We start from the raw sequence: 110787 nt of genomic DNA, 5'->3' as shown, positions 1-110787 counted from the left end.
TCTCCTGTTCTGAAATCCACACCCTCCCACTAACTTCCATCCTCCCGAAAAATGTGACGCAAGCAACAACAAACGCTGGGTTCTTCAGTGCTTCAGCCAGTACTCATGAAAATGGATGTGAAGGTGCATGGCAACAACACCACCATTGTTGACACTTGTCTGTCAGGAGTGGGAGGGATCGTGCCAGTTGGAGAACAGGTTGCTGTGCCACACAGACTAAGAGCTGTGTGATGATGTCATCATGGTGGGACGGAACAGAGAAGGGAAACACGGTGTCCATGGCAACCAGTGATGTCACTGTTGCCCACGCTCTCTTCCCTCACGCCATCAAGAAATCAAGCACGCACCACCGGGAAGATCCCACAGAATGAACTCTACTTCCGATCAGCTGTGGGGGGGTTGGGAGGTTAGGGTCATGTTGGCAAGAGATAGTGGGTGTTTTTGTTTTATCGGAAACACAGCGAGGATTCTCTGGAAGCCCCCGGGGGTTTAACCTGTGCCAGCGAACGAGGAGCATAGAAACACACCTCACAGCTCCTTGCAGGCACGTTGTTAACACATTCCGTTAACACACACACACACACACACATATATACCAATCAATAATGACCAGAAGGCAGACAGGGATCAACAACATGGATGACAGCCATGTCAATACTATCGGACAATTTGTGTTTGGTTGACAATGCAACCAACTATCAACATTTGAAAGGAGATGTGTATACTGCTTGGGTAGTTCTGTCTGAGCCACTGGCTTTTGTATTTTTTTACACCCTTTTCCTCCCCAATTTCATGATATCCAATTGCGATCCAATTACGATCTTGTCTCATCACTGCAACTCCCCAACGGGCTCGGGAGAGGTCGAAAACATGTCCTCCGAAACATGACCCGCCAAACCACGTTCTTAACACCCGCCCACTTAATCCGGAATCCAGCTGCACCAGTGTGACGGAGGAAACACCATTCAACTGACGACCTAAGTCAGCCTGCAGCGTCGTCACTCTGGAGGCCCTGAGCCACTTGCTTCATCCCATTACTTAACTTTTATTTTTGGTTGAGTTGGAGAAGTGAATCCTGAATCTTGCAATCACACAAAATAAACCGCTCTAGGGATGCTTAAGAATGTTAATCTTCACCATGTACTTCTACCAAGCCAGCTGAGGAGGATGGCTTCCTTCCAAAGGAGATTTTACTTCCCACTAGTCACAGACATCAATTCAACGTCAATTCCACGTTGGTTTAATATAATTTTATTGAAATGACGTGGAAACAAATTTAAATAAACCAGTGTTCCCAGTGGTACTTTACGTCTGGGTTGTTGTTCTAAGCATGTAACAAATGCATTTGCAAACAGTGCTATAGAGACGGGTGGGGTGTTACCAACAAAACCGATGTGTGCACTATTACGAGGCCAAAAAAGACAGGGTTGGCTTACAATCTAAGGATTATTAACATTTCGTCTGAAAATGTACATTTGCCCAATAAGCACTTGCTGTCTCTCAAATACACTCAGCAAAAAAGAAACGTCCCTTTTTCAGGACCCTGTCTTTCAAAGATAATTAGTAAAAATCCAAATAACTTCACAGATCTCATTTGTAAAGGGTTTAAACACTGTTTCCCATAATTGTTCAATGAACCATTGACAATTAATGAACATACACTAACTGCTTACAGACGGTAGGCAATTCATGTCACAGTTATGAACACTTAGGACACTAAAGAGGCTTTTCTACAGACTCTGAAAAACACCAAAAGAAAGATGCCCAGGGTCCCTGCTCATCTGCGTGAACGTGCCTTAGGCATGCTGCAAGGAGACATGAGGACTGCAGATGTGGCCAGGGCAATAAATTGCAATGTCCATACTGTGAGACGCCTAAGACAGCGCTACAGGGAGACAGGATAGACAGCTGATCATCCTTGCAGTGGCAGACCACGTGTAACAACACCTGTACAGGATCGGTACATCTGAACATCACACCTACGGGACACGTACAGGATGGTAACAACAACTGCCCGAGTAACACCAGAACACACAATCCCTCCATCAGTGCTCAGACTGTCCGCAATAGGCTGAGAGAGAGTGGACTGAGGGCTTGTAGGCCAGTTGTAAGGTAGGTCCTCACCAGACATCACCGGCAACAACGTCACCTATGGGCACAAACCCACCTTCACCGGACCAGACAGGACTGGCAAAAAGTGCTCTTCACTGATGAGTCACGGTTTTGTCTCACCAGGGGTGAAGGTCGGATTCGCGGTTATTATCGAAGGAATGAATGTTACACCGAGGCCTGTACTCTGGAACGGGATCGATTTGGAGGTGGAGGGTCCTTGGTCTGGGGCGGTGTGTCACAGCATCATCGGACTGAGCTTGTTGTCATTGCAGGCAATCTCAACGCTGTGCGTTACAGGGAAGACATCCTCCTCCCTCATGTGGTACCCTTCCTGTAGGCTCATCCTGATATGACCCTCCAGCATGACAATGCCACCAGCCATGCTGCTCGTTCTGTGCGTGATTTCCTGCAAGACAGGAATGTCAGTGTTCTGCCATGGCCAGCGAAGAGCCCGGATCTCAATCCCATTGAGCACATCTGGGACCTGCTGGATCGGAGGGTGAGGGCTAGGGCAATTCTCCCCAGAAATGTCCAGGAACTTGCAGGTGCCTTGGTGGAAGAGTAAGACCTGGCAAATCTGGTGCAGTCCATGAGGAGGAGATGCACTGCAGTACTTAATGCAGCTGGTGGCCACACCAGATACTGACTGTTACTTTTGACTTTGACCCCCCCCCCTTTGTTCAGGAACACATTATTCCATTTCTGTTAGTTACATGTCTGTGGAACTTGTTCAGTTTATGTCTCAGTTGTTGAATCTTGTTGTGTTCATACAAATATTGACACATGTTAAGTTTGCTGAAAATAAACGCCGTTGACAGTGAGAGGATGTTTATTTGTTTGCTGAGTTTACATAGCCATATTAGCAGAGACGTGGCAACAGTCAAAACACTTCAAAACAAGAGAAGGTATCAAGAACGAGATTAAACTAGCTGAAATGAGCCATCTACCCTACAGTCTTTTACCTCTGAGCTGTGCATGCAGTATTGTTGTGACGTCGTCAACCCGTCTGTCTATATTAATAGAGAATAAAGATTGATTGATATAGACAGAGCTTTTTGGTAACGTGTGTCCTTAAACCTATATCAATTAGTAGCCCTTTCATACCTAAAATATTTTACCAATCCTGCTTTTTTACACCATCTTTTTGGTAAATCTAGAAGAGGTGGGGGATAAAAAAAACAATGGAAAATAGAAGCCATGATTCCTTTATTTTCACAGAACCTGTAACCAAAATACAGGAATCGGGTCTGTGTGAATGGTCCTCTGCTTTTTTGCAGGCAAATCCATTAACACTTCCATTGTTTAACACCTTCCTAAATTGAAATGCACCCCCCCCCCCCCCCCCAACCCCAACACCTACCCCTCCTAATTTGCCAGTTATCCACTGACATGTATAAAAGCAGTATACCTGCACGAAAGTGGTAAACAAGGGGCTGTTTGAAAAGGGGTCATAAAAACTGAAATGGAATGAAAACAGGATGCTAGCTGACTAAGCCTATTTACAGTGCAAGAGGAAGGTACACAGGCGCTCACACACATTCACATGCACACACACAGTGTGGAATAAACGGATCACTCCAACACTCACTGTCGGTGTGCCTGAGGGCCATCTGTGTCTTTCTCCAGACACGTGCACAGATTGTAGTACCCCTCCAAATCAGATTGGTCTATAGAGACCCTGCCTTTCTGTGTGCAATGTATTATTTTCTCTCTTCAGCTGCTCCCCCACCTCTCTCCCTTTCTCTGCTTCTCTCTCTCTCCCTCTCTCTCCCTCTCTCTCTCTCTCTCCCTCTCTCTCTCTCTCTCTCTCTCCCTCTCTCTCTCTCTCTCTCTCTCTCTCTCTCTCTCTCTCTCGCTGTCTCTCTCAAACATAAACAGCCACACTGGAGCACTCCTAAGGTGAGTGGACGGTGGGGTATGAAATTATTAGGTTCTTAACGGTCTGTTGACGCACAAAGAAGATTAACTACTTGTGTCATTGTGTCCTTGTTGCCTTGTACTCTGTGTCTTACTGTGTGTGTGTGTGTGTGTGTACACTGCTTCCATCCCTCTCCTCACCCCACCCTGGGCTTGAACCACTCACCCTCGAAGCATTGTTGCCTATCACTCCACAAAAGTCGCAGCCCTTGCGGAGGGAAACGACTACTTTAAGGTCTCAGAGCGAGTGTCATCACCGGTTCAAATGCTACTAGCGCACACTGCTAACTAGCTAGCCATTTCACACCAGTTACACGTGTGTGAGAGAACGGTCCATTGACAGTGAGTGAGAGTGTGCATGTGAGCATTTGAACGTGTCTGTTACTATTAGTATTTTATTTGACTTCCTCCTGTTAGGTACCTCCCTGATCAAACGCATCTTATCTCCAGACCCATGGTTTTTACAGGACTTGAACTCTCACCTTTAGGGATTGGCTCCTTGAAAAGGCTTTGTTGGGTGAGTGTCTGACTCCTGAGATGCAATCAGGAAACCTCAATGACTCTGTCTATTGAGCTGCCTGATCTACATCTGGGTTGACCCTTGACCTCTGACCTACACGGGCACTTCGCTACATGTAGCCTGAGTCACCTAGCGGACATTGTTTGATACTGACTCTATTGATTGGCTGAGGGCAGATGACAGGACTGAAATGTCAGATTATATCATAATTATCATAAATGTCAGGAAAAATGCTAAAGCAGTCCTGTGTCGGAGGATGGTCTCGTGGTAGTGCTGCCATTTACTGTACAAATAAATAAGTAAACAAGGATCCATTGGATTGTCGTTCATATAGGCTAATTTCATTTCTCAGTGATAAAATAGTACTTTGCCATCAGCGTGTAGTTTACCTCTCTATACGTAACCTCAGCCTTTCTGTCAAGCTCACTTTCTTCGAGACAAATAGACATGTGCGTGAGTCATTTTTTGTTAAGCATAGCTGAATGTGTAAAACCCATAATTGTAAGTAAGTGGTTTTAGGTAACAAGTCTTCTGAGTCATCTGGTAGGATTGGCCTTCAAGTTTGCTGATCTCACTTTCTTTGTTGAAGGAGGGCACTCTTAACCCAACCCCCAGACTGCATCTTGGCATCCATCATGTCAAGATAACGACTGTCAAAATGTCCTTTTGTACATGCGTTCTTTTACGTTGGAAATCCAAACTGTTGAGGGTTAGAACGTCCATTTCAGCAGTAAGGTGCCTTGTTATCAGTGTTCCCTGGCTGAGATATTAGAAAGCTCCTCTATTTGGTAGACAATGACTCAGCCCAATAGCTACCCTCCCATGGGGAGTGGTGGACCCCTAGCAGAGTCCACTAATCATTAAGCTCCATATTCAATTGACTGGAATGTGCTCGGTACCACTCGCACCCTGCCAAGAGCTCCATCCACGACCCAGCGAGAAACAAACAAATGTAGCTGCTGTTTGTTGATGTTAGCTGGACGGACATGCAGGCCCAAAAACAGACACTCTGTAGACAGCTCTCTGCTAGACACGTCCGCATGTTTACTACCATACTCCGTTAGGTATGAACATTCAGTGCACGGTACTCACGTGAATGCAGAGATGTACTGTAAGTACGAAACCTATTAAAGTCTTATTTCAGCTTATTTGGGAAGTACTACTGCTGGGTACAGATATATTTTTTACAACCCCCACCTTAGAGAAGACGAGAGGGATCGCAGGATCTTTTGTACTTCTACCTATACCACACACACACACACACACACACACACACACACACACACACACACACACACACACACACACACACACACACACACACACACACACACACACACACACACACACACACACACACACACACACACACACACACACACACACACACACACACACACACACACACACACACACACACACACACACACACACACACACACACACACACACACACACACACACACACACACACACACACCTCATTGACAGTGTCTTACACACACACCAATACTACTGTGTCTGGGGAGAGGGGACCGGATGAGTGTGACCCTGCTCGGAATGAAGAGTTGAACGACATGTGACGCTTTCTCCACCCTCCAGACATGGCATGCTACGACAAGACTGCAGAGGCCACCGCTACTCCATCGGAACCCCCACGATACGAATGTTGCGTAAAAGAGAAAGGTGTTACCTAGACAGTTGCACAACTATGGACTCTAGCGTGTATGTGGTGTGAGTGTGCCGGGCCTGTCCTTGTGTTTTGTCGTGTGTTGCTTTTATCCTGCTACCCCCTTTGTCAATACTGAGAAAAGCTATTGGATAACAGTGGAGACTGACTGTCTGACATCTGCCTGTGTTTGGTATTGAGATTGAAAAGAACCTTGTGGTGTTTATCAAATCCCATTTTACTTGTCACATGCTTTGTAAACAGGTGTAGACTAACAGTGAATCTTACAGGCCCTTACCAACAATGCAAAGACATTGTTGGAGATGTTGCATCGGTACCACTTGCTGTGTGGTAGCAGAGAGAACAGTCTATGTCTTGGGTGGCTGGAGTCTGACAACTTCCACTGACACTATCTGGTATATACATACGCATTACCCTCTGTAGCGCTTTGGTACCAGGCGGTGATGCAGCCGGTCACGATGCTCTCAATGGTGCAGCTGTAGAACTTCTTAAGGATCTGAGGGGCCCTTGACAAATCTTTTCAGCCTCCTGAGGGGAAAGACGCATTGTCGTGTCTTCTTCCCGACTGTGTCGGTGTGTGTGGGCCATGTTAATTCCTTAGTGGTGTGGACACTGAGAAATGGGACGCTCTCGACCCGCTCCACTACAGCCCCGTCGATGTGGATGAGGGCGTGGCCGGCCCTCCGTTTCCTGTCGTCCACAATCAGCTCCCTTGCCTTGCTGATGCTGAGGGAGAGGTCGTTGTCCTGGCACCACACAGCCAGGTTACTGATCTCCCTATAGGCTGTGTCATGGTCGTTGGTGACCAGGCCTACCACCGTTGTGTCGTCAGCAAACGTAATGATGGTGTTTATATGTAGGAGGGGAGAACAACAAATCCTTTGATCCCTCTACATTTAAACCATTCACAGCAAAACATAGCTACACCCACCATAGAGACATTTCCCATACTGAAATGTCACATTGACACTTTGAACCTTAACACACACACAGGACAGAGTAAATTTGGTTGAGAGCATTTACAGAGAAAGGTCCAAGTCATCTACCAGGATGAACATCCCACTGCTGACTTGCCTCTGAAGCTAAACAGGTTTGGTCCCTGGATGGGAGACCAGATACTGCTGGAAGTGGTGCTGGAGGGCCAGTTGTCGGCACTGTTTCCTCTGTTCTAAAAAAAAAAAAAAGAATATCCCAATGCTCCAGGGCAGTGATTGGGTAGGGTGCCATCTTTCGGATGGGATGTTGAGCGGGTGTCCGGACTCTTTGTAGTCACTAAAAATGCACGACTCTCTCTTTAGTGGTCCAAAACAAATCATCATGCTGGGAGGATAGATTACTGTTATGTGTTATGGAGAAACTTAAGTCTGTCACACACTACATTATCTTAATACATCTCCCCGTTTTAAAACAACCCTTTTGGATATGAGAGGAACACCTGGGAGCTTGCGTGTTGTGAAAGGTTCAAGATGAACTGCCTCGTAATATGGATGATGATGCAACCATAGGGTTCCAAAAATGTACTACAGTATGTTTTTGGCTCAAGGTTAACACAAATTCCACCAGTTGTTTACATTATTTAAGTGCATACGATTTATTGTTACGTTTTATTAATATTGAGGTCCAGTTAAACGAGGGATAACCTACATTACACATTACACATTACACACAACTTCCTGTTGTGCAATACTGAGTGACACAATTCTCATCACTCCTTTTCCTTATAAAGCAGGTATAGCAGACTACGTGCTTCAGCGGTTCTGTTCAGTTAAAACTTTTCTCCCCTGGCTTGGCTAGTATGAGCTAAAAACATCCATTGTTTTGACCTGACAATTAATGACAAACTCCAGCCTGCATCTGTCCTGGTTGAACTCTGAAGTCACTGCATATTGGCTCCAGGCCACAGAAAGCCAGCGGTGAAAAGAATCTATCCTCATAAGTAGACCAACTTCACAATCAACTTGAACCTTGCTCCAAATCACCCCCCTGGACAGCAGCAGGGGACAAACAAGGAGCTGATTGGCTAATGATTAACCAGAGTGACCTCTTGGCAGCGACTCTCTAAGTGAGAGAAGGACTTGTAGAAAAACAATTTGGTCGAAACCACGCCACGCCGTTTGCAAATAAACAGCCCTTAGGTCAGCTTGCTCCTCTGACTGTCCCCTATTCCTGGCATTCCAGGGGGCACTTCGGCCCCTCCGGTCCTGCATTCCACACATAGCAGGTTTCTCATGCCACACAGGGCGCAGGAGGGGAACACAGAGCCCTCCTCTCACTCCTGGCGCACCTGGGCTGCCAAAGGGTGAGCGGCTCAATCCACGCGGATCGCTAGCGTTGCTTCACGCACCTGTGCCTCAGATCAGCTGATCGTTACGCTGGCAGCTAAATTAAAATCACGTGCCGAGATGTCCGACACTCTGCCATTTCTAATAAGAGGGGCATCTGACCTTTTGACCTTGACCGAGGTTTATCTTCTGCGGCCAGAATATCTTTCCACAGGTGAGGGCCATCACCCACATCAACACTACAGTGGGACTCCGAGGCACATGCAGGGAGACGTAGAGGCGCAGCCCTCCTGGCCGTTAGCTGGAGCGAGACAACAGAACATATGCTGGAGGAGACGGCAACACCACACACAGCGCATCCACGCACATACATACAGTATGTACTCAAGACACACTGTGAACAAACATACATACGTATCAAAAGTTCTAAAATTCCACGGCCAAACACAACCACATAGGCAGACCAAAATACAATCAAAAGGTTCTTTATTATAAATTCATCTTTTACAACGATGACATTACAGAGTATCACTATTAGAAATGTATAAAAAGGCTAACTACAGTTGAAGTGGGAAGTTTACATACACTTAGGTTGGAGTCTTTAAAACACATTTTTCAACCACTCCACACATTTCTTGTTAACAAACTATAGTTTTGGCAAGTCAGTTAGGACATCTACTTTGTGTATGACACAAGTACTTTTACCAACAATTGTTTACAGACAGATTATTTCACTTATAATTCACTGTATCACAATTCCAGTTGGTCAGAAATGTACATACACTAAGTTGACTGTGCCTTTAAACAGCTTGGAGAATTCCTGAAAATGATGTCATGGCTTTAGAAGCTTCTGATAGAGATGAACGTATTTTGGTGCGAAAAGTGCAAATCAATCCCAGAACAGCAGACAAAGGACATTGTGAAGATGCTGGAGGAAACAGGTACAAAAGTATCTATATCCACAGTAAAATGAGTCCAATGTCAACATAACCTGAAAGGCCGCTCAGCAATGAAGAAGCCACTGATCCAAAACCGCCATAAAAAAACTGCACATGGGGACAAAGATCATACTTTTTGGAGAAATGTCCTCTGGTCTGATGAAACAAAAATAAAACTGTTTGGTCATAATGACCATCATTATGTTTGGAGGAAAATGGGGGGCTTGCAAGCCGAAGAACACCATCCCAACCATGAAGCATGGGGGTGGCAGCATCGTGTTGTGGGGGGGCTTTTCTGCAGGAGGGACTGGTGCACTTCACAAAATAGATGCCATCATGAGATAGGAAAATTATGTGGATATATTGAAGCAACATCTCAAGACATCAGTCAGGAAGTTAAAGCTTGGTCGCAAATGGCTCTTCCAAACGGACAATGACCCCAAGCATTCTTCCAAAGTTGTGGCAAAAAGGCTTAAGGACAACAAAGTCAAGGTATTGGAGTTGCCATCACAAAGCCCTGACACTCGATGTGTGGGCAGAACTGAAAAAGCATGTGCGAGCAAGGAGGCCTACAAACCTGACTCCGTTACACCAGCTCTGTCAGGAGGAATGGGCCAAAATTCACCCAACTTATTGTGGGAAGCTTGTGGACGGCTACCCAAAACGTTTGACCCAAGTTAAACAATTTAAAGGCAATGCTACCAAATAGTAATTGAGTGTATGTAAACTTCTGACCTATTGGGAATGTGATGAAAGAAATAAAAGCTGAAATAAATCCTTCTCTCTATTATTATTATGACATTTCACAAAGTGGAAAGAAAAGTTAAAACACAAAGTTAAAACAAAGTGGTGATCCTAACTGACCTAAGACATGGAATTGTTACTAGGATTAAATGTCAGGAATTGTGAACAACTGAGTTTAAATGTACTTGTCTAAGGTGTATGTAAACTTCCAACTGTATGAGCACCGGGGCAAACTAACAGAGCAGTTCATTCACTCGCAGAGTGGTGGCCAATGTTCGTTCCTTCGATTCTTTCCGAGCAGGGTTGGTTCGGCTCTAAGAATCTAATCAAATCAAATCCAATTTGACTCTGTTTGGTCGCCCCAGCATTCCATAGTTTCAGCTGAATAAACCAACACTTTTAGACAAAGCAATGATTGTCTAAACTCCCTCTTCAGCTGAAACTATGGAACGCTGGAGCGACCAAACAGAGTTTTAGGGCTCTTGCAAGCTCTTTAAAAAGGATGTAAATGAACTTGGCACATGGGGAAGGACCACCTTGCCCAAAGTGACTGGCCAATAGCAGAACACCTTACAGGGTGTTATTGGACAGGGGAAAGTTACCAGTCCCCCTGTCACGATATACACACGTTGATTTACACATGCACACACATTAATACATAAAATAAGTCCATGATCCAAAGAAAGTAAAGTAGGAGGCAGAAACCTGGAACACATGGTTCTCATTAGATTGACCACTTTAATACACCCGGTCTATATTTCTTTGCATAAGAAAAACAGTATAGACCAGCATAAATTCTGGTCCATGCTGGTCGGATACTGGTCAAGTTGGTCTGACCAGAACGGTCTAGCTAGTCAAGCTGGTCTGACCAGCATGGTCTACCTGGTTAGGCTGGCTGACTAGCTGGTCAAGCTGGTGATGCTGGTGACCAACTAATGCTGGAATGCTGGTGATGCTGGTGACCAACTAATGCTGGAATGCTGGTGATGTTGGTGACCAACTATTGCTGGAATGCTGGTGATGCTAGTATGCTGGTGATGCTGATATGCTGGTGATCAGCTTATGCTGTTATGTTGGTGATGCTGGTGACCAAGCTGGCCCATGTTGGTCTTCATATCATATGTATCATATTTCACAGCGTGCTCTATTGCAGTTAGATTTTTAGAATTGTTTGTTTCAATATGTTTTTGTTTGTTGTGTTCTTGCACATCTACATGTACATTGATTGATTAATTAATGTTATTCTACACAAAGATAAATAACATACAGTTTTCTAAACCAATTCAATCTTAGTTATTTTATTGCACCCGTTACTGAAATGCTTGTTCCAGTTTAGATGATTTAGGTAGTCTAATTTATAAATTTTTCTAACCCTGACAATCATTATTTTCTTGCAATTTGTGGGTGAATAAAAGTTCAAATAGGAAGGAAACATCATAATGTGACTTAACACCGGATTTGCTTGTGACCAGCATATACCATATACCAATGTCCAAAACAAAGTGAAGGCTGGTCACCAGCAAAAACACAGCAAAGTCTGGTCACCCGTGTTCAAAACATAGCAAAGGCTGGTCACCCGTGTTCAAAACATAGCAAAGGCTGGTCACCCGTGTTCAAAACCCAGCAAAGGCTGGTCACCAGCAAAAAAACACAGCAAAGGCTGGTCACCAGCAAACACACAGCGGAGGCTGGTCACCAGTGTTCAAAACACACCGAATGCACCAGCCAAAACACAGCAAGGGCTGGTCAACAGCAAAACCAGAACTCGTCACCAGCATATGCTGGTTTATGCAGTTTTTTTTCAGCAGGGTTGCCAGAGTTTTGACAAGAAGACATGACAATGAAATGTGTCCACCCCCAGTCAGAAACATACACTACATGAACAAAGAGGACACCTGCTCGTCAAACATCTAATTCCAAAATCATGTGCATTAATATGGAGTTGGTTCCCCCATTGCTGCTATAACAGCCTCCACTCTTCTGGGAAGGCTTTCCACTAGATGTTGGAACATTGCTGCCAGGACTTGCTTCCATTCAGCAACAAGAGCATTAGTGAGGTTGGTCACTGATGTTGGGGGTGATTAGACCTGGCTCGCAGTCGGCGTTCCAATACATCCCAAAGGTGTTCTATGGTGTTGAGGTCAGGGCTCTGCGCAGGTCAGTCAAGTTCTTCCACACCAATCCCAACAAACCATTTCTGTATGGACCTCGCTTTGTGCATGGGGGCATTGCCATGCTGAAACAGGAAAAGGCCTTCCCCAAACTGTTTCCACAAAGTTGGAAGCACAGAATCATCTAGAATGTCATTGTATGCTGTAGAATTAAGATTTCCCTTCACTGGACCTAACGGGCATATCTCGAACCAAGAAAAACAGCCCCAAACCATTATTCCTCCTCTACCAAACTTTGCAGTTGGCACTTTGCATTGGGGCAGGTAGCATTCTGACATCTGCCAAATCCAGATTTGTCTGTCTGACTGGCAGATGGTGAGGCGTGATTCACCTCTCCAGCCGATGCTTGGCATTACGCATGGTGATAATGCTTCCAGAGGCAGTTTGGAACTCGGTAGTGAGTGTTGCAACCGAGGACAGACTATTTTTACGCGTTGCGCGCTTCAGCCCTTGGTTCCGTTCTGTGAGCTTGTGTGATCTACCACTTCGCGGTTGAACCGTTGTTGCTCCTAGACATTTCCACTTCACAATAACAACACTTACAGTTGACCGTGGCAGCTGTAGCAGGGCAGAACTTTGCCGAATTGACTTGTTGGAAAGGTGGCATCCTATGACGGTGCCACTCATTACCCCGATCCACCAGCTTTAACATGGTGGCCAGGGTCATAGAGGGGGTTGACATGGTCGTTCACGTGCTACTGTAAAAATAGCCTTGTCCCGAGCTCTTGGCACTGGCAGCCAAAGAAAACTTTACAGAGACAGCCAGATGAGGGAATTCTTTGCCATGTAAAACCCTTTAAGAGGTAGGGTGATATGAAGGTGGATATGAAGGGGGATAAGAGGGGTTTCGTTAATCGTCTTATGTGGTTAAGTGGGTGTTTTGGACTTTAGGCAAACCCTAAAAGCCTGTTTTCCAAGGAGAGTAACGTGACTCTGATCTAAACATCACGCTTATAGGGCCTTCGCCACCTGAGAAAGTTTGGTACCGTTTTTTGTTCTCTTCATATCAAAAGGCAGTCACCCAGTTAACTCTACAGAGTATTATATCAAGTTGCTAGCTTCACTGTGTCAATATCCTGTCAATTCAGAGCACCACTACAGCTTCTTAGGTGTCATCATCATCTCTCTCCCAATGCTCAGAAGTTCTAGTTGACCAAAGCTTCAAACGTGGCCTTCGTTGACCCAGTAGAAAGATCAGGATAACTCCCTCTGAATCCCCTGTCTTCTCTACCGCTGTTTATGTTCCCCCTGTAGGCACTCATCTGATGCAACACGGAGATTTCCGCTGTTTGTGATGTCCATTCTGTCATTTTCATTGGGTAACCCCACTAAGCCTGAAGAGAAGAAGAGCTTAAGAGTGTGGAGGCAAGATAAGCCAGTAGGCACATGTTCTGGTTTAAGCGCGCTACTGCTTCCTGAGTTGGACTTGACTTGAAAAAATAAAGGACTTGTATGAGTAGATGTATGAAGATACATTTATTAAGAATTATTGTAGATGTCAACTTCCACCTTCCGCCTACTTATAGCAATTGGTAGGGATGGGTAGCCACAGCCAATCGCTTCAGTATTAGGCAACTCGGTTAAGTGTGGGTGAAAAGTAACCGCACTCTATATTTAGACAACTCAATTTGATTAACAACTTTGTTGCTGGAAATCTGCTAGACCAGTGGTTCCCAACTTTTTCCTTCTCTGGGGAAAATTACTACCAGATCACTGTCCAAAGCTCTAGAGAACCACCATTTGTGGAATTGCTGAATTTGATCAGTCAAATGTGTCAGTGAATGCCGTACCCAAACTGCTGCTCTAGTGTAACTAGCTGTGCATTTGGGTAGATGGAGTTTCCAGTATTGTTAGGTCGGTGGTGGGGAGATTTCTGGAGGGCACTTTGGGAGAATTAGGACCACCACCAAAAATGTGGCTGCAACCTCAATGTAGAACTATCCACAAAATCCATTTCTTCATGATCAGAAAAGGTTGGCTTCTCACCCTTCTACTCTGCATCACCACTATCTTGGTTTTTTTATTTTTTTTGACAGCCATCCTATTATTATTTTTGACAGCCATCCTATTATTTTTTTTGACAGCCATCCTATTATTTTTTTTGACAGCCATCCTATTATTTTTTTTGACAGCCATCCTATTATTTTTTTTGACAGCCATCCTATTATTTTGTTGAATGCCCTCCGGTCGCTGGAGTTCCAGTACAGTAGCTCTGCACGTCACTGTCTCAAATGTACGACACAGCCGGACGATGACCTCTAGTTTCAGAAGTGCTTGTGACCTCTATGTGGACGTTGCGCTGTGGTGGAGAACTCTGGGAACATCAAATGCTGTATGTATGTAGACCTCATCAACTCCAATGATGTCATTATCAGAATGTACAAGGCAGTAACCAAGGGCTATGAGGAGGTTGTGGGGAGCAGGACCAGCCATCACGTCATGTACACAAAGAGTGCCAGAGATCTGGACCACACCACGAGTCTCCTGCTCTTTAATTTCAAGACTTGTGATGAGGTGAATGTGTATGGATTTGGGAGGGGCATAAATGGGAACTGGCACCGCTACATTAAACACTAACCGACAAAAGGTTTGATACTGGACAAGAACACGAAGGGCCGGTTTCCCAGATACAGATGAAGCCTATTCCTGGACTAAAAAGCCAACTCAACGGAGCCTACGAGTACAATGTTATCACGAAGCTCTCTGAAAAACACAAACTACGTCCTTTAGAGGACGTTGACAATTCATCCAGGCAGTAATGTCGCTGTTAAAGAGTGAGTGGGATCATTTGGAATTAAAATGACATAGTTCCCACTTCCGGGTAAGAATAGATTACTCTGTGTCCGAGAAGTCGTCCATGGGGTTTACTTGACTTCACTGCATTACTGACCTGGAGTATGGTAACAGAGACTTTGACTTCACTGCATTACTGACCTGGAGTATGGTAACAGAGACTTTGACTTCACTGCATTACTGACCTGGAGTATGGTAACAGAGACTTTGACTTCACTGCATTACTGACCTGGAGTATGGTAACAGAGACTTTGACTTCACTGCATTACTGACCTGGAGTATGGTAACAGAGACTTTGACTTCACTGCATTACTGACCTGGAGTATGGTAACAGAGACTTTGACTTCACTGCATTACTGACCTGGAGTATGGTAACAGAGACTTTGACTTCACTGCATTACTGACCTGGAGTATGGTAACAGAGACTTTGACTTCACTGCATTACTGACCTGGAGTATGGTAACAGAGACTTTGACTTCACTGCATTACTGACCTGGAGTATGGTAACAGAGACTTTGTAACACGTTTATTCCGGACTCATGATCATGTTATTATTTCTCACAACCCCAATTTGCACTGTCTCAGTTCTATTAAGTCAGATTGACATTCGCTCGAGCTTTTGACGACCGAAAAGGGAAAAACATTTTGTCCAGAGTACCCAAGATATTTGGCACAGTAGCAGATAAAAAAAAAGAATCGAGGTCAGTGGGTCAAAATAACAACAATTAGAAAGCCCAGGAATGTCAGCTCATTTGGGCAGAGCGAGGCCTCAAGTTACTCTTGTGTCGCTCTTTTTGGAGACAGAGGGGTCATGCAATGTTTGGGAACAAGAAATGCCGCTTGATCAAATAGGTTAAAAATGCAGTGTACGTGCCCTTCAGGATCTGGTCTAGGAGTATGGGTGGTTGGTGAACTACTTAAAAGAGTTCTGTTCCAGAAGTGGCACACAGGAGCCAAGCTTAGCCGAGCCAAGTCAGCTGCACTGAGCTGACCTGGCTACGCATCCACCAGTTGCTTGGAACCATGCTTAAAAGAAACATTCAAAATAATATCATCTTCAGAGGAAGCAGTTTGGTTCCGGTCGGCGGCATGATAGTGTGAAACTGTCATCAGGCCTTGACAGGGAGCTCCATGCCTCGTGTAGGCACAACATGGCAACCCTTATCTACACATAACCATCACTCGCCCACTAACCCCCTCCATCTGCCTGGGATTGAAAGAAGACACATCATCACCCACCGCCTACTACATGACGGGACTAACGTGCTGACCACACCACTCGCATCGCGTGCGCGAGCGTTGCAAAATACATTTAAACGTACATGTTATTCAATTGTTGCACCCACACTGCTCGCGTGCGCCAACAAGTGTCTACATTGCCAAGCTCTAAAAGAGAAGTCCGTTCTATTTGTGGCGCTGAACGCAGTGCAAGTCCTGCCTCTCCCATCTCCTCATTGGTTTATAGAAGCAGATACCCACGTGCTATCTACTCATTGGTTATACCCACGTGGGTGTTTGAAAGATAAACTGAGTTGGGTCTGTCGTTGTGGTAGCTATGAAAGTTGCCAATCACCATATAAAGTCCAAAGAAGAAAACCCCAGGAAGGAGGAGAGATGACTAGAAACGATTTGGTTGACCGTTTTATGTGTGGATTAATTGGCGGAGTAGAGGACCTTGTGCATTTCAGGTAAAACAACAACTCAATGTTTGTATCCCTGGACAAATTAGCTAGCAACAGCAAGCTAGCTAAATAGGACAAATTAGCTAGCAACTGCAAGCTAGCTAGCTAAATTGCCATAAATGGTTAATGCTATTCGACCTGTCCCCCAAATTAATATAATTGGTTCAGAGTTTGTTTTGATATTTCAACCTGTGTGTCGTGATTGCGGTTGGTGTGGGGGGGGACAAAATCAATTTGCGCACGATGGCACACGAAGGCCCACGCGCACGGACGGTTTGGGTACGGTGTGAGGGTCACCCTCACAATGTACTCAAGGATTATTCTATTTAATTTCACTGTAAAATATGAAAGAGTATAGGTTGACATCACGGCCCCACTAGAGACACTTCATGTCATGACTGTACATTTTTTGGGGTTTGTTAGGCTCATCTCCAGCAGGTGTTGTTGTTATGTACAGTGTGTTGCTAATGAATGAAAAAATCCTGTTTATAGTATACAGTCTGTGGGAACCTGTGGGAAAATCCCTGGGCCAATTGATTTCACAGTAATCAAAATAGAATCTGCCCTAACTTAATTACCATGGACAAGAGTGCTTGTTCTTTGGACACTGTGTTAACTAACCTCCAGACGAGCTTCAATGTCATACAACTCTCCTTCCGTGGCCTCCAACTGCTCTTAAATGCTAGTCAAACTAAATGCGTGCTCTTCAACCGATCGCTGCCTGCACCTGCCCGCCCGTCCAGCATCACTACTCTGGACGGTTCTGACTTAGAATATGTGGACAACTACAAATACCTAGATGTCTGATTAGACTGTAAACTCTCCTTTCAGACTCACATTACGCATCTCCAATCCAAAATTAAATCTAGAATGTGCTTCTTATTTCGCAACACAGCATCCTTCACTCATGCTGCCAAACATACACCTCATAAAACTGACTATCCTGCCGATCCTTGACTTTGGCGATGTCATTTACAAAATAGCCTCCAACACTCTACTCAGCAAATTGGATGCAGTCTATCACAGTGCCATCCGTTTTGTCACTAAGGCCCCATGTGCTACCCATTACTGCGACCTGTATTCTCTCGTTGGCTGGCCCTCGCTTCATATTCGTCGCCAAACCCACTGGCTCCAGGTCATTTATAAATCTTTGCTAGGTAAAGCCCCACCTTATCTCAGCTCACTGGTCACCATAGCAGCATCCACCCGTAGCATGCGCTCCAGCAGGTATATTTCACTGGTCACCCCCGAAACTCCTCCTTTGGCCACCTTTCCTTCCAGTTCTCTGCTGCCAATGACTGGAACGAATTGCAAAAATCACTGAAGCTGGAGACTCATATCTCCCTCACTAGCTTTAAGCACCAGCTGTCAAAGCAACTCACAGACCACTGCACCTGTACATAGCTCATCTGTAAATAGCCCATCCAACTCCTCATCTCCATACTGTTGTTTATTTATTTTTGCTCCTTTGCACCCCAGTATCTCTACTTGCACATTCTTCTTCTGAACATCTATCACTCCAGTGTTTAATTGCTAAATTGTAATTATTTCGTCACTATGGCCTATGTTTTGCCTTACCTCCCTTATCTTACCTCGTTTACACACACTGTACATAGACTTTTTCTATTGTGTCATTGACTGTATGTTTGTTTATTCCATGTGTAACTCTGTGTTGTTGTTTGTGTCGCACTGCTTTGCTTAATCTTGACCAGGTCGCAGTTGTAAATGAGAACTTGTTCTCAACTAGCCTACCTGGTTAAATAAAGGTGAAATAAAAAATACAAAAATACCATGGTAATTGTCTCTGTAACACACAAATAGAGCTCAGCTGCTTGGATAACAAGCAAGAGATCTCTCCAAAATAAATGTCAATATAATCATCATGAAACCACATGTACTGTAGGCCTGAACTTAGTCAATAGGTAACCCCTGGACTTCAAGTGTTAATCTGTCATTATGATTACCGTGGCTACCTGGGATCACTAAATTCTTCCCCACACATAGCCCTAACTGGGGCAGGATTTCCACACCACTCTGAGGAGACAGCCTGATCTGGGGTACGTAGCTGCCTGATTTTGAACTCTTATTTAGAAAATAGAAAATACTCAAATGGCAGAGGATGTTTTGGCTGGCATTCAGAGTCCCCTCCGGGTCTGGCCTCTCAGATGCAGAATGCCTTCCACCTCTCCATAATTGTACATACCATCCTGATCTTGCAACTATCATGCAGTCACATTGTCAGCAGTGCTTGTTTTCTCAGATTAAATACACTCATTTTACTCTGAGGGGAATTATGGCAGTGAAAACAAGGGATGACAGTATCAATGAAAAGAAAGGGACACAAAACATCAGGGAATCCTGTGGAGCATGTATGCCAGCTTGGCTCGATTGGAAGACTGCCGCTGAGACGACTGAGGTAGTTATTAAGGCGTTCCACTCTCAGCCCTGTCCCCAGAGATCTGGTCGCTGTGGTTACAGGCTTATTGGTGACGCGAATGGTCCCAAGGGAGGACATGGTGGCTCAGCGACAGCTTGGTGACAGCTTCAGGTCAAACCTGGCCTGTCCTGAGCGTTATGTAACCCAAATGGCTCATTTGCACAAACCGTTATTTCACTCTCACTCTCAGCCAGTCATCTTCCCTGTCACTTAAAGAGGAGGTGCCAATCCGCAAAATGTGTTGCCTGGAAGGCTCCCATACAGGGCCAGGTTGAGTCAGTTGCATGTTGTAAAACGTGTCGCCATGGATACATTGTCCCTGGCCTGTAGTTTTCCTTTAACAGCTCCGCAGGTCATCTTCGGCTGTCAATCCAATGGGAGAGTGAGCATACACTGTGAGGAAGATCGATAGAGAAAGGGAAATTATAAATGCAGATGAACTGATGGAATGAAACTACCTCCACATGATGTGACATTATACTTGTAAACCTTGCTTGAAGATGGCACACACACACATACAGACACACACAATCCACACACACACACACACACACACACACACACACACACACACACACACACACACACACACACACACACACACACACACACACACACACACACACACACACACACACACACACACACACACACAGCCACGCACAATTCATACACACACACCCCTCTCTCTTTGTGTGCCACCCCCAAGCAAGTACATCGACCAGGTACAAGTAGGGGTATGGTTCGCGCAAACCCGAGTGCCGGGGACAAAAATACCCCATTCTTTCCACTGTTGATCTCTGTCGCCACAGCGATTAGATAGCGATGTTTGCCTGGGAAGATAAGAAGCAGCAGGATCCCAGCGCTGGAACACTTTCATTCAGGATTGGCGATAAGAAAGCGGGTCCCCTTGGGAGGAAGTCCAACCACAACATAATGGCGTTGAGTGTGCAGCCACCTGCAGAACAGGTGACTCACATCTGCCCAGTGAGATGGGAGTTCTAGGAAGACGTCAGTCAGACATGCAAGACCGTGGATGGTGATTTATATGGTGCACTGAGGGTTGTGCATCAACAGTACGCATCATGTTACCATCTTGCACGTCTGGGACTGCCGGTGACGTTTTGAAGATCAGATTGCCTGTGAAAGGGTTGAAATTGAAACAGTGCCTAATGAATGGTATTCGCTGTACTCACAGATCTTCCCTCTCCTGTAACGAAGATCTGCATTTATCAAATACATTTGTCCAAGGTAGTCATAATCTATAAAAAAATATATGTATATATTTTTTGACACACATTTAACTTGTTTTGTTAGGCACTAAACTACTTCCATATACTGTATATTTGCATACATTTTTTAAACTGGTACCGGGATACCTTTTTGCCGTACTACATGTACGTGGCTGTGAGAGTCATAATAGTTTGTAGCCCAAACTGCTAAGACGCTACAGACAGAAGTTGGTAAATCGGTGGTACCGACTTCAGACGTGTCCCTTGATGCTTCTGGGGGTCGTAGAGCGAATTGGAGAACACCCTGGTGTTCGTGATGGTCTCATCTTACCATAGAGGGGGTCAATAGTTTGTTGGTCAAACCGTTCGGACGCTACAGACGTTTCCGTGAGAAGACCGATTTTCGGGACGTCTCATGGTCTGACCAACACCGTGTAGAAAGGTGTAGCTCTGCCACCTTTCCCTGCAGATACGGATGACGTAGAAACAACGTTGATTCAACCAATGTGTGCCCCGTGGGAAGGCACTAACCTTGAATAGGAAGAAAGAAAGACTTCCTTTCTGAAACCTGGAAGTACTGTCACCGATCCAAAAAACGCCTTTACTTTTCCGGGTCAGTGGTATGGACAGTGCTTCTTGACTACGGTGCACAAGGTTGTGAGTTCAAGCCTCGGTCAGGTAGGATTCCCACTCTGTCCGCACACACCTAAACACAGCAACTGGACAATAATGTACTAATGTAAGAAGAAAACGAACGTCAGCTTACAGTGTACTGACCTCAAGCAGAAGAGGCACTGTACTAATTCGTCCTTTGCTAGTGCTTGGTTGTATAAAGCAGATCTTAATTACACTAACTGCTAAATAGAGGGACAGCGACGAGGGAGGTTTGAGTCTGAAGATAGGAGAAGAAGAATACTTTATTGTCCATTATGTCCTTGCAGAGAACAGAAATGTGAGATCTTGTAGCCTCTATGTAAGCGTACTAGAGCCACTGCTAAGACATCTGGTTCTTTGTGGCTCAGGATGTAACTACAAGGATGCTGGTTCAAGCCCTGCATAGCACTGCATTATGTATGGTACAGGAAAATGACTACCATGGTGCTAATTGGATCCATGGGAAACCTATTGTGGAATATAAACACAGCTTGACTTTGGGGACACTTCTAAGGAATGGAAACCATTTACATTTTTTTGGTGAACTGTCGTTGTCCTCGTGCCACATGTCTGATCGTCGCTGAGATTCAATTCATTTCAGCTAAAAGCGTCCCATTGAGAAATAAGTCAATTAGGCCCTGAAACACTTACAGCAGTGGGGAAGGGATGCTGCTTGAATGAGAGGAAAAACAAACCTGCTTATTTTGAATGAACGGAATTGAATTGAAATCCATAACAAAGACACTGGCAGGTGGCATGAGGATATGGGCTTACGCATACAGTACCAGTCAAACCTACTCATTCAAGGGTTTTTCTTTATTTGTACAGTTTTCTACATTGTAGAATACTAGTGAAGACATCAACACTATGAAAAAACACATATGGAATCATGTAGTAACCAAAAAAGTGTTAAACAAATCAAAATACATGTTATATTTTATATTCTTCAAAGTAGCCACCTTTGCCTTGATGACAGCTTTGCACACTATTGGCATTCTCTCAACCAGCTTCATGAGGTAGTCACATGGAATGCATTTCAGTTAACAGGTGTGCCTTGTTAAAAGTTAAATAGGGGAATTTCTTTCCTTCTTAATGCATTTGAGCCAAATAGTTGTGTTGTGACAAGGTAGGGTTGGTATACAGAAGATCGCCCTATTTGGTAAAAGACCAAGTCCATATTATGGCATGAATAGTTCAAATAATCAAAGAGAAATGACAGTCCATCATTACTTTAAGACATGAAGGTCAGTCAATATGGAAAATGTAAGTGCAGTCGTAAAAACCATCAAGCGCTATGATGAAACTGGCTCTCATGAGGACCGCCACAGGAAATCAAGACCTAGAGTTACCTCTGCTGCAGGGATACGTTCATTAGAGTTAACTGCACCTCAGAAATTGCAGCCCAAATAAATGCTTCACAGAGTTCAAGTAACAGACATCTCAACATCAACTGTTCAGAGACTACGTGAATCAGGCCTTAAGGGTCAAATTGCTGCAAAGAAACCAGTACTAAAGGACACCAATAATAAGAAGAGACTTGCTTGGGCCAAGAAACACGAGCAATGGGCATTAGACCGGTGGAAATCTGTCCTTTGGTCTGATGAGTACAAATTTGAGATTTTTGGTTCCAACCGCTGTGTCTTTGTGAGACGCAGAGTAGGTTTGAGTTTGAGTTTGAGTTTATTTTTTATTTTTACAGGGACAGTGCACATTAATCAACGTTTCAGTAAAAGTGCCGGTTTTAGCCAGCCGGCTAATTTTCAACCGCAGTCCCTGGGCAGGTTATTAAAAGCAATTACAATATAGACAATAGCAGCATAGAACAAGCAAGACATAGCAACATAGGACAAGCAAGACATAGCATACAGACAGAGCAACATAGGACAAGCAAGACGTAGCATACAGACAGAGCAACATAAAACAAAAAGCAGCAAGACAAAATTCATAAAAGCAACAAAGTGTTTCCACACCTCACAAGCTACAGACAACAGACAACATGGAAAGCGGCAACACACAGCTAGGGACCATGTTCACAAATCTGATTGACCTTTAGCCATGTCTTCAAGCATTTTGTGAAAGTGTGATATGTGGTGCAGTTATGTGTGTCTGATGGCAGTGTATTCCAGACATGGGAAGCTCTCACAGAGAATGCAGATTTACTAAAGGTGCTTTTCCTTAGGGGAACTATACAGTCACCTCTCATGGCAGACCTTGTGGATCTGCTGCCATATGTCTGGGTTTTCTGTTTAACAAAAGTACAGAGTGGAGGGGGAGCCAGGCCATTAAGGATCTTGAATACAAGACATGCGTCGGTGTATTGCACAAGATTTTCCCAACTCAAGAGCTCATGCTTTCTAAGGATGTGACAATGATGAGGGCTATTGGGCTTCCTATCAAGCACTTTGAGAGCCTGTTTGTAGACAGACTGAATAGGTTTTAATGTTGTACAGCAAGCTTGGGCCCAACTAGTCAAGCAGTATGTTAAGTGGGGGAGTATCATAGATTTGAAGTACAGTTTTGCTACCTCTGTAGTCAAACAATTTCGTATAAATCGGAAATTAGCTAGGTTGAATTTGGTTATTTGAATTACCTTTTTCACATGCTTTTTAAAAGAGAGGTTGGAATCAAGTATGATGCCAAGGTACTTAAAATCGGATACCACCTGGAGCTTCTCCCCTGACACATACACATCTGGCTCAGTAGCATCTGTTGCCTTCTTTGTGAAGAACATGCAAACAGTTTTTTTCACATTGAGATGCAAACACGAGTCACTGAGACACTTTGTAACCTGGACCATTACAGTAGTGAGTTCTTGTGCAGCTTGTTGTTTGCTCTTTGCATGCACATATATCACTGTATCATCTACATACATTTGAACTTCAGACCCAGTACAGACAGAAGGCAGATCATTAATGTACAGGCTGAACAGGAGGGGCCCCAGTATTGACCCTTGGGGCACGCCCACATCATAGCTACGAGTGGGCGACAGCTCATTGCTCACTCTGACACACTGAGTGAACGGATGATCTCTGCATGTGTGGTTCCCACCATGAAGCATGGAGGAGGAGGAGTGATGGTGTGGGGGTGCTTTGCTGGTGACACTGTCTGTAATTTATTTAGAATTCAAGGCACACTTAGCCAGCTGGGCTACCACAGCATTCTGCAGCGATATCCCATCCCATCTGGTTTGCGCTTAGTGGGACTATCATTTGTTTTTCAACAGGACAATGACCCAACACACCCCCAGGCTGTGTAAGGGCTATTTGACCAAGAAGGAGAGTGATGGAGTGCTGCATCAGATGACATGGCCTCCACAATCACCCGACCTCAAACCAATTGAGATGATTTGGGATGAGTTGGACCGCAGAGTAAAGGAAAAGCAGCCAACAAGTGCTCAGCATATGTGGGAACTCCTTCAAGACTGTTGGAAAAGTATTCCAGGTGAAGCTGGTTGACAGATTGCCACGAGCGTGCAAAGCTGTCATCAAGGCAAAGGGTGGCTACTATGAAGAATCTAAAATATATTTGGACTTGTTTACCACTATTTTGGTTACTACATGATTCCATATGTGTTATTTCATAGTTTTGATGTCTTCACTATTATTCTACAATGTAGAAAATAGTACAAAAAAAGACAAACCCTTGAATGAGTAGGTGTTCTAAAACTTTTGACTGGTACAGTATTTACACACACACAAATATACAATTGAAATGTGTGTTTGGACACAATAAACACAGAGAGAGAGAGAGCGAGAGAGAGAGAGAGAGAGAGAGAGAGAGAGAGAGAGAGAGAGAGAAGCGTGGGAGGAAAGAAGGTCAAAAGAAAATGTTTTCAGGCAGCATACTTGTTGAGTCTGTTCTTAATGGCATAGTACCCCCTCCGTTCTGTCGTCATGCACTCTACGTGAGTGTAACATACGCACCAGGAGTAGAGAGGGGGCGAGAGGAGGCGAGAGGAGGCGAGAGAAAGAACCTGAGAGAAAGAGAGTGAAAAATATGAATGAGCGTAGGAGCAATCAACAGCTGCTGATTCAGACTGATATAAACAAGTAAGAGAGCAGAAGGGGGAATGACACACACACACACACACACACACACACACACACACACACACACACACACACACACACACACACACACACACACACACACACACACACACACACACACAGCAGCTGCTCCTTATTCATACAAGTGCAAACACTCAAACACAGCCAGTCAAACTGTATGCAACCATGAGAGTAAATGGGCACTTCATAGAAACAGTAAGGATCTCCATCTATATCACCTATACTACAGTGGAGGCTGGTGAGGGGAGGATGGTTCGTATTAATGGCTGGAACAGAGTGAATGGAATGGCATCAAACACATGGAAACCATTTGATACCATTCCACTGATTCCGCTCCAGCCGCTACTACAAGCCATCCTCCCCAATTAAGGTGCCACCAACCTCCTGTGCTATACTATAATTCACAGAATTTCCCACTCTCATGCATGATCACATGCAAAACTCAACAGATGCTGGTTGATAGCTACACAAACATGCTTGTCACGCACATGCATACAAATACACACATAGACATGAGCAACCCCCCCCCCCCCCCCCCCCCCCCACACACACACACACACACACAATGCACAGAACCACAGGCATAGGGACAAAACACAAAAAGGCAAACACAAAACCATTTAGCCAGCCATCAACTGTCCTTATGTTGTTCAAGGTCCCCCAGAACATCACATATTGTACCCATACAAAAACATGAACTACTCTCATGGTTGCAGCATGTTGTCCAGGGTCTTCCTCCAAACACGTTGAACAGGATTTTATACAGTACATCAATGCTCTGCTAACATGTGACCAAAGACATAAAGAATTGTCCGCTATTTGGTTCCTTCAAGTTGTCAAGGCATTCAGTTCTAGCATCACAAAAGTTCATACAAACTGTACACACTTGACAAAACACGCACAAATGTATACATGCACGCACGCACAAACACACAGTAAAGTATACTGACAGTGATTTCAACAAAAGATCTTCAGCCCTATTTCTGGCACACAGATACACTTACATAACTAACGGCTAACTTCCTGTCTGTTACCTTTAACCTGTTATCTACAGACATCCTTGACTTCCTGACTGCTGGGCGGGTTAGGGTCAGGAGGTTAAATACAGTTCAATGCAGTGCTTATTGCAGTGCTTAGCTGTCTATTGACAGCTACCTTTCACCTATTGATACCTTTCACCTATTCCTGGGCGGAACTCACGCACACACGTGCACATGCATGCACGCACACACGCGCCGTGCACGCTCGCTTTGATATGTTATTCTTTAAATCCGACACTTCTCGTCGTCAAGCATTGCTCGAACTATGACCGAACCACTATTTGACTATGACCGCATACTATTCTGATGAGTTGGAAGTCACGCCATTCTTGACATTCCTTATCTGATTCTCATAAATGTCAAATAACAGTAGATATGCAACCGTGTACAATAACCAATTGTATAATTTGTTCTTCATGCATTAACTGAACAGGGGCGCCCTCTTGTGTTGATAAGAGGGACTGCATGAAGTAGACAAATGTTTTCAGTAGAGTATACACTACAGTTCAAAAGTTTGGGGTCCCTTGTTTTTTAAAGAAAAGCTTCTTTTTTTGTCCATTAAATAACATCAAATTGATCATAAATACAGTGTAGACATTGTTCATGTTGTAAATAACTATTGTAGCTGGAAACAGATGATTTTTAATGGAATATCTACATAGGTGTACAGAGGCCCATTATCAGCAACCATCACTCCTGTGTTCCAACGACACGTTGTGTTAGCTAATCCAAGTTGATCATTTTAAAAGGCTAATTGATCTTTAGAAAACCCCTTTGCAATTATGTTAGCACAGCTGAAAACTGTTGTCCTGATTAAAGAAGCAATACAACTGGCCTTCTTTAGACTAGCTGAGTATCTGGAGCATCAGCATTTGTGGGTTTGAGTACAGGCTCAAAATGGGCAGAAACAGAGAACTATCTTCTGAAACTCGTCAGTCTAGTCTTGTTCTGAGAAATTAAGGCTATTCCATGCGAGAAATTGCCAAGAAACTGAAGATCTCGTACAACGCTGTGTACTACTCCCTTCACAGAACAGCGCAAACTGTCTCTAACCAGAATAGAAAGAGGACAAGAACATTAGAGTGTCTAGTTTGAGAAACAGACACCTCACAAATCCTCAACTAGCAGCTTCATTAAATAGTACCCGCAAAACACCAGTCTCAACATCAACAGTGAAGAGGTGACTCCAGGATGCTGGGCTTCTAGGCAGAGTTGCTAAGGAAACAAATCTCAGACTGGCCAATAAAAATAAAATATTAAGATGGGCAAAAGAACACAAACACTGGACAGAAGAAGATTGGAAAAAAGTGTTATAGACAGACAAATCTACGTTTGCGGTGTTCGGATCACAAAGAAGAACATTCGTGAGATGTAGAAAAAATTAAAAGATGCTGGAGGAGTGCTTCACGTCGTCTGTCAAGCATGGTGGATACAATGTGATGATCTGGGGGTGTTTTGGTGGTGATAAAGTGGGAGATTTGTACAGGGTAAAAGGGATCTTGAAGAAGGAAGGCTATCACTCCATTTAACAACGCCATGCCATACCCTGTGGACGGCACTTAATTGGAGCCAATTTCCTCCTACAACAGGACAATGACCCAAAGCACAGCTCCAATATATGCAAGAACTACTTCAGGAAGAAGCAGTCAGCTGGTATTCTGTTTATAATGGAGTGGCCAGCACAGTCACCGGATCTCAACCCTATTGAGCTGTTGTGGGAGCACCTGACCGTATGGTACGTAAGAAGTGCCCACCAAGCCAATCCAACTTGTGGGAGGTGCTTCAGGAAGCATGGGGTGAAATCTCTTCAGATTACCTCAACAAATTGACAACTAGAATGCCAAAGGTCTGCAAGGCTGTAATTTCTGCAAATGGAGGATTCTTTGACAAAAGCTAAGTTTGAATGACACAATTATTTCAATTAAAAATCATTATTTATAACCTTGTCAACATCTTGACTATATTTCCTATTCATTTTGTAACTCATTTCATGTATGTTTTCATGGAAAACCAGGACATTTCTAAGTGACCCCAAACTTTTGAACGGTAGTGTACATGTATATTCAGCAACAGTTGAGTGTAAAAAAAATCATTCTCTGCTCGTTATCACACTATTTCCCTGGTTAGTTTGGGCAAATAGCAGAAGCTCGAAGCTTCTTAGCAGAGTTGTGGGTCTATTAAAAATCTCACTTGTCAACAAAAGACTGGAGCACAGGCTATATTTATTGTAGCATGTGTGCCACCAACACATGAATCTCTCAACTATACAGTGCTGCAGGCCTATTTTTTTTTTTTTTTTAAACCTCCCTAGTCCTTGCTGATGACAAGCATACCCATAACATGGTGCAGCCACCACCAAGCTTGAAAATATAAAGAGTGGTATTCAGTGATGTATTGTGTTTGCCCCAAACATAACACTTTGTATTCAGGACATAAAGTTAATTTTTGAGCCACATTTGTTGCAGTTTTACTTTAGTGCCTTATTGAAAATAGGATCCATGTTTTGGAATATTTTTATTCTGTACAGGCTTCTGTCACTCTGTCATGTAGGTTAGTCCTGTATTGTGGAGTAACTACAATGTTGTTGATCCATCCTCAGTTTTCTCCTATCACAGCCCTTAAGCTCTGTAACTGTTTTAAAGTCACCATTGGCCTCATGCTTAAATCCCTGAGCGGTTTCCTTCCTCTCCAGCAACTGAGTTAGGAAGAACGCCTGCACTTTTGTAATAACTGGGTTTATTGCTACACCACCCAAAGTGTATTTAATAACTCATTAATAAATAATGCTCAAAGGGCTATTCAATGTCTTTTTTTTTTTTACCCATCTACCAATAGGTGCCCTTCTTTGTGAGGCATTGGAAAACCTCCCTGGTCTTTGTGGTTGAATCTGTGTTTAAAATTCCCTGCTCGACTTGGGGACTTTACAGATAATTGCACGTCTGGGGTACAGAGATGAGGTAGTCATTACAAATTAATGTTAAACACTGTTATTTGCAGTCCACTTTGACATGGTATTGTGTGTAGGCCAGTGACACAAAATCTCAATTTAATCAATTTCAAGTTCAGGCTGGAACACAACAAAATGTGGATAAAGTCAAGGAGTGTGACTACTTTCTGAAAGCACTGTATTTCACTGTGGTGCTGGGGGACCAGTCACAACATGTTCCGTTCAACGCTACAAGGATTAAATGTTCAGTACTGTATTAGATCAGGGCCTCTCATTTACACAGAAAGAATGGCCTTCCCACACACCTCCACCATCGGGGGCAGGTTAATATTAAAATGGCGTGCTTTCATCATCTCTTTTTCTTAATCTGCAGACTGCACTGATTTGAAATTATTTGGACAGGTGATCTGTGAATCCTTGGTTAACATCCACGATGTTGCCCTTGTTTCATTTTCTAATCAAAGATCAGTCAAATGAAGGATGGTCTCACTACTGGTGTCCCTCAGGGCACAGTAAAGTCCTCACTGATTATAAATGGCTCATGATAATAGCGTCTGTTCAATTTCTAAAGCCTGAAATGTAAAAATGCTTGAGTCACAGCAGTCAACGGCATTAGAATAACCCTCAACACTTACACAATAGAGCCGGCAGAGTTTAAATTAAAAGGCATTTATTTTGGGAAAACATTTTCTCCACACAGCGGCCAAGCCTCAGCACTTGTGGTACATTAATATAAAAGACAAGATTTCAAACATCCTCACTCACTGAGGAAAATAGTTGTAACAACCCGCTCCACAATTCTCATCAAAACTGTTCAAATGTTATTTTCAAAACCATACATCATTATGCAGTCTGCCATTTGAGCGTGAATAATCGACAGTCACACCTCTACAGTGTGATTCAGGGCTCTCAAAGTAGTGTAAAATGAGATTAAACCAGAAATCATGTCCACAATTAGTGTGTCAAGGAGAATGAGTACGACGAGACCAAACGGCACACTGACTAAGTGCACAATTCTCTGGTTGCCCTGTAACAGAAAGTTCACACACCCCTGGAGATTCTTCCACATTTTGTTGTGTTGCAGCCTTTGATCAAATTGAGATTTTGTCAATTGATTAAATTGAGATTTTTTTCTGTCACTACAAATTCATAAAAAAGAAAAAGCTGAAATGTCTTGAGTCAATAAGTATTCAATCCCTTTGTTATGGCAAGCCTAAAGTTCAGGAGTAAAAATGTGCACATAAGTTGCATGGACTCACTTTGTGTGGAATATTAGTGTTTAACATGAATTTTGAATGACTATATCTCTGTACCCCACACATACAATTATCTGTAAGGTCCCTCAGTCGAGCAATGATTTACAAACACAGATTCAAACACAAAGACCAGGGAAGTTTTACAATGCCTTGCAAAGAAGGGCACCTTTGGTTGATGGGTGTAAAAAAAAAAGCAGACATTGAATATCCCTTTAAGAATGGTGACGTTATTAATTACCCTTTAGATGGTATATCAACACAACCAGTCACTACAAAGATACAGGCGTCCTTCCTAGCGCAGTTGCCGGAGAGGAAGGAAACCTGGTTCAGTCTGCCTTCCACCAGCACAACAGTAACCTAAAACACAAGACAAATCTACACTGGAATAGCATTACCAAGAAGACAGTGAATGTTCCTGAGTGGCCGAGTTACAGTTTTGACTTAAATCTACTTGAAAATCTATGGCAAGACCTGAAAATGGTTGTCTAGCAATGATCAACAACCAATTTGACAGAGCTTGAAGAAGTTAGAAAAAAACAATGAACAAATGTTGCATAATCCAGGTGTGGAAAGCTCTTAAGAGACTTACCCAGAAAGACTCACAGCTGTAATCGCTGCCAAAGGTGCTTCTACAAAGTATTGACTCAGGGGTGTGAATACCTATGTAAATTAGATATTTCAATAATTTAGCAAATTTAACATGTTTTCACTTTGTCATTATGGGGTATTGCATGTAGATGGGTGAGACACGGGGTATGAATACTTTCTTAAAGCACTGTATATAAAGGAGAAAGTCAAAGGTTTAAAAAAAAAAAGAGCTGTTTGAAAGTTAGACTGGCTTTACGCCACTGCTGTGTCAACAGCTGAGTACACTTACATATCTATTATAGTTCCATTCACATCTGGTTGAATAGCTTCAAATGGCTTGGCCTTAATATATACTATTGATGTAATTGAGTTATACAGCTGTCGGGTCAATTCAACGAGTTAAACGGACAGAATCATTAGATGCCCGAGTTGACCGAATCATTTGATGCCCAAGTTGACCGAATCATTTGATGCCCGAGTTGACCGAATCATTAGATGCCCGAGTTGACCGAATCATTTGATGCCCAAGTTGACCGAATCATTTGATGCCCAAGTTGACCGAATCATTTGATGCCCGAGTTGACCGAATCATTAGATGCCCGAGTTGACCGAATCATTAGATGCCCGAGTTGACCGAATCATTAGATGCCCGAGTTGACCGAATCATTTGCTTTCATTTTTCTGGCTCTGTAAACATACTAATTCACGTCACGCATGCATAAATGTTGGTAATATTGCGGACATACAGTATTACCACTATCAGCACAAAAATACAGCTGACTGGCAGCCCATAAATGTCCCCTTCTACCGTTTATAAAAAGGATCCTTCACTTCAAAAGTCATTATTATTACTTATTCACACACAGTATGATCAAATATTTCACTGCACCTTTTCATTGACAAGGCTTTAATGTGTGATGGTTTTAACTTGGTAAACGTTTCCACTTATCTAGCTGTACAGCGTTCCACGGTGATGACATTGGCGCATTTCCAAAACCAATACTGTACAGATAATCTTTTCCAATTACATAATTTATAACTCTAACAGGACAGAGACACTATATGGACATGGAATTGTCTCCTAACTGGAGATCAGGATTAATTTAAAACGCTGATTTAAGGTGATAAAAATGTGCTCCCCGCAGATTGTGTTCAGACACACACAATTGAATGACGATCTGGTATTCTTTGTGCTAGGTATCACTTCACAAAGCCCATCAGTTGTGATGTACGGTGCTTCAAGGTGTTTAAACGTCTACCGGTCTGATTCAACAATTTTCCATGCGCCGGTTCTATACACTCGCATGGGGAAGGTCCTTTTCAACACCTCAACCAAATGGCTTTTGGGGAACTTTGTGTTTGAACATGTCTGAGCACGAGCTGAAATACATAAGACAGATTTCGATTACAGCGCTCATTTGCACATTTTCTCTCTTTGATTCGAAATGCCACTGTTTCAGTCCACCAACCTTCGTCCGAGCGTGATCTGCCCAAAATGCTGGCATTCCAAATAAAAAAACGCAAAACTTTCCAAGCAAGCAGTGTACAGGACCCCTGCTCTTGTGTCATGCTGCATTCCTCGACACAACAGCACTTCTTCACTTCTAGGGGACCTAAAAAGTTTGGCCAAAATGTCTCCTTCAAGGCTTGAAGAATGTTCGACTCGAGCTCGAACGTTCAACCAAATATTCTGGCTTCTTCAAGGTTTGAGCTTGAGCCAGGGGTGGACGATGGTGAGGATGGAGAGGACCGAAGAGGCCAGGCCACAGGCCCCCACGAAGCCCTGGCCGGTGGGGTAGATGCCCAGCCGGTCCAGGGGGATGAACACGTCACACGCGTTCTTCAGCAGGTCCAGCAGCAGCGGTGGGTTGCTGCGCAGCACTGTCACCAGCAGGTGGCACTGTCTGCGGAGGCGTACAGGTAATATGGCTCCGGGAAGGGAAGAGGGGTCGGAGAGGTCGACGTTCTCGGGGGTGAGCGAAGAGGGGTGTGGAGAGGGAGGAGAAGAGGTCCAGGTAGCCTTTGACCCCACATGGGAGGAGCGGGCCTCACGCTCCATAAGCAGGCGGATCTCGTAGGCGTCCCGGGTTAGGTTGAGGATGAGGGCAAAGAGGTAGTACCTGTAGAGAACGAGAGAGAAAGATGTGAGAGATTAAGCATGTGAGGCAGAGAGAGATTCATGTCAAATCTGAGAGAAAATCAAGATAGTGAGAGACCGGAAAAGAGAGGATGTAGGAGACATTGAACAAAAGAAAAAGTAGCAAAGAGGGGGAGTTAAGAGGTAGAATTAGATAACGAACGCGATAGAAAATAGCTCTAGGGAGAGAGAATGTAGTTAACAACTGCCAATAGTAATAAAGTTCATTACAGGACTTCTGATGACCTTGGCCACCTCAAATATACTGATTCCTAATGTGGTGAAATTTAAGGCTTAAATTTCCCAATCCTTCAGTCACCTGAAGGATCTCTGGCTCCACTTGACCTGGTCCAGTTGGGGCAGGAGGCCAGCCTTGCCGGCCCACAGCACGTTGTCACAGGCGAAGTACATGGCCTTGTTGAGGTGGGCCACAGTCAGACAGAGACGCAACACGCTGTCCGAGAGGTGCACAGCACGTTTCGCTGCCTCCACAGCCTCTGCTGAGTTCCCTAGACGCATCACTGGAGAGAGAGAGAGAGTGACGTGAAACCCAGAGTTGATGTACAGAGAGTAAGCCTGAGACACAGAGGTGTAGCATTGACTTGCAGACAGTGACTTACACTTCCTTGTCAGGCTCACATGAGCTTCCAGTTGTTTCACTGTCTTCAGGAGCTCAACACCTGCCCCACCCTTCTGGAGAGTGTAACCTAGCAACGTACAGGTGTACTGTGCAGCCCTATGTGAACACCGAAAAGGAATCAAATGTGTCAAAATCTGATTATAGCTGTTACTTTAGTTCAGTACATTTTTTGCATCTTGCGATTAATAACTTGGCCACAACTTCGTCTACTTTCTCCAGTTTCCATGTCAAGGGTAATTGGTACTTACTTTCATGTAGCTACAATAACTATCAGTATAATACCAAATGCAGTTGGGACAATGGCCACTTGATAGGGAAAGACTGAAAATATCGATTGTCATTTAATTTATCCAGGTTTGGGAGAGCCCGAGACAAAACACTGCATGAACCCCTATCCAGAACCCCTTCAATTCGAACCCAAAATCAGCTGTCCCGCAATACCCAATGACACCGGGAGGTAGGCAGTGTCGGGCAGGAGCAACCAGACAAAAACCTACAAAAAGTCGAGAACTGAACGGGTACAAAAGGTCACCAACATCGCTGGACTTTTTATAAAGTTATTTGTACTTTTTCGTCCGCTTATATCTACACATTTTTGTATACTCATGGATTTCAGTTTGTATTGACTGCTAGTGATAGTTAATAAATGTAAAAAAATGTTTTAGCTGTCTTGAGAAATCTCAACTGCAATACATTTTAGCTACTGCACCTGAAAACTCGTTCCTTGGCTTGGCTCTGCGCACTAAATCGAATCCAAGAGTCCATGCTGGCGACAGGCAACACTTGCTTTCCTTTGCAACTGTGGATTGATTAGGCCTGTGTCCGTGTCTGCTAGCAATCTATGTACAACGTTATACACCGTCTTCTCGCAAGAGAATGCTATCTGCACAGTTCAATATGTCACCATGTGCCCCAAACGTCCGCCAACAGAATTTGTTTATTTTATTTGGCTAGATTGATAGCTTCACAACACGAACAACATCGCCTTTACCCATGGACGGAATCTGTGGAGGGACAACAAAGCGAAAGTCCTATTACACAGTAATCATTAGCTACGTTACTTGTAGGAGGTTCGTCCACAATACATGGCTTGTATTGTACATGGCGTTAGTCGTTTCAGTGGAGCACGCTATTGAATAATATGTGATAACAGACATGAAAATTAACACTTGTAGTTATTCAAAAACAATAGTCAAGGCAACTCATTGCTGTGGATTATATTTATTTACTGCGAAACCGTATACTGCCACAGAGGGGCGACACACACACACACACACAATAAGAGGCCAGACAACAAACCAGCAAATGGAAAAAATGGCAGGCCATTTTATTATAGCATGTTAATAGAAAATAAATTAAGGAAACAATCATGATCAAGAGGAATAAAACAAACAAAACATTATCCCATATGTGGCACTACCAGATCCACAGAGGGCTGAAATAAGAGCACAACCGGTGCACTACAGGTCAGGGAGTAATAAAGGAATGAGTGTGTATCACTCTAGAGAGGTATTGTACTTGGCATCATCTCTAGTCGCTGAAACACTATATGAAGACAATTAAACCCTGTTGTAGGCAGACAAAAAAATAAAAATGCCAGCTACGCCCATCAAATTCCATTCAAAAAATGTTTTTAAATCCAGTGATTTCTCTCATTTGGATGTGATCGACATATTGCCCAAGCCAACTATCAGCCCGTTCGGGTCAAGTATAGATCAGTGGACCATATTAGGCAATGCTGCATAGTAATGCCTTGTCAACATCACCTGTGTATTAAATATCCCCTGCAACTCAGTTCACACTCTCAAAATATACCCACTCCTACTGAAACATGGCACCAACCGTGTGTACAGTCCGGTCAGCTTACAAACACTAAGCAATAATCGATTGATGGCTTTTCAATTGAAACAGAGGAACCTAAATGCACAGTGAATGCTATCAGAATGTCTTTGTTTTCATCATCTTCTATATTACAATCTTTTAATTATTTTCATCCTTCTCTTTCATTGGCTGGCAAGATAAACCACATCCATTGGGATCCTCCCTTTAATCTTCAAACTCACATCTCACACCCCTTCGTATTTCCCAACCAACCACCTTTAAATCAAACTTTGGAGTTCACTCCTCAGCACCTATGCCACTTTACCTACTATGTGACCTTCTGAATATTCTGCTTCCCCTCTCCAATTCCCCATAATCTCTACCTCTCTTCAGCCCCCCCCCCCCCCCCAATACGTCTCCTCACTGGGTCTCCATCAAAGAAATGTCATAACTTCAGGCCAACTCCACAGTGTCTCAGCATTTACAATATGCAACACTACAGTCAATTGGTTTCATTGGATACTAAAATGCTAACGTCGGCTGTCGTTAAAAACCAGACCCAATTTTCAGCACAATGAGCATACGGTACATCAGCACAGTTCCTGCATTCTCTAAAGCGCACAGAAGACTCATATCTTCAGTAATGATTGTTAGTTTAATTGCCCATTGCAAACACTCAATCTAACTTGGATAAGAGTCATTGGTCTCCTCGTGGGAGTTGGAACTAGGAATTGGGGCTGTAAGGGTACCACTGGAGGACTGTCATATCTCACAGAGTCTCTCTCTCTCAGTGCTCAGAGTGCTGTTTCTTGTGGAAGGTGGAGCGCATGCGGCTCCAGAACGTCTGGCTCCTCCTGGTTTTTCTCTCGCTGCCGCGGACCGATTCTGCCTCGCGCTGGCGAATCTGGCGGACCAGGGCGGCAAAAACCTCGTCGATGTAGTAGCGAAATGCTGCTGAGGTCTCGAAGAAGGGGCACTGGAACTCCCGGGCCAGTTCCTTCCCTTCCTCTACTGACACCTAGTGCAGCGGAGGGAAGCAACATGTTCAAAGCCAATATACAAATAAAACCAACAGACAGACGATAATTGGTATATACCAGTGGCGGCTGGTGGGAGGAGCTATAGGAGGATGGGCTCATTGTAATGGCTGGAATGGAATTAATGGAACGTATCAAACATATGTGAACCACATGGTTGACTTCGTTCCACCTATCCATTCCAGCCATTACAATGAGCCCATCCTCCTTTAGCTCCTCCCACCAGCCTCCTCTGGTATATACAGTATATGGTACCAAATAGAGTCATGATATACAGTCCCTTCAAAAAGTATTCAGACCCGTAGAATTTTTCCACATTTTGTTGTGTTACAGCCTGAATTTAAAATGGATGCAATTGAGATGTTTTTTTTCCCACTGGCCTACACACAATACACCATAATGTCAAAGTGGAATTATGTTTTTCAAAATGTTTACAAATTAATAAAAAATGACAACCCATTTGTTATGGTTGCTTTGCGTGATGTATTGTAGTCTTCTACCTTCTTGCCCTTTGTGCTGTTGTCTGTGGCCAATAATGTTTGTACCATGTTTTGTGCTGCTACCATGTTGTTGTCATGTTGCTACCATGCTGTGTTGTCATGTGTTGCTGCGTTGCTATGTTGTTGTCTTAGGTCTCTCTCTATGTACTGTTGTGTTGTCTCTCTTGTCGTGATGTGTGTTTTGTCCTATATTTATGTGTTATTTAAAAATAAATGAATCCCAGCCCCGGTCCCCACAGGAGGTCTTTAAACTTTTGGTAGGCCATCATTGTAAATAAGAGTGTTCTTAACTGACTTGCCTAGTTAAATAAAAGGTTCAATAAATCAAATAAAAATAAAATGGCAAGCCTAAATAAGTTCAGGAGTACAAATTCTAATAACAAGTCACATAAGTTTCATGTGTGCAATAATAGTATTTAACGTGAATTTTGAACAACTACCTCATCTCTGTACCCCACACAACTATCTGTAAGGTCCCTTAGCCAAGCAGTGAATTTCAAACAGATTCAACCACAAAGACCAGGGAGAATTTATAATGCCTTGCAAAGAAGGGCATCAATTGGTAGATTGGTAAAAACAAAGCAGACATTGAATATCCCTATGAGCATATCCCTATGAGAAAGTTATTAATTACACTTTAGATGGTGTTTCAATACACCCAGTCACTACAAAGACAGGCGTCCTTTCTAACTCAGTTGCCGGCGAGGAAGGAAACCTCTGGGATTTTACCATGAGGCCAATGGTGACTTTAAAACGGTTACAGAATTGAAAGGCTGTGATAGGAAAAAACTGAGGATGGAACAACAACATTGTAGTTACTCCACAATACTAACCTAATTGACGGAGTGAAAAGAAGGAAACCTGTACAGAATACAAAATATATATTTTTTAAATGCAACAAGGCACTAAAGTAATACTGCAAAAAATGTGGCAAAGCAATTCACTTTTTGTCCCGAATACAAATTGTTATGTTTGCGGCAAATCCAATCCAATACACTACTGAGTACCACTCTCCATATTTTCAAGCATAGTGGTGGCTGCATCATGTTATGGGTATGCCTGGAGTAAAACCTGGTTCAGCCTGCTTTCCACCAGGCACTGGAAGATGCATTCCCCTTTTAAAAGAATTAGGGGCAAATGCTGTACAATCCAGGTGTGGAAAACTCTTGGAAACTTACCCAGAAAGACTCAGTTGTAATTGTTGCCAAAATGTGCTTCTACAAAGTATTGACTCAGGAGTGTGAATACTTATGTAAATTAGGTACTATATTTCTAAAAACATTTTAACTTTGTCATTATTATGTGTAGACGGGTGAGAGAGAAAAAAAAGATATACAAGGGGATTAAATATTCAGGCTGTAACAAAATGTGGAATAAAGCAAGGAGTATAAATACTTTCTGAAGGCACTGTATATGCTACGGTAAATGTTTGAATCTACAGATTCCCCGTCTCCTTGCTAAATCTACAGATTCCCCGTCTCCTTGCTAAATCTACAGATTCCCCATGGAATCTAAAGGTATACTATACCAGTCAGACAGGAAATCTGTAGATCTTCCAGTAAATATGTAAAGACAGGCATTTTGAACAGCGGTAGGAATTTAATGCAGCCAGATAGCGGGCAAAACATACTGTAGTGCCAAGACTACCAATGGGCGTCCCTTTCCCCCTCCCTCCTTTCCCTGAATTCTCACCTGTCGTAGATGAGTCAGGTCAGACTTATTGCCCACCAGTACCACGGGGGTGTTGGCGGTGCGGCGCACACGGTCAATGAGCTGCTTGAACTGGCGCGCCTCCTGTAAGCTTCGCCTATCTGTGATGGAGTAGGAGATGATGAAGCCCTCGCCCGCCCGCATGTACTGGTCCCGCATGGCTGTGAACTCCGCCTGGAAAGGGGCATGTGTGAATGTATGCGAGGGGAGGAGGGAGGAGGGGGGAGGGGGGGTAGAGAGAGTGGTTAAGGACTGATACAGAGAGCATCACAGCAAAATACTTAGATAAGATTATATATCCCGGTGCCACACACACACTTTGTTATTCTATCCTCACGGGGACCTAAAATGTATTTCCATTCAAAATCCTATTTTCCCTAAGCCTAACCTAAACTTAACTCCTAACCCTAATTGTAACCCTAAACCTAACCCCTAAGCTTAAAATAGCCTTTACCCTCATGGGGACGTGGGAAATATCCTTACGAGGGAGAATTTTGCTTGTTGTTGGGGGATTTTAGGTCCCCACAAGGATAGAAGAAACCACCCCCCTCACACACACATACTGGTATGTGTGTGTATGCCTGAGAGCAATCAAGAAAATCAATCACCATTGGTCTGTCTTTCCTACAAGCTACTGGAGGAACAACATGGAGACCCACAGAAAAAAAAAGATTAGAATTTGGATGACTCAGAATTTAAGGGTCACTTGAGACAGTGGACTGTGTGGACAGTGGACTGCAATTCTCTGTGTGGGCACTTCCCTGACTTTGGTATGGTACAAACAAACCCAGTCACGGGCATATAGTAAAGAACATGTACATGACCATATATGGAAAATGACTCATTTAATAAGTGAACCATACGTGTCTATGGATGAGTCAGAGAGACAGGGAGAGACGCCTTTGTGCGGAGCGGGTGAGAGACAGAAATGTACATTTGTGGAAAAAGAAAGGGAGTAGATGAGTGAGCGACGCTTAAAAGAAAGTTGAGAAGAATAAGGATGTAGATGTTATGACGGTGAAGGGGAGATGCGACAGAGTGAAATTTGTTCCTCTGGGTCTGCTTTGGCAATGTAAGATAATTACTTAATGATTAGTTATCATCCTAATAAGACTGGTTGAATGGAATTGAGAGACAGGGAGAGACCGTCAGAAAGGGTTGATTAAAAGGAAAGTGAGCATTGGGATAGAGGGAGAGGCTTTCCTCTCCTCTATCTGAACTGATGCAAAAGAACTAGACCGATGAAAGCAAATTCCCAGTCCTTCCCAGGTGTTTTTTAAATATTGCTTTCACCTATCCTATGTTTACAGATCAGTTGTTGAAGGAGAGGACAGGAGGAAGCCATATTAGACTATTGAGAATGAGACGCAGCCAAAAGAGGTGGAGACGTGACATTTATACAGAAGGCCTTTGTGAGGAAGTGTACCTGTCCTGCTGTGTCCAGTATGTCCAGGTTGGCAGGTTCATCGTCGATGCGGATCTGTGTCTTGTATGCATCCTCTGGGAGAGACATTGAGTGGTATTTTAATGGCTATACAGGATGATTGTGTAGTTAGTTACATGTCATAAGCCGTGGTTCATTGACTCTGGCCGATGCTATGCAGCGAGCGGATGCGCTTTACCAAGTTACAACAGGTGTTCTGTTGTTTGGGACTTGCGGTTCCTTGTACGAGTTCTGACATTTCAGGCTAGTGAGGCAAGTATTGTTCTTGGAACTGTGGGGGTCTATGGACTTGGGCTGTCGTGGCAGCGTGTCAGTGCACATAGCCAAGTTGCAGTAGGTTCTGTTTCCCTATATGGGGCACTGACAGTTCAGGCATCTCAGGTAAGTTTTAGTGAAAAAGGTGGCTTCTGTAAGTCCATTTTGAAGCCGGTGGAACCTGTGTGTGCTTTGGCTGCCGTTTGGTACCCTCTGACCCGGGTTGGGGTGTGATTGTACCCATAGTATGTTATGCAGAGTGACCAACTGAAAGGTAAAGTACAGTTATATTCATAACTGTAGGTACACCCGTCTAGTACCAGGTCGGATCCCCCTTTGCCCCCGGAACAGCCTGAATTCTTCGGGGTATGGATTTTACAAGTCAGATAAATTCCACAGGGATATTGGTCTATGCTGGCGCGATGGCATCATGCAGTTACTGGAGATTGGACGGCGGTACAGCACCGCCACCAGCCTGTACCGTTGACACCAGGCAGGATGGGTCCATGGACTTGTGCTGCTTATGCTAAATCCTGACTATGCCATCAGGAACTGGGACGCAACAGGAACTGGGATTTGTCAGACCAGGTGATGTTTGTCCACTCCTCAATTGTCCAGTGTTGGCGGTCGTTTGACCACTTCTTCTTATTTTTAGCTGATATGAGTGGAACTCTGTGTGCTCGTCTGCTACAACAGCCCAGCCCATCCGTGATAAGGATCAACGAGTTGTGCGCTCCAAGATGCCGTTCTGCACACTACTGTTGTACTGTGCCGTTATTTGTCCGTTTGTGGCCCGCCTGTTAGCTTGCACGATTCTTGCCATTCTTCTTTGACCTCTCTCATGAACGAGCGGTTTTCGCCCACAGGAACTGCCGCTGACTGGAGGTTTGTTTGTTTGTCTCACCATTCTGGGGAAACACTAGACACCGTCGTGTGTGAAAATCCCAGGAGGGCGGCCATTTCTGAGACACTGGATCCGGAGTGCCTGCCCGTGATGAACATACCTCTCAAAGTGTCTTAGGTCACTCGTTTTGCCCATTCTAATGTTCAATAGAACAGCCTCGATCCCTGCATAATATAGCAAGCCACTGCCAGGTGACTCACTCTCAGTAGGAGCAATCAATTTTCATGAATGGGGAGGTGTACCCATTAAACTGTAATTAATTAATATATATATTAAAAAAATGAATGATTGATTCAAAATACAACATGATCACTGATTTGTTGTAGCCGTTTTTGGTGCGGTTAAAGCAGGCCAAATTTGACCAAATATGAGTGGCGTTAGTTTGATCAGATACCAAGCACTCTCTCACCTATGGTGGGGTCATGGTCTTCAGGGAACCTGTGGCTGATAAACTGCATTATAATAGCTGAGGAGAAAGAGAGAGAGTTTTAAGTTTTCACAAGCTATTTGGGGGGGGGGGGGGGGGGGGGGGGCAATTACGTTGTCACAAAGCTGCACAGGCACTGCATCAATAAACCAAAGAGGAGAAATCAGAAACAAACTACAGCAGATCAGAAGACAGAGCGGAAGAGAGATGGAGAGATAAAGGGATTACGAAGTCAATGCGAGAGAATTTATTACATAACGCAGGTTGTATCACACACACACACACACACTTCTCCATCTCTCCTTTGTCTCGTTTTTCTCCCTCCAGGCAGGTAGTGGTTCACACGCATAGATAAACACACCCTGCAGCTTACACAGAAACACACAGTATCTCCGCCTCTGCAGCATCAGTGTACACCCACTAGTTTCCATGGCGAGAGCAGGCACAGATGTTTTTTTTTAACGACCCATCTCTCCCGCTATCCCTCCAAATCCTCCCTCTCGCCGATGTTTTTACTACTTTTCTGTGTACCTATACCAGGTGAACTCTGCCAGTCTCCATGGCAACAGTAGCCAAGAAAGGGGGGGGGGGGGTTGCTAGGCACTGACGCGTCTTCCTGACGACAGGCACCCAAACGGCACCCCAGACTGCCGTAGAAGGCGGCCAACGCCCATGCTTACGAGAAGAGAACTCTGACTATCTGACTGCACTTGGAGGGTGTGTCAGAGAAACACAGAAAAGACAAGGCGGCATTAGGAGAAGTAATGAGGTGGAGAAGAATAGCCAGTCAGACATAACGTGTACAAACAGACAGCAAGACAGAAGAAAAGACATGCACTAAGTAAGAGTGAGGTGGAGTGCAGTTGTGTAATTATGAGTGGGTTATGTGTGTGTACTCACCGCTCTTCCCCACTCCCCCCTCTCCCAACATCACCAGTTTGTACTCGCGGGAGAGGCTCCCGGAGCCTCGCAATGACTCCATTTACACTACGAACAGAGAGATAAGAGGCTGTGAGTAATACACATATACCCGTTAAAACAGACACACAATAATAATTCTTGGTCCCAGTTTATTAAGCCCAGGATTAACGAATAGAACTATGAAAGAGAGTGTACAGAGTTGAAAGTGACTAACACACAAACATGATACCACACATGCTAATGTGCAATCTTGCTGTCATGTGTCAAGCGCTAAAGCTAATGACAAGAGATTACAAAGAGAGAACGAGATACGCCACACACAGGCAAACGTCAACATCAATATTCACTGTCGAAAGTCGGGTCAGTCAACCACACAGTAGATCTAAAGAATAGCGACGAGACAGAGGTGAATGAGAGAGTGGTTTCAGGGACAGAAGTAGAGCAATACAGCCAACATTCTAGTCTACTTTGCCACCCTTGAAAAACAAAAAAAACGATTCAACTCATATGAATAGGCCACTATTGTCATCGCCTCGGACCCATTTGGAGTGTGTGTAGATTGACTTATAAAAGAGTCAGATGGCTCTCCAGTTTATTAGATTGGTGTATGCAGCAGCTAGTAGAACTCATGCGGAAAGAGGAACCAACTATCGACTTGACAGCAATCATGTGATTTCTAAGTGCAAGGCGAATGTGTGACATTGACCACCACAAACCCAGGCAATGTCATCACAACTATTATTGTTATCACCTAGCCTTCCCGTTCTCTAACCCAAAATAGCATGATTTAAATAACGTTTTTTACAACACCAGACTATATTAAAAACGTACTTAATTGTCAGAATAAATGATAATTAATTATATATTTATCCTTGACAAAGAGGCCTACATAAGTAGACAGTTACTTATCATTAGGGCCTAGGCTACTAATGGTAGTCATTATAAAGTGATCACATTCTCTCAATGATGGAATGCAGAGACACGACGTTTGACAAAGCCGGTTCATTGTTGTCAGGACAGAGGCAGATAGAACAGACATAACTTGGGTGGTTAAAAATAGATGTTCATATCCGCTTGAGAGTAGCTACGTTTTTTTTTTTTTTTTTGCCTGGTTTTATGTAAAATAGGAGGTCTGAACTTCAATAACGCATGACTGACCCTATGTCCCCAAAATTGCATCAAAGCATATCTTTGGTAGATCCAAAAACACAAAGGAGTGGATGGTATTGTAGTATATTGCCGAGCCGACACATGCTCTATGATTCAAGGGAGTCTCCAGGCTTCAGATAGCTCAGGCCTCGGAAGTTTTATTGAAATGCCGATTAAACATATCGACTCTGTGGTAGCCTTATTCAACGTCCACAGTTAGGGGGTGTCCTTATTATTTGTAGAGGCTACCTAAACTAAGCGCAACAAAAGTAAACGTGTATTGCACTACTGTCACGTTGTTATAGCCTAATGTTACAAACAGTGAGTCGGCTACGTTTCAGCGGACGAAAATATAAAAAATATTTTCTAAATCATTGAATCTGACGAAGTCGCAGTGAAAACTGCATCCGTTGCAAACATTCACTAAAATACAAACAACTATTTAATATACATTTATTGGCTACTTTGAAACAGGATAAACAACAACATAAAATGTAAAAGGGCCATAGCGAACCTTCAAAAGACGGGTAAAGTAGCAGAATGAAGTGTGGCTGTAACGTTAGGTGTCATAGGATTAGGAAAAACAAATTACTTTACCTTTTTCTAAACTTAAAATGTAAGTTTGTTCTTCGAATAATGTGTAGGCTACGAGTCGATCATTGATGAACGTAAAACAAGCTGCATGAATTTGTTAGCCTTTTTGCAGATCAGTGTTCAATCGGACATTGCACACATTGTTTAAATGTAATTAAAGGAACGAGTTCAGTGAGAACGATGTATATTGCCGACTACGACGAAAGCAAATGATTGAACAGTTGCAAATATAAAAGAGCCTACAGACTTCATGCATACACGAATAGAAATGAGCGACTCACCTGTGTCACAGAGCTTCTTTCTTCATAATTTCCGAAATGACTTTTATGGCCATTTAGTGCTTGACGTTTGATATGTCATGCTACAAAATCCTCACTAACTGTAAACAACGCCAGCAGTCTGAAAACTACGTCACAGGATCCCACCTCCCGTCGGGTCAGTGGCTGTGACTTTTCAGGTATGGAAGTGACCTTGAAAAGTCAAAAAGGCTGTAAAATATTTGTAGTTAGTCATATCAGTAACGTTAGGTCGTCATATCAGAGCTGTTGCTCCGCCCACCTTGGAAGTTGAGCAGAGCATGCTGGGTGATCTCGAGCAATGATGACAACTAATCAATTTTGTTGCTAGATTTAGCAACTTTTCAGACTACCCTGGTAACTTTTTTATCAAACAGCACCTAGCAACAAATTTAGCTACTTAAAAAAATATATTTGGAAATTTTAGCAACTTTTAAAACGTGACTCAAACGCTAAAATGCACACATTTTCCCTCTAAATTACACAAAAATGATTTTCTCTGTCACACACTCTGTCACAACACACGTGCCTGGCTGCAAAAGTGCATTGTGAGTGACGTCAGCAGCAGGCCAGCAAAACGCAATGAATATAGTTGGTCACTAATGTTTGATCTTGAACAGAACTTACAACATCAATCAACATGCCTCAATCAAAAATGTACAGAAAAGAGTGGGAGTCTGTACCTGAACAAATCATATTTTTTTGCCGAGCTGGCCAGTCAATTTGAGTAACGTTATTCTGTGTTTTCGTAATGACGTAATGAGGTTTTTAGAAAAAAACGAAAAAAAAAAAAACGAAATACCTTATTTACATAAGTATCCATACCCTTTGCTATGAGACTCGAAATTGAGCTCAGGTGCATCCCCTGTTTCCATTGATCATCCTTGAGATGTTTCTACAATTTGATTGGAGTCAACCTGTGGTAAATTGATTTGGAAAAGTACACACCTGTCTATATAAGGTCCCACAGTTGACATTGCATGTCAGAGCAAAAACCAAACCATGAGGCTGAAAGAATTGTCCGTAGAGTTCCAAGACAGGATCATGTTGAGGCACAGATCTAGGGAAAGGTATCAAAAAATTTCTGCAACATTGAAGGTCCCCAAGAACACAGTGGCCTCCATCATTCGTAAATGGAAGAAGTTTGGAACCACCAACACTCTTCCTAGAGCAGGCCGTTCGGCCAAACTGAGCAATAGAAGAGCCTTGGACAGGGAGGTAACCAAGAACCCGATGGTCACTCTGACAGAGCTCCAGAGTTCCTCTGTGGAGATGGGAGACCTTCCAGAAGGACAACCATCTCTGCAGCACTCCACCAATCAGGCCTTTATGGTAGAGTGGCCAGACGAAAGCCACTCCTCAGTAAAAGGCACATGATAGCTCGCTTGGAGTTTGCCAAAAGGCACCAAAAGGACTCTCAGACCATGAGAAACAAGATTCTCTGGTCTGATGAAACCTAGACTGAACTCTTTGGCCTTTTGGCCTGAATGCCAAGCGTCACGTCTGGAGGAAACCTGGCACCATCCCAACGGTGAAACATCGTGGCGGCAGCATCATGCTGTGGGGATGGTTTTCAGCCGCTGGGATTTGGAGACTAGTCAGGATTGAGGGAAAGAAAAATGGCGCAAAGTACAGAGAACTTGTTCCAGAGCACTCAGGTTCTCAGACTGGGTTCACCTTCCAACAGGACAACAACCCTAAGCACACAGCCAAGACAACGCAGGAGTGGCTTCGTGACAAGTCTCTGAATGTCCTTGAATGGCCCAGCCAGAGCCCGGACTTAAACCAGATCGAACATCTCTGGAGAGACCTGAAAATAGCTGTGCAGCGATGCTCCCCATCCAACCTGACAGCGCTTGAGAGGATCTGCAGAGAAGAATGGGAGAAACTCCCCAAATACAGGTCTGCCAAGCTTGTAGTATCATACCCAAAAAGACTCAAGGCTGTAATTGCTGCAAAATGTGCTTCAACAAAGTACTGAGTAAAGGGTATGAATACTTACGTAAATGTGATATTTCAGTTTTTTTTATTTTTATGCATTTGCAAAAATGTAGAAAACTGTTTTTGCTTTGTCATTATGGGATATAGTGTTTAGATTGAGGGGGGGAAACGCTTTAATCAATTTTAGAATAAGGCTGTAACGTAACCAAATGTGTGAAACGTCAAGGAGTTTGAATACATCCTGAATGCACTGTACGGTGCTGTTCCATGCCTGTGCATCTTCAGCGTTATTAAATCACCTCAACTGGAATCCTACCTGTCTGTCATCTGTGCCCTTACCAGCACACTGAAACAAGTAAAACCTAACCTAAAGAATATACAGTCCACCAAGTCCTCACTTACATAACCAAATAATAGGCCTACTAAGACACAATTGATTATATTTTAAGTTTATTGTAACAGAATAAAGAGAGTACTTTGTTGTTAAGAGGTACATTGTCAGTCACGGTGCAGAATCCCTGGATGGGGACAATTTGGAGTTAACTGTCTTGCTCTTGGGTACACCAGCAGCCCTTCAGGTGCCAGTTCAGTTCCCATGTTTGTAATGTTCCGGCCTGGGTCTTGTGCCAACAACTTTCCCTCTAACATCTAGGCTACCTGCCATGCATCGGTGGTGATGTATACCAGACACGTACAGGTAACTGCCAAAATAATGGAAACACTTGAGTAAATGAGGGGTACAAAAGTATATTGAAAGAAGGTGATTCCACACAGGTGTGTTTCCAGAGTTAGAGTTTCAGAATCTGTGTCAAGTTGCGTTGAAGCAGTTCTGTCTCGTGGTGGCCCAACAGCCTATTCAAATACTTTATGTTGCTGTTTACTTTTATTTTGGCAGTTACCTGTGTGTCCCTATTTGCTGTGTGCTCCCTCCCTCTCTGTGTGACTTTGTTTGATCTTTTTAATTAGCTAGACCATACAATTATAGGCTACTGGATATTCTCATGCTGTAACTGCACAGAAGACCAAATCTTGTCATGTGAGTTTGTGTTTGTGAGGGGGAAAAAAAGAGGTATGCATTCACATTTTTGGTCATTTAGCAGCCACTGTTATCCAGAGAGAAATCAGTGAGCTAGTCGTGTGTCTGCCCAAGTGTGACTTAGCAAAAAGGACAAGCAAAAAAGACTCGAAAATAGTATATCAGTTTATTTATTTGCACGTTCATTGTGTTAACAAATTCAACAAGTCAGCATTAGTGTAATATATTTAGCATAGACTACATAGCATTATGCAGTTTAAACACATTTCAGAGTACTGGTCTTGTTTTGCATCTCCCCCACACACAACATACAACTCTGACCTTCAATTATGACTGAGGCGGTGAATCAATGACAGCCAATGGGATACTCACAACCCATTGATTTCTTTGTCTCTTTTTATTCACACCTCAGATTTGTCTGTACAACACACAACAGCAAAAGAGTGGGATGGGTTGTCATGGAAGGAAAAGGAGAGTGGATTAGAGAGAGGGATTCAGTCAGGGCCAAGGGATAGGAAAAGGGAGGGCACCCCAACAATTGAACACATTCACAGCGAGGGGAGAGCCCTTTGCCATTCCTGGGGGAACAATCACATACGCTAACGACAGGCGGCAGTGCATCTGCCTGATAGTGTCTGGGAACAAACTGTCATTTACACAAGGTTATACTGTATTTACATTTTGATATCTACAAAAAAGATGCTTTGATTAAGCTATGGGTTTAGGGGAGGCCAGCAAAACAGAGGGTAACAAAGCCAGAGCATCTAATTTTGGTTTGGATTATTCCGTGATATGGGACATCGTTGCTGATCTTGCAGAGTGCTTTCTGTGCTATTTACAAAAGGAAATGCTCATAGGAAGAAGAAACTGTTGAATATCAATCACAGGCACCTGTAACATACACAACCCCAGAATCTCAAAGTAAGTCAGAAAGAAACAGTGAGAACATAGAAATAGGAAACTAGAAAATCTGTCAAAGATACAGAAACGGGAGAATGTACACGGTTTGTTTTCTAAAATATGTTAGCTAGCAATTATGATACACCTTGATTTGATCTCCACTAAACCTTCCTGTCATGAAGAGAACTCTCGCCTCTCGCAGTAATTATCTGTCATGCACAGACACGTGAGACAAAAAAACAAAAAAACACTTGTGTCCTTATCAACAGACACATTGACAGCCATCCTTTCCCACAGAACAATGCTAAGATGCTGTCATCATTCTCCTTTCATCCTCCAAAAATGTTCCACTTTAACACTTTTTAAAATATTGAACGCAACCCTTATTAGCGCAGCTACAGTTAGGAGCCTGAACACCACTCCTTTCTAGATGTACCGTCTAACTCTCCAGCGAGGACAGAGCAATGAATAAAGATGACACACTATCACACTATTCCTCAGCCACCATGTTAGAATCTCCTGGGCAAAGTTGGCCAAACGGTGACAGAGATGCTTTGAGCCTGTGCTCACACTATAAACTTGGGCATTTGTAGCCTACCTTCAGGGCCCCATATGGTAAATACAAAAACACATTTCCAGTCTACTGTCCAGCACATCTTTGCCCAAGCCAAGACTAGGTGGGGTTATGGTGTTAGGGCTAATGCAATTTTACCTCACTCCAAAGTGCACTTATATCCATATAATTAAATCATGCCCCAGACTGGAAGCCTACTACAGAGACAAAGACAAAAGGATAGTCAGAGGACCTTTCTCTGAATTGGAAAGACTACAGTTTGAAAAATGTCTCTAGGTTATCGAAACCTGTGCGACTGTTGTGATTTTTTTTTTTTTTTTAAAGTGCTGTGCTAATTATTCAAACATTATGAAACCAAAAGTCTGAAATGGGTTTCCGAGACAGTGCTTCTTAAATTAATGACAGTTACATTTTGTTTCAACAAGTTGCCTCGATGTATAGTTTCGATGGAAACTGAAGATACTGTGCATGTAATTTAACAAATTTCCAATATCTCATAGCTGTGAGGGAAAACTATAGGACAAAGGACTTGAACTGCCCAGGATATTAGCCTCTTATGTTACAATAACTACAAATAGATATTTGTTTTCAAAAGTATCAAAAGGGAGCAAAAAAAAAAAGTTTGATCAAATCAACCAGTGATAAAAACAAAAAAGGTTGCTTTGGGCTTTTCAAAGTGCGATCAGATATACAAAATGTTCAGTGCGCAGCCCAGATGTGCATACTGCCTACTCTCAATTCCATGTGGAATGTGATGACTTTCATAGGAAAGGACACAACACTTACGAGTGCCAAAACCGCTATCAATGGTATCTACATAAAACTGTGATATGCCAAGCATTAACCAAAGAAGCTTGTTGAGTGACAACACCACGCAAATAACATGTAATAACAGACATTTGTGGTCATTTATTTGCTAGCTCAAGTTAGCTCAAACCCAAGCTAGCATTGCAGCTAGTTTACAAGGACTCAGTTTGAGCACCTCAGAGGCCGGTGAAGCTGAATGTGTACAATGTTTACCTGTGTGTGAGTGTAGGGATATGCAACATTCAAGCTAAGTGGTTAGCAGTGTACACCTACAGTGAGATGCAGTGTATAGACACAGCAAAGAGACAGTGTGCAGTGACAGCTTGATCGCTATTGACTATCATAGTTCCAAAAAATCCTCTGACACAATGGGGACCGTGCTGTGGAGCAACAGCGGTGATAAACAGAGAGCAAGAGCTCGGGGAGAAGGGAGGGCACCAGAACCCGAGCTGACACTTTGAAGCCTTTGTTGAATTCAGTGGATGAGACATTGCAGGAGATGAACATTTGCATTCTTACACAAACTCACCCCACACAAAATGTATTTCAAAAAGACGGTGAGTTCAAACAAGGATCGACTGAGCCGTTACCAATGACGTGACTATAAATTCTACTAAATGGTGTATTCTAATAAATTGACAGGAGCAAAGCACTGACATGCAAGTGTATACAGGGCCAAATGGCCCCTGTGGAACAGCATATGAACGACAAAGCTCTCTCTGGTAAAATTGGTGATAGACAGACACAAAGTTACAGATCATTTCATGGCCTTCGGCTCATGTGGTCGCTATGACAACGGGTGTACTGTAACAACGGCTTTCGGGTACATTGAGATCCGTCCAATTATAGCTTCCCGTGCCACATGGCTACAGCCTCGCCTCGACCAATCACATCAGGTCTAAAAAATAAATGCACCAATGAAATGATAGGGAGAGCAACAGGGGTCACAAAGTAAAACCAGAAATCATCAATTTACTCTAACGGGGTAGATCCAATCCACTGAGGTTGTGTGCTACTGAGGGAGGGTTCAGTGTAGCAGAGTGATTTTCCATCCACAATGCACTCATCGTGCTTCTACACCTGCATTGCTTGCTGTTTTAGGCTGGGTTTCTGTACAGCACTTTGTGACATCAGCTGATGTAAGAAGGGCCTTATAAATACATTTGATTGATTGATTGACTTATCATAGACACATTGTTATATACTGAACGCAGGTTTTCCAACGTGTACGTGAACGGCAGGTGAATGATGTCCGATTGTTATGCCAGCGTTGGTATGAATCTGCCCCACAAAAATGAAATTCCCCATTTTGTCTCTGCCTCGCTAATATAGGATAGGAAAGGTGGCCTGAACTCATTTGAACTCCTTTTACACTGTGCATGAAAAAGCTCTGACTCACGCAGTTTGACTCATGAGTTTCATGGGTATTGTTGCTACATGTGAGCTTACCGATGAAACGTATATGGTCCACATTGAAATGAAGAAACATAAACGTGGTGGTAGATGAGATCAAGACATCCCTCTAGCCTTACCTGCCCATGACGTAAAACACTTAGCGACATCAGTATTATCCCGTGAACATTGTAATACAGTACTCTATCCTGCCCCATAAATTGACCACACGTCTAATATTACCACTGCTGTTTAAAAATAAAAAAAACGCCCCTACTTTAAAAAACAGCCTCAATATAAATTAACCACACCCTCTAATTAACATAAACCCTCCCAGTTTTGTGCAGTACCAGGAGATACTTCCTGGTTTAAAGAGGAATTGGTACACTAGGTTAAGAGAAAGTCTTGCATACTGTATTCTGTGGCCACACTCCTTCCCAGGTGTGTTTTATATTTAACTTGTTCAAGCAAGCAAGTAATTGAATGTTTATACCTATGGGTGACAGGGGCTGGAGAACGAGGGTGGTTGTGACGCTCTCTGATTGGATTAACCACATCCCCTTTACACCCCCACCCAACCGGTAGGACCACATGGATATCGCTAACAGTCTTGAATGTGTAGGCTATTTATTTGTGTATACATTTGAATATGTCTTCCTATATTCAGATCTAGATTTTGAAATACTCAATCAAGTCTTTTGTCGTCAGTGATTCCTAAAAGTCTGGTCAGATTTTTTTTTCAGCCACGGTGGTCGCCTCATTGGTTGCGGTAATTTTTCATAGAAGAGAGTGGTCCTACCTTACAAGTCCATGCTGGGTGGGGTTATGGTGGTCTGGTTGGGTCTCTTTATTTCAGACAGGAAGGGTTCTATTTCATTATTTTATTTATTTTTCTAAGAGAATAGGATTGAAATAGTAGTGGTGGTGGTTTTTCGACAGAATACCCACTCCGAGAAATTGCACGATTTTCGAAATTTTGGGGAGATTTTTCTGAGCTGTCCTAATACTCGCCCAGGGTGTGCCACTTGGCAATCTGCCGGCGGGGGTTGTCGCAGACCTCTCTCCAGTGGGTGACCCCAGTGGGCATGAGGCTCTGGCCACCCAGCACCAGGCGGCCCACCACCTCGTTCTTGGTGGTACGGTCGAAGTCGACCACCAGGAACTCCACGGAGACGTCGGCCAGCAGCTCGGCGGGCACGTCATAGATGAATGACTCGTTGAAAACGGGGTTGAGTGTGCACTTCTTCACGTGTGTCTTCTTCTTGGCGATGCGCTTGTGGCTGTAGAACACGTTCACCTTCACGTAGGGGTCTGTGAGGGATGGATAGAGGGGAAAGGGGGTGAGGTGTGTGTGTGTGTGTGTGTGTGTGTGTGTGTGTGTGTGTGTGTGTGTAGTACTTACTGCCTGACAGGCCAGTGATGTCCATCCTGGGCAGGTGTTTGGCCTTCAGCACCACCACATTGAGCCTGTGAGTGACAGGCTGGTAGGACAAAGACACCAGCAGCTCCCCACGGCTCACACACTGCAGAGAGAACACAGGGTTAGAATGTAGATACACACACACTGCAGAGAGAACGCAGGGTTAGAATGTAGATACACACACACTGCAGAGAGAACGCAGGGTTAGAATGTAGATACACACACACTGCAGAGAGAACGCAGATACACACACACTGCAGAGAGAACGCAGGGTTAGAATGTAGATACACACACACTGCAGAGAGAACACAGGGTTAGAATGTAGATACACACACACTGCAGAGAGAACGCAGGGTTAGAATGTAGATACACACACACTGCAGGGAGAACGCAGGGTTAGAATGTAGATACACACACACTGCAGGGAGAACACCTAGTTAGAACACACACATGCACACACAAAGTATGCATACAGTACACTCATACTGTATACACTCACACAAAACCTGCCTTGCACACAAATAGGGCAGACATTATACGTCCATTACCCACTACCCACTTCCACACAATTTATACACCATAGATAATTTCCGTAAAAGTAATATACAGCATGTAGACCTGCGGCTTCCCCTGTCTTTCTGTTCATCTCGCTCTCCGTTTTACTCTTGGCCTCACTCTCTTTCTCGTGAATTCGTATACTACACCTAGGTGTCACTATGGCAACGCACTGTGGGAGGCGGCCCAAGGCTGAGCTTGAACTTAAAAAAGGAGAACTAGAGAATTACCCGGGCCGGGACGTACGCGCGTGTGTGTCTTGCCATGCGTGCGTGTGCAAATCCGCTACCATCTGCACTGGGATCTGCATGCAAAGTATGACGTAAATAGATAGCCTCCTAATTTTCTCTAGTCCAGTGCATCTGTAGCTTTTTCATTAACGAGCAGGACTTAACGCCACATCTCATTTAGAATCCCCACTAGGGGAATTCTGCTCTAAAAAAGACTAGTCTATAAAAATAGTCTGACACCACTGCAGTCGGTACACAACAATACTCTACAGTTCTCTAACACTGTACTCCTTTTGACTATATTCTGAAGTACTCATGTAGTAAATGGTACATTTCACACTTAAAAGCACCTTTTGAGTATATAAATGAACATGCCATAGACTCACTGCGGAGTGAAACGCTGACAATTTAATCTTTCAAAAAATATTTTCTCTAAAGTACAACGCAAATGGTACATTTGTCATACTTTCAAGCATTTCTTTTTATTATATGAATGGACATACCATAAACTCAGTTTGCGCTTGGTTTATTTCTTTAAGTCTCCTATGGCCTCATTAGTCAAGATGGGCTGAGAGAGAAGTCCTAACAGCGCTAGGAGCTAGTGCTGCCATATAAACCAATGTGACATTTTGGACGCCTTGGGCTGAACGGGAGTTTTGATGCGTTTTAGTGCTCCTGTAGAATGGTGGAGAATCACAATGCTCAAAATATACCTTTTTATATTCTAAACGGGTAATGGCTTTATATTTTTGAACAACTGCTAAGTGTGTGAGCTACCGCTGTCGTAATGAGTGTGACGTCTTTACTGCTCCACACTTCAATAATTTAAGCTTCCCCCCTCCACTTAAATCCCCCCCCGATAAAAGTTTCATGGACGTCTCCTCTGGACTTATGGTCCAGCCACACTCCTTTTTATCGCAGCGCCATCTCGCTTTCTCTCCATCCAATGATGCCCTTCTCTCTCTAATTCGTCCCCTACTACTGTATCATCCATCTCTCTCTTTCTCATGTACTCTTGTCTTTTTTTCCCCTCTTCATTTGTTCAGTGGCATCGCACTCCTTCTCCTCTTCATCAGCAGATACCCAAGTCTCTCTATTTCATTTACTCAAACTAATCTTTCTCTCCCTCTATTTATGTCTTGTTCCTTCTCTCTCCCCACTGGAAGATCGATTCCCTCCCATCTCTAAACCGCTTCAGGCTGCAGTGAAATGGGAGGGAATTCAATTTAAGGCCCTCTTCTGAACGAAGGAGTAAAGAGATGAGGAGAGAGAGAGAGAGATGGAAGGAGAGGAAGAAAGGGAGAGAGGGGGTAGAAAGAGACAGATAACAGAGAGGAAGATGAGAGACAGGGAGAGAAAGGGAAAGAGAGGGAGAGAAAAAGAAAGAGAGAGGAAATGGTAGAACTATGTACTGATAAATCTCTATAGGAGTCAGAGAGAGAGAGGGGTGTGAAATAGTGTGACTGCATGGACATGAAATTGAGAATGTTGGCGTGAGTGTATGTGTATATGGAGGAAGATATTATGCATGTGTGTTACATATCTGTACTGCCTCGCTTGACAGGCTTACATTGGCACTGGGAATGATACTTATGCATGTAATGTGTTTACACATGTGTCGTGTGGGCATGACTGTGCATGTGTGTGTGTGTCTGCTGCTGTCTTCGAAGAGTGGAAAAGAAACAGGTTGTGTGTGCTGAATGAGCCTCTCTCTCGCTGTGTGTGTATGTGTGTGTGTGGTATGCATTTAGGTTTCTCTGTAATATTTTTCTCAGTGCAGATTGTGTTGTGCGGAGGTCGCTCTCTCTCGGTCTCTCCCTCTCTGTGCTATGTGTGGGGCTCTTTCTTGTCAATGGGAGTAGCCTAACCCCTCAATTTATCTTTCTCTCCCCATCCCCTCTCTCTCTCCCTCCCTCCCTCCCTCACCTCTCTCTCTCTCTCTCTCTCCCTACTCTCTCTCTCTCTCCCTACTCTCTCTCTCTCTCCCTATCCTTTCTCTCTCCCTCCTCTCTCCCTATTCTCTCTCCCCCTCTCTCCCTCCCTCCCTCCCTTATTTTGCAAATGTATCGCCTTTCTGCCAACCTTTCTCTCTTTCTTCCCCGTCTCTCTCATTATCCCTCCCCCTCTTCATCTCTAGTGTTGCTGGCCATAAAAGCCCATCAACTGTTCCACTTCTCCATCCTCTCTCTCTATCCTTCTCTCCCTCCTTACCACTCCAACTCCTCCCTCTATCCTCAGATTCTGTCTACTCATCTCTCTATGAATTGCCCTCTTTTACCACACCCCATTCCCTCCCTCCCTTTCATCCTCTTTCCCCCTTTCGTCTCCCTTCTTTTCATTCTGGCCCTCATTCCCTCATTCTCAGTCTTTTTCATCATCTATCCTCCATCCCTCGATTCCTCACCTGTATTCCTCTCAATAAAAGAAAATGCCTTCCTCACTTTCATCCGGTTTCTCCTCTCTCTCCCTCCTCCTCCTTCTCTCCTTTCCTAATTCCCATTCTCTAACCAGGATGTGTCTTTTGTCATTATTGTAGAAGAGAATGTTCTTAATAACATGTTTAAATAAAAAGGTAATAAATACAAGTCATTCCTTGTCTCCTTCCCTCCATCCTTCCCTTTCCCTTTCCTCACCTGGATGTGTCTCTTGCTGATCTGTTGGGTGATGTGAACTCGTCCTGTGCTGGGGTCCAGCCCGGCCAGAGGCACTGCCGCCTCCCCGATGACATCATCACGGGCGAAGCGGTCAAAGCTGAGCACCAGGAAGTGCAGTGTGAGGTCGGGCAGTGTGCTGTAGGCCACGCCGTAGAACGTAAACGTCTCGTCAAACACGGGCTCCAAGGTCTTCCTCAGGACGCGGGTCTGCAGAGCAATTGGTCATATTTCAGTCTGGTTGCTAATGTGACAATAGCACTTAAACAGTTACACGTACAGTAACAGTTAAACAGTTACACTTACAGTAACACTTAAACAGTCACACTTACAGTAACACTTAAACAGCTACAGTGACACAACTCTTTTACAATACAAAATGAGAGGGATAATGCAGGGCTCTTCAAACTTTTCTTGCCCAGGGCCCCAATCATGTTTGCATACTAAAAAATGTTTTTTTTAAATGTTCTTATTTTTATCTAATCCTGTAATAATGAAAATTCAAATAATTAAATAATAAAAGTATTAAGCTAATTGCTACCGCAACCCCAAATACCTAAACCCTAAACACAACAAAGCAAATCAAGGATTAACCCTTTAGGTAGGAAGAAACCTCCAGAGGAACCAGACTCACCTTGACCCGATGCTTCTTTTCTGGCAGTATGGTCATCTTCACGTAGGGGTCCGAGCTACCCGCCTGCTCGTCCACGGCCGGCAGACCCTGGGCGCCAACAATGGTCACCACCAGCGCCTTCTTGGGGAAGTTGTAGTCCACGGACAGGCTGAGGGTGCCTAGGGCAGCGTGCGGTGTGGTGGTGCCCTCCCCCTGGCACGGAGTAAAGGGCGAGGCTGTCTTGCTGGCATCACAGCTACTGCTACTGCTGTTACCTCCGGAGCTGCTCTCCAGGCAGCAGTAGTCGGCTCGGATGGGCAGCGCCCGCTCTAGCCTGGGCTGTCCAACAGGAGGCAGCAGGTGGCTCATCTGCAGGTGGGTGGAGCCGTTGAGCAGGCCCGTTTCTGGGTCAGCGTCCACCAGCATCACCCTTCCTCCCCCTCCTCCGGCTCCACTTCTTCCTCGCTCGCCATTACGACCCCACTCGACGCCGGATCCGCCGCCATTTCGCGAGGAGCCCGGGCGTCGACCCACGCGGACGATCTTCTTGTTACTGAGTGTCTCCGGGTAGATGCTGATTCCCTTGAGCATGTGGATGAACTTGTAGGGCGGGTCCACGGCCGGGTCGCAGGGCCCCGATTGGAGCTTGTAGCTGCCCGTCATCTGGCGGTAGCGACGCTGGCAGCAGGTCCAGAGGAAGACAGCCACCGTGACCGAGACCACCAGAACCCCGGCGCCCAGGAAGCCCGCCAGCACCGGGGACACCTCTGAGAGGGGCGAGGAGGGGAATGAGGGACAGGGAGAGAGCAGGGAAATCTTATTCATTTTATGATTTCCTTTCCACCGTTATTCACTTCATTCCTTCAATACTGATGGGTTGAAAGCCTTACTAACAGGTAGATTAGGCCTTCTAAAAAACTGCCTTCAACAAACAAAAGGAAGAACACGTGCGGTATGAAAACACATAATGAAACAGAAGGTTGTATTCCATCAAAAAGCATAATTCCCTGCCTAAAGTGAGAAGATGAAAGGCTGTCAAAAATATGTGTCCCGAAAAGCAGGAAAACTGGTTAAACCTTGTAAAATGGATGGACTTGATCAGAGTATTTCAATTTTTTTCCCCCTGTTCACGTTTCGTGGGGCCTTGCCCCATACAGTCAGTCAGATGAGGAAGTTGAAGTTCGTATAAGCCGTTGCAGAAGGATTACAGTATGTTCTACACCATGTTCTACCCGGAGCGTTTAGGAAAACACACAACACCACTGACCTACATTTGGACTAAGCATGTGACCCAGTTTAAAAAGTGACTGACAGCTGTGGCACCAGCCTGGATCCAAGCTTCGGCTGGCACCTTATTTGACAGTACACGTTTAACTGGTATTCAAAATCAAATCACATGTTATTTGGAACATGTGCCGAATACAACAGGTAGACCTTACCGGGAACAACAGGTAGACCTTACCGGGAAATGCTTACCTACAAGCCCTTAACCAACAATGCAGTTTTAAGAAAAATAAGAGTTAAGAAAATATTTACTAAATAAACCAAATAAACAAATAAAAGAGCAACAATAAAATAACAATAACGAGGCTATACACAGGGGGTACCGGTTAGTCAAGGTAATTGACGTAATATGTACATGTAGGTAGAGGTAGTGACTATGCGAATAGTCCGGGTAGCCATTTGATTAGCTGTCGAGAAGTCTTATGGCTTGGGGGTAGAAGCTGTTATTCTTAGCAAGAAGCCTTTTGGACCTAGACTTGGAGCTCCGTACCGCTTACCGTGCGGTAGCAGAGAGAACAGTCAATGACTAGGGTGGCTGGAGTCTTTGGCACCGCCTGGTGTAGAGGTCCTGGATGGCAGGAAGCTTGGTGCCGGTGATGTACTGGGCCGTAACGCATTACCCTCAGTAGCGCCTTGAGGTCAGAGGCCGAGCAGTTGCCATACCTTAAATAGTGGTGCGAAACAAAGTGCTGCCTAGTTCTGAGGTGTGGCTATGGATGTGAGGAGAAAGGTGAGGCTAAGGATGAATGAAACATATCATTTTTAAGAGATGGATAAATAAGATCAACAAACACGTGTGATGGAATATTTGGTATTCTGAATAAAGGAAAACTATTCCATGGCATTTCTACATTAACCGTAGTAGATTAACATAAGCGGTGCAATACGTTTCGCCAGGTATCAACACAATCAGTGAATTTAAAAGGGGTCAAATTATGAAATGAACAGTGCATAGCATTGTGTATTGTGAGTCACTGGAAATGTGTAACAGAAATATAGTTGGATTGATGTTGATATAGACACTGAAAGCAGTCAGGGAACGCTTCACTCTGTAGACTATTAAACACTACAAGGTATTATAATAGGAACGAATCTGAATAAAGTATTCCATTACTGTGGCCATGTTCAGTATAATTTGATATAAAAAATAATAATTCTGCACTTGGCTTGCTGCTACCGGTCATTTTACATCCTCTGTTGGGAAAATGACATTGTTGTATAAAACCATATCAGCTGTTTCGTTTGTTTGTGTAGCCTAATAAAAATAAAATCATTGCATGGAGAGAACATGCATGGAGAGAAAAATAGTATGCCGATCTCTAGGATGTACAGTACAGAGTACTCTTTACTGTTCAATATTGGTGTTTGTAGACTAGGTGACAAACTTGAAAACACTCATTGGTTCCCCTCATCAATCGACACACAATACCCCATAATGACAAAGCACAAACAGGTTTTTAGAATTTTTTGCTAATTTATTACAAATAAAAAACTGAAATGTGACATTTACATAAGCATTCAGACCCTTTACTCGGTACTTTGTTGAAGCACCTTTGGCAGCGATTAGCTGTGACGCTACAAGCTAGGCAGACAGGTATTTACAGGTACAGGTGCATCAAAGCCTGGGACCGAGGTGACTGAAAAACATCTATCTCAAGACCACCAGACTGATAAACAGCAATCACTAACTCAGAGGCAGCTGCCTACATTGAGACCCAATAACTGGCCCCTAAATGGGTCACTAGTCACTTTATACAACGGCACTCTAAATAATGCCACTTTATTAATGTTTACATATCACATGTGTATACTGTATTTTATTTAGAATGTTTACATATCTTACATTACTCATATCACATGTGTATACTGTATTTTATTTAGAATGTTTACATATCTTACATTACTCATATCACATGTGTATACTGTATTTTATTTAGAATGTTTACATATCTTACATTATTCATATCACATGTGTATACTGTATTTTATTTAGAATGTTTACATATCTTACATTACTCATATCACATGTATATACTGTATTGTATTTAGAATGTTTACATATCTTACATTATTCATATCACATGTGTATACTGTATTTTATTTAGAATGTTTACATATCTTACATTACTCATATCACATGTGTATACTGTATTTTATTTAGAATGTTTACATATCTTACATTATTCATATCACATGTGTATACTGTATTTTATTTTGAATGTTTACATATCTTACATTATTCATATCACATGTGTATACTGTATTTTATTTAGAATGTTTACATATCTTACATTACTCATATCACATGTGTATACTGTATTTTATTTAGAATGTTTACATATCTTACATTACTCATATCACATGTACAGTGGGGCAAAAAAAGTATTTAGTCAGCCACCAATTGTGCAAGTTCTCCCACTTAAAAAGATGGCAGAGGCCTGTAATTTTCATCATAGGTACACTTCAACTATGACAGACAAAATGAGAAAAAAAATCCAGAAAATCACATTGTAGGATTTTTAATGAATTTTTTTGAAAATTATGGTGGAAAATAAGTATTTGGTCACCTACAAACAAGCAAGATTTCTGGCTCTCACAGACCTGTAACTTGGCTCCTCTGTCCTCCACTCGTTACCTGTATTAAATGGCACCGGTTTGAACTTACCAGCATAAAAGACACCTGTCCACAACCTCAAACAGTCACACTCCAAACTCCACTATGGCCAAGACCAAAAAGCTGTCAAAGGACACTGTATTTTATGTATCGATTGTACCTTGCCTATGCCGCTCGGCCATCGCTCATCCATATACTTACATGTACATATTCTCATTCACCCCTTTAGATGTGTGTATTAGGTAGTTGTTGGGGATTTTTAGATTACTTGTTAGATATTACTGCACTGTCGGAACTAGAAGCACAAGTACTTCACTACACTCGCATTAACATCTGCTAACCATGTGTATGTGACAAATAAAATTTGATTTACTTGGGGAGTTTCTCCCGTTCTTCTCTGTAGATCCTCTCAAGCTCTGTCACGTTGGATGGAGAGCATTGCTGCACAGATGTTTTCAGGTCTCTCAAGAGGTTCAAGTCCGGGCTCTGGCTGGGCCACTCAAGGACATTCAGAGATTTGTACCGAAGCCACTCCTGCGTTATCTTCGCTGTGTGCTTAGGGTTGTTGTCCTGTTGGAAGGGGAACCATCACCCCATTCTGAGGTCCTGAGCACTCTGGAGCAGGTTTTCATCAAAGATCTCTCTGTACTTTGCCTAGTTCATCTTTCCCTCGATCCAGACTAGTCTCCCAGTCCATGCCGCTGAAAAACATCCCCACAGCATGTTGCTGCCACCATGCTTCACCGTAGGGATGGTGCCAGGTTTCCTCCAGACGTGATGCTTGGCATTCAGGCCAAAGAGTTCAGTCTTCATTTCATCACACCAGAGAATCTTGAGTATTCTTTCGGTGCCTTTTGGCAAACTCCAAGCAGGCTGCCATGCTACTTTTACAGAGGAGTTCCTTCCATCTGGCCACTCTACCATAAAAGGCCTGATTAGCAGAGTGCTGCAGAGATTGTTGTCCTTCTGGAAGGTTCTCCCATCTCCACAGAGGAACTCTGGAGCTCTATCAGAGCGACCTCCTTGACCAAGGCCCTTCTCCCCCCTGATTGCTCAGTTTGGTCGGGCAGCCAGCTCTAGGGAGCGTCTTGGTGGTTCCAAACTTCTTCCATTTAAGGAGACCACTGTGTTCTTGGGAACCTTCAATGCCGCAGAAAGTTGTTGGCACCCTTCCCCAGATCTGTGCCTCGACACAATCCTGTCTCGGAGCTCTACGGACAATTCCTTCGACCTCATGGCTTGGATTTTGTTCTGATATGCACTGTTAACTGTGGGACCTTATATAGACAGGTGTGTGCCTTTCCAAATCATGTCCAATCAATTGAATTCACCATAGGTGGACTCCAATCAGGTTGTAGAAATATTTCAAGGATGATCAATGGAAACAGGATGCATCAGAGCTAAATTCAGAGTCTCATAGCAAAGGGTCTGAATACATATGTAAATAAGGTATTACTGTTTTGAACTTTAAAAAAATAATCTATAAACCTGTTTTCTCTTTGTCATTATGGACTATTGTGTGTAGATTTCCTCACCAATGTTTTTATTTAATCCATTTAAGAATAAGGCAGTAACGTAACAAAATGTGGAACAAGTCAAGGGTCAAAAGTCAAAATTTTCCCGAATGTACTGTAGGTACGTCATCAACTCAAGACCCTCTGAACCCTGTTGTTTTGACAGCCATTTTGACGTTACAAAACACGACTGTATTGGTCACAACATATTTGGCGGCATTTCTTTCAAAACCTCTTTGTAAGTCATCTATTAGAATGGGGCAATAATTAGTGTCGTTCTGGCTCAGGCAAGTCTTGCTTACGTTCTTACTTACAATCTCTTCAATACTGACTCAATCTCTGAGTAACCTGAGAGAGACCGCCTCTTCACCAACCCTGTAGTCACAAACATGCACACACACTGTAGTCAGTGTTGTAACGAGTCCAAAGACTAACCTGAGTGAGACCAATACCTTCTTGGTCCCGTGTGGTTCAGTTGGTAGAGCATAGTGCTTGCAATGCCAAGGTTGTGGGAACGATTCCCATGGGGGACCAGTACAACAACAAAAAACAAGTCTGAAAATGTTTGCACTCGCTACTGTAACAGTTTCATGGTCACATTTTCTAAGGGACCGATTGACAGAGGCACATTGCCTGTCTTTGAGTAAGTAGTGGGTTTTCTGTCTTGTTGCCAATGTTTAAACTACAGTGGGAATAAAAAAGTATGTGAAGCCTTTAGAATTACCTGGATTTCTGCATAAATTGGTCATAACGGCAGGGTAGCCTAGTGGTTAGAGCATTGAAAATAAGAATTTGTTCTTAACTGATTTGCCTGGTTAAATAAAGGAAAAATAAATAACATCTGATCTTCATCTAAGTCACAACAACAGACCAATACAGTCAACTTAAACAAACAATTTTTCATGTCTTTATTGAACACACGGTGTAAACATTCACAGTGCAAGGTGAAAAAAGTACAGTTGAAGTCGGAAGTTTACATCCACTTAGGTTGGAGTCATTCAAACTCGTTTTTCAACCACTCCACAAATTTCTTGTTAAAAAACTATAGTTTTGGCGTTTAGGACATCTACTGTGTGCATGACACAAGTAATTTGTCCAACAACTGTTAACAGACAGATCATTTCACTTATAATTCACTGTATCACAATTCCAGTGGGTCAAAAGTTTACATACGCTAAGTTGACTGTGCCTTTAAACAGCTTGGAAAAGTCCAGAAAATGATGTCATGGCTTTAGAAGCTTCTGATAGGCTAATTGACATCATTTGAGTTAATTGGAGGTGTACCTGTGGCTGTATTTGAAGGCCTAGCTTCAAACTCAGTGCTTCTTTGCTTGACATCATGGGGGAAAAAAAATTAAAAATCAGCCAAGACCTCCACAAGTCTGGTTCATCCTTGGGAGCAATTTCCAAACGCCTGAAGGTACCACGTTCATCTGTACAAACAATAATATGCAAGTATAAACACCATGGGACCACGCAGCTGTCATACCGCTCAGGAAGGAGACACATTCTGCCTCCTAGAGATGAACGTACTTTGGTGCGAAAAGTGCAAATCAATCCCAGAACAACAGCAAAGGACCTTGTGAAGATGCTGGAGGAAACAGGTACAAAAGTATCTATATCCACAGTCAAACGAGTCCTATATCGACATAACCTGAAAGGCCGCTCAGCAAAGAAGACGCCACTGCTCCAAAACCGCCATAAAAAAGCCAGACTACGGTTTGCAACTGCACATGGGGACAAAGATCATACTTTTTGGAAAAATGTCCTCTGGTCTGATGAAACAAAAATAGAACTGTTTGGCCATAATGACCATCGTTATGTTTGGAGGAAAAATGGGGAGGCTTGCAAGCCAAAGAACACAATCCCAACCGTGAAGCATGGGGGTGGCAGCATCATGTGGTGGGGGTGCTTTGCTGCAGGAGGGACTGGTGCACTTCACAAAATAGATGGCATCATGAGGGAGGAAAATGATGTGGATATATTGAAGCAACATCTCAAGACACCAGTCAAGAAGTTAAAGCTTGGTTGCAAATGGCTCATCCAAATGGACAATGACCCCAAGCATACTTCCAAAGTTGTGGCAAAACGGCTTAAGGACAAGAAAGTCAAGGTATTGGAGTGGCCATCACAAAGTCCTGACCTCAATCCTACAAAAAAAATTGTGGGCAGAACTGAAAAAGCATGTGCGAGCAAGGAGTCCTTACAAACCTGACTAAGTTACACCAGCTCTGTCAGGAGGAATGGGCCAAAATTCACCCAACTTATTGTGGGAAGCTTGTGGAAGGCTACAATTTAAAGGCAATGCTACCAAATACTAATTGAGTATGTAAACTTCTGACCCACTGAGAATGTGAAGAAAGAAATAAAAGCTGAAATAAATCACTCTCCACCATTATTCTGACATTTCACATTCTTAAAATAAATTGTTGATAAACTGACCGAAGACATGGAATTGTTACTAGGATTAAATGTCAGGATTTGTGAAAAACTGAGTTTAAATGTATTTGGCTAAGGTGTATGTAAACTTCCGGCTTCAACTGATTTGAACCCAAGGATTTAATAACAGGTTGACCCTCTTTTGGCAGCAATAATATCAACCAAATGTTTTCTGTAGTTGTGGATCAGACCTGCCCAACGGTCAGGAGGAATTTGGGACTACTCCTCTTTACAAAACTGTTTCAGTTCCACAATATTCTTGGGATGCCGCAGCATCTCAATCGGGTTGAGGTCAGGACTGACTGGGCCACTCCATTTTCTTCTGTTCAAGCAATTCTGTTGTTGATTTACTTCTGTCTTTTAGGTTGTTATCCTGTTGCATCACCTAACTTCTGTTGAGCTTCAATTGGCGGACAGATAGCCTTACATTCTCCTGGAAAATGTCTTGATAAACTTGGGAATCCATTTTTCCGTCGATGAAAGCAAGCTGTCCAGGCCCTGAGGCAGCAAAGCAGCCCCAAACCATGATGCTCCCTCCACCATAGTTTACAGTTGGGATGAGGTTTTGATGTTCGTGTGCTGTGCCTTTTTTTCTCCACATAAAGTGTTGTGTGTTCCATCCAAACAACCGAACTTCAGTTTCATCTGTCCACAGAATATTTTGCCAGTAGCGCTGTGGAACATCCAGGTGCACTTTTTCAAACTTTAGACGTGCAGCAATGTATTTTTTGGACAGCAGTGGCTTCTTCTGGGGTGTCCTCCAATGAACACCATTCTTGTTTAGAGTTAGGTATCGTAGACTCATCAACAGAGATGTTAGCATGTTCCAGAGATTTCTGTAAGTCTTTAGCCGACACTAGGATTCTTCTTAACCTCACTGAGCATTCGGCGCTGTGCTCTTGCAGTCATCTTTGCAGGAAAGCCATTCTTAGGGAGAGTTTAATTTATTTTACGTTTATTTAACTAGGCAAGTCCGTTTTAAGAACAAATTCATATTTACAATTACGGCCTATGGACAGTAGGTTAACTGCCCCGTAGCAACAGTGCTGAAATGTCTCAATTTATAGACAATTTGTCTTACCGGACTGACTTTTAGAGATACTTTTGTTACCCTTTCCAGCTTTATGCAAGGCAACAATTCTTCATCTTAGGTCTTCTGAGATCTCTTTTGTTCAAGGCATGGTTCACATCAGGCATTGCTTCTTGTGAATAGCAAACTCACATTTTGTGAGTGTTTTATATGGGGCAGGGCAGCTCTAACCAAAATCTCCAATCTCGTCTCATTGATTGGACTCCAGGTTAGCTGACTCCTGACTCCAATTAGCTTTTGCAGAAGTCATTAGCCTACAGTAGGAGTTCATATACTTTCCCCAACCTACACTGTGAATGTTTAAATGATGTACTCAATATAGACAAGATAAATACAATCATTTGTGTGCTATTAGTTTAAGCACACTGAGTTTGTCTATTGTTGTCAAATTTATGCAGAAATCCAGGTAATTCCAAAGGGTTCACATACTTTTTCTTGCCACTGTATGTCTATTGTTACTTTTGTGTTGTATGTTTACTACCATGGAAACTTGGTTTTTATTTAGTATTTGCTCCACTCTCGTCTCTCTCTTGCATAACACTCATCTCCATTTCCCTCACTTCTATCCATATCTTGTTCTTTCTCTCTCTCTCTCTCTCTAGGTGGCCTGTGTCATGGGTCGCCCTGGCAACAGCGGGGCCCCTCTCCCATCGAGCTGGTCAGATGGAGCTGATTGGAATTCAGAGTTTGCCCAGGAACCCCAGAGCGGATGAGAACAGGATGTGTGTTCCACCATCTCCACACAAGCAGCCCTTAACCAGACGCCAGCAACCACCAGAGGGTGGGGTGGGAGGGAGGGGGGGGGGGGGGGGGGGATGCCTATTCTGAGAAAGTTTCTGTGTAAAGAGAGAGGCTGAGAGATGTTTTTGGCAGACATGGCGGCAGAAGTGGGTGTATGCGTATCTGTGTCTGTGCGTGTGCGTGCATGCATGTGTGTGGTTGACAGACACTGCTGTACAGCTGCACTGATCACAGCTATAATGAGGCCTCAAGAGCTTTGGAGAGTTTATCCTTGTCTCCTGTGAGTTCTATGTAAAACTCCACAGCATCATGGATAATAAGTATAGGAACTACACTATAAACACTTAGCATACTGAGTGTTCATGCATTTACAAACATTCCTAAAAACACACCCACATACAGCATTCACAAAAAGCCACTGATGCAGATGCATAAAAAAACTAAATAAATAAATACCCTGAATTATGCATGCCGTTGTCATGGGAAATTTCATGGAAGTTACTTGTCGTTTTTTGTGTAAACCAGGGATCATCAACTAGATTCAGCCGCTGGCCGATTTTATTTCTGGAGTGGATGTTCGGGGGGCCGGAACATAATTACAAATCATTTGTAGACTGCAAATTGACCACAAGAAGCCCAAACAGATATAATATTTGACTTAAACATAATCAGATTCACATCTGCATTCTGATAAGCCACCTTCTACAGTTAAAATCTGTGACTGAAGCCCAAACCAACCTCAGTGGTCAGGAATAACTATGCATTGTCACATTTGCTTAAGGTTAACCTACCTCTGTTATAAAACAAAGATGACAGAGGCCCCAGCTATCGACTACAATAATTCTGCACGAGATTTTCTCTTGGAGGAAAATGGAAGTACAATTATAAGTCCTCTTGCTTTCTATATAAAAAAAAACAGGTTTCGGCAATAGCTGCCTTCATTAACCTTCATGCACCTTGGCGGGAACTAGTAGCCTGGTAAAACCAGACTGAACACAGCCTTCACGATTGGAAACAATAGTGAGTGCAACATTAAGCCTGGTTTGACCAGGCCAGTTCTTGACTGGATGACCCCAGATGCTTGAGCCTGCAGCCAGCCACACCCTGGGCCACCAGTAAGCTGCATGTGCAGGGATTTAGCTGTGTGTTAGCAGTCAATATTCATATCCAGCAGTGAAGTCAGTTGGAGGGGCTTAGCAACAGTGCAGGAGGCCAAAATTGGGTCAGCAGGCACTTGTCCAGTTGTGTGACAGCCAGGAGGCTTTTAAGAGCTTTTGGAAAAACCAAAATGGCCAGAAAGGAAAGTTGCAAACATGGTTACTTGAGGACAGGAAGTGTGTTAGAAATCAAAGGTAGAGGCCTCCCGAGTGGTGTAGTGGTCTAAGACACTGCATCACAGTGCTAGTTGTGCCACTAGAGATCCTGCGTTCGAGTCCAGACTCTGTCGCAGCTGTTTCCTCCGACACATTGGTGCGGCTGGCTTCCGGCTTAAGTGGGCATTGTGTCAAGAAGCAGTGCGGCTTGGTTGGGTTGTGTTTCGGAGGACGCACGACTCTTGACCTTCTCCTCTCCTGAGTCCGTACGGGAGTTGCAGCGATTAGACAAGACTGTAACTACCAACCGGATACCACGATATTGGGGAGGAGAAAAAAAGGGGTTAAAGAGAAAATAAATCAAAAGGTAGCAGGAAGACGAGAGAGAGATGGATCGTCAGGAGAGAAAGAGGAGAGGAAATGGTGAAAGGAAGAGAGAGAGTGAGGAAATGGGGTACGAATGAGTGGTGACATTAGCTGCTAACAGAGAGACAAACAGTGAGACAAAGGATGCATAGCTAGGTCCCAGACTGAGAGTCGAGAGCAAGCGTGCCAGACAAACAGACTGGTTGGGACATTTCTGAAGAGTGACTTCCCTGCGGGCCATGGGAATTCAGAACAGCAGGCGGCTAAACCATTTAGAATATTTTTTGTATTGGCATTCAAAACAGTTACTGGCATCCAATTCTGCTTCCCTTCTCTCTTTCTCCTGATCCACCAAGGAAATGTTCTCCCTTTTTCTACTCTATTTTTTCATCTCTCTCTTCCTCTCTCATCCACTCACTGTATCTCCATAGTGTCTAGCTACCCACACCCACTATCCCCCTCTAGACAAAGACTCGACCCCCCTCTACTCCATTGATCATTGCGACCTCAGTGGGGCTTGAGAATCAGATGATGTCACTTTTTTGGAGGGTCTTTAAAGCCCAGCTGAGCAGCTCTTGTTGCCTAGAGGCGTTCCCCCAGCGAGAGACTGACATTACCCATAAGGTCAAGGTCTAAATGAAATAAACCGTTCAAACCTCAATAGCAATACTGAAGAAAAGGTTGAAATCCAGGACTTACTAATAAAACCAACAGTATCAAAAGGAGCACAATGCTTGAAAGAACAAGCGCGTGTGTGTGTGTGTGTGTGTGTGTGTGTGTGTGTGAGAGAGAGAGAGAATGTGTGTGTGCTCGTGCCTATGCACACGTGTCTGTGCACAAGCAGGGGGCATCCATGATTAATAGACTGCAGTAAATTGTTAATCACGAGCAATGATTCTAATTGTCTGATTCATACGCGAGGAGGGGAATGGGGAAGTGTGGGACCGTGGAGGAATACAGGAACACAGAGGAGTGTGACGGTAGGGCAGGAAGAGGAGGACGAGGTTATGATGGAGAGAGGAGCGTTGTGCAGTTACCGAAGAGAGGAGGAAAGGAGGAAATGAGGAGTGTGTTATTAAGGATAAAGTGTGACGTCTGGGCTTAGACTACCAGAAGAGTAGTAAATATAACCAACACTCCATACTCTGAATTCACTCATTCTACCCACTAAATGAATGGGCAGGTAGCAACAACGTAACCACATGTAACATTGGGATTTTGCATTAGTATATGCATCAAAAGTACCAATGCAAAGTGGCCTCCCTTTTCTATTGTTGGCGTTATTACATAAAACCGATTAGAATTCCGAAGTATGGCGAAGTCCTGTCGGGAAAAGGTTTTCCATGGTGTGATGTAATATAGAGGAACAGGTAAGCCAGTCTGATCCCTATAATGTAAACTCCAACAGAAATAACGTCAAATCTATAACTTCAAATTAATCAAAATCGCCATGACTACTGGTTTCAACAACATTTTCAGCCAACTTACAAGCAATTACTTTTTGAATTTATTGTTACAACAACTTGCAAAATTGCTAGCCAACTAGTCTGCTCACGTTAGCCATACTACCCTGCTTACGTTAGCACTGAATGAGTCAGCCAGTTGCTATCAACAGCTAGCTTACAGCTACATTAAAGTAAACCAACGTTTAGGAAATACATAACGCCATAATATTAGCTACTGTATATGCAGTTATTTTAGCCAGCAAGCTAGCCAGCCAGCGTTAGCTATTTAGCCAACTAGCTATTAGCTTAGCCAGCCTAGCCAACCACCACAGTTATAGTCAGTAAGCTAGAATCCAACTTCTGGAGACCAGCTAGAAAAAAAACGAATACAACACAACTAAAAAATAACTGCAGATTAAAAGCAAAGAGAGAGCAGAGACTTACAGATTGAAGGTTGGGGTCCATCCGATGGTAAAACGTTTAAAAGAGTGCAGGCTGAGTTAGCTACCAAAGCGAGGGGGAGGAGAGTGCTTCACCGGGCAGAAATCCAAAATAGATAGATTCTAGATGTCTGTCAACTAGTGTGCTAGCACTAAGCCAAGGTGGAAAAAGTTACAAAACTCATGTAGCCTATTTCATAGCGAACACGGCAAAAGTTGACAAAACAAAAAGGAGAACAGATGAGGTACTACACAATTAAAGCAAGTAGGTATGATATTCTTTCATTTTAAGCCCATGGCAAGCACTAGAGCCTACCGTGCCAACAGGTTCTCACTAGATAACACAGCCACAAAGTCTGTGAGAAGCATGATGTGTGGTCGACGTTTGCCAGCTCGAGCTACCTACAGAGCTAGCATACAAACTCGGTTGCAGAGTAGATCCTCCTTATGAGAAATAGTGCATTGTGGATAGTTTAGAAGTTATCTGGAAATAATAAATATGTAATAACCCCAAAACATAACTATGTTTGAACTTATAGGTAACCAGATCATGACTGCAACTAAGTTACTAAGTCTTTGACCACACTGTGTTGTTACATTGGTGAGTAAAAACTCATGCTTCCTACCCTTTCGGTGCCAAACCAACCAGGATTGACCACTAACTTCAGGAAAGGTGATGTCAAGGTGCGAGGAAATAATACCTTCCTAAGTAACTCCACTCCAAAGAGTTGTGTGTCTCAAGTATTCTTCAAATAACCCCAAAACTCATAGAAATGTTCTCGTAAACACACCCGTTTCCCTCTTTAATGTACAACATATGGCACACAGACAAAACACATCTGTAAATGTCCATCTCCCCTACCGCCATCAACACGCTGGGGTAAACCACTGCTGCTCAGCTTCTCACAGGACTGAGCTATTAGACTAGCTAAACCCCCTTTCACACAACGTTAGCTTTCTCTGTGTGTGTTTCTTCATCCTGAAATCTCTGTGAATATGAGTGACACAGACAGACACCTTGTCCCGAGGTGGAGTGTGCTGTATTTCACCACTGGAACAGAAAGAGGCTTGTCACTCTGACACCAGTCACTATGGCATTAAATCACAAGCTCTGTTCGGCACTGCCACTGCGGCTATGCCGGACACACTGCAGAGAGAAGGAACGGAGAGAGCTGGAGGGAGGGGAGAGGTAGGACTGTGTGTCGGCTCACCTCTTCATCCAGGCTAGACTGCCTCAGTAAGAGATGTAGCCCTGAAGAGATAAAGTCAATAACATAAGGGTACTAAACAAGGAAAACCTTTTAAGTGACTTATACCATCTTCATAAGACATATAAAGGTGTTTTATATTGCTTATGTTATGACTGTGTAATGTCCTCATCAAGTACGTACACTACGGGTCAAAAGTTTTAGAACACCTACTCATTCAAGGGTTTTTCTTTATTTTTACTATTTTCTACATTGTAGAATAATAGTGAAGACATCAAAGCTATGAAATAACACAAATGGAATCATGTAGTAACCAAAAAAGTGTTAAACAAATCAAAATATATTTTACATTTGAGATTCTTCAAATAGCCACCCTTTGCCTTGATGACAGCTTTGCACACTCTTGGCAATATGTACATAGCCCATCCAACTACCTCATCCCCATACTGTTATTTATTTATTTATCTTGCTCCTTTGCACCCCAGTATCTCTACTTGCACATTCATCATCTGCACATCTGTCACTCCAGTGTTTAATTTGTATATTGTAATTACTTCGCCACCATGGCCTATTTATTGCCTTACCTCCCTATCTTACCTCATTTGCACATACTGTATATATACTTTTTCTATTGTATTATTGACTGTATGTTTGTTTATTCCATGTGTAACTCTGTGTTGTTGTATGTGTCGAACTGCTTTGCTTTATCTTGGCCAGGTCGCAGTTGTAAATTAGAACTTGTTCTCGAAGAAATCCGGAACAACATCCAGAAGTGTCTATAAGCAACAAAGGTCAATATCGATAGGCTAAAAGCAACAAAGGTCAAAGGTCAATTGATTGGCTAAGAAGGATATTTAGAGAAGATTCAAACTACAAAAACAGACACTAGGAACTGTGAAGAGACTAAATACACTAAGAAACCGAGTTGGTCAGTCGTAGACAATCTTGTCTGGTTTAAATCCTAAAAGGACACTCACTTTGATTATTCCAATATTAAGTATGGTGTTCCACAAGGTTCTGTGCTAGCACCTATGCTGTTCTCATCAAATACAACTCTTACACGCAAACCACACCGGACACGCTGCGCGCGTGAGCATTGCAAAATCAATTTACACATACATGTTATTCAATCATTTCTAACTTATTTCTCACCATAGCTCTCTGTTTTAGGTGCAGACTATCCCTCAAATAGCTCCTATTCGGCTACTCCCTGACTCAACAAGTCTTTCTCCCTGCCAGTCCTTCAGGTAACTCCTACGCCATGGTTTTGGATCCATGATGGCATTGCAGGCTGGGGATCTTAAAATATCTGCCCTCTTTTACATCAAAGACTGCCAACCCACACACCCACCGTCATCCCAACTATCCCCTCTGTCCACATGCATGCCTGGGATAATAAGTGATAGTGTGTAGTGATGGTTAAGAATAGAGTGGGGTCCAATGGAACACAGTTTCACACTCCAATATCATTTTCAAACTATATCACGGCGAACCAAACCATACTGTGCTCGCTCGGGTATACGCTGATGAAAGTGACCACCCCCACAGCATTGTCTTTCAACTTTTGTGTGTTATATATAATATATATGGCCATGTTTTCATGAATTTGATGATATGATCTTGAAGCCCATTCAAAACAGTATGGGACTGGATACGGAAGTAAAGCAGAAGGGGTCATCACATTCACATCGTATTTCATTTTCACATTGTCCTTTCCAGAACAGTTACAGCAACAACCAGGCCAGCTCAGTACAGCTTGTTTTGGCTCGGCTCAGCTCAGCAGTGTGAGCCCTCAGGTGGGGTAAACTGCAGCTGTTCCCTCCAGCTTTGGCACTGGCCTCAACTCTGAAGGAAAGTCCTGAATCAAAGCAAAACCGTGCACGTTGCTCTGGGCGATAGCTATCTGTTAAGGAGAGGAATTATGGTAATATGAATTTAACAATGCATATAAATTGGTAATGAAGAGATGATAGAACATAGAGTGCTTTTGTTGGTGTAATTAGACTCCCCACGCCCTCTCACCGAGGAGCTGCTCTAACACTCCTGACACAAACAAACACACATTAGGGCCTCACCCATCCACTGCAGACAAAGAACATAATAATCTTCTCAGGAGCTAATTTATTTTTCGGGGACTTTGTGCAGGTCAGAGGAGAGGAGAATTAGACTGTTTCGTACTGCTTTTGTCAATGTGATATGTCCCATTAGTTGTCTACACTGGTTGCTGTATATTGCGTAATTGATTGCTGAGTAATTATAGGTGTAAACCATATATTTATACAGTAGGCTAAATATATGTGTGTGACTGGGTGTAGCCAGTGTTTTTTAAATTTTTGTCCACTCATTCTCCAGTCATTCTCTAAATAACAACATATTCTGCACAAGGCTAAGCCCCATAGCCGGTGTTTTAACTCTGACAGTGATACGTGATGCACTATTGGCAAAACATCCATCAATGCTTCCGACAGTCCCACGGTTACATAACTAGATTACAATGAGCACTCGAATTGATTGCCCAGCGAGTGAGGTTTTTGGGGAGATGTGAGACCACCCACCCCGCCCAAATGTTCTGTTTAGCTATGGACAACGGGTCCAGTTCAGGAATTTGGGTAGATGTTCATTGAAACAATAGAAGAGCGAGCAGTCGGGCATGGTTGATGCCAAGCCTCAAGAATAGACATAACGTCATCATCCTCTCTAACCCACATGCGCAGTCAACGCCATTAGAGAAGGCTGGAGAAAGCATGAGCGCAATAGGAGCAGGCCAAACAGGTCTCACCCATAACAATAAATACGTACCGCACAATAACTATATACTGGAAATCAACTTTATTTGTTTTTACATACTGTCAAAAGGCACATTTTTATTCAGTCCATTTCCCTGCCAATATTCCCCCTTCAAGCCAAAATCTGACGAAGCAGTATTGGTGACTGCCGGGAACTAATGCACGCATGACCACACATTTTCATATACATGCCTATTTCTAATCCCAACAAATTAAACAAATTAAACATTAGGCCTATTCTCCGTTTTAAAATTATTCGAATTTGTTGACGCAGAGTCAAGTCCTTCGCTGGCCTGTGTTCTCAACAACTTTAAACATTGTTGATAATAATTCATGCACCCTAAACTAACATTGTTTAAAAGAGGTTTCCCATATACATATATCTATATTTTAAATGTATTCCAGTTGTTGGCTCAAAGCTTTCTAATCATCAGAATAACATCCATTCTAGGAGATAAACCGTGTCTTGTGAAATATTAAAATAGACATGTGCCATTTAATTTCAAACATCAAATTAATTGAATATACAAAAAAAACTAGGCTTTGGGGGAGATAATTAAAGTAAATGTGTAGAGAATAAACAACACATTTAGCACCTGGCGTCTTTCAGCCTTTCTAGGCCAACATGACACCATTTAGAATCTGAGGAGAACCTGAGAAACACTCATTTTTCTTCGGCTAGCCTAAAACAGTTGGCTGGCATCCAATAAGTAGCCTAAATACAGCTGTTTTTCGTGAATTATTATGAGGAAAAATATGTCTTACCATATGCTGGTCTTAAATTGGTTATCTCAGTCATTTTGGGGTTGAAATGGCTGTGTTGTTGTCAGAAAAAAAAGATTAAAAGAAAACAATTAAAACTCGCAGGTTTCTATTTTATTTCCATGAATGTTCTTGTCCCTCCGCTTTTTCTTAGGGTCAGATGAGACGATGTTTGACCGTGGTATTTTTCTCAGTCCGAAATGATTGTTTTGATCCTGTCGCTTCTCAATGATGCGCTCGGGATGGCATTTGCGCTTGCTTCTTCCCACTCCAGTTTCGAGCTCGGGTGCGGCTGCTGAGCGCGACTACTACAACCAGAGTTGGTTCCCCCCCCTGATAACGGGGAGTCTAGGGGAGAATCTCAATTGATTCACTTGATTCCTCGCGTCCCTTCTTCTCGCCTCTTTCTCAAAACACATTGGATGAGAAGGTCAGAGGTCCAGCCCCTCCAAACCTTCTCATCCAATCATATCGCCCTTCACTGCCAAGATCTGCCAAGACGCTACCAAGAATTGGCGAATGAGAACAAAGCAGTGGAATTGGCCACAAAGACGATAGGGCTAGGGAGGGACCCAGAAGACGAGAATCTTTTTTTTCTTGCACTAGTTAAGTACAACTGTTTTTCACAGTATAGCAACCAACTTGAAAAAAAAATGGATGTTGATGTACTCTTATTTTTAACCCCTACAGATGTCAGGTCTGAACTTGATCACTCTTTTGTCTGCTTTTGCATCAGGAAATTCAAACGCAGTTGTCGTTCTCTCCAGGCTGGGGCAGTAGAGTCATTGGGATCAGGTCTGCTATCAAAATAATATTCTCTCTCGCTCTTTCAAACATTAGGCCTAGATCCTATTACTGCAACATTCAAATGTACAAAAATGGATCTGCCATGTAGCCATACATGTCAACAACCATCATTTTACATAGCTAATTATAAACTGGGTGGTTTGAGCCCTGAATGTTGATTGGCTGACAGCTGTGGTATATCAGACCGTATACCACGGGTATGACAAAACACATATTTTTACTGCTCTAATTATGTTGGTAAACAGTTTATAATAGCAATAAGGCACCTCTGGGGTTTGCAATAGATTATCCCAATATGCCACGGCTAATGGCTGTGTCCAGGCACTCCGCGTTGCGTCGTGCTAAGAACAGCCCGTAGCCGTGGTATATTGGCCATATACCACACCCCCTTGGGCCTTATTGCTTAAATAACAGAAGATAGATATTGTACTCTACTAGGCTACGATATACAAGCACGGAGTGTGTCCTAAGGTTTTGAATGAACTGTCAAAATTGAATTCAATCGTAGGGTGGTCTAGCAGTTATGGCCACATCCTTCAGCGTGCCCATATAGACCTATTGTGTCAGCGTGGGTTTATTCCCACTAATGATGTATATAAACCCTGGATTGCTGATGCTACAGTGCCGTCAGAAAGTATTCACGCCCCTTGATTTACTCCACATTGTTTTGTGTTACAAAAAAAGTGGGATTAAAATGTATTTAATTGTTTTTTTTTTGTCAATGATCTACAAAAAATACTAGAAGTGTAAGAACAATTCTAACATTTGTAAAACAATATATATATGAAAAATGAAACACTCATATCTTGAGAAGATACATTTTAAACCCCCTGAGTAAATACATGTTAGAAGCACATTTGAGTCTTTCTGGGTATTTCCCATCCTGTCCTATACAGGCCTGTGTTCTCAACAACTTTGAACATTGTTGATAATAACACATGCACCCTAAACCAACATTGTTTAAAGAGGTTTCCCATATATATATATATATATATTTTTTATGTATTCCAGTTGTTGGCTCAAAGCTTTCTAATCATCAGAATAACATCCATTCTAGGAGATGAACCGTGTCTTATGAAATATTAAATAGACGTTTGCCATTTAATTTCAAACATCAAATTAATTGAATATACAAAAAAAACAAGGCTTTGGGGAAGATAATTAAAGTAAATGTGTAGAGAATAAACAACACATTTAGCACCTGGCGTCTTTCAGCCTTTCTAGGCCAACATGACAACATTTAGAATCTGAGGAGAACCTGAGAAAAACTCATTTTTCTTCGGCTAGCCTAAAACAGTTGGCTGGCATCCAATAAGTAGCCTAAATGCAGCTGTTTTTTGTTAATTATCACACAGAAAAATATGTCTTACCATATGCTGGTCTTAAATTGGTTATCTCAGTCATTTTGGGGTTGAAATGGCTGTGTTGTTGTCAGGATTTATTTTTTAAAATAAAACAATTAAAACTCGCAGGTTTTAATTGAGCTCTGCACACCTGGATTGTACAATATTTACACATTATTATTTAAAACATTCTTCAAGCTCTGTCAAGTTGGTTGTTGATCATTGCTAGACAGAGATTTTCAAGTCTTGCCATAGAGTTTCAAGCCGATTTAAGTCAAAACTGTAACCAGGCCACTCAGGAACATTCCATTTTGTCTTCGTAAGCAACTCCAGTGTATATTTGGCCTTGTGTTTTAGGTTATTGTCCTGCTGAAAGGTGAATTCATCTTTCAGCAGGACAATAGAAAGCAGACTGAACCACGTTTTCCTCTAGGATTTTGCCTGTGCTTAACTCCATTCCGTTTTTTTTTAAATCCTGAAAAAGATTTGGTCTTTAACGATTACAAGCATTCCCATAACGTGACGCAGCCACAACTATGCTTGAACATATGGAGAGTGGTACTCAGTAATGTGTTGTATTGGATTTGTCCCTAACGTTACAATTTGTATTCAGGAGAAAAAGTGAATTGCTTTGCCACATTTATTTTGGCATTATTACTTTAGTGCCTTGTTGCAAACAGGATGCATGTTTTGGAATATTTGTATTCTGTACAGGCTTCCTTCTTTTCACTCTGTCAATTAGGTTAGTATTGTGGAGTAACTATGTTGTTGATCCATCCTCAGTTTTCTTCTATCACAGCCATTAAACTTTGTAGCTGTTTTAAAGTCACCATTGGCCTCGTGGTAAAATCCCTGAGTGGTTTCCCTCCTCTCCGGCAATTGAGTCAGGGAGGACGCCTGTATCATTGTAGTGACTGGGTGTATTGATACACCATCCAAATTGTAATTATTAACTCCAACATCCTCAAAGGGATATTCAATGCCTGCTTTTTGTATTCTACCAATAGGTGCCCTTATCTGCGGGGCATTAGAAAACCTCCTTGGTCTTTGTGGTTGAATCTGTGTTTGAAATTCACTGCTCGACTGAGGGACCTTAAAGATAATTGTATGTGTGGGGTACAGAAATGGGGTAGTCATTTAAAAATCATGGTAAGCACTATAATTTCACACAGAGTGAGTCTATGCCACTTATTATGTGACTTGTTGAGCAAGTGTCCATTTTTTATGAATTTGTAACAATTTCTAAAAAACAGTGTTGTGTTCAATACCACATAAACAAGAGCAATTCAAGACCAAGACCGGAGCGAATCGAGACCGAGTCAAGACCGAAACCAGGAGGGGAAGAGAGTTCCGAGACAGAGTCAAGACCAGAAAAATGTGAATCCAATTCAAGACCATTACTGTAATTTTGTCAAATCGTCACCATTAGAGTTGAAAATGTCCACTATTTCTGTGTTCATATTTCAAAAGAACATACGGATTCTTTAGACATTCAGATTGGTGAAAAAAGGCATGCCGAGGGAAAATGGAGCCACTGGACATTGTTACTAACCCAAACACAGTGGGGAACGATGAGGGCCTTCTACGCTTTCAGAGAAAGGCTAAGGATTTATAACGTAATAAAAATAATAATAATAATATTTTCAATTATGTTCTGTTTTAATCTCTTCAGTTTTTGATCGAAAAGAAAAAGGTTAACGCTGAAGAGAAAAAAATATCCAATCAGGATTTTTCTTTGGTGGTCTCTGGGGAGATGAATCTAATTTCAGCCATTGGCTAGGCCATTAGAAGCTTGATAGAAGGCATCTGCCGTTCAACTGTATTAGGGGAATATTTTGGAGTGACAGTGGAATCAAGCAATCACATTGACTTGTAATGCCAACAAGTCTCCCCTTAACTAATAGTAAGCGCACAACTCCAACAATTTCCCCCAATCTTCCCTACCAGCGAGTCAGGGAAATTTCAACAAAGTTCGAGGATATTGTCCAATGAAAGTAAAGGACAGTAATGTTATGAGTAAAGTAGAAAGCAAAGGTTTCAGTAGACGATAAGATATTAAGATTTCAAGAAAGGAGTGTATATATTTGGTCTTATATTTGACTGAATGAAAGCTGATAATGATTTTTTTTTTTTTTACTCTGCTGGTCTCGGGAAGAAATGAGAAATGAGTCCTCACTGTCCGAGACCAAGTCAAGACCAAGTAAAAATGTATCCGACACCAAGACAAGAACGAGAAACTCAATATGTGGTCTCGAGAGAGAGAGAGAGAGAGAGAGAGAGAGAGAGAGGAGGACTCGAGTACTACAACACTTACTGCTAAAAACATAATTCCACTTTGACATTATGGGGTATTGTGTGTAGATCAGTGACACAACATCTCAAAGTATTTGAGATGAAGGCTGTAACACAACAAGATGTGGAAAACGTCAAGGGGTATAAATACTTTCTGAAGGCACTGCACCTGAGGAACGCTCAACTCCGTTCTCTTATATCATGGCGGGTTGAGTATTGATAACTGGGAAGAAAATGGCGACTGTCCTTGAATCTGAAAGTGCGGCAAGTGAAGTGTGTGACAACGAGTGGACAATTAGAGAAATCAAAGAATGGAACAAAACGAGCAAAAGTTATCGTAGAAGACCTGTTCAATAATGAATTTCTTACTGGCCTGTGTTTTGTGGACAAGGAGATTCATTTGGGAAATCCATTTGTATATTTTTATTTATATCGAGGACTGTGAAGAAGCAGTGGGAAAGGGGGATTCAATCAAGGTGACTAGAAGCGGCCTTGTTATGGTTAATTGTGTCGATGAAGAACAGACGAAGTGTGCACTGGATCTGCCTAAATTGTCCATGTCAGAGGTAACATTTATTGACCTTCCGATCAGGGCGCATGCCAAAGGAGTCATAGCTGGAGTCTCGTGGTGCATGTAATGAACAAAAATATAAAATGCAACATGCAACAATTTCAAAGATTCTACTGAGTTACAGTTCATAGTAGGAAGTCAGTCAATTGAAATAAATAAATTAGGCCCTAATCTATGGATTGCACATGACTGGGCAGGGGTGCAGCCATGGGTGGGCCTGGGAGGGCATAGGCCCACCCACTGGGGAGGCAGGCCCAGCCAATCATAATGAATTGTCCCCCACAAAAGGGCATTATTATGGACAAAAATACTCCTCAGCAGTATAGATGACGAGTACCGTAGTCAGAAAATCCCAGGAGGGGTCAGTGTACATGTGGTAAATGGAAGGGAAGAGAAAAGCCTATCGATATTATTGTTGTTTGAGGAGACTCGACCTGAATATGGGAATTGTAAAGGATATGATCACATGTCAAATGCTTGCAGACGAGAGAAGTATATTATTGAAAAATCTAAAAATGTTGCAACTGTGGTGGGGATCATACTCCGGACTTCCTTGAGTGGCCTGTTAGGGTGAAGGAGGTCGAGGGGTCAAGGATCAGAGGCTGTGCAGCGGATCTCCTATGTGGAGGCGGTAAAGAGAGTCGAAGGGGCAAGAGGCAACAGTGTTGATGATATGGCGGTGGATGCATTGCAAACAGTTGCTATTGTTTTAAGGTGATCTGGATACACTCATTGTGTAGAAGGTGGGTTTTGTGGCATTTATAACCACAGTGATTAATTGTACAGCACAAGTGTCTAAAAAGTCCAAGAAGCTGCATATCATTATCTACAGCCGAGAAGTTTTTGGGGCTCCAAGACTTTACAGCAAAAGCACTGCAAGGTCTATTGTCGCTAGGAAATGTCTCGCCCTCACCAGAGTTTTCTGACCCTGTGTAGGGACCTGATTAGAATTTGTGCTTCGTTTGTTTTTTTACAGAAAAGCAGGTTGATTTTGTTAAGTTAATTTATTTCTTGATAGTTTGTATGATATTTTATTTATTTTTACCCATGTTTTTTTTTTCTCCCTTTTTGGATCCTTATTATCCACCCGCACGCACAGTAGGTGGCGGAATGCACATCCAATTGGTGCGAACGCCATTATACCATAGAAGAAGTAGTATCGATAACTGGTCTTGCGATTTGCTCATTCTGAAAATGTTTACCTGTACCTATGTTTGTCCTGTACAACTGCAGTCCTGGGTTTGTATCCAGATGCGATCAGAGGTAAGTTGCACTTTAATCACCTTCTGCCTTTTTTAAAAATATATTATATATTTCTGGAGTAAGATAAGTATTTCTCAGATATAATTATGTTGTTGAAATTGTGTTTGAGGGGGGAGTGCAAATCAAATGGCTAAGCAGGGCACTGTGGGTGTTGAAATTCTTACTTTTAATAAAAACGTTTATTGAATACAACTACCCGACTTTTTCCTCCTGTGTTGCTCAACTAGCGGCCTTGACTAGTTTAGTCAGTTGAGATTCAATTTGCACAGCCGCATTCGCATTGAGTTGAGCAACACAAATTAGGAAAATGTTGGTGGTTAAAAGTATGAATTTCAGCATCCTGCAGAAGGGCCATAACTGTATAGGACAAACATACAGTAGGTACAGGTAAGCGTTTTCAGAATTGACATTTTTACAAGTATCGACTGATGGTGATTCAATGTTGTTGCTAGCATATCGCGCGACCAGTTATTAATACTCAACTCGAAAGAAAATAAAGAGTTGTGGTCCTCAGCTAACAGAGTGAGAAAGCAATGGAGTAGGGGGGGATGCTTGGCTGGACTGACTGGTTGATTTGGCTAACTTTAACTAACTGCATGGTTTACACTGCAGCTAGCTAGCTTAGCCAGTTTATCTAGTGGCAACCTAATGTAATAGCTAGTTAGCTATTGCCAAACATCTGATGAATCCGTTCACTCTTTATGCCAATGACAAGGTGGCTAGTTAGCCAACAAGCAGAGATCATATGGGGAGCTAAAAACAGGAGAGTGTTAGAGTTGCGTCAATTCGAATCTGGTATCAGGATAAATATGACAATGAGTCACAGATTGTATACTATGTATTTTTTATTAGCTAAGCAATAAGTGGTAAATGCAATTTTCGTATATACGGGCTCCCTGTCCCACCTCGCAGGGCAAACAGAACTGACTTGTTCCTGACAAAGATATTATAATATACCCTGATGACAGTAGTAGTTCCTGCTTCCGAGCCGGCCTGTCAGAGTAGAGACTGGGCGTGGTTTAGACTCACCCAGCCTATCGTTGATTGTTGTCGTACGAGCTGGTACCAGCCACCGGGCGCTCCAGTTGATAGATGTAACTTGCTGTGAAGAATATCTATGCGCTCATGCTCGATACCGTTATCTGGCTCCTGTTATCTAACAAAATACCATTTGTTCTCGCAACACTACGTTCTGAATGTGCCCCCCCAACTCATTGCACAGTTCCTGTCTTCATGTTATTCTGTATTTTTACATCATGAGAAAGGCCCATGGCCCTGAAACTGTTAACAATGTTTCAAGTCAGCTATGTTGCAAAACACATACATACATCCACACAAGCCAACAGCAGATAATATTCAATCACATATATGGTAACGGGCTATAGTGCATAACACAGAATCCTCATAAGAGTCAACTTTGTCAGATTCTGGGTTAGCCAAAGCTAGTTAGCTACCTAGCCATTTGATTTGCACTCGCCCCCAAACACATTTTCAACAGCAGAATTGTATCTGAGAAATACTTATCTTACTCCAGAAATATGATATTACAAAGGCAGAAGGTTATTAAAGTGCAACTTACCTCTGATTGTGTCTGGCTACGAAGCCAAAAACAGAAATATCCTCAGGAGTGATGACGTGCACTTCACTTCAAGAACAGTGGTGGAGATACGGAGTTCGACAGAACTTTGAAGCCAACGGACTTAAGAGTTTTGATGACAAGTTATTTTGAATACATTTCATAGGTCAAGGGGTCGTGAAACTTTCATACAGACATAACGGGGAAACAATAGTATCGATTCATGTACAAAAAAAACAACCAACTCCAAATTTGGTGTTTCAAACAACAATGAGGATATAATAATACACATCTATGTAACTGAAGTGATCTGGTCAAATGTAACGGAGTGAAAAGTTACTTCCTTCAGAAATGACTTGAGTAAGAGTGCAAGTACAGCAAGCCACAGAGAGAAACTAGGAAAGTATGTCAGTAGGCCGGATTCAAGCCCATGTTACATGTGCCAGGGTCAGCAGCTGTAACCGTTGTGTCACAGGCACTGAGGCACCAATAAGTTATACGCATGTGAACAACTGGCACAACTCTGATATAAAGTGGGTTTGTCACGTGTCTTACTTATATAGTACACTCCGATACAACCTAAGCATTACAAAACTTATATTTGAATAAGCCACACGTACCAAATAAACCATTACACTTTTTGTTTACCAAATTCGACATGGTCTTTGACCTTCATACAAAAACTCCTGGCTTGGTGAGTGAAAAAAAATGAAATGTGCCACCTGCTGGACAAGATGGATTTTGGGCCCAGTTATTCCTCTCGCTTCGCCTCTTCCTCTCTGTATTCTGTATAGCCTACACACATCACTTCCAGCTGCCCGCGGGTGGTGATTATAAATATTCATTATTCATTAAAATCCTCCTGCTGCAGGATTATTTTCCTCCTGCCATGAACGAGGTCAAATTAAGATCCAACATCTGTCAATTTAAGCCTCTAGATGGCGATATCTACTAAACATATGTAATTGTTTTAATATGGTCATAAGATGGACCATTTAGCTATTTCATTTTGAGTTGTAGGACTTGTGTAGTTACCCAAAACATTTTTTTATAAAACATTTGATTAGACCATACTCCTATTAATCTATGGAAACACATTGAATAATACATTCATACATGGCAAAAAAGGAAGTATGGTTTGAGGTGTTTGAAATGCATAAGAGATATAGGAAAGCATCAGGATTTTTACCTCACACTCACAGGTAACCTTCTCACGAGTCCCATGAAGATTGTGGGTGTTGTAGAGCCGTGAGAAAACATATTTTTGGGATGTCTTCTGGTCTGACAAACACCACTGTAGCTCTATATTCTTCCACCGCAGATGCAGAAGGCCGACATATGGTGGATTGAGACACAGTCCATACAAAAACCCAGAAGTTTAAAAATAAACCATTAATATTTTTGTTAACCAAATTTGACACTCATTGGCCTCCATATAAAAAGTCCTGGCTTGGTGAGTGAAAAAAAACTAACAACTGCCACCTGCTGGAGAAGACAGATGTTGGGCCCAGTTATCCATCCCGCTCCGCCTCTTCCTCTTTGACCCAATTAAATTCAACTTCCTGTCACTCAAACTCAAATTCTACATCTTGTGGGGTGTGGCCTATTCAATTAGAATTTTAACACGAGTTGAATGGAAGTCAATTCCAAAATTCTGAATTAAGCCCAACCCTGACACACACAACATCTCAATTGCATACTCCTCTCGTCCTCTCCCCCTTCTCAAAATCCATAGGAGGAGATGGTCAGAGGGGAGGGACCTCTGGCTTTCTCATCCAATGGGTTTTGTACAGGCGGCAAAGAGAGGACACGAGGAGTATGCAATTGAGATTTGGTTAGGACTATTTGGTATCCTTGGGATGTTCCTACCCTAAACCATTACCATTTAAAATGTCAATTTCAATGGGGTAGGGACATCCCAAGGACCTTGAATAGCACGGACCATTGAGATTTTCCCACAGACACACCTCTATTCCCTTCCCTGATGGACAGATAGTGTAGTCGTCGTGCTGTCATTCAGTCTGTGACCTGTTGTAACAATGTGTTACCTGGTTCTATTCATTCTCCTCTGCTCTGGAACTCTCCTGTCTATAACGCTCATAGACTACTACCAACACCAAAGGTACGTTTGTAATACTGTGTATGTGAGTGTGTTTCAACCCAATAAGTCAATTTAATAATGTTGTGCATTTGTTTTTGGACAATTGGATAATTGACAGCCGTCCCACCAATTTGGCCTGCTAATTATGTGCAGGTGATTTTAAAGGTGTGGGAGAGGCACAGGGGGAAGAGCTCAATTGCATACTTCTCGTGTCCTCTTCTCCATCTCAAAACCCATTGGAAGAGCAGGTCAGAGGGCAGGAACCTCTGGCTTACTTATCCAATGGGTTTTGAGGAAGAGACGAGAGGACATGAGTGCGATTAGATCTTCCCAACTAATAATTCTAGGGAGAGAACGTTTGTTAACTGTAATGTTCCCTTGAAGTTTGAGTGACCAGTTTTCCAATAGTTAGGGGACAATTCTATGTATGTTAGCAAAAACTTAATAAGAACCTATTTAGCATGTTTTGCCATTAGTTGAGAACATTCCCTTAATGTAAAAAATAACTTACCCAGAAAGTGGTTACCATGTTCTCAAAATATGCAATATTAATGTTCTAGACACGTTGCAAGAACATTCATGTCTGGTTTTCTGAAGGTTAGGAGAATATTCCATCAACGTCCCACCAAACATACACAGAATACGGTTGCCATGTTCTCAGAATATATGAATGTGCTAGCCACGTTTCATGGGACCGTTGCAGGATAATTTCTGCGCATCTGTTGTCAATGTCACCTGATGGTCCTGAAGAAACATTCTACCACTCTCAAATGTTTTTATGACATGTTACAGAACCCATCAAGGACCTAATTGGTGAACCACTGATCCATTCACAGCTCTTTGTTGTCAAGGTTAGGGAATACACAGTGTTTTCAACTTACATATTTGACATACATGATTACACTGTGCATGTTAATTTATACAGTCATTATTATTCAGCATGACCTCACCAGGGATTTCAACTCACAACCTCATGGCTGCATTCACAGGCAGCCCAATTGTGATCTTTTTTTGTTATTTTGATCAATCAGATCTGAAAAAGAGCTGATATAATTGGGTGGGTAAGGCCCTAGGTCCATTTCGAAACGGGTCCAACTTTTTGGACCTGTGAAGATCTCCAATCTACACTGTATTGTCAAAAACCTCTATACCACTCAACAACTTCAAACAGACTCTGACCTGTCCAATGAGGCAAAGTGACTAAAGGAGTCAACAGTACCCAAACACTCCTCTCTCTCTCTTGCTCACACACACATTGTGCAGTAGTTAGAATCCATAGAGAAGCTTAGCATTTTTATTTAACTAGGCAAGTCAGTTAAGAACAAATTCTTATTTTCAATGACTGCCTAGGAACAGTGGGTTAACTGCCTGTTCAGGGGCAGAACAACAGATTTGTACCTTGTCAGCTCGGGGATTTGAACTTGCCTTCCGGTTACTAGTCCAACGCTCTAACAACTAGGCTACCCTGACGCCCCAGTATACTGTGTGCTCACCCCTCCTTTGCCTCCATCACTTTCTCTGTGTTGTCTGTTGCCATCGCTCTTGTCTACCTAAATCATCATCTTCCCTACCAGTTGCCCCTAGCTGCTGCTGTTCTAAGTACTCTACTGTCCTGACGTTCTCATCTTTCCTCCTTCTCAGCACATCTGAAAGGTAGATGTACAACAAGTCATTAGCTAGTGGTAAAGGGTGACTGCACTTCCTGATTTGGCCTTGCTTTAGATTTGCTTCATTAAGAAATGCGAGCGGCCATGACTGAATTCAAATGTGAATTGTTTTCGGGGTGTGGTTTAATGTGGGTGTGTTCACAGGTGGGAAGAGTCAGCCAAGTTATTTCAACAATAAGTTTTAGCCGGCTGGTGTGCGACCAGAGATGGGCCATCCAAAGTCAATCTCTGGGGCTAGTTAGGGGTCGTCAATAAATTATACAATGTAAAAGAGATACTATTTTCATGCTGCACACCTTTTATTTTTCTCATTAAATGCTTTCAATATTTGTATATAGATTTCTACAATTTTAGAGTTGGTTAGAGGTTTTTAAATCATTGAAATCTGGAGCTAATGGAATTTGAACATATTGTCCCGTACATTGTTTAATTTACTGAAGGTCCTTAACTAATCCTAAAGGGATATCCAAAGTCAACCCAAATTTACCACATGTATTACAATCGGGTCACGTGCAGCTGCATTTTGAATTGATGATATCTTGCTTGCTGCCAGCTGTGGATTGAAATGAACCCAACTTCATTTATGTTGTGATGCAATCACAACCACAAGTCTCACAAAACTCAGTTTTTGACGAGACTGACCTTATGACAAATGATCCTTTGTAGTAAATTTTGACAGTAGAATAAATGTTCCGGACTCATGTCAATGCCACAGGCTGTTTTCTAAATGGGAAGTTGTTTTTTTTAGGGGCAATTGCTCTTTAAAAATACTGCTTACTGACACAAACGGGCAAGAAACTCAGATGTCCGCATAACAGAGCAACACAACTCCAAACATGATAGATAAGGAGCTACATAGCCCCTAGCCTATATGAATATAAAGAGACATGAGCCAACACATATGACCTGTAGAATGGAATAAGACCTCAGTAATCAGATTTCCATCCAACCTTTTAATGCCTTTTCTGGCTTGCTTCCACCTGTCTGGCTGCCCTCCCCCTTCACTTATAATACATTTTTATTTTTTCATATACACATGATATACATAGAGTACACAGTGCAACAAAATGCTTACTTGCAGGTTAACCTCTCAAATTATACAATAGAACAAGTAAGTCGCTAAGTGTATCATGTTGTGTCATGTGTTGCTGCTTTGCTATGGTCTCTTATGTAGTGTTGTCTCTCTTTTGTTGTGATGTGTGTCTTGTCCTATATTTATATTGTATTTATTTTAAAACATTTATCTCAGGCCCCCATCCCTGCAGGAGGCCGTTGGTTGGCCGTCATTGTAAATAAGATTTGTTCTTAACTGACTTGCCTAGTTAAATAAAAAAAAGTGAATACAAAAAAGCTGAAATAATTTCACAGGTTCAATAATGAGCTGTGTTTATTTCTTTGTTATAGTTACATAGCCTATACAATAATGAAATAAGCAAGTTTACCTGTAGAATGGAATAGGTTATAAGCCCTCTCTGATTAATTTCATTTAGTCAGTTCTACCACCTCAGCATTGCGCATTTCTAAACATGGTTAAATATCAAGTTGTAGTAAAGTTCAGCTTCCTTCCACAGGAGGGCACTGTCAGTCAGAAGATACGTGCTTCAGTCAGAACCTTACATCTCTAGCCAGACAGTAGCTACTGAAGTGGCTAGCCAGCCAATCTAGCTACAGAAACAAAACGCATCAAATACACTTCTTAATATCATATCATTTTCATAACATCCTTAGCTTGCCCACTCACGACATATACTGCTTAATAGCTCTGACTGATAACCAATAGCTTAAGGATGCCGAGAGCTAATGCTAGCTTAGCTTATTAACATTAGCCAACCCTTATACTGAGGGAGATGAGCTAGATGGCTACCACCAACCCTCCGCTAACCTGTGACTAACGCTTCCGCTGCATATTAGATATTATTTTTGTTCTGCCTACTCCACCTCATTCATTGTTGCCTGCTCATGCTCAACCTGCTAGCTTTTTTTTGCCTTTCTTTTGGAAGAAGTAAGAATTATCCATATTTGCTCTGTGATATACTGCAGACCTGACTAAAATTAGGGAATGAACGTTATTTGTAATAAGGGTTGCATGGAGAAAATCTAACCTCTTCTAAATGAAAATGGATGCTATCCATTGGAGCTATGCGATTGGTTGTCTCAAACTGGGGCTTAGCGAAGGGTCAATTGAGTACTTTTTCCACCACTGTACTTAAGTACATTTAAAACCAGATACTTTTAAACTTTCTGTAAAGTAGTATTTTACTAGGTGACTTTCAGTTGAGTCATTTTCTATGAAGGTATCTTTACATTTACTCAAGTATGACAATTTAGTACTTTTTCCACCAATGTTCCCATGAAACATGTCTAGGACAATATCTTATTCTGAGGTAATTTCTGTTTGACATGAAGGGAATGATCTTTTGGAAACGGTCCTTGCACATCACTAGTATATTCCTATGAAAACCTTAGGAAATTACCTAATGACTCTTAAGTGAACGTTCTCTAAAGTTATGGGAACATTTGTTGTTTGCTGGGTTCCCATGGTTCAGTTTTTAGGCAAGGATATGATGTCTGGAGGGTTTGCATCTTTTATACCGCCTCTCCATTTTACTTTTATCCTTGTTTTAGAAATTTGAACTCTACCTGTTTTGAAGTCTGTATTTATTATATTAATAGAAAATAAAATTCATATTTTGGAGTAAATGCTGTTCCAGTCATATTTTTTTTTACGTGAGAAGCATCAACAAGCTTCATTACCGTGGGTGATTCGCAAAATGCATACTACTGTACATTGAGCACGGGAGGGTTGGAGTATTAGTCCAAATCAGAGTATGAGAAACGGAGAGCGGAGGGGACTTCTCGAATGCGTACTCCATTTGTACATATTTGACGCATGCGTCGATGCAAGCTTTAACGTAAAAGTACGCAAAGAAATATGACAACCACTTAAAAATTATTCAACATTTCTTTAAATCAATGGCGGCCATTATTTGAGCTGAAGCGGCTGAAGCGAGAGAAAATACACTCCGAATTCAGAATTAAATGTTGACTACAATATTTTATTTTGAAACATTAATAAATACATGCAGTGTTAATTTTGGCATGTTTACCTGCCTACTGTACGTATCATAGATCGCCAGCCCATAATAACTGGCTAGCTACTAGTATTGTTAGCTAGCCAGATTGCCACGAAGTACTGTTAGCTAGCTACCTACAAATAATTTACATCTATCTTGCATGTTAGTTTTAAGTAATTGTTTCCTGTTAAACTCTGGTTAGCTTCATTATTACAATTCACATAACTAGCTGATAATTATGAAGTAAAACTGTTGCTTTGTGTATCGCTTGTTTCTTCTCTATTGTCATTGTTTTCCTGGCTGGAAGATGGTTAGTTAGTAAGTTAATAGGGCTAGCTACCCACAAAATGTATATCTATCTACCTTGCATAACGTTTAGTTTTAGGTCATTTATGCCTGTTTAACTAGCTGGCTAGCTAGATTATTACAATTCACATATCTAGCTGATAATTATGAAGTAAAACATTTGCATTTTGTATATATTGTTGCCATTGTCTTAACTGGAAGACGGTTCAGTGAATGGGGAGGTGAGGTACTCGGAGCACGGTAGTATGCATATTGAGAAACACCCTGTGTCTAATGGCAAGATTAAAGAGTGATTTTAGATAAGTGATCAACACAATGCTTAGTATATTTGGAGTGTCTGTAAAAACACATCCTTCTGTTTCACATGTTCTGTTTGTGACACTCAAAGTATGGGTGTATGGTCACTAGACTTGAAGCTGAATTTTATAGATTAATCTTATATTGTTGATAGGATTGATGCCAGACTGGATGTACAAAGACAGAGGACGCAGATTATTCACTGTTACATTGTATTGATGACCTTCTGGAAAGCAGATGACAAAGTCATTACCTTTTTTATTTGGGTTTCATGCAAGCCTCTCTGGCTGGTGTTTACAGAACATTTGTTGCTGTCCGATTAGACTATAAAGGCACTGTCTCCAAGAGTAATTTTAGACTTTCTCCGCTTCTGTTTTTTTTCTTTCTGCCTTCAACTTCTCCCTGTGGCAACTTGTATTCAACCGGATTGATTGTCCCCCACGATGAAATCGAGGAGGGGACTGTACCTCTGTCTCTGTCCGTTAGTACATTTGTAGGTTTGTTCGTCAAATGAGATCTCAGACAGCACAGGCCCGATTTGGACGAAGCTGGTGCGAATGATGCGTCTTGACATAGAGATACGAAAGAATTCAAATACAATACAGATGTTGGTGCTATAACAAGCAATTGGAAATGCTGACTTTAAAGGTCAAACCCCTCACTCCGTTTGACCCAAAGTCATGAAATTCGGTACGTAAATCTTTCTCCTCACAAGGAAAAAATTTGCCTCAGAGACACACAAGGTCTGCCTTGATAGATTTTTCCGCCATTTTTAATTTTGTGAAAACACAAAACACTACATCTGGCACCGAATGACCGATCTGCATGAAACTTGATGTGGCATCTATGGACAAAGGTCTCTCAATGCAATATTTTCCAGACTAGTAACTAAAACAACATGGCAGCTATTGACCAAAAAACAATTACGTGGGCAAGGTCTGGCACATAAATGCATATAAATCCATCCCAGATATTAATATTGTAACAAATTTGGGACACATTTTACAAACACTGTCAACTCAACATATACAAGAACATTCATGGTGCTATAATGGGCTTTTTTATTTTTTAATATCAGTATAGTTTCATTTTATTTTGCCCAAGGAAGGTGGTGCTGCATCATTCGTGGGGGATGACATGTTTACTGTTGCCTTGTTTTTGATTGGCTTTACCAACAACTGTTCTCCTTTGTTCGTGTGCATGCTTGCATGTTGCAGAGATGGGTTCCTGGACTCTGTTCAGAAGGGGTTGCAGTGTAGGAGACTGAGAAAGAGACTGGTGACCATGAGTACTATAAAAAAGTAGGTGGCGTTTTGAATTTGAATGATTAGCTGACACCATGCTGTCACCTAATCTTCCTGGGGTCAGTGAGTGAAAGCGAGAGTTTCTCCCTTTGCCTGACTTGTTCTTCCTATGTTTCATGATCATTCTATATGTACTAGTATAGATCAGATCAACATGACAATCCAACTTCCAGCCTGATCCAATAAGTTCTCCTCCGTGTGTTTGTGTGTCTCAGAGTGGACATTGCCCTGTTCTCTCAGGATGTGAGAGAGCTGATGGACTGTCCTTGGAGACTCAACCTCACACACAGAGAACTATACAGGTGACACACACACACACACACACACTTTGCTCAGTCTTGCAATCTTCTGCAACAAACGTTCTGTCCTGTTGTTGCCCCCCCTCCCCCAGGACAGAGTTGTGGTCGTGCTGTAATGCGTCTGATAGGCTGATGGTGACCAGACAGAACACCAATCTGAACCAGAGTCTGTCCTACGAGATACACAGGTGGAAGAAGAGAAAGGTGGATCAAGCACTATGGGAGATGCTGCCTCAGGTGTGCGTGCATGTGTGTGCGCAAGTCTTCAGTTCTCAGACAAAGTTAGTCATCACACGAGCGTGGTTTACCAGCATGGTGTGTGTGTGTGTGTGTGTGTGTGTGTGTGTGTATAGACCGTACCCTGGAGTAAAGGTTCGTTGAGTCGTTGTGCCGTGGTGGGAAGTGGAGGAATCCTGCAGAACAGCAGCTGTGGAGCGGAAATAGACAATGCTGACTATGTCATCAGGTATCAGCAACAACATAATCAATCATGCAAACATAGATCAATCAATATGTTATTGGTAGTTAACTATTGTAATGTAGTGTATAATGTTGATGTTATGTGTGAATGTGTCTGAATGTTGATTTATCTTATCGAAACTGGCACCTCTTTCTGAGTATATCATCTTTGTTCAGTAAAAAAAGATTTCAGTTAATTGTAATGTTGTGACTGTGTCGTGAATGTTGATTTAATATTGTGTGAATGTTATTTATAATCTTGTGTGAACGTCGTTTCTAATTTGTGGTGTTTTTGTTGTTGACAGGTTTAACCTGGCTCCTATCAACAAGAGTTGTGACGTGGGAGTGAAAACAGACCTCGTAACAGCCAACCCTAGCCAGATCATTAAAGGGTACATACACTACCAACAGGGTTGGTACATGTAATCTGATTTAAAAACCGTAATCAGTTACATTACCAGCTAAAATATTGTAATCCGATTACAGATACATTAGCTGATTACTTCTTGGATTACTTTTAAATTCAGAAAGGATGTTTGAGAAAAAAATGCATTATGACAACTTCCTGTTTTCTCAATGACATTCAATTCGGCATTGGAAAAAAACTAAGTTTAAGTTTGTTTCACTTGAGCGAGTCTGACCACAAGTCAGAGACCACTCTGAATACACACCAAATGCATTTGGTTGACCCTTTTTGTCTTCTAATGCCTCTCAAGTCATATAAAACAATGATGGGGGTCAAAATTATTGTTTACAGTACTCCAGCAGCCCCCCCCCCCCCCCCCCCCCTTGTGAGGATAATGACATAGACCATTTCTCCATACAGAATCTTTCCAGATCCTTAATATCCTTTGTCTGCTCTTCAAATCAAACCACAGGTTTTAAATGGGGTTCAAGTGCGGAGACTGAGATGGCCATTTTGTGGTCAATTAATAATTTCTTTCTGAATTTTAATGTTGTAGCTAGAAACATAATTAAAATGTGTACGCGACCAATAAATGTTTATTTGGAATCAAATTAAAGGGAAATATACCTGACAAGTATGAGTGGTTTAGGTTAATTTCCCATCCTTTCGTGGGCTCTGCCTGTCGAGCAGTAGAAGGGCACATTTGCCAATGTACTATTAGCTGATAATGTTTACTTTGCACGCTACCGGTAGAAATGTTGAACAGTTGGCTAAACATAGTGGTGGTAGTAGTAGACTTGATGTACTTTTTTCTCCAACTAACGTAGGCCTACCTAGCAAAGTTAGCTATCTCCTTTTCAACGTTTTAAGTGTTTAATCACAATTGCTGCTGACAGACATGTTAGACTACATTGATTGATGGACCATGTCAAATTGGCTAGATGGCTAATAACAGATCACCTCAATATGGCTAGTTAACAAGCCACAATTCAGGGGATATACTAGATGGCTGTACTTGTTTGCCATCTATAGTGGTGATGACAACTTTACCAGGAATAGGACTTGCCAATGTCATGCTCTTTCCAAAAGCCTAATCTCTGATGAAGCAAGCTCAATGACATGTTGTTTGCTTAGCTAGCAAGCTACATGCCAAATGGATAGGCTACCCTCACATATCTGAAAATACATGATCAATTGATGTTTACTGATCATAAAAAGCATGCAGTTACTTGCTGTATAACTCTGTTCTGATTATTTCATATTTAGCGCTATGTTCTGACTATGCTCTTGAAGAGGTGATGATATTAAAACCAAATGCAGTGTAGTTAAAAAATATATTTAACAATCCCTTATAAATGGCACGTAGTTATCAATGGTTTTAGCGGAGCTGGGGTCTCCTTGCCCCCCAGCAGCCAAATTGAACGCTCTGCACCGTATTGCAACATTTTATTGATAACAACCTATATATTGTCAATACACACAATCAATATACATGATCAATACTCACCTGTCTCTGCCTCACACCTGTCCAACATGATTTCACAAACTCAAATAAATTCTTCACGTCAAGTCGATTCTAGACATTTGTCCAACTGCCACTAACATTGACCCCGCCTCTCACCTGCTTCCTGTCTGCAAACTCCTCTCCTCACCTGTCTCCTCCCCTCCCCTGTCCTCAGGTACACTGACCTCCAGCAGAACCCTGGACACCTGGCAGAAGTCCTGTCATTCTATGGCCACGCCCATCTGCTTCTCCCCGCCTTCTCGTCTGCCTCTGGGACAGCCCCCTGCTTCAAGGTGCGCTGCTACTATGAAATGAATACAACTACGACTGGAAGGGATTTTTTTCCCCGTAGCAGGTTGGGAGAATTAGGTTAAGGTTAGGAAAAGGTTTATGGTTAGAGAAAATGTGTTCCTAACCTGCTACGAAAAGTCACTTCTGGTCGAAGCTGCATCAAAGTGTCATGTTTAGTCCCAGACAGTGGAGGCTGGTGGGGTTAGCTGTAGGAGGACAGGCTCATTATTCATTTGTAAGGAATACATGGAACGAAGTCAAACGTGGTTTCCATATGTTTGATACTGTTCCACTTATGCCATTCCAGCCATTACAATGAGCCCATCCTCCTATAGCCCTTCCCACTGGTCCCAGATTAGACTAGGTAAAGCCCTGGTAACTGGCACGGGGCCGGGACTGTTTTTTTTTTCATCAATAAGTAGTCCACAGGCCGGGCTTGGTAGCATTTTTAAGAATGACAAAATTGATAACAAACATTTTGATCCTTGGGGAGAGGAGGGCTGGGGAAGGAAGGGGTCTGGGGGAGGAGTGTAAATAGTGATGATGTTCATTAATCAGTCTTTGTTCCGTACCAGGTGTACCATGCCCTCCGTAAGGCCCGCCCCCAACAAGAAGTGGTGTTCTTCCACCCAGACTACCTGTTTGAGCTGGGCAGGTTCTGGCGTCACCGTGGGCAGCGAGCCCGACGGCTCTCTACTGGTCTGATGCTGGCCAGCACTGCTTTGGAGATCTGTGAACAGGTGTGTGTGTTTTGTTTGTTGTGCGTGTTCGTCTTCGTGTGTGATTTCTATCTCTTTCTTTCAGGTTCATCTGTACGGCTTCTGGCCCTTCCCTCTGGATCTATCCCACAATTCTTTGCCCCATCATTACTATGACAACGTGGGTCCGAACCGCAAAATGCACGCAATGCCTGAAGAGTTCCTGCTGTTACTACAACTCCACAGCCAGGGGGCGCTACAGCTACATGTTGGACCCTGTACACTGACCCCTACACCCTAACCTATACAACCTTAGTTACTACAATTCCACAACCAGGGGGCGCTACAGCTACATCCCTGTTGATAGCCCCTTGTGCAGGGCTAGGCAACAGAAGCCTACCACACTGACTTGTATTCACACCCTGATCCCTCAGTCTCTGTGGTGAGACAATACTGTGAACATGATTTGAGATTGAATTTGGACCACAACTTAATAGAGCTAACAGTTTAGAACACGACCTAATTCAGCGTTACCCAAACTTGGCCCTGGGGACCTCAAGGGGTGCACATTTTGGTTTTTGCCCTGGCACTACACAGCTGATTTAAAAATAATCAACTCATCATCAAGCTTTGATTATTTTAATCAGCTGTGCACCTCATGAGATACCCAAGACTGAGTTTGGGAAACGCTGACTTAACTGTTTTAGAACTAAAAATACCAAATAGTTTGGAACCTGACCTAAATCATGACTGGTCAATTGTTGTTCCTTTACCAGTTTGTTTTGTGTTTCCAGATAAATGTCAGAATAAAGAGATGAAGAGAGAGTGACTAGGTGTTTTTTTTGTTTGTTGGTGGGTCCAACATGGCACTCTATTCATTACACAGTGCACTATATCAAAAAGGAGCCATTTGGGACTGAATCTTAGGGTGCGTTCGTTTACAAACGTGCAACACCCTTTGAATATGACCGGTGTCACTAAACGTCTGCCCCAACAAAATACTCAATTCAATTGTTGCCAGCAGCACAGGTACAGTCACCAATGCTCTGGATAACATGACAACAGCCTAACCAGCTCTGTTACTGCAAGTAAAATGGTCAGCGTGAGTTCTTCTCTCATTTGAGTCTGGAGCTGGAGCAGCTGGCAAGTTGGATATCTTTAGCCAGTTAACTTGGGTGCTTGACCACTGTGAGGTCAGAACATTTGGATCAACCCTCAGCCAGAGTGTCCAGTATGCGCTCTGAATGCCCCGAGAGTGAAACGCTCTGAATTTACAAACAGACAATCTGACAACACTGAATTTATGAACACCCGGAGTGCACTCTGAGCCACTCTGGCACTCGAGTGAATTTACGAACACACCCTTAAGACTGTAGAGTCTACTGCCTGCCTCAGATAGTACACCTGTAGTACTGATTTTAAAGAGCAACTGAACACAAAAGTTAACTGGTTTAAAATGGCCTATGTGGCATAAATATAGTTCAAACATTAATTCCAGTGACAAAATTGAATGAAAAGTGTAAGTAGGATCATTTTGGTCTTAAAGTCAGTATATTCCAGAGATTTGGGTAACTGAGGTCGTCACAATTTACATCAGGGATGGGTTTTGATTGCCTGGCACAGTCTAATCAATGCTGGCAGTAATCAAATCATACAGAGCACAGCTGACCGGTGTGCTGCAGAGCACACTATCCAATCTCACCAGAATCAACCTACAACCCACCCTGGCATATGCACAAATATGTAGGAGAGTTAAAATGGTCATTCCATCAAACTTTAAATTCTAGCAATAGTACACAACGCAGAACAGAACATCCAGGTTCAGGTTAATGTCAGTGGCCCAAGCCTGCGAAAAGGAATATTCCAACTTCAGACAGAAGTGTGGAGTCAGATTGCTATGATTTTCAATTGTGGAACTACTAGTACTGCCTGTTGATGTTAAGTAGGCAGCTACAGTAGCTGGATAATATTAACATATTCCGTTTTTATTTCATTAAATGTATTTTATTTCATTTGGGTGCTTTACGTCACCTACTAACACCTTGGTACCCGTAGCTCCGTAAATCTGACCATAATTAATTATTTCTTCCTGATTCCTGCATACAAGCAAAAATTAAAGCAGGAAGCACCAGTGACGAGATCAATAAAAAAGTGCTAGCACAGACTGTAATATGTTCCGGGATTCCTCCGATAGCATTGAGGAGTACACCACATCAGTCATTGGCTTCATCAATAAGTGCATCGATGATGTCCCCCCCCCCCCCCACAGTGACTGTATGAACATACCCCAACCAGAAGCCATTGATTCCAGGCAGCATCCGCACTGAGCTAAAGGCTAGAGCTGCTTTTTCACAGAGCGGGACTCTAACCCGGAAGCTTATAAGAAATCCCAAATATGCCCTCCGACGAACCATCAAACAGGCAAAATATCAATACAGGACTAAGATTGAATCGTACTACACCATGCTCTGACGCTCGTCGGAGGTGGCAGGGCTTGCAAACCATTACAGACTACAAAGGGAAGCACAGCTGAGAGCTGCCCAGTGACACGAGCCTACCAGACGAGCTAAACTACTATGTTCACTTCAAGGCAAATAACACTGAAACATGCATGAGAGCACCAGCTTCAACACTCTCCGCAGCTGATGTGAGTAAGACCTTTAAACAGGTCAACATTCACGACGGATCAGACGGATTACCAGGACGTGTACTGCGAGCATGCGCTGACCAACTGGCAAGTGTCTTCCCTGACATTTTCATCCTCTCCCTGTCCAAGTCTGTAATACCAGCATGCTTTAAGCAGACCACCATAGTGCCTGTGCCCAAGAACACTAAGGTAACCCGCCTAAATGACAACCGACCCGTGGCACTCACATCTGTAGCCATGAAGTGCTTTGAAAGGCTGGTCATGGCTCACATCAAACCATCATCCCAGAAACCCTAGACCCACTCCAATTTGCATACCGCCCCAACAGATCCACAGATGATGCAATTTCTATTGCACTCCACACTGCCCCTTTCCACCTGGACAAAAGGAACACCTATGTGAGAATGCTATTCATTGACTACAGCTCAGCATTCAACACCATAGTGCCCTCAAAGCTCATCAATAAGCTAAGGACGGCACCTCCCTAAACACCTCCCTCTGCAACTGGATCCTGGACTTCCTGACGGGCCACCCCCAGTTGGTAAGGGTAGGTAACAACACATCCGCCACGCTGATCCTCAACACAGGGGCCCCTCAGGGGTGCGTGCTCTGTCCCGTCCTGTACTCCCTGTTCACTCATGACTGCACGGCCAGACATGACTCCAACACCATCATTAAATTTGCCAATGATACAACAGCCTAATCACCGATGACGACGAGACATCCTATAGGGAGGAGGTCAGAGACCTGGCCGTGTGGTGCCAGGACAACAACCTCTCCCTCAATGTGATCAAGACAAAGGAGATGATTGTGGACTACAGGAAAAAGAGGCCCGAGCATGCCCCCATTCTCATCGACGGGGCTACAGTGGAGCAGGTTAAGAGCTTCAAGTTCCTTGGTGTCCACATCACCAACAAACCTAACATGGTCCAAGCACACCAAGACAGTCACGAAGAGGGCATGACAAAACCTATTCCCCTTCAGGAGACTGAAAAGATTTGGCATGGGTCCTCAGATCCTCAAAAGGTTTCTACAGCTGCACCATCGAGAGCATCCTGACTGGTTGCATCACTGCTTGGTATGGCTACTGCTCGGCCTTCGACCGCAATGCACTACAGAGTGTTGTGCGAAGGCCCTAAAAATTGTCAAAGACTCCAGCCACCCTAGTCATAGACTCTTCTCTCTGCTACTGCACGGCAAGCAGTACCGGCGTGCCAAGTCTAGGTTGCCAAGTCTAGGTTGAAGAGGCTTCTAAACAGCTTCCTTCTACCCCCAAGCCATAAGAATCCTGAACATCTAATTGAATGGCTACCCCCCCCCCCCCCCCCCCCCCCCCTCACACTTTACACCGCTGCTACTTTCTGTTGCTTTCATCACTTTAATAACTCTACCTACATGTACATACAGTGCCTTGCGAAAGTATTCGGCCCCCTTGAACTTTGCGACCTTTTGCCACAATTCAGGCTTCAAACATAAAGATATAAAACTGTATTTTTTTGTGAAGAATCAACAACAAGTGGGACACAATCATGAAGTGGAACGACATTTATTGGATATTTCAAACTTTTTTAACAAATCAAAAACTGAAAAATTGGGCGTGCAAAATTATTCAGCCCCTTTACTTTCAGTGCAGCAAACACTCTCCAGAAGTTCAGTGAGGATCTCTGAATGATCCAACGTTGACCTAAATGACTAATGATGATAAATACAATCCAACTGTGTGTAATCAAGTCTCCGTATAAATGCACCTGCACTGTGATATTCTCAGAGGTCCGTTAAAAGCGCAGAGAGCATCATGAAGAACAAGGAACACACCAGGCAGGTCCGAGATACTGTTGTGAAGAAGTTTAAAGCTGGATTTGGATACAAAAATATTTCCCAAGCTTTAAACATCCCAAGGAGCACTGTGCAAGCGATAATATTGAAATGGAAGGAGAATCAGACCACTGCAAATCTACCAAGACCTGGCCGTCCATCTAAACTTTCAGCTCATACAAGGAGAAGACTGATCAGAGATGCAGCCAAGAGGCCCATGATCACTCTGGATGAACTGCAGAGATCTACAGCTGAGGTGGGAGACTCTGTCCATAGGACAACAATATATATATTGCACAAATCTGGCCTTTATGGAAAAGTGGCAAGAAGAAAGCCATTTCTTAAAGATATCCATAAAAAGTGTTGTTTAAAGTTTGCCACAAGCCACCTGGGAGACACACCAAACATGTGGAAGAAGGTGCTCTGGTCAGATGAAACCAAAATTGTACTTTTTGGCAACAATGCAAAACGTTATGTTTGGCGTAAAAGCAACACAGCTGAACACACCATCCCCACTGTCAAACATGGTGGTGGCAGCATCATGGTTTGGGCCTGCTTTTCTTCAGCAGGGACAGGGAAGATGGTTAAAATTGATGGGAAGATGGATGGAGCCAAATACAGGACCATTCTGGAAGAACCTGATGGAGTCTGCAAAAGACCTGAGACTGGGACGGAGATTTGTCTTCCAACAAGACAATGATCCAAAACATAAAGCAAAATCTACAATGGAATGGTTCAAAAATAAACATATCCATGTGTTAGAATGGCCAAGTCAAAGTCCAGACCTGAATCCAATCGAGAATCTGTGGAAAGAACTGAAAACTGCTGTTCACAAATGCTCTCCATCCAACCTCACTGAGCTCGAGCTGTTTTGCAAAGAGGAATGGGGAAAAAAATATATATATATCTCGATGTGCAAAACTGATAGAGACATACCCCAAGCGACTTACAGCTGTAATCGCAGCAAAAGGTGGCGCTACAAAGTATTAACTTAAGGGGGCTGAATAATTTTGCACGCCCAATTTTTCAGTTTTTGATTTGTTAAAAAAGTTTGAAATATCCAATAAATGTTGTTCCACTTCATGATTGTGTCCCACTTGTTGTTGATTCTTCACAAAAAAATACAGTTTTATATCTTCATGTTTGAAGCCTGAAATGTGGCAAAAGGTCGCAAAGTTCAAGGGGGCCGAATACTTTCGCAAGGCACTGTATGTAAACTTCTGTCCCACTGGAATTGTGATACAGTGAATTATAAGTGAAATAATCTGTCTGTAAACAATTGTTGGAATAATTACCTGTGTCATGCACAAAGTAGATTTCCTAACCGACTTGCCAAAACTATAGTTTGTTAACAAGAAATGTGTGGAGTGGTTGAAAAACGAGTTTTAATGACTCCAACCTAAGTGTATGTAAACTTCCGACTTCAACTGTATGTAAATGTGATTGATTGCTATTTTTTTAAATTAATTATAAAAAACAGTTTTTTCTTTGTCATTATGGGCTATTGTGTGTAGGTTGAGTAAAAATAACAATTTAATCCATTTTAGGCTGTAAGCTAACAAAATTTGGAAAAAGTCAAAACAATTATTATGACAGGCACATGGGCCACTAACAGCTTACTAGACAACATACACTTAGTATTACTTTCTTGGCTACAGTATACATAACTCCCTGGCATGCTACATCATTTATGCAGTAGCATACAAGACATTTTTGGACTCCCCTTGTTGTGCTGTGCTCACTTGAACAGGAAGGTGGCGCGGCGGTCCTTCTTGTGGGCTCTAGAAAGAGGCCGCTATTCCGACTTGGAATTCCGAGTTGGATGACCGTTCCAAATATTTTCCCAGTCTGAGCTAGTTTTATCCGAGTTCCCAGTTGACTTGAACTCACTGAAGTCTGAGATTTCCCCTTTTAAAGTTTCCAGTTGTTTTGAACGCGGCAGAAGTCATGCTGGATTGACAACATGGCCAATGTATCCAAACTTTTCTGGCCCATGGCGTTACCTCCTTTTTTGTGATATCCAACTGGTAGTTACGATCTTGTCTCAATGCTGCAACGCCACTAAGGTCAAAATCCTTGCCGCACTACTTCTTGACGCACTACTTCTTGACCAACGTCAGCTTGCAGGCGTCCAGCCCGCCACAAGGAGTCGCTAGAACACGATGAGGCAATGACATCCCGGTCGGCCAAACCCTCCCTAACCTGGACGACTCTGGGCCAATTGTGCGCCGCCTCATGGGTCTCCCAGTCACAGCCCGCTTTAACACAGCCTGGGATCGAACCTGGGGCTGCAGTTGCGCCTTAGCACTCATTGTTGAATATGTGATTTCCAACTTGTTGTGTAATGTTTATGTCCAATGGCCGATGAGCACCGATACGCTTTATTTATAATTTCTCTTCAAATGACAAAGATTGAAGTAGATTGCTGACTTGATGCATGATGATGACTGCTTGTCTAGCTTGCTAGCTAAGATTTTGAAAGTATGATTTTGACATGATCAGTCCAGTCAAAGCTACAGTAGATATGTGATTTGCTGTAATTTTTTCTGTGTTCAATGACCTTGAGCCTTCTTGGATGGGCACTTCTAATGTAAGTCTAAGGCAGCACCCAAGGTGCTTGAGTTTTCGAGCTCTACCCGTATACATTTTGCGGTGACGTAGTGTCCCCATGAGTGACAGAACACAGAGCCAGTCATGGCGCAACTAGAGAACATTACCAACCCCTATGCTGACTGCCCCACCACAGAGTAGCAGCAGTGTAAAATCAAAGGGGGAGAGTCAATGCAAATAGTCCCGGTGGCCATTTGATTAATTGTTCAGCAGTCTTATGGCTTGGGGGTAGAAGCTGTTAAGGAGCCTTTTGATCCTAGACTTGGCACTCCGGTACTGCTTGCCATGCGGTAGCAGAAAGAACAGTCTATGACTTAGGTGACTGGAGTCTTAGACACTCTTGTGGGCCTCTGATACCCCCTAGTATATAGGTCCTGGATGGCAGGAAGCTTGGCCACAGTTATGTACTGGGCTGTACGCACTACTCTCTGTAGTGCCTTACACTCAGATGCCAAGCAGTTGCCATACCAGGTTGTGATGCAACCGGTCAGGATGCTCTCGATGGTGCAGCTGTAGAACATTTTGAGGATCTGGGGTGTTGTCATGCCCTCTTCACGACTTTCTTGGTATGTTTGGACCATGATATTTTGTTGGTGATGTGGACATCAAGGAACTTGAAACTCTCGACCCGCTCCACTACAGCCCTGTTGATGTGAATGGGGGCATGTTCGGCCCTTCTTTTCCTGTAGTCCACAATCATCTCTTTTGTCTTGCTCATGCTTAAAGGAGATGATGTTGTCTTGGCACCATACTACCAGGTCTCTGACCCCCTCCCTATAGGCTGTCTCATCGTTTCTGGTGATCAGGCCTACCATTGTTGTGTCGTGGTGAAACTTAATGATGGTGTTGGAGTCGTGCTTGGCCACGCAGTCGTGTGTGAACAGGGGGTACAGGAGGGGACTGAGCATGCACCCCTGAGGTGCCCCTGTGTTGAGGATCAGCGTGGCAGATGTGTTGTTGTCTACCCATCCACCTCAGGGTGGCCCGTCTGGAAATCCAGGATCCAGTTGCAGAGGGAGGTGTTTAGTCCCAGGTTCCTTAGCCTATTGATGAGCTTTGTGGGCACTATGGTGTTGAATGCTGCACTGTAATCAATGAACAGTATTCTCACATATGTGTTTCTTTTGTACAGGTGGGAAAGGGCAGTGTGAAGTGCAATTGAGATTGCGTCTTCTGTGGACCTGTTGGGGAGGTATGCGAATTGGAGTGGGTCTAGTGTTTCTGGCATGATTGTGTTGATGTGAGCCATGACCAGCCTTTCAAAGCTCTTCATGGCTACCGAGGTGAGTGGTTTGGGACAATGGTGGTCTGCTTGAAATATGTAGGTATTACAGACTCGGTCAGGGAGAGGTTTAAAATGTCAGTGACGACACTTGACAGTTGGTCTGCACATGTTTTAAATGTTTTATTTGTTTATTTAATTTTTTATTTCTGTTTCAAATATTTTTTATTAAACACACACAAGAATGGTGTATAGGTATACAAGACAGGTATACAATTCTTATCTAAACATAAAAGAGCATACAGGAACAACAAGACCCAGAGTTCTGGGTGCAAACCAAATAATACAAAACACGACATACAAAACAAGGACATGCAGAAAGAAAGAGGGAAGATGTCCCCCCTATCCCCCCCCCCTTATTCCCCCCTATCCCCCCCCCCAGCACATGCTGCCCAAGGGTAGATTAAAATATTACAAATGAGAGTGCGTTAATAAGTACAAATTCACAGCGCCGACTCATCCAAGTAGGAGAGGAAAGGCTGCCAGATTTGATCAAATGTTGATAATTTATTGTTCAGAATATATCTAATTCTTTCTAAGTGTACAGTGTTTGCCAATTCACTGAGCCATAATTTGGTAGAGGTCGCTTCCCTCCTTTTCCAAAACAACAAGATTCGTTTTTTTGCCGAGATGAGACCGTACGAGACGAGTTGTTTTTGGGGGTTGGTTAATCCGTTTAGGGACTCAGATACTCCCAGGATTATCAGAAGCGGGTCTGGATCTATTGAAGTCTCCAAAACTTCAGAGAGGATCCCAAAAATTCCACACCAATAACCATGCAAGCTAGAGCATAGGGCAAAGCAGTGAAGTAGTGTACCCTGCGTAGCCTGACATGTATCACATGTAGGGGATGTATCAGGAAATATCCTATGCAGTTTAGTTTTGGAATAGTGTAATCTGTGTAATACCTTGAATTGTATGAGACGATGTCTGGAATTAATGGAGCCTATGTGGATATACTCCAAGCTCTCTTCCCAGTCTGCCACCGAGATGTCAGTCCCTAGTTCTTCCTCCCATTTTGCCTTGATGGCATCTGTAGAAGGTGTGCTAACAGATTGAAAAGCATCATATAGACGCGATATCAGTTTATCTGAGGAGGGGCATATTTTTATGCATCCGTCAAACATGGAAGGTTTAGCATTCCCAAATGTTGGGAGGTGTTTTCTAACGTAGTCTTTAATTTGTAGGTATCTGAAAAAATTTATTCTGGGAAGATTATAAGTTTCCCTCAGCAACTCAAAGGAAGCAAAGGTCCCTTCTATGTATAAATCCCCTATGGTACATATCCCCAACTCTCCCCATCGATCAAAGGTGTTATCAAGGTTAGAAGGGGCAAAGGAGGGATTCCTGGCGACAGGGAGCATGAATGACATTGGTCTAAGCTCAAAATGGACTTTAATTTGCTTCCAGATTCGGACTGTGCTATGTATAATAGGATTGTTACAATAAAGTGACATCTCCAGATTGACAGGCGACAAAATCACAGCGCCAATAGAGAAGGGGTGACACTCCTCACGCTCCATACTAAGCCAGCTGGATGCCGGAAGTGCGTCATCCAGGAGAAACGTAACAACGCGGAGGTTAGCGGCCCAGTAATAAAATATGAAATTTGGGAGAGACAATCCTCCTTCCATCTTGGATTTACAGAGGTGTTTTTTACCTATCCTGTGTGTTTTATAATCCCAGATGAAAGGATTGATAATTGAGTCCAGTTGTTTATGAAAGGATTTAGGTATGAATACTGGGATGTTCTGATATAGGTAGAGCAGTTGTGGGAGGAAGACCATTTTAATGGCATTAATTCTTCCGAGCAGAGAAATTGGGAGAGTTCTCCAAAATAGTATGTTTGCTTTGAGTTTTTGTATCAGAGAGGGGAAATTCTCTTTAAGTAGTAAGGAGTATTGTTTGGTAACTACAATTCCTAGGTAGGTACATTTTTCTGAAGATAACTTAAATGGGAGATGTTCTAGCCAGGAGGTGTTTTGCGACCGTATGGGCATTAATTCACTCTTGTTCCAATTTATTCTGTATCCCAAGAAGGTACCAAACAAAATGATCACGTCAAGAATAGCTGGGATACTAGCCTGTGGTTCTGTTACATAGAGGAGGATGTCATCTGCGTATAGGGAGATCTTATTTAGAGTATCTTTAATATTATAGCCGTGTATTGCTGCATGAGATCTAATCGTCTGAGCGAGCGGTTCGATAATTAGGGCGAAGAGCATAGGCAACAGCGCACAACCCTGCCTTGTCCCCCTGTTAAGGTTAAATCGGGGCGACAATGATTGGTTAGTGAGTATTCTGGCACAGGGGTTCCTATATAAAAGCTGGATCCAATTTATGAACCCATCTCCAATATTACATTTATGTAGGACCTTGAATAGATAGGGCCACTCAACTTGGTCAAAGGCCTTTTCGGCGTCAAGAGATATGACGGCAAGGTCCACGTTGGGTAACCTCTGAGAATACATAATATTGAAGAGGCGCCTGAGATTGAAGAATGAGTTTCTGTTAGGGATAAAGCCGGTCTGATCCGAATGGACCAATTTGCCAATTAAAGTGCTAAGCCTGTTAGCCAGAGTTTTTGCTAAAATCTTTTGGTCTGTATTAAGGAGAGATATTGGTCTGTATGACCCTACCTCTTCTGGATCTTTACCCTTCTTATGTATAACTGTAATGAACGCTTCGTCCAAAGTAGAAGGGAGAGCTCCATCCTCATTGGCCTGAACCAACATTTTGTGCAGGTAGGGAGAGAGCATGTTGCTGAATGTTTTATAGAATTCACCAGGGTATCCATCTGGGCCCGGGGTCTTGCCACTCTTTAGAGATTGAATTGTTTCTCGAATTTCATCAAGAGATATTTCCTTATTCAGGAAGTTAGAATCTTCCTGGTTCAGGGCAGGAAGATTACAGTCCTCCAAAAATGTTTGCATAATTAAGGGGTTAGGATCCGCTTTAGATGTATATGGAGTCTCATAAAACTGCCGGAATCTGTCATTGATGTCTTTGGGGGAAGAGCATAATTCCCCAGATGCAGATTTAACCCTGTGAAACATTCGGTCACTCACATTTTTTCGAAGTTGTCTGGCGAGTAATTTGTGTGGTTTGTCACCAAACTCAAAATATTTGTGCTTGGCATAGAGAAAATATTTAGCAATTTTAGCTGAGAGAATCTGATTATATTCAAATTTTAAAGAGGTAATTTTTTTATTTTTCTCCATAGATGGGTGGCTAGCATTCTCCCTATCCAGTAAGTGAATTTGTCCCTCCAGTTCTTCCAGTTTTCCTCTGTTTTGCCTACTCCTGGCAGCCTGAAAGGAGATGATACAGCCTCTCAGATAAGCCTTCAGTGTTTCCCACAATAATGCAGGGGAGGTCTCTGTGTTGTCGTTGGTATCAAAGAAAAATGTAATTTGGTCTTTAAGATATTCACAGAATGTTGGTTCTGTGAGGAGCTGAGGATTCAACCTCCAGATCCTCTCGTTTGGTACAATGTCACCCAATCTCAGGGAGAAGGTGAGTGGACTGTGGTCCGAGATTATAATATCATGATACCTCACATTACAGGTATAGGGGAGTAGTCTAGCATCCAACAAAAAGTAGTCAATTCGAGTGTAAACCTTGTGAACATGAGAGTAAAAGGAGTATTCCCTACCCGTAGGGTTAGCGATCCTCCATATATCAAATAAGTTCTAATTCTTTATGTAGGTATTCAAGAACTCGCTTGAATAGGAGGTAGGGGTTCGCCGGGTAGAGGATCTATCCAAATATTGGTCTAGCACACAGTTAAGGTCCCCTCCAATGACCAGGTTAGTATGGGAGATATCTGGAATCAGGGCAAGGACTCTTTTGAAAAAAGAGGGGTTATCAATGTTTGGCCCATAGATATTTAGTAGAGTTACTGAGGTAGAGTGGATTTCTCCTATTGCGATCACATACCGACCCTCTTTATCCGCAATAGTGGTTTTATGTAGAAAGGGAATTCCTTTCCGTACCAGAATCGCTGTGCCTCTCGTTTTGGCAGAGAAGTTAGAGTGATACACTTGCCCCACCCAACTACACTTAAGTCTGCTATGAGAGTTATTCTTCAGATGGGTTTCTTGCAAAAATATAATATCAGACGAGAGTGCTTTCAAGTGGGCTAGGACCTTGCCCCTCTTAATTGGTTCGTTTAAACCCTTGACATTCCAGGAAGTGAATGTAAGCCCCGCCCTCCTCTCGTTTGTAGTTCCTATGGTGGCCTGCATACCATGTAACTTGATTAAAAGGTAAGAAAGCGCACCAAACCATCACGATCAGCATATGTAGCACCTACACCCGAGCAGTATCCAACCCACCCCTCCCCCCCTGCAAGCACCTTTACTTCCCACCCTGTTCCCCTAATTTCCCCAACACTTACCCCCCCCCCCCCCCCATCAACCCACATTTAACAGGCATGCACAAACAGGAGAGAAAAAAAAGGAAAAATAAAAATAATAAACACATTGTCTGGCCGATGCCAAAAAAGCACAGCGCGACCTCGAACAAGAGGTAAAACAAAAATAAAATCCCAACTATACGTTCACCTCTCACTATCCTAGAACTTCTACTAACATGTGAACTGAGGAGGCTCCCGCGAGTTAAGTGTTCAGTTAGCATCTAATAAACCTAAACAGAATAAGTTGCAACTTAAACATATTGCGCATTTAAGCGTCATCCTGGGTCAATCCCAGAGATAAGCAAGATATAGCCTCAAGATTATATTGCATAACGTTTTGCATTGTTGCCAAAAAGTTCAATTTTGGTTTCATCTGACCAGAGCACCTTCTTCCACATGTTTGGTGTGTCTCCCAGGTGGCTTGTGGCAAACTTTAAACGACACTTTTTATGGATATCTTTAAGAAATGGCTTTCTTCTTGCCACTCTTCCATAAAGGCCAGATTTGTGCAATATACGACTGATTGTTGTCCTATGGACAGAGTCTCCCACCTCAGCTGTAGATCTCTGCAGTTCATCCAGAGTGATCATGGGCCTCTTGGCTGCATCTCTGATCAGTCTTCTCCTTGTATGAGCTGAAAGTTTAGAGGGACGGCCAGGTCTTGGTAGATTTGAAGTGGTCTGATACTCCTTCCATTTCAATATTATCGCTTGCACAGTGCTCCTTGGGATGTTTAAAGCTTGGGAAATCTTTTTGTATCCAAATCCGGCTTTAAACTTCTTCACAACAGTATCTCGGACCTGCCTGGTGTGTTCCTTGTTCTTCATGATGCTCTCTGCGCTTTTAACGGACCTCTGAGACTATCACAGTGCAGGTGCATTTATACGGAGACTTGATTACACACAGGTGGATTGTATTTATCATCATTAGTCATTTAGGTCAACATTGGATCATTCAGAGATCCTCACTGAACTTCTGGAGAGAGTTTTCTGCACTGAAAGTAAAGGGGCTGAATAATTTTGCACGCCCAATTTTTCAGTTTTTGATTTGTTAAAAAAGTTTGAAATATCCAATAAATGTCGTTCCACTTCATGATTGTGTCCCACTTGTTGTTGATTCTTCACAAAAAAATAGTTTTATATCTTTATGTTTGAAGCCTGAAATGTGGCAAAAGGTCGCAAAGTTCAAGGGGGCCGAATACTTTCGCAAGGCACTGTACATACACACATACACACGCACATATACATACACATACCTATATATACATACATACATACACATACATACGTATGTATACCCACACAAAAAAATCATATATATTTAAAGAATATGTATATACATCCATATGCACATATACACATACAAACATTCATACCCCAGAATAACAATCTACACTGATTTAAAATATACACATACATAATACTAAAATGCTCAGAAAATAGTAATAAAGTACAAATAGTAATTATATGTACGCACACCTACACAAACATAAGCACTACAGAGGGCTGGTGGGACTCTAGCCGGGAGAGAGGCCCACGGCTAGACAAAGGCAGAACGGCACAAAACATCAACCTGCTAACCAGGTGTCTGCCCCCTCCCAACCATCACCCCCAGTCCCCTGCAAGCAATAAATAAATGGTATGGTAGTAAGAATAATGTAAGGATTGTAAAATAAATAACGAAACAAAACAAAAGTGGGGGAATATAAGTATATCCGTCCGAAGGTGTCAGTGATCAAACCTGGAAGTAAAAAATATGCATCGCTCTGAGCACAGCCGGGATGAAAGTGAATTTAATGTTAAATGAGAGCTCTGACCGTCTTACATGTTCGGTAGCCCTTGTTGAGCCCGTCCAAAACCGAGGAGAGCCAAATCTTCTCACCGGAAGGCGGGGTAATTCTTAGTCTTGCAGGGAAGAGTAAGGCTGGGCGAAGATGGAGTTTGTAGAGTTTGGTCATGACATCTCTGTAGTCGGCGCGATGCTTTGCCACATCGGGCGCATAATCCTCATATACACGGAATGGATGCCCTTTATGTGACAGGTTGCCCCTCATTCGAGCTTCACGCAGGATAAGATCCTTGGTCTTGAAACTGTGACAACAGATGATTACTGGGCGAGGACGTTGGCCCGGTCCAGGCACTGGGACAAGGGAGCGCACTGGGACAAGGGAGCGATGTGCGCGGTCCAGCTGGGGATCCGAATCCAAAACATCCGATCCCATTGCATCCTTCAATAGCTTGGCGAAGAAGTCGGTGAGGCGAGAGCCCGCATCTACCCCCTCTGCCAGACCAACAACGCAAAGGTTATTACGTCTGAATCGGCCCTCCAGGTCCACCACTTTCACAGAAAGCCTCTGCACACTATGCTGCAATGACGTGCATAGCTTCTCTAACTCATCGATCCTACCAGCGTTGAATTCAGAAGCTTTCTCAAGGTCCACTACTCTGGCCATGCGAAGCAACCATTCAAATGGTGCTCTCGATTTTGGTGTCCAGTTCAGCAATAGTGGCCTTAAGATCGTCAGCTATAGCAACACGTAGCTCCCCCAAAGCCCGGGTAAGTTCTGTAAGTGTCACGTTGTTGCATGTGCCTCCCGCCATGTCTGTCTCGTTGTTTAGTGGGGAGTAGGCCTCCGCTGTGGATTTATTGTCCTTTGGTTGCTTATTACTCGGCATTTTCATATAAAAAGTTACAATCTTGTATTAGAAAGAAACTTTTGTTGTAAAAAG

At 42.8% G+C, this 110787-nt stretch overlaps 4 protein-coding genes across 6 annotated transcripts; 1 reads left to right on the top strand and 3 right to left on the bottom strand.

Moving 5' to 3' along the window:
- Nucleotides 1-29886: 29886 nt before the first annotated feature.
- LOC110496305 (peroxisomal membrane protein 11B) lies at nucleotides 29887-35050 on the bottom strand. The gene is made up of 4 exons (XM_021572126.2): nucleotides 34560-35050; nucleotides 33831-33946; nucleotides 33530-33731; nucleotides 29887-33193 (listed from the first exon to the last, which is right to left on the bottom strand). Exons 1-4 carry the CDS (start codon nucleotides 34613-34615, stop codon nucleotides 32773-32775), a joined length of 795 nt encoding a protein of 264 aa, XP_021427801.1. The 5' UTR covers nucleotides 34616-35050; the 3' UTR covers nucleotides 29887-32772.
- A 103-nt stretch (nucleotides 35051-35153) lies between these two features.
- On the bottom strand, nucleotides 35154-45207 carry LOC110496306 (GTP-binding protein Rit1). The gene is made up of 6 exons (XM_021572127.2): nucleotides 44894-45207; nucleotides 42849-42935; nucleotides 41931-41987; nucleotides 40345-40418; nucleotides 38901-39092; nucleotides 35154-36689 (listed from the first exon to the last, which is right to left on the bottom strand). The coding sequence occupies exons 2-6, from the start codon at nucleotides 42928-42930 to the stop codon at nucleotides 36459-36461; spliced, it is 636 nt and encodes a 211-aa protein (XP_021427802.1). The 5' UTR covers nucleotides 42931-42935; nucleotides 44894-45207; the 3' UTR covers nucleotides 35154-36458.
- A 2830-nt stretch (nucleotides 45208-48037) lies between these two features.
- On the bottom strand, nucleotides 48038-77264 carry LOC110496304 (synaptotagmin-11). Of its 2 annotated transcripts, none has more exons than XM_036952884.1 (5): nucleotides 77207-77264; nucleotides 57049-57794; nucleotides 56397-56624; nucleotides 52961-53081; nucleotides 48038-52869 (listed from the first exon to the last, which is right to left on the bottom strand). In XM_036952884.1, exons 1-5 carry the CDS (start codon nucleotides 77238-77240, stop codon nucleotides 52559-52561), a joined length of 1440 nt encoding a protein of 479 aa, XP_036808779.1. In that variant the 5' UTR covers nucleotides 77241-77264; the 3' UTR covers nucleotides 48038-52558. The 2 variants fall into 2 exon arrangements, with proteins under 2 accessions (XP_036808779.1, XP_021427800.1); XM_021572125.2 differs by lacking the exon at nucleotides 77207-77264 and adding an exon at nucleotides 75033-75394.
- A 7415-nt stretch (nucleotides 77265-84679) lies between these two features.
- On the top strand, nucleotides 84680-96112 carry stom (stomatin). Of its 2 annotated transcripts, NM_001124593.1 has the most exon segments (9): nucleotides 84910-85003; nucleotides 91544-91627; nucleotides 91846-91932; nucleotides 92022-92166; nucleotides 92283-92395; nucleotides 92694-92780; nucleotides 94474-94591; nucleotides 95165-95329; nucleotides 95394-95832. In NM_001124593.1, coding segments are annotated over 9 exon segments (1077 nt in total). In that variant the 5' UTR covers nucleotides 84910-84920; the 3' UTR covers nucleotides 95589-95832.
- Nucleotides 96113-110787: the final 14675 nt, after the last annotated feature.

This window comes from Oncorhynchus mykiss, chromosome 18 (genome assembly GCF_013265735.2).
Source record: "Oncorhynchus mykiss isolate Arlee chromosome 18, USDA_OmykA_1.1, whole genome shotgun sequence".
Classification (NCBI taxonomy): Eukaryota; Metazoa; Chordata; class Actinopteri; order Salmoniformes; family Salmonidae; genus Oncorhynchus; species Oncorhynchus mykiss.
The sequence above is the reverse complement of the archived record's forward strand: the minus strand, read 5'-3'. Positions and strand labels throughout refer to the sequence as shown.

Coding starts and splice junctions, on each gene's coding strand:
- LOC110496304 (XM_036952884.1), bottom strand. CDS start 77,240: ATGACTGAGATAACCAATTTAAGACCAGCATATG. Junction 53,082..56,396: donor TCAGCAAGAGACACATCCAG/GTGAGGAAAGGG, acceptor TTCTCTCTGCAG/TGTGTGAGCCGTGGGGAGCT. Junction 52,870..52,960: donor CATCACTGGCCTGTCAGGCA/GTAAGTACTACA, acceptor CATCCCTCACAG/ACCCCTACGTGAAGGTGAAC.
- stom (XM_021570531.2), top strand. CDS start 84,921: ATGTGTTACCTGGTTCTATTCATTCTCCTCTGCTCTGGAACTCTCCTG. Junction 94,592..95,164: donor GGACAGCCCCCTGCTTCAAG/GTGCGCTGCTAC, acceptor GTTCCGTACCAG/GTGTACCATGCCCTCCGTAA. Junction 95,330..95,393: donor CTTTGGAGATCTGTGAACAG/GTGTGTGTGTTT, acceptor TCTTTCTTTCAG/GTTCATCTGTACGGCTTCTG.
- LOC110496305 (XM_021572126.2), bottom strand. CDS start 34,615: ATGGACTCTTGGATTCGATTTAGTGCGCAGAGCCAAGCCAAGGAACGA. Junction 33,732..33,830: donor TGTGAGCCTGACAAGGAAGT/GTAAGTCACTGT, acceptor CTCTCTCTCCAG/TGATGCGTCTAGGGAACTCA. Junction 33,194..33,529: donor TGGAGCCAGAGATCCTTCAG/GTGACTGAAGGA, acceptor CGTTCTCTACAG/GTACTACCTCTTTGCCCTCA.
- LOC110496306 (XM_021572127.2), bottom strand. CDS start 42,930: ATGGAGTCATTGCGAGGCTCCGGGAGCCTCTCCCGCGAGTACAAACTG. Junction 41,988..42,848: donor GGGGGGAGTGGGGAAGAGCG/GTGAGTACACAC, acceptor CTTTCTCCTCAG/CTATTATAATGCAGTTTATC. Junction 40,419..41,930: donor AGACCATGACCCCACCATAG/GTGAGAGAGTGC, acceptor TGTCTCTCCCAG/AGGATGCATACAAGACACAG.